This window comes from Vitis vinifera, chromosome 14, assembly GCF_030704535.1.
Source record: "Vitis vinifera cultivar Pinot Noir 40024 chromosome 14, ASM3070453v1".
Taxonomy (NCBI): domain Eukaryota; kingdom Viridiplantae; phylum Streptophyta; class Magnoliopsida; order Vitales; family Vitaceae; genus Vitis; species Vitis vinifera.
In genome coordinates, this window is record NC_081818.1 from 24,531,413 (window position 1) to 24,640,843 (window position 109,431).

The window sequence follows — 109,431 nt, forward strand, 5'->3', positions numbered from 1 at the left end:
CTGCTATCCATCCCCCCGACTTACTTCCAACTTAATTTGTCTTTTCCTTTTTCTTTTCTTAATAACATGGTCAAATCCGATTTTTTTTTTTTATGGCAAAAAATGACTTCGTCTGTTTTTCCTCTTTCCTTGTATTACAGGCTCGATATTTATCGAAGATATGATCTAAGTTAAAAATACATGATAAAATCTAAATTATTAAATAATAATATAAATAAATAAATAAGATTAAATATTTTGTTCCAATAGAAACATTAATGCAAACATATTAAAGAAATAAGTTTTAATGTTGTTCAGCTAATCATGTACATATTTATAAATGGAAGAAAATGTTTCATCATATCCATAAAAATTATATTCAATTACTAGGTCTCTTTATATCTCCATCTTAAACAATGAACTCTTTTTCCTCACATCTACACCCTACTAAGTTCAGGGGTCGAACCGTCCAATCAGCCCACAAGATTGAATGGCATAGCGCCCTTTTGAGAAATTCTTTTTAAGCAATGATTGATAAGTTTGTCCTTACTATATATTTAACCATAGTTAAGAAGGTTTTTTTGAAGAACTTTATTATTATAACTCTTCTCATTCTTTTTTATTAATGAGTTGTTAAATATTGGTACACTATGTGGATATAAGGATCATATCGATCGTTAAATTACATTAAATTTTTTTATCTTTTTCTTTATTTTTTATTTTTTGTTCGTGTGTATAGTTTGATTATCATCTTTCACTTTTTTTCACTCTCATAACTTAAAAAATTTATAAAGATATTTTCAATGATTTTTGTTATTTTATTTTACGAGGAATCTAATTACAGTAACATATAAAATATATTCTAAACTTAGAATTTGAGTTCTAATACATATAAATAAATAGAAGCAAAGGAGAAAAGAGTAGGATCGGACTTACGTATAAATTGGACCACACGGAAGCAAAGCAAGCAAGTCCCACGAAACATTTTGGTATGGCATGCAGTGGGGGATTATTGTGATTTTATTGCAGCAGTGACTCAAAAGCAATGATGCTGACTAAGTGTCATGGCTACGCGCTTGATTTCCATCCGTTACTTAAAACCTTCATTTATGTTTCCCTAATAATTTCATATCAACTCAACTACAGCATCGTATGCCATAAATTCACCTACAAAATACACTTGTGGGGGGGAGTTGGCTTAAATATTATTGGACTTGGGCCACATAGTATTATGAAACTTAGGATCATTCAACATAGGATGTCTGTCTCTTTCAAAAGTTATATAAATTGAGATAAAGGAGAGAGAGCTGGAGGCTCACAGAGTTCCCATAGACTTTCTCTCTTGGTTCTGAAAGGGAAGGGGGGCGTGTGTGGACAGCATCCACTGGAAGGAGGAAAAATTCAAAGGAAGAGACAAATTTTCGTTGGATGTTTATTTCACCCCCATTAGTTTATTTAAGCCTTGGTGAGACGAAAGGACAAGGCCAGCTTCTGCAGTTGGTGACCCATCAGATGCCATGGGAGAGATGAGAAAGAAATCTTTTTTCATTTTTTATTTATTTTTAATATTGAATCCATACCTAATCCCATGGACTCATCACCGGAATGCAGCTTCTTGGCAGCTTCCACTGGTGGGATTTGAGAAAAATTAATAAAAGGTTGCGTAAGTCAGCAAGCCTATCAACATGCACGCATGTAGAAAAACTCTTTTGGCATCTTGGCCATATCCATATTACTGAATCTCTGTCAAGTGTCTGAATGTAAAATGAAAATTAAAAAAGAAAGGCAAATGCTCTTCTTTGATACGTGAAATGTAATTTGTCATTACGCACACCGTTGGATTGCATGCTACTTGCATGCACGTGACGCCTTTAAAATGTGTGGAGGTGTCAACTAATTTCGGCCTTTTAACTAAAGGCTCGTTCCCAAGGCTGAAAACAAGTAGAAGTGGTGATGTATATATATATATTTATATATTGATAGTTATGACTCAGTAGGGGAAAGCACACAACTCATCCGATCTGATGCTATAGACATATCCATGAAGGCATTTAGCCACAGCAAACCACCGAAAAAAGGGGGGGAAATCCGAAACCTGAAACTCAAAAGGACACGCACACCTCAAAACACCCAAGTTTAGAAGAAATACGAGGAAGAACCCAGATCAAAACCATCCGGAGGGGTGTCGGAAACGGGAGGCATCCGACCGAAAAGTGGGCTGTGCACGTACTGGGTGGAATCGAATCCCAAGTAAGACCCGCCCCCCGCTGAGTCAAACTCATTTGGGGATGTCCTCTGCTCCGAAAACCCCGCGAGGCTGGTTGAGTCGCCCCATGTCGCCTGCTCCATTTCGAAACCTGAACTCGGGAGCTGATCAGAAACCTGGGAAGGGAATGGGGGGAGGTCGTTTGCATTGTAGAATTGGTTGTTGGTGGTGGTGGTGGTGCCGTTCATGTTGTCGACGAGAGGCTGTTCCTGGTAAAGATTGGAATAATCCCAGGAGTTGGTTTCCGTGGGGAACTGTCCCTGGAATGCGAATTGATGGCATTCAGTGGGATTGAAGAAGAGGTTGGGATTGGGGTTGGGTTGAGTGGTGGGAGGGACGAAGTGGGAGGAGAAGTCGGGGAGGGACTCGTCAGGGGAGATGATGGAGGTGACGGAGGAGCCCGGTGGCATGTCGGAGTAGACGAAGTTGGTGCGAGCGCGAGAGCCACGCATTGAGCGTGCGGCTCTGTCGTAGGCCAAGGCGGCTTCCTCCGCAGTGTCGAAGGTGCCCAGCCAATGCCTCTCTTTGGTAGAAGGGTCTCGTATCTCCGCCGCGTATCTCCCCCACGGCCTCCTTCGAACACCAAGAAACCTCCCACTCGTTTCCTGCTGTTGCGTTTGCTTCTTTTTGCTCTTCGACGTAGATGGATTCATGGTCACCAAAACGGACTGAGTTTAGAGCAGCGACAGAGACACAAGGACAGAAACAAATAGAGGAAAGAGTATGGAATTAGCGGGATTCTAGGACTCAGAAATTCATAACGATATCAATGGAGACTGACTCTTCTCTTCCTTTTCTCTGTGGCGTTGGGGTTGCTTTCTGGCCGTTGCATGCGGACTCCTTTAAATAAGAGGGAGCTTCTCCAATAGGCCCCGCCCATCTGCCCTGTTTGCCCTTTGACACCTTTGAATTCCCATGACAAACCCGTCACTTTTTCAAATCTTTTATTTAATTAATTATTATTTCTTTAACCATTTCACTTTCAAAATTTTATACTATAGGGTCTTGGATCCTCTGCTGCAGTCAAATATTTCCCTACCCTGAGGTCCTTCAATGAAGAAAAATTTTAAGCTAGTATGATTAAGTTGTGTCATTAGTTGCTTAAGTATGTGAGATCTGCAATATTATGATATCCCCATAATGTTTGATGTGCCATGTTACCTTCATTATTCATGAATGAATCATATGCCCAAATTTTAAGAGTATGCTTAATCTGAGTGAGATTTGGATAGAGGAAATGACCTCTGATAATGGCTCTGTTCTTGGTGTGTAGGGCAATTCTGTCAAAGGAGAAAAACCCACTTTATGAGACAGAAGCCCCAAGGGAGAAGAAAACCCAAGAGAAGATTTAATAAATGATTTCTTCTCAAAGGAATGAGTTTCAAATGATGGGAAAGATGTAAAGAGCAGAAAGAAAATAGGTAAGCAAGGGGTGTTGGAATGATTAGATCAGAGCGTAATGGGCATGATAATAAGCATGTTCTTTTAGATACCTTGTCCCATGATTATTCTCCAATCACACTTTAATTTAATTATTTGAATTAACAACTATTTTCGGTTAATGTCGATTTCTCATTTTCATACATATATAGTCCAAAGTTCCTTACATGTGATCTTATAAACTATAGAGCCTACATGAATGAGGAGTCAATCATGGACTCTTCCCATTCAAAACAAAAAGTACATAAATTAAGGACTCACCTGCAGAGTCCAATGATCATAGCAAATGGAAGCAGCTCTCTTCCTTTTCCACAATTGGGTCCCTTCAAATCAATCCCATGATTACATCAAATCATATGATAAAATCTTCTGCAGTATAAGCCTTCAGATTGGCTTCAAAGTTTTCTTAAAGAGATGAAAATTCTCTTTTTCAAATAAAAGAGAAAAAATTATGCAGAAGTAGAACTGTGAAATAACAATTCAAACCAAGATCAAAGGCCTTTCTGGATACTATTTATTAGTCAGCATTGTCAGTTAGGAATCTGCTGGAGTTCCCATCTGCCAAAAATGATGAGAACTATCATGAGGACACCATCTCCCAACATAATTGCACATGCCCTTGATCAAAATATAAACGCTCTCATTCTTCATTAGATTACATTTTAAATCATGATGTTGATTTTTTCGAGTCTCATACATGCCCCCCCTTTCATGTCAGAGTATCTGTGTGTCCACTTATCCATTTCTTTTAATAGTTCAAATCTCATAGTTTGAGAGCGGCTGCAGAGATGATGCTGATGACTACTATAATTTCCATCTCTAGGACTCAAAAAAAGTGTTGTGAATTGGCAAGGATGATGATCATGAAACAAATGGCATGGTCTTCAAGTAGGATACTTGGGGGTTGTGACTTGTGAGGAGGCAATTATTTTAAAGGGGCTTCTACAATTAGATCATGTTACCTAATCCTGTTTAAATGGGCTTTTTAAGTGGGGTGTTTAAGGAATATCATTGCTCATCCATGTGCATCCAATTTGAGCCAAAAAAATCAATGATAAGTTCCACAGCCTTGTCGTCTTTTTCAAACCCAAAGCTTCCTTTTATCTTTGAAAGGGCCTTTTGATGTTCTTATTTATTTTCCAACAGTTTGAATCATCCCTTTTTCATATTACAATGAGGAATGCAAGGGGCTCCAAATTGTTGGGTGGCATGTGAGCGAAACACATAGGCATGCCTTTTTTTGAATGAAAACAATCACTAGGCACTACTTAATTACCAAGATCAAATTTGAAACTAGGCCCTTTTGACCAAATGTCCCACTATCTGCTCCATCATTCCATGTTTCCCTATAAACAATTAAAATACTAGGTTGTCATACATCATCAGGAATTTTGCTAGAAGCAGAGTACTCTGTTTCTGAGGTGAATGGGGCAGAACATATGACATGTGTTATTGCTATGTTCAGGCTTATGTTGTCTGGCTTTACCTGCATCTTCTTCATTCTTGGGCTGATTATCTGGTGCAGCAAACACAAAGCCGGGGTCCGGTCCTTAATGATTCCTTTAGCATGTCTCAGATTAGTACTAGTTTGAATAATTTCACACCAACTGTTACTGCCATTGGAAAAAAATAAAAATATCCCAATATTAAGGAATGTTTTATGCATGTTTTTCATCTAAAAGGGACACTCCAAAGCTGGCTTGGAATTTTGATACCCCAGGTGTAATAGGTCAAAAACCTAGAGAGACTTTTTAGGGAGACAAGTAATATATTTTTTTCTCCCCCACTTTATTAGCATCCAAGTTGAGGCAGGGGATAAGTGAAAACCCCATTGGGATTTGGATTAAGGGGCTCGGAAATGTCCTTTATTTTAGCTTTGGATATGATTATTGAAGCTTTTGTCTTTTTTCTTGACAGTGAAATTGGGTTTGTCTAATTCATCCTAGTCAAGATTCTCAAGGGGGTTTCCCATATGCTGTCATGTTTTTATCTATATCTGATACAATACTTAGATAAATATTCATTTTGTGGGGTTTTTGGTGTGAACCACACCCTTTTCTTTCAATAAAATTGCTTTAGGATTTACCTACTGAAAAGCTCAAACTTATGAATATACAAGGCATGGGACCGGCTCCTGATATCAGCTATATTTCTTTAGTCTGTGAGTAAATTCAACAGAGTTGGTTCAAGCCAATCTTATTTTAAACAAAGCAAGCATGCTCATAGAAGGGTATGAGTAGCTCATTTAGAGGGTATATTTGGGAAACACCAAGCCGAAGAACATGAACCTACCGTCACTTGTGGGGTTTCTTCAAACATGAAATTCTCTTTTTCTCCATGTGCAGGCAAAGTAGGTAGCATTTTATGGTTGCATTTCATGTGTGGAGGTCTACTGAAACAGTGTCTTGTTCAATTTGCTCTTCCCCTATAATAATTGAATTAAGTATTCAAGTAAAACAATGCACCTCCCTTTGGATTCTCAATCTTGACTCATTGTTTTAGAAGGTAGGGCCCCAGGATAGAGATGGAAGGATAGCTCTCACTGCCCTCCAAGTGTTATCAAAAGATGGGTAAGAAATTCCTCGGGGAGTATGCTTAACAGGATTCAATGCTTCATTGAGTGGGATGTATGTGTGTGTGGGAGAGAGAGAGGGAGAGGGAGAGAGAGAGAGAGAGATATGAGGGATAATAATATTAATAGACTCTAGATGTCAAAGTCATTTTCAATTACTAGTTTTAGAATTGCCTTCAATAATAATTGTTTCTGTAGGAGTATGATAGTAACAAAACGAGTTCATGAACACAATGTAAGGCAGAGATTTCACTGTTGGGGATGCGAGAATTTGGAGATGGGAACCACTGTCTGTGTCAAATTTCAACTCAGACTTTGAAGAGATTATTGTAATTTCTAAGTGAATTGGGACATCAGGATTCAGGGCTGCAAGGGGATGTGATCATGTGCAGGTTCTGCCAATGGTGTCAATTGATTTTGGTTATAATCTAGACTTGGTTTAGATGGAAATATGGATGGAACTGGGACTGGAACATGAATGGAAGTACAGCCTACATAGAGCTTCGTCACGGGTTTTTGGTTAATTAACTCTGTGGCTTAATCACAGAAATGAACAGTTTGTGTAGCAATCATCTTTCAGAGATGAGTGGATGATGACATTTGAACCTTATTCATGCATTAAAAACATCAGCTGCATCAACAAGAATGCTGCCTGTCTGAGACTGCAGGCTCAACATGTATTATGATGATTATTTGTGCTGTTCACAAACCAGAAAAGGCAACAAGAAAAAGCGAAACTATTATGATTCAAATCAAGTGAAATTGGGGCTGAGAAGAGAAATCGGTCTTTCATTCAAGGCATTGTTCATTTTTCAAATTTGGAGTTACACGAACACCAAAGGTAAAGACCCTACTTACAGAAACTAAAGGGGCTGAGCAAGATGTCAATGGAACATGTTGATGGCAACCTCTTCAGAGGAGTGTATGCCAGGACTACACACTTATGGGGCATATGCCACGGTGTTGGCTACAGGAAGGCTTATAGCAATTGGCTGACATGATTGGACGCTCTGCCACAACATCTGGAACGAGGACTGGTGTTGGGTTTGGGAGTAGACCTCTTCCCTCCTCTCAAGTTCTCGGTCCTCTTCCATGACTTGCAAAAACGCCTCAAGTGCCGTACGCATCCATTCATAGCGGCACAGTTCAAATGCCTCATTTATGCTTAGCTGTTAAGGGAAACCAAGAAACTTAGATATCGGTAGTGGTTAAGAATATGGGGGTTGCAGTTGGGATAACTCCCCTACTACGTCTTAGTTAGCATACTTACCCATTTCCTATCATGGTTTTCCTTCTCTGGCCAGGTCTCAAGCTCCTCAGTCACCTTTAATGCAAACATGTATCCTTTGCACCCTCCTTCCAGACAGCAGTTTTCTTGTCTGCTCTTGCTTCTGAACTCCCAAACACCCAGGGGTTTTTCCTGAACAAAGAAAATCCGTCTATTAGATGAAAACATGGCGAGAGCAGTTCAACTAGTGTTCTCAAGTTTAGAATCATATCACTGGAAAATATGCCGCTCTATATCATCATAATCATACTAGAAAACAAGCATATGATTCATTTTGCAGAAGAAAGATATTGAGGATGAGTCGATGAGAATGATCATATCCATAGTCTTGTAAACACAGAGTATCTTCCAATACAGAAGCCCCATTGATTGCTGTCCGACTTTTACCGAACAAAAGGCAGCACCACATGGGGTAATTGATGATAAGATACTTAAACGATCATTGTTGTTGTTTTTATTTTTATTTTTGCTTTTAATTTGGTAATAGAAATAAGATGAACAATACAAACCACACAAAGCCTAACTGATTGAGAAATAGTTCAAAGCTTAAGAAACCTGACTTTCAGAATAGTATCCAGGAATATTTTGCCACAATCATAAGTTTCTTAGGCCTTTGAAGCTTATGAAATCCCTCTCTGTTCCAAGTCAAATGTCAACTATGAAATTGCATATTTTCTGTTGTTAATCCAACTCAGTCACAAAGGAATGAAACTTCCATGAACAGAGAAAACTGAGGCAACCATATGCTAACAGAGCCTTAAGGGACTGCATAGAACATATTTAAAATTGATTTCCCATAAGGCAAACTGGCATAAGTAACAAGTACAGTGGTGCCGAAGAATCTAATGCAACCTGAAGGGACAGTAAAAGACAGTTCCATTCAAATGTGCCTTGCAATTCAACACACTCATCCATGACCAAGAATGTTTAACATTCGAGCCATTTAAGCAACTGTTGAATGCTGTTCATTCATTCCAAAAACTTACTCCATTGCAGTTCAAAACCATGCTATATTTCAATTCTTATTTGCATTGTAGACCTATATTTGAGCCATAAATATGTGGTAATATATTGATTTCAATCATGATGAAGTTATAATTTTCCCAATTTAAGTGAGTTGACAATTATAAAACATTAGCATTTCTTCAATTTTCCTCCCTACGTTCATCATATGCAGCTGGGATTCTCTAATCTTACCATAATCAGGTTTTAGGCATCCTTCAGCTAAGAGAAAATGCAATGACAAAAAATTTAGCTAGTCCATCCAAGCTAGCAAAGTGAAGTTCTCTCTTCTTGCAGTTCAAGTAATGGAATACATATGCACATCCACAATAGCTACAATGGCAATTATCAAGCAGGAAAAGGGACATACATTAAGAATTCCTTTCACTCCTGCTTCCTCTAAGGCTTCACGGCATGCTGCTTCTTCAACGGTCTCATCATCCTCCCATCCACCCTGACAAGCAAACATAGGATAAAAATCAAAACCTCAGAATTTTAATTAAGAGTGGTAACAATCCTTCTATACCAATTACCAATATGGGAGGAAGAGAGGAGGAAAATTGTACCTTGGGAAACACTAGGTCATTGCGATTGGGTGAAGAAATCATGAGAACTTCTATTGTCTTCTCCAAATCAGTGCTGTGGTCTTCATGGTTCTTGGTCTGTCTGTAAGGAATACATCTGTTGTTTGAACTAAATTAGTAAGGAACAACAAACGAAGCCCAGAAGACACCTTCACATACAGTAACCAATTACATACTGAGCCCCAACATATGCTTGCAAATCATGTATATATACAATCAGATCAACCCCATTTACTATAGCATCGATCATCAAAACAATTATGTTCAAGTCCTTCAGAACACGGAATTATTCCATTAGGTGTATGTCCAGTCCACTCCATTTGAAGCCAACCAAAACATCCTATCTCCAAGACTAACTCATGAAAACTTCAGGCTTACGGCACTGATTCAGCAATGGAGAGGATGTTTGGATGTCCATCTCAAAAGAAAGCGATCCCATTTTTCCATGGTATTTAAATGCATAAATCAAACCTTTAGAATAAAAAAAAAGCCCATCAGATTTGCATTCTCAAATATATATATATATATGAGTATGTTTTTCCACCCCTAAACAAAGGCGAAGATGGGGAGTTTTCAGGCTTCAGAATATAAAATTGGCTTTTGGGCAATTGGGAAGTCAAAAATAACGGTGCATGAGGCTTGAAAAAGGCGCATCACATGCACGCCCCATCTTCTGGAACATCAGTCTGAGACTTTAGACATCAAGGAGGCCAGTGGCCTTTCTGAGATTTAGAAAGCTGTTTCATAATCTTATCAAAGGAAAAAGGAACAAAAGGTGATCTCAAGATTCTCATCTCTTCACTACACTTCATAATAATAATAATAAACAAATGAATAGATTAAAAAGAAAAAGAAAAAGGCATATGATTGTTGCTGAATCCTCACCCAAACCCAGCCCCAATGCCCCAGAAAGAAAGGTCAAAATCGATTTAAACGGCGATAATCACTATGTTAAAGCTTAAAAAAAAAAAATCATAACTTCCACAAATGCGACAAACACAAAATGATGAGGGAAACATCAAATGCTCATACGCTAAAAGTCAATGATAAGACCCACTTTGGGTTGTGGCTCTATCATCAAAACAAGACAATTATCACAGGAATTATAGATGCCCCCTCCTTGTCAAGAGCATCAAATATTCTTCCCCTGAACTCACTCTCCTTAAGATTATGCCATGAAATCAAATAAACCCATCTCCATTCTCAACCCATATGTTACAGACACATGAAATAGAAAGCTCAAAGCTAAAAGCTCTTCAAAAAGGAAGAGTAGAAGGTAACGAGAGAGAGAGAGAGAGAGGAGAGGATGCATACCCAGAAACAAGGCGTAAGTTGTTCTCATAGCGTTGCCTGTGTCTACCAGTGCGTGCTTGCACAGTTGACATGATACTGATTCCCAAAACAACCACCAATACTTCTGGTGCTGAGAGTACTCAGCAGTGCTGATAGCACTCAATTAGTTCAAGTAATTTGAAATTTGAAACTTGTGGCCAAATCCCCACTGACCCAACCAGATTGTTGCTGTACTAGCACTCAGTTTCAGCTGACAAACCACGGACTCTGAAGTCTGAAGCTCTACCCTTTTTTCTCAACTTTACAGAAACAAACAAACCAACAAAAGGGTAAAAAAACAAAAGATGGAAAAAAGAGGATAAAAGAAGAAGAAGATGGGTTGTGCTCAGAAATATCAAGTCTTATCAAGAGACAGACGCAGAGCGGACGGATTGCACCCAAGGGTTTCGCTCTTCTACTGGTATATATAACAAAGTTTCAATTACTATCCTCCTCAAATTATAAATTTAGTTAATCTTTATTAATTTTTTTAATCAGGGATTTTTCTACAATACTCCCGAGGTGCTCCGATGGAGGGGGACACCCTCTGCCGACACGTGGAGGTTGTGTGCCACGGGCTTTGGATTATTATCTCTTCAAGTCAACTTAATGGGTGAATCCTAGTGGTTGGATCAGAACCTTTTTTCCAGTCCCATTTATTTTTTTCTTCCATTTTAATAATATAAGCTGCTGGGATGTGTCTAGGAAACTGAGGATTAAGCTCAAAGCTGAGAATAATTGAAGTGAGAGCCTGAGAGATGATTGATTAAGGTTAACTCAGCTGAGCTGAGCTGAGCATATTTTCAGGATGGCACCCAGAAATATCACTCTACATACAAAGTCATAAAAATTATGCTAAAGTGAGAAAGAACTACTCAATGATTGATTAAAATATGGGCATTTTTTTTCTGGTGATAGATGGGGAATAAGTTCCCAGATGGAATGGGTCAAGAGCCTCAGCCTTTTCTTTGGAGAACCATGTCTGAAAGATTGCCTATATTTGACAACACAAACAACTTTAATTTAAATATTGTACATGCTACTAAGAAAATGATTTGATTCTCTTGGTGCAATCAACTATGCTTTCTTTTTTGGGTTGGCGGGGCTTATTGGCAAGCAATTGTTATCCATTCTTATGAATGCATATTCTTACTTTTTTGACTAACCCACCAAAGGGAGCCCATATTTCCATGATTTTTCAGTTTTCAGTTCATGCCTGCAAGCTCACATGGAGGTGGGCAGCTTTGTTTTCCTTTTCTCTTGAAACAAGTATGAAAAAGAAATCAAAAGCCGCATACAAAGCCTTTTTAATTCAATCAATGGAAATGCAAATGATTTAGTCTGAGACCCTCAGCATTCATGCCAGTGCTGTATTCAAAAGAAGTTGTTATGAAAAGAATCTTAATGGTTTTTTTTCTCTTCTTCCCTTCCTTTATTCCTTTCATATAGTGATATAATAATAATCCCACCTTACCAACAGGATTGAAAAAGAACATTTTGTAGAAAATATAAATTTTGAAAAAAAAAAAAAAAAAAAAGTAAATGGGTTACAATACAGTTCCAAGAATTTGGGAGGGAAGTTGATTTGAAACTAATTGAAGCAAATCCCAATCAGAAATGGGAGAAGGGTTTTCATACCAACCTTTAGAGTTCAAAATTAGGGTTCTAGATACACATGCGTCTCACGGCACAAAAAGCTTCAAACCCTTGAGACCTTTACAACTCAAAGACAACACAGCCGTTGGACCAAAATCTCATGTGTGCTTTTTTTCTACTTGTCCATTTTTTCCAGGAATTCATATGTTATGTTTCCGACTTTCGTTATAACATTGATTATCTCATATTTGTCTTATTCTTTTATATTTTAATAATCATTTTATTTATTTGTTTATATCTTGATTTCATATATTTATAATATAAAAAAGTAAAAAAAGTCAATGTACTCCTATCTAAATTTCTCTACTTTATTGCTAAACAATAGTGGATATTGTACTTAATGCGGTTTTAACCACAGATTGCTTGGTCTAATTGTCAAATTTAGGTGCCAACCTTGATCGAGATAAAAGTTTCAATAATTACTACCTTACCATTTCTTCTAATGTTTTTTATTTGGGAACAAGATAAAAAAAAAAATAGTAGAGGTTGTCATTTTAAGAACATTTTCCAAAAAATGAAAGTAATCATATTTGTCGTATTCGTTCATACCTTAATCTCATTTTCTTATATTTTAATAATAATTTTATTTATCCGTTTATATCTTGACTTCATATATTTATAGATTGACTCATGGTTTTTCCAATCAATTGGGTCAAAATAGCATTGAACCGAGGTTGGACCGCTTGAACCGATAGTCCAATCGATGAATCGAACAAACTAATCAATTCCCTTCGAATCAACCGGTTCAATTATTATTATTTAAAAAAAAAACAGCATCAAAATGATGCCGTTTTCGAGGGTATATAATAAAAATCAAAGCTACAAATTGCAAACCCTCCCTCATGGGCCGTGACAGCCAGACAGCTCTCGCTAACAGTAATTACAAGCTGACAACCCTCCATGTCGTCGTCTTTTCCCAATTCCCCTCGTCGCGTTGGAAGTCGACGTTGGAAACCTCCTCGTCGTTGAAAACAACCCTGATCGACTAGTACCCCGTCTCCCCTCTCCCGATTGTAAACATCCCACACCTCTTAGCGGCTGTGAATGGAGGAATTTAGATAGAATTTATTAATTTATTATTTTTTAATAATATATATAAATAATAAAATATATATATTTATGACGTCACCGGTTCGATCGTCAATCCGATCAATGAACCATGAATCAATAACTTTTTCAATTCAATAACTAGTTCGATTATGAAAACGTTGAATTGACTTTATAAGAAAAATGAAAAAAAAAAAAAAGAAAAGCCGACACAACCACATTTATTGTACTTTTCATGTTTGTAACCATAGTTTGTTTAGTCTAATTGTCAAATTTAGACCCCTACCTCGATCAAGATAAAAGTTTCAATAATTATTGCATGAGTACCCAACCATAAGTTTTTTACATGGGAACAAGGAGGAAAGAAAAAAAAAAGAAAAAAGTAGAGGTTGTTATTTTAAGAACATCTTCCAAAAAATTTCAAATAAGTAAGCATTTTAAGAAGGTGAAACAATATAGGATTTGTTTGTTAACCATTTTTCCAAAACAGTTTTTAGGAATAGTTTTTTTAGAACAAAAATTTATTTGAAAACCTAAAATAATTTTTATATCTAGTGTTTTATTTTTAATCATTTTATATATTTGTATAATTATTTTTTAAAAATAACCTTAAAAAGATAAATGAAAATAATTAAAAGATGTTTTATGAAAATATTCCGCTTTTTTTTTCTTAAAAATAAAAAAAAAACAAAAAATAATTTGTTGGTATCAAATGTGTTTTCTTTTTTTTTTTTAAAAAAAAAGAAAATTATTTTAAAAAATAATTATGGTCTGTTTGATAATTGTTTTTGAAAATAATTCTAAAAAATAGTTTTTAAGAATAGTTTTTGAAAATTGTCTCTAATTTTTGTATAATAAAAATTTGTTTAGAAACTTAAAATGTTTTTAATCTATTTTTAATGTTTTTAAATGTGTTTAAATTTTTTTTTTTTATATAAAGTGTTTTATTTTTAATCCTTTCACATGTTTGTACAATATTATTAAAAAAACACTCAATTTGATAATAGGTTTTTTATTATCATTTTTTTTTTTATATTTTTTTGTTTTGGATGAAAAAAAAGGTCTCAAAAACAATTATCAGTGCCTTGCTAACTATTTTCAAAAATAATTTTAAAAAATTATTCTATATTGTCTATAAAATAAAAATACGTTTAAAAACCTAATATATATTTAACTTATTTTTAAATATATTTTAAAAATAATTTTTATGTATAATATTTTATTTTTAATAATTCTATGTATTTATATAATTATTTTTTAAAATAGTCCTTAAAAATAAGTAAAAATAATATAAAAAAATAAGTAAAAATGTTGTTTAAAAACATTTTTTAAAAATAAAAAATAAAAGATAATTTTTAATTATTAAACATATTTATTGATTTATTTTTTCTACATGTTGTCCTGAACATTCATCACAGTGATCCCGTTTTCGTGTCTTTCAAGTTTTTTTCTTTTTGAAAAAAAAAACGGTAATAAAGAGAAGGGAGCCCACACATAATTAAAGATGACAATGACATGACATGACAACCACATGCATGCCGACATACATAATCAAGTTGGTCAGAGTTCCTCAATTTACAATTCACAATGGCCCATTGCCCATCGCCCATCGAAGTATTGAACTTTAGTTTGTGAACACCAAAGGGCGTAGGGAGGAGTGAATCCATTCAATGAAGAGTGAATCCTGGTATTATTTTAATCCCTGGGTGTAAAAAACCAGAGTTGACCATAGGGTCAGGGTTAATCGACAGGTCCTGACGGTGGTGCCGGGACCAAAGTCAGAGGAGTTAATAAGGAGAGCCATAGAATAACATAAAAACAGGCCTGGCAATAATGGCGGTTGCATCACCCACGTGCCTCCGTGTGGTCTGGTGCGGTGTGCTTCCGCCGCTGCTTCCTCAAGCCACTGGTGCCTGGGCGGTGGTTACAACTTACTGGTTGGTTAGTTTGTATTCAAACCTGGCGGTCTGGTCTCTCCACGGAGTTTCGAGGTAGACATTAGATGACAATAACATTTCCTTCTCCGGGTTTCGCACAGTCGCTTGCGATCATTTCCTTTTGAATCATTTTGCATCCGCTTTGGTCGACCTCATCATTGATTGTAGCAATGCCTCGAGAGTGGTGGGTATGGGAACTGGGAAGGATTGGTGGACGTTGTCTTTGTTATTAATGAAAAAATTGATAAATAAATTTTCATGTGAATATCTTTTTGGGGATTTTGTAAAATAAATATGATGCTTTCAAAATTATTCGAGTCCACATTGGTGGGAGGAAAGGGGTGAATAGGAATATTGAAAGCAGTTGTCACGCCCAGCAACCTTAGTGCCACCATTCGAGCCAAGGGGCGAGGCTGACATAAATATTTTTGAAAAATAATTTTAGTATTTAAATCAAAATGTCTTTTCAAAAATCAACTTTTAATAGATATTTTAAGTTTGATGTAATTGAAATTAAGAAAAAGTACATTTTCACACACTCCGTTTTTTCTTTTTTTTTAAAAAAGAAAAAGATGAAATACGAACCCTTGAAAGTCAAGGCTAAAACCCCGATGGTAAAAAAAAATACCTTAATTGAAAAGTGCATATAATTTTAATTATTTTTAAATTTATATAATAATTTTGAATTTTATGAACTTGAATTCATATTTTTAAGTTTCTTTTCATATATGCATGTGAAAACACAATATTCTCCGTGAAAGTAATTACGAAACCATCATATTTTAATAATTTTTTAAAAAAATAAATAACATTTTAGTCGAAAATCACTAGATTTAATCCAAAATAGACATAATTATACACTAAAACATGACATGAGTCTTATAATTTACTCAAATTAGATATAATTGTGTGTAATTGCGTGGAATGATGTAACTCATTCAATAAGTCATATTCCAATTTGACTCTCAACTCATCCAACATATTTAACTTGTTTACTTAATCATGCCAAAATGGCTTATTTATGACCCAACATGTTTTATAAGTATTTAACCCATATAAATTTATCAATTTTATATGTTTAAAATTATAAAAATTAAATATATTTTTAATTATAAATATCATATAATTAAATAGCTAAGTAAATTTTTATGTATTTCATTGTAAAGATTAAAAATATTTTATAATTAAAACGCTAAATAAAATAATAAATAAGTGTAAAATTAAATTTTAATTTACTTTCTACGTTGTAAATATATTATAAATAAAATTAAATAATAAAAATAATTAAGATTGTAAAAAATTTAAAATTTGAAAATTAAAGGAACTAACAAATAAATATTAAAATATTAAACTTAAATAAAATAAATGAGTTATAATCATATTAACAAGTTTAATAAGTTAAAATCGTGTTAATAATAAGTTAAAATCGTGTTAATAAGTTGTCCGTCTTAATTCATTCCCAATCTAACTCAATTAATTTATTAAACAATTTATATCATTTATCTTTATAATTAACTAATCATGTTAAACAAATTGTATTTGGGCTAAGTAAATTTTTACTATTTTTTATCTTAACACGACACAAACTCAACATGGCACTACCTATTGTCATTCAAAAGTGTTGGTTTAATCCTATTTAAGGAACGAGTCATCATACTCAAATATTTCAAATTTTCTAGGTAGAATGTAGTGTGTTTAGGATATTACTCTTGTCTTTTTTTCTTGAATAACTATCTACATGTGTTGGGGTCCTTTGCATACGCAAGATCCTTTTCTACACTTGAATATTGAACTTTTAAGTCACCAAATTTGCACCAAAACCAAAATTAAGAGATTAAGAATAATTATCCATAAGGAGTCGAAACAACTAGAGAAGTAAATCAATTCATTAGGTATTCTCTTAAGTCTATCTCATTGTAGACCTAACTTACTAGACTAAACAAAGTATAAACAAAAGGCCTTTTATTAATTTAGTTAGAACATCGAGTAAAAGCATAATATAACATTGATCAAATAATTCTCTTGTAGATAGTTACCCTGAATTAACATGTTGGATACCATCCTGGTGGTATGTCAATTACAATGGGAACACTACGAAGTTTCATAAAAAAAAGCCTTTGGATCTAGAAACTATCATTGATCAGTTCACACCTTATAATTAAAAAGTGTGTAACATGTTTGATAGCCTACAAGGTATTCATTGTTGATGTCTATGATGGATCCTATCATATTGATGGTCTATTAGATTGGTATGGTAAGACCTATGCTAGATGAAACCTACTTACATTTTTTTTCTTTCTAAGCAATAATATTAACGGATTGTTGAGTATTGATCAAGCTTCTTTCCTAAAATTCGCAGAGACACCTATTCATAAGGAGCTTACATACAATGGCTATTAAGTTATGAACTCAAGCTTAATATCTCAACAAAAAATCTATAAGAATGAATTTGGAACATTTTGTAGTTAGTTTGTATTTGGCCAAAAGGAAACTAAGCCTTCATCCAAGCAAAATTAGGAGAAATTTTACCTTAATAAAAAAGGAACATATGGAAAATATAGACAAAATGAAAAAAAAAATCTATTGAAAAACCTCATAAAATAAAAAATAAAAATTGAAAACTTCTTCACACTCAAATCAAGTGTGCTTTAAATGTGGAAAAGTTAGACATTTTAAGAAAGACTATAAGGTAAAAGGCTATTACTTGAATGTTTCAGATAAGTTAAAAGATATGTTATGTGATTCAATGCCAAACATTTCAAAATCTAAATCCATAAACTAATTGAATAATCAAGATGATATTAACCATCTTCAAAAAATTGATGAAAGCATAAGTCAAACTTCTAGTGATTAGGAAGAATGTATCAAGAGCAAGTGTAAATGTTACCTTAAGCTTATAAATGTTATCATCGAAGAAAAGAATTAATTTTAGAATTACAGAATGAAGTAGAAGACTCTTCGATAAAAGTAAAGTCGTATGAAATTTGTAAGAAATCTATCCACAAACTAAAAAATAAGAAGACTATAAAACCTTATAACTTGGATGAAATTTAATCAAGGTTTAGCCTTAACTCTTTTAAGGAAGTAACAATTAAATGTCTCCAAGACGAAATAAGACAATATAAAGCAAAAGTAAAAGAATTCAAAAGATACACTGACATCGAGTTAACAAATCTCTTAGACCAAATAAATAAAAGCTTCAGTAATGATAAGTCAAATGTACAAGAATCATAAAAAACTAATGAAGTTTTAGTAAGTAAAGAATCATAACTTAATGTCATAAGCAAAGTAATTTTTCAAAAATGGAATGTTTCCTTAACAGTTGTCATTACCAAAAAATTCACCATCAAGACTATAACCTTAATAGATTTAGGAGCAGCTTTAAATTGTATTAAAAAAAGATTAGTTCCAACTAAGTATTATGAAAAAACTAAAGAAACCTTTTACAATGTTAATGGAACTAGGCTTAATATTAATTACAAGTTATCTAAAGCATATATTTGTAATCAAGGAATATGCATCTAACAACCCTTTCTTTTGTTTCAAGACCTCAAAGTAGATAACCAAGGGATAAAAATGGAACTCCTAAATTGGGAGATTCTCTTTCAATTTACCTATCCTCCATATGAAAGCAATCCAAATGAATTAAGGTCCACACTTATTTCTAGAAGAATTCACAACCATATTAACTTTTTAGTCTTAGAAGTTGGTCATAAAAGAATAGAAGAACAATTAAAGGTTAAGAAAACCCAAAAGGTCATCCAAAGGTTTAAAGAAAAGATAGTTAAAGACGTCTAGTCAAAATCCCCGATGCATTTTGGTATAGAAATAAGCATGAGATGGAACTACCTTATAACCTAAAATTTAGAGAAAAAGATAATCCTACTAAGTCAAGACCAATCCAAATGAATCAAGAATTATTAAGATACAGTGAAACTAAAATATGTAAACTCCTTAATAAAAAAACTACTAGGAAAATCTAAATCTCCTTGGAGTTGTTCTACCTTTTATGTTCAAAAGCAAGCATAACGAGAAAAATGAGCACCTAGGCCTGTAATTAGTTATAAACCTCTTAATGATGTATTAAGATGGATTAAATATCCTATCTCAAACAAGGTTCTTCTCTAGAAATTAGTTAAGTCCAAAAAAATTTTAAGTTTGATATGAAATCAGGATTTTGCCAAATCCAAATTGTTAAGAAATATCATTATAAGACAACCTTTAATGCACCCTTTGGACACTATGAATGAAATGTTATGCCTTTTGGACTTAAAAATGCACCCTTTAAATTTCAAAATATAATGAATGAAATCTTTTATTTTTATTTAGACTGCCTCATTGTTTGTCAAGGACAATGGTTTAAGTTTATTAGCTTCCAAGATAAATCTTTACCAAACTAAAATTAGTTTTGTAAGACATCATATTTACCAAGGAGCCATAACTTCAATTCAGAGAGTAATCCAGTTTGTTGATAAGTTTCCTAACAAGGTTAAATATAAAAAATAATTATAACATTTCTTTGGAAGTCTTAACTATGTTTCAGATTTTATCAAAGAACCAAGTTAGATTGATGCCCCTTTAAGACATAGACTTAAAAAAGGATCTTCCTCCATGGACTAAAGAGCATATTAGAATCGTTATACTTATTAAGACTAGAGTGAAGACTTTACCTTACCTAAACATAGCCAACCTAGAAGCTTTCAAGGTTGTTAAAATAGATGTTTCAGAAATAGAATATGGTAGAATCATTAAGCAAAAGGATGGTGATAGGAAAATATTAGTAATTTACTTCAAGAACATGGAACCAAGATAGCTCAACTACAATACCATTAAAAAAAATTACAAATTGTTTTATACATTTCAAAATTTCAAAATGATTTTTTAAACCAAAAGTTTTTAATCCATGTTGGTTGCAAATTATCAAAATCAATTTTACAAAAAGATGTTAAAAATATAACTTTTAAGTAATACTTTCACTAGATGACAAACTATTTTAAGTATCTTTGATTTTCAAATTGATTATATCAGAGGAGTAAGGAAGTCAATGATTTCCTCACTCATGAATTTTTGCAGGGTTCACAAGAATACACCCTAAAAAGACAACCCAACATATATATATTGACTTATAAGTAGATACCAAGATATAAGACTTGGTTGGATAGCATTCCACATGTACATTTAATAGCAAGTAAAAGTAATTTTATATTTGAGAACTATATTTAAAATATTTCATTAAATATAAAAAAAATTATTCTTTTTTAATTTTTAACTAAATAAAAATATATTCCCACATCACCTTTGAGGAAAGCCATAATCATCCTATTCCTCTAACCCAAGTTCTTCAAAATGTGAATAAAAAATCACACTAAAAAGTGTAAGACACCCTTAAAAAATTACCCTTAACCTTTAAAGGTTGAAGCTCTCCCAAACTGAACTTTAGTCTATTTAATTTTAATATCATTTTAAAATAAGGTTTTAATATTCTTACTTTAGTATCTATGCACATACCAATACATTATTTCAAGTACTCGTGACTACAGGAGTTTTCTTTCCAATTGTCAAAAGATTAATGCATTGTTGATCTTCATCCCCCAAAGTCACAACACTCTTTTATACGCAATCTAATCAATAATGTCAAGCAACATGTGAACCATATACTACAAATATAAAAAAGATTGAGAAAGGGCAAACCAGACACCCCACAACCTGCCATCAACACCAGCCTGATGAGAAATCAATCCATTCAAGAGCACATGCCATGGAAATATTCAAGAAATTGCATGAAAACTTAAAAAAATCATTAAAACGTTTTTGTATTTTCCTGCAAAATGTATATATTTAATGATTAGAGTTTTATTGTTATATGCTTCATAATTTATGAAGGCCAGTTTTTGTTTACAGTATATGTTACTGTCTGATTGTGATCTTGTCCCGGCATGGGTTCAAATTTTCAACACACGTGCCTGCCGCTACAAACAAAGAGGCTGTTAACCTCCATGTGGCAAGATAGAGATGGGTATTTATTTTTATTGAACTTTTTTTGGGCACAAAGTTTTTAATTAATATTATCTAGTTGAAGGAGAGTAAGTAGAAGAGAGGAGACGTGAGATAACAAGGCATTAGAGGGTGGGAGGGGTATAAGGCTCCAAGTAGGTTGGTAAGCAAAGGAGAATCTACCAGCCTTATCTACAAAATGGGGATGGGGATAAAATAGTGACAGAGGAAGAGAGGGGGGGGTGGTGGTGGGGGGGGGGGGGGGGGGGGAGCGTTTACCTGAGTCAGCCCATTTTGGAGCCTTTATCAAGACATTATATGAGGCCAATTGTCCTCCCAATGTCATATCGCCAAACCAACTACTGCTACTTCTTGCTACCATAAATGATTAACACCACAGCTTTCCACTCACAAATGTCAACATTAATGGCCTTCATTCTCTTATATTTTCTACTTCCACCCAAACTAGAACTCTGATCGATTTGTGCAGGCTCTATGATGGCACCAGTATAATTTTAGACTATAGAGGATACGACTGGTCTGCAACCTCTTCTCCTAATCTTGGGGGGGTCCCTTTGTCTTTTTATAGTCTCGGAGCTTATCAAACAACACACTTCCGTGTAGTCCCCATCCCTTTGCCATGAACTTTGATATTTAAAATGACTGTTTCAAACGAGCCAGATGGCATCAGATTCTTGGAGTCCAATCATTCGAGTAGGCTCCAAATAGAAGGGATTGGCTTCTATTTGATAAATTGATACATGATAAGACGGCAAATGTTTTAAGTGCTTGAATATAAAATGATAAGACGGCAAATGTTTTTAAGTGCTTGAAAGTTGAAACTGACTAAGTAGTGGGCTTTTCTGGCCTGGTAGAAGTCATTTGGAGGCCTAATGATGTTAGCTCTTAGGCTTCAATTTTGTGGTCACAACCTCCCTATGCTTAACGCAAGGCATGTGCTCTTTAATTTCCAACTTGCTCCCAAAAACAACCGGCATCGGGCAGGAAACCCAAAGGATAAGATTTCCAGAATTCCAGGCAGTCAACATGCCAGCAAAACAAGATGATGAATACCTTTCTCATACCCAACTAAGAGTACATTTTTGGCAGTGCTATTAATATAAATGTTTTCTCTAAAATTTGGAAAAAAAATTTATAGGTATTTTTGGAAGAATCGTATGTCAAAATGCTTCTTCAAGAAGCACTATAAATGATTTTTTAACTTTTTAAAAATAATTATAAACTTTGCCAAACAACTGATTTTTCTTCAAATAAGCTTTTTATGTTAGCGGTGCTTTCTAAAAGCCCTGTAAAAGAGACTCTTAAGTCTTATACAAGAAGCACACCATCAAAAGTGAACACAAATTAGGCAGTTAATTAAACAACAGACTGAGTTTGCAGCGACGGAGAGCCTTCAAGTCATCGGGAACTGGTTGGGACTTAGGATCAGGTAGGGAAAACACGCTTTGATATGCAGTGAGGGATGGTTGTCACTGGACACCAACTTCAAGAAGACCTAGGTGAATCATGGGATGGCAGATGCATATTTCAATGGATACAATTTTAAGTTGTTGGGCTTGGTTTCCAAATCCCAATCCTTAAATAGGAGGGTGTTTTAAGCGAAAAGAGCAATTTACTTAAATGGATGATAATTTAACTGAGAAAAAAAAAGGAAAAATAAAGATTCATTAGTCTGAAATTGGTCTTTCAGGCCTGATTAATCATAAAAGATGGCTATAAATGGCACATGGATACAGCCTCCTCTGCAAAACAGCCTAGACTGATCAAACAAGCTGAAGTTTCTGTAGGGCAAAAACAAATTGGTATTGATTTGAAATCAAATTTTTAAGGCCAATTGATGTTCGCAAGGAAATTAGGTTTGGTTTGATGTCAAATCTTTTTGGCTAATTATCACAACCCATACGCAGAACAATACTCACAAACTTCCAACACTGCCTAACCACCAAGGATAATAAAAATTATCATTTTTTACCAGTAAAACAGGACAAATAAAGCATCGCACCCACACAATCTTTTTTGATAAGCAAGCAAAAAGATATCATGGATATGAATAAAAAAGCTATACACCAATGTACACAAGATGTATAGAATGGGTACCAAAGGCTTTTCCAGAAAGAGAGAACACAAAAAAACTGCTCTCCCTCGATTATATTCCACCCAATCCACAAAACCGATTAAAGGCATTAAACCTTCTTCGATATCCATGATAACCCATAACACTATACCTCTAAGGAAAGAGCACTTTAGCAATTGAATTGGTTGTCCCCCCGCTCTTAAACGCTCTTCAATTCCTTTCCTTTCAAATTGTCCAAAAATGCACAAAAGAGAGACCCTCCAAACCTTCTTGTGTTTTCTTCCCACAAAAAAACCACGTTAAGTTAAAAGAGTTTCTCCAACCATAGAAGGAAGAACCCAAACAATGCCCAATAAGGAGAACAACTGCCATAGTCCCCTTACTTAGGCTGTAGGAGGATGTAATCAATTAATTCCTCTTCGCTCTTGCAAAGGAGAAATCTATTCATCAAAGAGCAAAGTCAACACCTTTCCTAGCTAGCCTCCCAAGCAAAAAAAAAAATTGTTTTAGATAAGAAGACCCATGGGGTTCCAAATAATGTCTACCAGGAAAGGAATTATACACTCCGACTCCAAGACGGAATGCAAAGATTTGACAAAGAAGACCCCATTCCTTGAGTCCATCCAAACCACCCTATCATTTTCTTCCCTTTTCAAGGACCTTTCTTGCAACCTTAAGAAAAAGCCCCTGCATTGTCAATCTAGGTCCCAATCATTCAAGTGTTAAAAGAAACAAATTCCAATAGCCCCCCTCACCCAAATCATCCCAAACATCCACCACCATAGCCTTTTTTGACAATGCTAAGGCTTACACAAGTATGGATTCATCTTCACACCACTCATCCTTCCAAAACTTCACCCTTCTTACATTTCTCACCTTAAAGGATACTTTATTACTGACCAAGTCCCATCCCCTTTTGATGTTTTTCCATACCCCAAACTCTACCCTTCCCTCACTTTGCAATAACTCCAACCCCTCTCTTCCTCTCCATACTATTCCTGAATGATCTTGTTTCCATTTCTACCTGAAATGAAACCCTGCAATTCTTTGTTGTATCATTGAAACAAAATGACTTGTTCCCAACAGTCCTTTTGTTATTTCAGGAATTTAAGTGAGCTTAACCCCATTTTCTATCTTCATTTTTGTGATTATTATATAAGCTTAATATCTTTCAATGGCTACAAATTCAGAATTTATATAATTCAGCCATTTAATTTTACACTATAGACAATAAAACTCGAGAATGCTCTAAGATAACAGACTCTTCTCTTGACCTTTGGCAAGAGACTTTTACCATCCGTTCCATTATGGTGACTCATGTTCAATTTTCATATTGTTGATACTACATTGAAGCTTAATTGTTCTTCATGTACAGGAGAATTATGAGACATGCCTATTGTTTTCATTACACATCAACACTGACCTTCTTGCAGAGAAGATACCTCAAAATATTGAAAAGAAGTGAACTAGAATACTAAAATTGTCTCTCTTTTACTTTTTGATGGGCAAACAGAATAGTTTCTCATCTTTTTTTTAATAGGTAGCATTGTTTATCATCCATTTTTTTTAACTAGTAGTATTGTTTCTCATCTCAACCTCTCGCCTATATCCCATAGCAATATTTCATAACTCTCAACCCTCTATAAGGCATCTCTATCTTAGGGATAATTGCATCTCATCCAGACACAAATCCCCCAAACAGCCAAAACTTAACCCCAACCCTCTACCCCCCCAAATTCGTTTTCCAATTATAATGTGTATTTGTTAGGACACAAAAATATTTAAAATCCCAGTCCTATTCCATCACTTGCCAATATTTCCCTGCCATACCTAGTTTAAACCTACATGTTCCTAGAAACAGTCATGGTTTACAAAACCCTTTTTTTTTTTTTTTTCACATAGTTTTAGTTTAAAACCCTCCAACATAAGAAAATTTCCCTTGGAGATTGGCTGAGCTTCAAGTAAGGAGAGGTTGTCTTTTTTAAAAAAAAAAAAAAGATTAGGCACCTATCGTACACATCATACTTTGGTGTGCCTCCTCTTAGGCACATTCAATATATTTTCTTATTTGCCAACTAAAAGAAAATATAAGAAATTTTCCCTTTTTTCTGTTCACATGGAATTGAAACTGCCACTTTTCTAATCCCCATCCCGACTCTTTGCCATCTAAACCAGGCTTTAAGAGCATAAGAAAGCCTCATTTATTTGGAATTTATTAATCTCCAAAAGACTATGATATTATCTTTCGCTATAAAAAGGCCATAGCAAATCTATTGTAACAATAAATTTAGATCTCAAAAATTTATGACATCCCAACAAGTAGACTAAAGCAAGCACCAAAAAAAATGTAGGTAACTGAACAACATGTATATGCAAATTTATATAATAGCATTTGATACTTCAGTGAATGTGCACATGCAGCTCCAGTCGATCACCTAAGCAGGTTCTTAAAAGTAGTACCTCAAGTCCACCCTTTCCCAACACACAAACACAGAAAAACTATAAAGGAGCTATTTCCCTTCAATAAATTATCTCATTAAGGGCTTAATGTGTTTTCATATTGACAGTAACAAGGGTAGACCTCTTCATTCACAACAGCACAAAATCCAGTAGATATGGACAAAGAGTAAAATCTATAATTATAAAATGCAACTCAAATTACTGGCAAGAAACTATCATTTTCATATTGATGGTCACGAGGATAGACTGCACCATTCACGATAGCACAAAATCAAGTACAATTTGGGCAATGAGAAAAACCTATAACTATAAAATGCAAGTCAAAATACTGACAAGAAACTCCAAGCTTTCAATGGTGTCAAGGAAAACCTAAATTAGCAACGTAAGGCCAAGTAGTGTTGTAAATCCCTCAACTATCATACCAAAAGAAAAACAAAAATCAAGTTCCATTGTCATCCTGACTAACAAAAAAGGGTAAAAGAGGAGCACCCTTAGTCCCCCTTCTTCCTGAAAGAGCAGCCCTCCGTGAGCCTGGCACGCCCACCTGTTGGTTGGCACAGCACTAACTGGCAGTTACCGCAAACTACCACAGTCTGGGAGTGGCTAAAAACAGTGGTTCTGAAAATTAAATGAATTGCCCGTTTACTTCCCAAATTCCAATCAATAACATAAAAATATATCAAAGTTGAAACAAAGCAATAACGGAACATTACTTACATGTTGAAGCAGCCTTGGCATTTCACATCCTTCCAATAGAAAATAAATCAAATCAGAATTTAAGCAATTAATAATTTCAAAAAGAACAAAACAATACAACACAAAGCATGAATACCATGAAGAAGGAATTGGGGGACTGAACAAGGCGTTTGAGTTTGTGCTTCCTCTTCTCCAGCTCCGCCGGCGGGTTCAGCAAATCAATATCGTTTGGAAGAACCTAACCCCACATTACGATCAACATCAACATCAAACTAGCCACAGTAAATCCCATAATTTACACTTAAAACCCTGAACCAACTCTGGATCGCACCAGATCATAACAAAATCAACCAAAAAGCAGGAAGTAGAAAGAAAACTTAAATCCGAGGAATAGAGAGAGGCATTACCATCTTGGTAGAAACTTTAGCAGAAGCTGAAACCCTCCTACCAAAGTCAAGCAGCAGCGGAGCAGGAAAAGATTTCGGGCGCTTGGTGTATATATATATATATATATATGTGTGTGTATGCTCACCGAGATAGAGACCAATGGAAAGGAACCTTCTATGGGCCGTTGGATGGGCTAAGTGTTAGATCCTAGCCCTTTATTTCATCCTTCCTTCCTCGTCTAGGGTGGGAGATTCTTATTGGCGCGTTTGTCTGCAAGCTTACTTTATCCTTAATAGGGATAGAGTCACGTTAAACTTTTAGCCAAACAAGGGTCCTGGCGAAAAAGGAAGGCGCTATCGTTTTCTTCTAACAGGCAACATGTTTGAATCATTTTCTTCCAACATTATGCATGTATTCTTCTTATTTATGACATTTTAAAATCATGAGAACCTACTAAACCTAAACCGGATAACATCTCTATGGGAGAAATTTGTTGCGACAAAACTATCTTTGCAATTGAATTGTTATATTCCCATTTATCAACTGAACTTAACATCTTTTCTCCAAGAAAAAAAGAACCCTGATTGGATTGTTTCATGAAACTGGCACTGGCAGAGATGAAGTGGTTGCAAGATTGTTCGAGCAATAATAGATTACCTTTCCAATTCTGGGGCAAGAATAAGAATGTCGTCGAGAGCGGCTCCCTTGGGGCACACTGATTCCTCATCAGTTGGATGCTCTAAGGTAGTTTGCTTAACGTGTTCCAGTGACATCTAAAACAGCAGCTTCTGGTAGCACAAAACCACCCACTCCATCACAACCCTGACCAGTGGGGGTGAAAAACACGTACATTACAATCCTAGTACCAGGAAAGCCTACATGTTTTATAATGGAAGATCCCAATCTTCAGCTGGTGAATGATTTCCCAAGCTTTACCAATACATTCTAAACAAGCACACATAGATGAAAAGGTAAGAAAGAAAAAGAGACAGAAAACTCCTCCAATACTTCAGTGTAGTTTCAAGAATAAAATTCCAGCTTTTGTAGGGTTCCTGTTGCAACAAGAAGGCTTGAGGAATATTTCAGGGTGCAAAGAAAAAAGTTGAGTAGGCAGTGCTGGAGGAAGGTGGAGGCCTGTGGAGTGAGAAATACAGAAGATGTACTTGGACAGAGATTGTACTTCCAATAACATTAAGCCGCATAAAGAATTACAAAATTGGAGTCTACCCATGTGTCTCTCTTTATGTTCCCTGTATCATACAACAATATATGGTGATGCATATGTAGCTCAAAAGAAGCTTCAAGCAACCACCAGTCAAAGGACAAGCCAATTTTGCCCTCACAATATATCCAACACTAGCATAATATCTCTAGTATAGTGAAACAATCATATATTATCTACTCAATTAGTAACTTTATTCTTGCCATCAATGTCTTTTTATCATGGCAAAGCCCACCACCATTTGTCAACTCAATGGTCAGCCAATGTCAAATCACAAATCATCATCAAATAAAGCCGCGTAGTTCTTTAATCCAGCTCAAGACTCTTTTTCATGGTCTCATAAACCAAGTAAGTGATGCTTGCGGATGGGACAACTTTGAGCAGATTGGGAAATAATCCTTTATAGAATCCCCTAAATCCTTCATGTTGGAAGGTCTTCCGAAATACGTCTGACATTCCCTTATAAGCATCAGCTTTATTAGTGGGCTGAGCTTGCATTCTGAAAACCAAAACTAGAATTAGCCCCAATAAGGAGATGCCAAAATGAATAGAAGTTGATATAGAAACAATGGACACAGCCAAAAATTTACCTTGTTCTGATAACCTGCAATGGGTAAACACATGTTGCCCCAAGAGCCCCAGAAATTGTCCCACAACCCAGCTGCAAAAGAGGACCAGGTTCTACAGAAAATGAAATTTTTTTTAGAAACAACACAAGGTAGATCAGGAACAGAAATACAATAAAAAGAAGCAGAGAAGTGACACACAGATTAAGACTTGTAAATGGGGGTTGTAAAAATGTAAAGCCTTACCAGTGTCATGAAAAATATATGTTTTAGACAAATCTTTCAAGGATTCATATGCAGTAAGATCAATGCCTGCGTAAGGGATAATCCCAATAAGAGATGGAACAAGGCCCCTATAGAAGGCTCGGGGCCCCTCATGAACCAATATGTCTTTTGACAGTGCTCCCAGATTAGGAACTTTTCCACCTTCTAGAGCACAAGTTTGTAATCGAGTCTTTACAAGATCCATTGGATAAATAGCAGTCTGTGCCACAGCACCTGCTAAACCACCAGAAAAAAGGCGCCCCATAATGCCAATCTCAGCCTTATCTCCTCCCCCTTTAGCATTCACAACAAAAGTTTTCAGCATTTCATATGTGTAGAACCTGATAGCACTTTCAGGCGCCACCTTCATGACATTTAATCCATTGCCTCGGAAAAACCCCAAGAAACGACCTTCCTTCCAGATGTCCTTTAGTGCTGGCAAAATACGAGCTTCTGTTGTTTGTACTTGCAACACAACCTTTAATCGATCAAGAGGAGCAGTTGCTGTCCGAGATGTAGCTCCTGCTACTCCTCCTGCAATCAAATATCGGCTTGGATGGACATGCTTGCTGATGCCCTCAGGGATGACAGTTTGTTCCCCAATATCAACAAGGCACACCCTTTCCAAGTAATGATAAATGTTCTCAATAGTTGCCTCATGTGGGCAGAGCAAAAGAAAATCTCTCCATTCTTCAAATGTTATGACCCCATTATTATCCTTGTCCACACGTTCAACAAATCGAGCAAGCTCCTCATCATCAATTTTAATCCCTACAAAAGAGAGACTGCTGCGGCTTATAGGATGAAAATGACCAGCTAAAATTGGAACCATTCTCTGAGAAGAATTCCGTTTAAAGGTATATATAAGCAAAAAGGCTAAACCAAGGTACAAACAAAAATGAAAAAACTGCAATCTGAATAGCTTAAGAACCAGTTAAATCTAAATTAATCAAATTTGAACAAACATGACCAACAGAAGGGGAAAAGGAAAGAAAGTAATTATTCACTTTGTGCTAAAAGCCTAAAACCTACTAATTATACTATCACCGGAAATAGAAGATGTAATTATGATGCGATGCAACTGCTTGTTTAGTTTCAAATAAAACTCAGAATTACTCCATAAGTTGGCAAATCATTAGAGCAAACATGTCGAAGCAACCAAAACCATTTATCAAGAACGGTATTACCATTTTGATCAATTCTCTTTAGAAAACTTGATAAAGCTAAGGATCTGACATTCTTAGGCATCACTGTGGCAGAATTGTTTTTGGAACCCTGCTGGTGTGGGTTTTGCAACAAATCCAAAGATTTTGTAGTACCATTTCTATTTTTTTGGCTCTCTCTTGTATATTCTGTGCATTCCTCATGGAGGATAGCTCATCATTCTGTACTTTCACATTCATATCAACTAATTATTTTGTTTGACATTAAAAAAATGGATGGGGAATATTACCATTGACAAGCACTCATGGAATTGTCTTGTGTGCATCAATAATATTCTAACTGTGGTCATGAAAACGAAAGGCCTTCCCAGGGATTACACACCAGCTTAATACCGTAGGCGTATAGAACATGTTGCTAAAAGCAAGGATGTTTCCTTTGCTAACATCTGCAGTCTGCTAAGGGTTGTATGATTGAAGATTAACAAATTTGGGTCCATCAAGATGGCAGATTATAACATCCAGCGACAAAATTCCCAAATTAAATGTGTTAAAGGTGCGAGTGAGAATCTCTTGAGGTGAATGAAACCCTGGATCCCGGGATTGATTCACCTTGACTGTATGTCTTGTACAACTAATTTTCCTATTAGATAAGCAGCAAGCAATCAAATCATGGAAAACACATCTCTCCATCATCCTTAAGTGCCTGGTCTAAATTAAGCCAACAGAATCATTAAGGGCATCATCAGAAAAGATAGAGGAAATTGATTTACCTGCCCTAACAAGTGCATCAAAGAGGCCCTCCGGTGAAATGCAACCATTATGCTCGACATCAATGGCTTGGAAGATGCGATAAAGCTCAAGCTCCTTATCGTCCATATACCTCCGGAATTCTTGGTAATCAACACGACCATCTCTATTGGCATCACACACATTCAACAGATCGTTAGCGTACTTGTACTCAGCAGGTATACAGAGCGCAGAGAGACCAGCCTCGATCTGCGCATAGTCCAAATACCCAGCATTTGCCGCATCAAAGAAATTAAAAAGACTCCGAATCCTCTGCTCCCTCTGCTCCTCCGTTTCTCTAAGCGCCAATAGAACATGCTCCATTGACACAGGCCCTGGTTTTCTAACTGGATTGCAACCACTCGATCGCTGTCCCTCCATTTCACAATCCCCAACATGCCCTTCACCTCAATTAACCACGCCCATCATCCAGAAGATCAAAAGAATAAAAAAGAAAAGAAAAGAAAGAAAACAGGGGGTTTTCAAAGTCACCAATTGTTGGAACAACAATCAGCGTTGAATCTGACCGACGTAGATTTAGGTCAAAGAAGAGACACAATAGACCATTACAATTCCACAGGAAAACGTGTTAGCCCCGGGAATCTTGAATTTTCAATCAATCACGAAAAAAAAAATGGAGCAGAAAGCAGAGAGAAAGACTAAACGTGGACAAGATGAAGATTGAAAGCGAGAATCCCCACGTGGGCGTCCGATCTCAGGTCATCGCCGGGATGAGGAACGTGACCTTCTCACACTGCAAAAAATGTGATCGTAATTAATCGGACGCCAAGCATAGGCACAGGTTTGGGATATATACCTTTTTCCTTTTTCCTTTTTTTTTTTTTTTTTCTTTTAAATATTTACTATTCTTTAATTAATCATTTTATTGTTCGCATAACGTTGGGTGTCCATTGTTGCGTTAACTTTTGCTGCCAACCAATGAACAGATTCGCGGATTATACCGCCCTACCCATAGTGGCTGCGACCGCCGATATGGGTGGCTTCACCCTAACCCAATTTCGACCGGTGAATTTGGGTTGAGCTTTTTTTCCAAATGATAAAAAGTAACACTTATAATTAATGTATATTATACTCTATGAATTAACAGAATAAAGTTGATGGAGTCGCATGGGAAGAGGAAAATTGACTGACGTTTAGAATATTTGTTAAGCAATGATAAACATTAATTCGTATTTATATCTAAATTTAATGTTTTCAGAATTTAAATGCGTTTCAGTGATTTTCGGAAGTATTTCTACTTTTTTTAATACTTAAAATTTTTATCTTTCAAGTATAAAAAATATTAAAAACGCTCCTTAAAATCAAAACCAAATGCACTCTTAATAAGAATTAATTACTCATTTACCTTGGAGTCCAAAAAAAGCCACTCGAACCCGGCCCAGCCCACATTCTACCTCGAGATTTTTTTTTTCTTATTTTGTGTCACGTATTTATTTATTTATCATCTCCTCTACTTCAAATATTTTAAATTGTTTAAATGTCGCATGTAAATTTAATAAACATAGTTTCTATTAGGGGTGCAAATAAGATCAATTTTTGAATAAAAAATAAACTGAACCAATATAGTCAATTTTATATATGATGAAAACTGAATCAACTAGATTTAAAGTATAAAAATCAAACTAAATCAAGCCTTTTGAGATTGGTTTAGTTCAATTTTTGTGAATCGGTTTTAACTCAACTTACTAACATTTTTAATCCTAAGCCCAATTGGAGATTTGTGTTTATTTTGAGCTCAAATTCGATTCATTTAAATTTATATTAAGCCCTAAGTCTAATTTATTTTTAAAATTAATTGAAACCAATTTGAATTTAATGTTAAAAATATATTAAATACATTTAGAATTATTTTAAGCATAATATAAAAATAATGAATTACTTTAATAGAATCTAATATAAAAAAAAATTATCAAATATTAAACAATTATATATAAGTTTTAGAATATCAGTTTAGTTCGATCTTTAGTGATTAGAAGATAAGGAAATCGAAAATTGAACCAACAAGATCGGTTTTCAAAATTCTCAAACCAAACAGATTTTTTTATTTTTGAAAACCAAACCAATATGATTGGTTTTAATTGGTTTGGATTGGTTCATCAGTTTTTACGGTTTTGCTTACAGGTTTGAGTCGGTTTATCAATTTTTTCAGTTTTGCTTACACCCTTAATTTCTATTGAGGAGAAACGAACATACATCTAATGATCATACAAAGCTAATAATTTACATAATTAAGGAGGACTCGCAATTCTGAAAGAGGCCGAAATTCACACTTAGAGACACGAGTACAACATTGTTGTAGCTCGACTCCTACTTTTTACATAAAATACACATCATTGTCGAAGCTCGACTCTAGCTCTCTCCATTGCTTCTTTTGCTGCACTTCGTTCAGCTTCTCTCTGCTGTTGAAGTTGGATGGTTTGGCCTGCGGCCTTGTACACACCCTCCAAATTCTGCTTAGTCTCTAACATATCTTGAGAGATTTGAAGTAGATGGATCTCCAGAACTGCAGTCTCCACCTCACAGCAGGATAGCTGTGTCTCAATTTGGAGGAGCATCTCCCTGACTCTGATGGCTTCTTTCTGGAGGAAATGAAGGCGGTCGTCTGAGGATGTAAAAGCGCCCATTGCCTTGCTATGGACACGAGAGATATTTTCATAATGGGACATCTTGCTACGGTAGGAGTTCATCAGCTCTTGAGAAGCAAGGTCATTGCGGATGGTTGATTCAATCTGGGCCAATGTTGATGCACAGCCAATGAATTTCTTGACCCGTTCATAGAAGGGTCTATAGTCAATCCCCAAACGATCCAACCCAGCAAAAGCAGAGTTTGCTTCTCGTACCATGGACTCGTGATCCTGTGGATTCATCAACTCCAGAAGAGTGAGAAGCTCATTTTGGACATGCAATGCTGCCTGCCGAAAAGCTGCCCAGATTGACCCAGATATAACAGCATTGCCTCCTAAAATGTTGGGAGGGTTTGTGAGGCCAGGTGGTTCCAAAAGAACATCTAATGTCTGAGCATCCTGACCATGAGTAAGCCGCAACAGATCTGAAGGACTTTGTGATAAGTTACTTAAACATTCAACATCACACTCAACATCCGTAGGAACGAAGATGGGATCGTACGAAGGGAAAACACCTGTTGAAGAAATGAGAAACAAAGTCGGAACATAGAAGCAAGGTGAAGGGAAAATAATAATAATAATAATAATCATAGAAGGGCATGTAAAACCTTACAGCAAAAGAGAGGCTTAGGTGGGGGAACTGTTAAATATCGAGGAGGAGGAAATGCAAGTCGGCCCAACCAACCCAAGACGTTAAGGCGTGAAATTTCATGAACAAGATCTGCCACCCAAAATATAGATATTTATACTCATCCCGTAAGGCAAGAAGATGTTGCACTGGAAAAATAAGCTATATTAAACGAAGATAGCAAACAGAAGACAGCACACAAAACTCACATATGAAACAGACCTAATGAAGTAACATCAGCTGCATTATGAAGCTTCAGAGAATGAAATTTGGAGATTTCATCATGTCCCCTGTCCTCTATCAGCAACATATTGCGTTCCTCTGACAGTCCTAATACAGCCTCAGGGTTTGAGGGACAAGAATTTTCCTTCACTGGTGAATTCTCCACCCTCTCCAGATGCTGAAAACTCAAAGGCTCCTCCTTGAGTGAGCAACTCTTTCCAGTTTCAGTGTCCTGTTGGCTGATCCCTGCAGACTGATGAGTGCTACACTGTTTCGTTTCATCTACATCATTGACCTTGGTATTTACCTGAGCATCCTCCCACTGAAAGAAATTACAAGCTCCCTGTCCCTGTGACAGAATTCAAAGTCCTTCAATTGGGAACTAAGACAATTGCATGATTCATGAAAGTACAGAGCACATGATAGTCAAAAATGCCAGAAGGCGGGAATTTTTAGAAGCATGAGATAAGAGGACCAGGAATTACATTTCTAAACTATAATTATGACCCTGATTCACATCTCCCTGCTTGTTTTAATCATAGTCTAGACATACCAGTGAAATACCTGTGGCATGTGGCAGTGAATACACTCACTTCCATAAGTTTGTTTAGCATCTGAATGGATCAATAAACATGGATATACAATTTAACTCCAAATTGGATTAATCACTTGGAACGATTATTCACCACATTTACCTCCAATTAAACCCGACACAAGCAAGTTATAACAGCAACATTACCAATCAATAACTGTCTGTAAACAACTATTTTTAACATGATACATAATACACATGCATGTCTTGCACCTCAGCTAGTTTGTATAATGATAAGATAGTAGGAAAAAGGATGGTATAGTTGAATACATAAAAATATGTTAAGAAGCCACAGAATTCGTTCGGTGTTCTACAACAACAAACACAAAATAGAGAATTCAAAACTATAAAGAAGGCTTCCCAATGTCTTTCACCTCAGCTAGTTTGTATAATCATAAATTAGTAGGAAAGAGGATGGTATGGTTGCATACATAAAAATATGTTAAGAAGCCAGAGAATTGATTTGGTGTTCTACAACAACCAACAAGAAATAGACAATTCAAAACTATACAGAAGGCTTCCCAACCACCATTCAGAAAAGTTGGTTGATGACAGAAGCCTCACATGAGGAGCTAATTCAGGGCTGTCGCTATCCCCTTTTTCCTTTTCATCAAAATTCAACTCCAATCCAAACAGTTGTTCTCCATATCCCAATTTGGGAAAGAAAACATTAATGAATTCTTTATCCTGCCATGCAATCATGTCAAAAGGAGCAACCAAAGAATCTGATGATGACAGGTCCATTGATCAACCTACCTTAATCAAGTAGTTCTCCAGTTCTCATTCTGCCAAATGGTTGGATTTAGGAATGGGATAACAATAGGAAAGAGACTAAACTTTTCAGTTGAGTAATATGGTCTTTTGAAGTACCTAGTTGCCCATAACCTATTTATAAAGTGAGGTTTATAAGAAAGTAGGGTTCTACAGGTATGGTTCAGGGACAGCTCTTTCAAACCTAAAAGAAAAGTTCACAGCAAACATAATCTAAAGACCCAAATCTTAAATTGCCAAAAAAAAACCATAAACTTCAGAGCAAAGACCAAAATAGATCAGAACAACAAATCATTCTCAACATGCACAAGAGATCAACAGAAGGAACGGTAAGTCATATACAAACTACTTGAACACCTGGAGCTCAAAACTATGCATGACACACCTTTTTCACAGGGCAAATGAAAGATCTTCGACCCGCGTTTGGCCCAAATTTTTCCATAGAAATTCTGCAAATGCCAGCACCGCAAGAACACATGGGTATAGATGACGGAGGCGGAGGGGACTGAGGAGACTTGCTGATTTCATGGTCCGTGACCGTGTCACACCACTTAAAGAAATTGCAATCTCCACCCTGAAAACATTGCTGAGAATCAGAATCACAACAAAAAAAAAGCAAAAACCCACCCAAGAAAATTTGGGTTTACCATCATTTTGGCGGGGCAGGCATAGAACTTCCTGCCTGGGTTCCTCGGGGTCCTGGAGATGCGAATGACGCAAGTCCCAGCACCGCAGCGGCATTGAATGTCGGGGAAATCGGGGGAGTCGATGGAAAGGGGTTTGTCGTTGGGGGACTTGTAGGGACAAGCTCTGGCCCAATGACCATGCTTCTGACAGTGGAAACATGTCCCCCCTTCAGTCCTATGACTCTGGCTGCGGATTGAGGACTGCGCTTCACGAGCCAACTCCATGTCTTTACAAATTGAAGGATTGAAAGAGAAGGAAGGTCGATTACTGGTACGTTCGAAGCTGTCTAAACTATCAGGCACTCTCCCTTATGTTTTTGGGATTTCTCTACTGTGTTGTACTCAGGTTTCTTCTATGTAAGGTATGATCGTGCAAACAGCATGGTCCTTTTTTTTTTGTTAGAGTCCGCTCAAGTCAGCAAGCCACTGTCACCAAAAATACCATGGCCCACTTTGTTCCTTAATACTTCACTTGTAAGTTTCTTTCTCTCTTTATTATAGATGCATGTAGGATGTGTCTACTAGGAAAAAAATTTGATGAACAAATATTAATTGAAACTCATAAAAATATTTGAATTTTAAAAAAATAAATAAATAAATAAATAATATTTATATATTAGGAATTCTTTTAAAAAAAATAATGTATGTATAATCACTTTGTGATATTAAATAAAAAAATGTGTCTTAATTTGTTAACAAAATTATATATTTATAAACAAAAATAGAAAATATTAACGTACCTTAGCTTAAAAATTGAATAGGGTATCAAAAAGGTCATTTTTCGATACCATACTGAAAATGCACCCTTTTAGGCCAAAAGGGTCTTTTATGTTAAAATAAGATTCGTGTTCATTTTCAAATTTATATGCGAGATATAACGCTTTTTTTATTTCATGTAAATAACAGAAGTTTAACGGTGAAACTTCATTTGGTAATTGAGGTTTCACTTCAAAATTAAAATCACGTTTATCAATTGAGACTTCATTTAAAAATTAAAGTCATATTTTGACAATTAAAACTTCAATTTAAAATTAAAGTTACATCCGAGGTTTCAATTAAAAAATAAAGTTGTATTTGATAATTACGATTTTAACTTAAATTTTTTTTAGAAAATAACAATAATGTGCTCCTCCGTTGTAACAAAATAACAATTTTAAATATATGTTTGAGAAAATAGTCGAAATTAATTTTTTTTCTTATTAGGACTATTTTGTCTCAAAACTCGAAAATGTACAACCAATCGGATAGTATTGTGTAGCATTTTCTGGTTTCATTTATTTATTATATATGATCTCATTTTTTATACTTTCCTAGTTTATACTTTCATCTAATGGTATAAATCTCATAATACACATTAAATTTGAAGTTCGATATGCACAACTACTACACTTTAGCTAAGAAGGCAAAAGATCATGTGTGGTATAAAGGAAGGGTTTATATTGTTCTTCACAAGTAGAAGAGTGGATTAATTTTATTTTTATTTTAAGTGTATTTAATAATATGAAATTTAAATTATGTATTTATATTATAAATAGTGCTACAAATAATATCAACCACTATTGAATACATCAATCAAATAAGTATTATATTTTATAAATAAAAGAAAACAATAGGCCTTGTTTGATAACTGTCATTGAAAACAGTTCTGAAAAAATGATTTTTAAGAATAGTTTTTGAAAATTGTTCTATAATGTTTTATAGAATAAAAATCTGTTTAGGAATCTGAAATTATTTTTAATCTATTTTTTATATTTTTAAATATATTTTAGAAATAATTTTTATGTCCATAACTTTAAAAATTTTCATTGAGGAAATTTGTCAACAAAATGATCATTTATTTATTTATTTTTATTCCTTTTCACTTTAATGAGAATATTTGCTTTCCTTTGCAACTTTTTCCATGAGAGAATATTCCTTTTCCTTTAGAATTTTTTACATGAGAGAATATTTATCTATTTTTAAATTTTTTTCTACAACAATTAAAAGGTTCGATTTTATTTGTAGTCTTTCAAATTTTGTCACATATCATCTTTTTAATATCTGTCACATGTCAAATATATGTAGTGATAATTTATTTTACTAAAAACTTTTATGTTTACAAAAATACATAATAACAAACCTCATTTAAAATTCGAGTAATATATTTTTTTATTCAAAATATAATAAAAAACAAGAATTACATTTAGAGGGGTTTTTGTTTCTTTTTTCTTAAATTAATATAAATAAGTTAAAAGGAATCTTTAAGATAATTTTAGTAAAAAGTTAAATACAAATTAATTGATAAAAATTTGAGTAATTTTACTTTAAACATTGTATATTAATTATAATAATTTTAAATTAGTTTTTCAATATAGATATTTTTAGGTAAAATATAAAATATTTTATAAATGTAACATGATTTATAATATATTTTTAAATTATAAAGTTTAATAAAATATTTTTTTTTATTGAAAAATGCTAAAGTATAATAATTGTGTCTGTCAAACCCTAAATCCAACCCAATAAATGTGTGATATGAAATATATTCAATTGGATAAAGGTATAAAATAATAAGATTAAGGTATAAAGTACAAATAAATGAGATTATAGAACACCTCCTTTTTTTCACAAGGTATGTTTTAAAATGATATATTTTATAAATATTTAAAAAAAATATTATTTCAATAATTTGAACAAAAAAAAAAGAAATTATTCTCAATAATAATTTTTTTTGTTCTAAAAAATCACATTTTAACATTTTTAATGATTTTTTTTTAAAAAAAGATTGTTTTTGAAAATAAAGTAGTAAACCTTCAAAAATAGTTTTTAAATAATTTTAAAAAATAGATTGTTTTTTAAAATAAAATATTTTTAATTAAATTTTTATAAAATATTTTGAGTAATAATTGAAAATATGAAAATATTGGTAGAACATTCATGAGTATAAAAATATCGTTGAGTACAATAAATTAATTTAAAAATACACCGAAAACTATAAATTATTGAATTAATTAGTTAAAAAGGATGAAAATAATATTCATATTTGTGAATTTAATATTTTTCGTGATTTTATTTGAATAGTAATCAATTTTTTATATAGATATCTTTAACTATTTCAAGTATTTACATATACTTTTAAAAGAAATTATTAGTTTTACAAGAAAAAATGAGGGTATTTTTGTTAAAATTTAATAAAAAAAAATGATAGAGGGTTAGTTTTCAAAATTAGGTTTTTAATGATTTTTTTAATCAAATAATCTAAATTATTAGAAAAATATATTTTTAATAATTTTGAAAATCTACTGTTAATAATAATAATAATAATAATAAAAATTCAGACCTAAAACCCTACAATCATAAATCCCTATCTTCCTGCAACATATATATATATCCAGACAATACATCCAGCTAACTCGAGCGCCGCTGAACACGGTTCTACTCCTCTTTGTTGTTCTTCTACTTTAGTTTCTCAATCAGTGTTTGATTTTATTTTCGGATAGGTTTTCATATAGATGCGAAGGCGACCCAAAGAATAATCTACTCTTGTGCATTAATGGCGGTTTCCTATTCGCACTGTCTTCAATCTCTGAGGGTTACTCCCAGAACTCGCCTCTTTGTTTCTAATGTTGATTGCTGGAGAGACAACCGCATTATGAAGTCCTACTCTCCGGTTTCTGCTTCCTCCAAGAAACCCCACCAAGATCTTTCCCTTGAAGCTAAGGTACTTGATTTTAAACTTCATTTCCATTTATATGTTTCTTTTTTATTTATATTAAATATAGTCTTGAATTGATCCATCTGTTGTAATGCCTGAGGCGCCCTCACTGTGCTCGACAAAATGCCCCTGACAATGAAATGAGATGAAATGAGCTGTTATGGGAAAATGGCATTGTGGGAATTGAAGTATTATTTATTAATGCGTGGATTGTGGAGAAAATTTCTTTGAAAACTGCGTGCTTGCTCATTTGTGTCCTTTTTATTTATGGGTCTAAAAGGAGATGGGTGGAAGTTTCGTCGAATGATTTACTTTCATTTTATGCGTTCAGTGTGCATGGGCAGAGTACTCTTAATCCCTCTCGATGGTTTGATTCATACCAGAAATCTGATCTGTGCGATGGATTAAATGGGTTGAGTTAAATTCCGGTTTGCAGTCCAGTGTGTTCTTCTGATGACCCAAAAAACTGGATATTGATGGTTTCCAGATAAATCCTTTGTTAATAACTTATAGTCCTGATAATCTCATATGGGCATGATTATTCTCTCCCTTGATTATGTCTTGGAAGATATTAATTGGTGTATGGATAAGCTGCTATGCAGCCAGTTGAGCAGTTAAGAGTTTCTGAGAATTTTGCAAGTTTCAATGATGGGCAATTTGTCTATTTCTTAGACCAGTTTGTTATGTTGTGTTTGACTGAAGCCCCCAATAGGGAGCATATTGAAAATAACCCTGTCTAAGCATTGTGTTGCACTTCCCCAATCTGTTTTTTTCTCTGAGGAGATTGTTCTTCTTTTATTTACAAGTGTCCAATTTTGTGCCAGACATAGGTGTCTACCATGGCCACTATTGTAGGGACTGTTATGTTGAGAAGAAAAACATTGAGAATGGAACTCCCATCTCATATGTTGGATATCCCTTGAAGGGTGTTCATTGTTGCTCAACAATTAATTTTTAACGGTTATGCAAGCTTCATCTGGACTCTATATCTCAACATATTTGTTACTAAGGAACTAAGGAACATGATCTTTGTGTCACTTTGTATGCAGTATCCTTTTAGTTGTCACTATCTGTTTGACATTTCTAGTTTCATTTGGGAAGCCCTATATCTAGTATGCCATAAAAAATATAAGAATCTTGTGAATATCTTGTCTTTTTTTATTTTATTCTGTGTGGCTGCCCCTTTTTTAAAGGTTGAACCAGACATAGTCAGGTGTCTACCATATATTTCATTGGTAGGGACTGTTACATGTCTGGCAAAGAAAAGAAAGAGAAGGAAAACATTGAGAATGGGGCTCCCATCTCTCTGTTGGATATCCCTTGAAGGCGTTCTTCGTTGTTTGATGGTCAACATATGATGACTATGCGAGCTACATCTGGACTCTATATCTTGACATATCTTGTTACCAAGAGAAAACAGCCATTCTAGGATCTTACAGTGTTTTTCAGCTGACACCATCTGTTTGATCTCGGTCATGGTCTTGTATGGACTATTAAGATGTTTTGCCAGTCTGACCTGCTTCTTAATCTGTTAACCATAGCTCAGACATCAAGTGCTATAACTTTTGTTTGAGTAGTCATATGTATAGCATGGAAAAAAGTTATGAAAATCTGGTATGTCCTCTCTTGTTCTTTTATTCTGTGCTGCTACCTCTTGTGAAAAAGTGGAACCAGACGTAGTCAGGTGCCTACCATGGATTTGAATGGGAGGGACTGTTACATGTCTGGAAAAGAAAACAAAGAGAAGGAAAATATTGAGAGTGGGGCTCCCATCTCTCTGTTGGATATCTCTTGAAGGTGTTCATCGTTGCTCGACAATCAATGTTGAATGATTATGCGAGCTACATCTGGACTCTATATATTGACATGTTCTATTATTAAGGAAAAACATATGAAAATCTAGTGAGCATTTCCTCTTTTGTTCTTTTATCCTGTGTTGCTACCCCTTGTGAAGTGGTGGAACCAGACGTGGTCAGGTGCCTACCATGGATTTGAATAGGAGGGACTGTTACATGTCGGGAAAAGAAAAGAAAGAGAAGGAAAATATTGAGATTGGGGCTCCCATCTCTCTGTTGGATATCTCTTGAAGGTGTTCATTGTTGCCCAACAATCAATGTTTATTTATGCGAGCTGCATCTGATCTCTATATATCGATATGTTCTGTACAACTGTTTGAGGAACTTCAACCTTCTTTCCCTCTGTATACAGTGTTCTTTTAGCTAACGCTATCTGTTTGATCTTGGTCTTACTCTTGAATGGACTGTTAAGATGGTTTACCAGTATAACTTGCCTTCTAATCATAACTCATGCATCAAATGTTACAATTTTTGTCTGGGAAGCCATATGTATGGTATGATAAGACATGAAAATCTAGTAAAAAGAAACTCCTCTTTTGTTCTTTTTGTTGTGTTGCTGATCCTTTTTTTAAGGTTGTGCCACCCATAGTCAGGTGTCTACTTTCAGATTTGAAAGTTAGGGACTATTGCATGTCTGACAAATAAAAACAAGGGGAAAGCATTGAGAATGAATTCCCCCACCCCTCTTTTTATTTTTTTGATAGGTAAATTGAGAATGAGGCCCCCTTGTCTTACGTATATCTCTTGAAGGTGTATATTGTTGCCCTACCATCAATGTTTAGTGATTTTGTGAACTACCTCTGGACTCTATATCTCAGATGAATCCTGTTATCAAGGAAAACAACTTTTCTAGGAACTTGGGCTTAGTATAACTTCACGTACCATGCTTTTTAGGCAGCACTATCTGTTTAATCTTGGTCATGAATAGACTGTTGAGATAGTTTACCAGTCTGACTTGCTGCTTAATTATAGCTCATACATCAAATGTTATAATTTTTGTCTTGGAAGTCATATATATGGTATGGGATAAAAGATATGGTTATCTAGCCTATATCTACTCATCTTTCCTTTTATTTTGTGCTTCCATCCTTCTTTGTAAAGATTAAGCCAGAAATAGTCAGGTCTCTACGATAGATTTGAATGGTGGGGACTGTTACATATCTGGCAAAGAAAAGAAAGAGAAGGAAAAATAGAGAATGGGGCTCCCATCTCTCTGCTGGATGTCTCTTGAAAGTGTCCATCGTTGCCCGACAATCAATATTTAATGATTAAGCGAGCTACATCTGGATTCTATATGTTGAAATACTTTATTATCAAGGAAAACCAACTCTTTTATGAACTTGCATTTTGTTTCTTTGTGTATAGTGTTCTTTTTGCCAACACTATCTGTTATCTTGGTCATGCTTTTGAATATACTTTTAAGATGGTTTGCCTGCATGACTTGTTGCTGAGTCATAGCTCATATATTTACAATTTGCCTGTATGTGTATACTATGTCATTAAAAATATGAAAAATTATTCATTATCTTCTTTCGTTCTTTTATTTTGTGCTGGTAACCCCCTTTTTTTTAAAAGTTGAACCAGATACAGTTTGGTTTCTACTATAGGTTGAATTGTAGGGACAGTTAGATGTCTAGAAAAGAAAAGAAAGAGAAAACATTGAGAATGGGTTCCCATCTCTCTTTTAGATATCTCTTGAAGGTGTTCATCATTCCCTGATTTTCAACACTTATTATTCTGCAAGCTACATCTGAACTCTATATATCGATGTATCTTGTCATCAAAGAAAAAAAATGTTCTAATTTCTAGGAGCTTGGGTTTATCTCACTCTGTATCTTCAGTCTGGCTGATTGCTTTTCTTAGAGAAAAGTACTAATTGCACATCTCATTCATGCATATAACTAATGTACTGATAATGAATGGTCTCAATTTGGCCCTTTTTGGGTGTCAAGCCATAAACTGTACTGGATGGCTTATTAGGCCTCTGAACATTTTCCTGTTTATCCTTATTTTGCTGTTGTAAATGCAATTTTTTTAGTCTAGCTTGACCTTGCATAATCTTGACATCTTGGTCTAAATAAACATTTGAAATGGGTGGTTACTGTGGTTTATCATATGATCTTTGCTTGATTATTGTTTGCTTTTGGCATCCTGGTCTTGCATCAATTGTTAAGATGTTTGCCAATATATTTTTCAGCTTATGTAACTCAACTATAACTTTGAGTGTTCTGAGTGGTAGATGACAGATTTAACCAAGATAGGTAATTATGCATTTCATTATACCAATTATAGCATAATTTGTCCTCTGTTTCATCACCATTTTCCTTCCCTTCTTTTGTTCCTTTTGGTATACAAACAAGATGGAGTAAGGTATCTGACAGGATATATTTTAGGTTGAAACATTGTTAGACAGTGTGAAGTGGGATGACAAAGGTTTGGCAGTGGCAATAGCCCAAAATGTCGACACAGGAGCAGTTTTAATGCAAGGCTTTGTAAACAGGGATGCACTAGCTACAACCATTTCCTCTCAGAAAGCAACATTCTACAGCCGGTCGAGGTCAAAGTTGTGGACAAAGGGGGAGACGTCATTGAATTTCATTAATATTCATGACATTTTTCTTGATTGTGATCGCGATTCGGTATGTTTTTTTTACTCCTTTTTAGTTGGATGCATAAATGAGCAGGTCCTTTGTCATTAGATTTGATTCTGAACTATTTCTCAGATAATATACCTTGGGAAGCCTGACGGGCCTACTTGCCACACTGGATCTGAAACTTGCTATTATTCATCAGTATTTGATTTGTTAAAAAATCCTCAGGTTTATATTCCTTTCTTTTATGGTATTCTTTTTGTTTTGTTTTTCTTTAGTAGGAAGAACAATAATTTTTTCCCAGCCCTACTTTGGACATGCTTTATATTAATTTTTTGTTGCAGGGTGAAGAGAATAACAATTTGGCATTAACGGCATTGTACTCTTTAGAATCCACAATTTCCCAGCGAAAAGCTGAAGTAGCATCCCCACAAAATGGAAAACCTTCATGGACAAAACGACTGCTACTTGATGACAAGTTGCTGTGCTCAAAAATTCGGTAATGTTGGCTCTGTCAGATCTGTTTTGTCACAGTTATAGTCCCCAAATCCTCAAGAGCCCTCTTGAAAATTTTAACAAATAGATTTAGGCATTTCATTCTGAGTTTTAACAAGTTTTGTTAACTTGCATCATTTACAGGGAAGAGGCAGATGAGTTGTGTCGAACGCATGAGGAAAATGAGGATAAGTCGCGAACTGCCTCAGAGATGGCTGATGTACTCTATCATACCATGGTCCTGCTGTCACTGAAAGATGTAAAAATGGAAGAGGTTCTCCAAGTCCTCAGACACAGATTTTCTCAATCAGGTATTGAGGAAAAGAAAAGCCGGGCCACACAAGGTTAAGCTGGGGACTTATTGTATGCCAAGTCTGTTCATGCCACCACCATATTGCATCATTGCTGCATGTCAACTGCTGATACCCAAGTAGTTATTATATACAAGAAATTAACAGACCATTTGGCTCATGTGTTTCTAACCACATGTTGAATCTCCGAGCTGAACTGCTGTACCCATATGACAAGCCTGGCTGTTTATTGCATGGTTCCTAAATTTATGTGGCAAAAAGTCAATGCTGTATATATCAATTTAACCTATTCTGGGTTTGTTCAATTTATTTGAATTGTCATATTCTACTTGAATCAAGTGTTATTCTTTTTTTTTTCCCATGTTGGGTTTATGCCCCCATGTTTGGAACTCCAATCCAACTTGGCCTCTTTTTTTTTGCCCCCTTTTTTTTATCTTTTGTTTTTGTGGCACAAGTATTTCATTGTCTATTTTTCTTTGTCTAGTAAAATGTCAATGCATTAATTTTTTTTAATTATATTCAAAATAAATAGAAGATACAAAATTAATAAATATTATGAAATTTTATAAATTATTTCTATGATAAATATTTAGAATTCTCTTAATCTTGCCATATTAGGGGCATGGTGTGATGTGCAATAGGAAAAAATCTGTCCCCTTGTGATCTTTATTCATCTTTATTCTTGGATGGGAATATCCACCACCATAAATGCCTGTTTGGTTGGACACTAATTCACATTTGAAAAACTACATTTTTTTTTGAATGATCGTAATAAAGTTCATAAAGTTGTAGTATTTCTGGGCATGTAACCTTGGCTTTGGGTTTGCTCTCCAATGGTCACCAATTCGAGTCCCCTTAGGGCCATTAGAGGTTTATTCGGTTCTTAACTTCAGGGTCCTACGAGATTAGTCAAGGTGAGGTGCGCGTAAGCTGACCCGGTTCCGGGTATGTAACCTTTTCAAGGAAGACATAGACCATTTGTCTCAAGAACTAAAATCGATTTAGAGTTTATTTTGACAATTCTTTTATTCTAAGTGTTTAAATATTTTTTTCTTAAATTTTGTGATTTTTATTTAAAAACATTTTTTAGGTTAAAATTGTCTTTTGAATCTAATTATTCAATAAAAATTGTTGTCAGATCATCTATCGATGGGTTAACCATGATCTAATGTAATATCAACATGATATTATAGATATCTAATTTATATATTAATGATATTAAACATTATAAAAAATAGAAAATAAAATATTAATATCATTATAATATATTTTTAATATTAAAAATGTATCTAGAGATGAAATAATATTTTATTTTTTCTAACTTTAACAATCATATATTTTGTTATTCTACCCGACTGGGTCAATCCGCCCAATGGTTTAATCTAAAATTATTATTATTATTATTATTTTAAGAAGAATAGCAGGTTAGACAAAATTAGAAAATGATTTAAAAAAAATCATTTCTAATGCTTTTTATAAAAACAATTGATAGATAATTCTTTAAAAAAACATTTTTATAGAAAATGTTTCCGCTAAGAGCTCTTCGAAAAAAACCAATATTAAACCTGATAGGTGAGACAAATCAATATCCCAACCCACCTGGAATCCGTCACAAGTTAAAAAATAAAAAATAAAAAAATTCAAACATTCTACTGGCCCATTTATATTAATCTCAAATCCATTTAAAAAGATTTCTAAGTCCATGTTTGGTTCCCAAAAAGTTTAAAGAAAAATGTGAAGAAAAGAAAATAAAGAGGAAAAGTAGAATGAGAGAAAAGTGAAAGAAAATAAAAAAATAGATTTAAAATTAATAAATTATTTTAATTTTTTGTTTCAAAATCATTTCATTTATTTAAATCTTTTATAGAAAGATTAAATAGTTTAAAAACATATAAATTTTTTATTAATCTCAATTATATTTGACTTTTGTTTTATATATTTTTTTATGGTAAAACCAAATATAAGAAAATTATTTTCTTTAATATTTTTTAAGAACCAGACATAGAAAATGTATCCCGAAAGATATAAGGTTATATTATCTAATAGTAATTCACAAAATATTTTGAAACAAATTGTACTTTTTGGGGTTGAAAGTTTGATCCAATGCAATATCTTTAGAAGAATTGAAGTTGTCCTTTTTAATTTGAATTCCTCTAATTATCATAGGCTATCAAAATCTCGCTTTTATGACTTAAAATATCTGAATTGAAGTTGCCATTTCTAATTTGAATTCCTCTGATAATCATAGGCTATCAAAATCTCAATTTTAAGAAGATGACTTAAAAGATCATTTAGTGAAACAATTTCTTTTGAAAAGGATGGTAAAGATTCAATTAATTTTGATGTTGAGGTGTTTAGTAAAAACTTAATACTTGTTACTTAATCACTTAAGTTAATTTTAAGTTAAATCATATATTTAAATTATTGACTTAAAACTTATTACTTAATTCTTATTTTAAATCTTGACGTTATTTGATAAAAGTAATTTAAAATTTATTTTAAATTATCAAATTAATATATTTATCCTTATAAATTATAATTAGGGTAAAAAGGATTGAGTAATAATGGAGATAAAAAAGTAAAATAAAGACATATACTTAAAAATAAGTTAATTATTTTTACTTATTTCTTAAAATTATTTTTGACTTTAAGTTATATTATAAAATTATTTTATAAAATATGTTTAATTTACTTAATAACTTAAATTAAGTTATTAAGTGACGTTAAGTTATACTTGCTTCTACTTTTATTTATAAACCCTGCCGGTCACAATTTAAGACACAAAATCATGAGTTGAAAATGGGAATGGTTGGTGAGAGATTAAAGGGAAATTCATTTGATTGAATTAACCAGCAGGCGGCCACAATTTAATTCCTCATCTGACGCAAACAGAATACTCTTGAGATGGGAATGGTTGGTGAGAGGCGAGACCGTGAGAAGCAGTTGGAACTGTTCACACAACCTACCACCGATGCCGATGCCAATGCCAACACCAACACCAACACAGTCGCATACCTTAAAGCACACGGCACCCCCTCCAACTAGGCCTTGCTCGCCTCATGCCAACTCAAATGGAGGAATACAATTCATACAGGCCCGAATTAATGGCCTTAATTAACAATTTACATAGTGCCATTATTTCTCCAACAGAAAAGTAAAAAATATGGAGAAAATTTGCTCCGCAAGAATTGTCAATTACAAAGTTGCAAATGGCTTAACATTTAAGCTTTATATTTTGGGATTGGATATATCGATGATATTCCTCGTCGAATAAGAGAAATGTGTGTCGGGAATTTTTTGGACTATGTAAATATATTAATTTTTTTAATTAAAAATTTATATATTGGCATTAATATTTCTCTAACAAAAAAGTAAAATATATGGAGCAAATTTGTTGTAGAGGAAATATCAAATACAAAGTTGTAAATATCTTAACATCTAAACTCTATATTTTGGGATTGGATTCATGATGTCTCATGGAAATACTTGTATTTAAAGTCGTGACACATAACTAGCCACGAATGGTATCTAAGTAAGGGGGGGCATTGAGGGTGTTTTGAATTTTATTTTATTTTTTTATTTTTGATCCCGAGATATTTAGGGGCCCTAAAAAGGGGAATGGAGGAATATCACAAGCAAAAGCGTAAATATTTTATTATTTTTGGAAAAGTGGAATGTAAGGTGCCAACATGCAAAACTCTTGATTAGAAACTTGGAAGCATATCTACCACGATTTACAAGGTGTCGACTGTCGAGGCCTAACCCCCTAAGTCACGCGGGCTCCAATCTGCCCGTCCATTCTACCTACCCGCTGATATAAAACTGGCTCTCAGCATCTCTCTGATTCATCAATTAATCACGACTTCTTCTTCTCTAGTCTCCAAATCTCAATACCATTCTGAATATTTGCATTTTCCGACGAAGTTCACACTGATTCAAGCAGCCAAAAATGGTGTCAGTGGGGGAAATCAGAAAGTCCCAAAGAGCTGAGGGTCCAGCCACGGTTCTGGCCATCGGCACGGCCACTCCAGCCAACTGTGTCTACCAGGCTGACTATCCTGATTACTACTTCCGCATCACCAACAGCGAGCATATGACTGAATTGAAAGAGAAGTTCAAGCGCATGTGTAAGTTGTGCCATCTATATGAATAATTCTCTGGGCTATTCTCTTCACATAGCCTACTTGAGTGCATGCATGGTATATATATAACCGATGCAACACTAACAATCATTGTTTGTATTTTGCTTACATACAGGTGATAAATCCATGATAAACAAACGCTACATGCACCTCAATGAAGAAATTCTCAAGGAGAACCCCAACGTCTGTGCCTACATGGCCCCATCTCTTGATGCCCGTCAAGACATGGTGGTGGTTGAAGTACCAAAGCTCGGCAAGGAAGCTGCTGTCAAGGCCATCAAAGAATGGGGCCAGCCCAAATCCAAGATCACCCACCTTGTCTTCTGCACCACCTCCGGTGTTGACATGCCCGGTGCTGACTATCAACTCACCAAGCTGCTCGGCCTCAAACCCTCCGTCAAGAGGCTGATGATGTACCAACAGGGCTGCTTTGCTGGAGGCACCGTCCTCCGCCTTGCCAAGGATCTTGCCGAGAACAACGCCGGCGCCCGTGTTTTGGTCGTCTGCTCTGAAATCACCGCCGTCACTTTCCGAGGCCCCTCTGACACCCACCTGGATTCTCTCGTGGGTCAGGCGCTTTTCGGTGATGGTGCAGCTGCCATTATCATTGGTGCAGACCCAGATACCAAAATCGAACGCCCACTCTTCGAACTCGTCTCTGCAGCTCAGACTATTCTCCCCGACTCCGAGGGTGCAATCGATGGACACCTGCGCGAAGTGGGTCTCACGTTCCATTTACTGAAAGACGTCCCAGGGTTGATTTCCAAGAACATAGAGAAGAGCTTGGTGGAAGCCTTTAAGCCGATCGGCATCAGCGACTGGAACTCCTTGTTCTGGATCGCTCACCCCGGTGGCCCAGCAATTTTAGATCAGGTTGAGTTAAAACTGGGTCTGAAGGAAGAGAAACTGAGAGCAACTCGACACGTTCTGAGCGAGTATGGGAACATGTCTAGTGCATGCGTGCTGTTTATCCTGGACGAAATGAGGAAAAAGTCGATCGAAGAAGGAAAGGGCACCACAGGGGAAGGCCTGGAATGGGGCGTTCTGTTTGGATTTGGACCAGGTCTCACCGTTGAAACCGTTGTGTTGCACAGCCTTGCTACACAATCGACTCACTGAGTCACTCGTCCCTATAATACTGAAGGGAAGATGGGAATGGCTGCTGGCTGGGGACTGGTGAGGACTGCATGTCATCATGTGCCAACCTACGCAGCTACCCTTCCTTCCTTTGTTATGTTTTGCTTTATTTTTATGTTCTTTTGTGTCCCTGTGCCTTCTCTCCTTTCACACTTAAGTAAAAATTTCTCTTTAATTATTTTCTTATTTAATAAGAGCTTGTTTAATAATTAATAATAGATTTGAATTGTTTTAGGTTGTTTTCATTTTTTTTTTACTATTTTAAAAAATAGTTAAATAAAATGGTTGCAAAGAACCACCACCAATAAAAATTATTTTTTTAAAAATATTTAAAAACGTAAAAACAAGTTGATAACATTTCAATTTTTCAAAACAAATTTTTATTTTGGAAAACATTTTATTTTTTATTTTTGAAAATAAGAAATAAAAAATGGTTTTTGATTGTTAAACATGTCTTCATAATTTTTTATTCTAAAGAACATATATAAAACTATTTTACTAAACACTTGCCAAACAAATTCTTAAAGAATTGTTTTCAAAAACTATTTTCAATTACCATTTTTTGATATTTATTTACAAAAACATCACCAAAAGATGTAAAAAAAAAAGATTCTTTGACCACTTTTTCTTTAATTTTTTCATGTAAAAATAACCCTTTTTGGGTGAAAAATTAAGACAATTAATTGATTAGGTAATGATTTATTGAATTAGTTAACAGATACAATCTTCTTGTCCTCATTACTCAGGAGTGGAGAGACGCATGTTTCTTCATTAATACCCAAAATTGAATTCTTCCCCTTCTTATGTTGATGGTTGGGAAGAGGTAACATGGTTGTGTAGGGTTTGTTTGGTTTGAAAAAAATTGAAGGTAGATGTGAGGGGAAGAGAAAGATAAGAGAGAGAACCAAGAAAAAATAAAAAATAAAAAACATGAATCCAACCAAATATATTTTTCATAGATTTAAGTCGAGTATAAATAGGTTTGGATCAAATTCATATTGATTTACATAACCCGTTTGATACATAAGATAATTTTTGGGTTAACTTACATAGCACGAATTTGATGCAAATGGATTCATTTAATGATCCCGTTTATTAGCCTATTATATCTTTAAACTATGTAACTTATATTTGATTCATTTTAAATTTATTTTTAAATAAATAAATCAATCATAAATATGTTTAATTGAAAAATCAAGTATATTGACATATATAAGACTTAACTCAACTTGATTATGAAATAAGAGGATTTGATTATTAAATGAATTAAATAATTACACGATATGTTATTTATTTAATAATTATATAGTATTTAAGTTTATGTTTTTGACATAATTATCATTTATGTTAAGTTTGAGTTAGACCTATCTAACAGATAGCTAAGTTTTGACATGACATGAACACGATCCACCAATGCAAATCGCCTCTACTATGATATTCAACTCCTTTGCTCCAAAATGGCATTCCATACTTGTTGATTTGTCAATAATTTCACACAACGATTTCTAAAGACCATTGTATGGTCACGTAGCCTTTTAACTTTTGAATAGATGTGAATTAATTTATAGTCGTCATCGGATTTTTTGTGGCATTCTATGCTTGAGGTATCTTTAGTTCATATGGTCCCAAGGCGTGCACGAAGTTTGGAACTCCTATTCCTCCTTCTCTTGAAAACTACGTCAATTAATTCCACCCACCATTTCCATCTTCTTCTAATTGTCATGTCATGATTGATATGAGAAAAAGGTGATCACAATAAATGTATTTATTTATTTATTTTTGGGTGGACAAATTATTCTTTTAAGGTAGGGAGGATGGAAAATAATAACTAAAACCCACGAGTGATGACCATTTTTCATTTTTTTTTTTTTGAAAAAATTGTTTTTAAAACTTGAAATGTTTTGAAGGTGGGAATGGTGTTGTTTGATGGTCAAGTGGGATTGAATGTGAAAGATGAAGAAGTGGTTAGTAGGATTGAATGTGAGAGGAGAAAAGTTGACTACCTGCCTAGTGTTGAAAACAACCCATAACTAAAGTTTGTACACCAATTAATATAGGGGGATTTTGTTTGGTAGTGTAAGAGTAGGTTTGGTAGTGTTTTCATTTGAAATGTTTTTTTTTTTTTTTTTAAGTATTTTTAGGAAAATTATTTTAAACATGGCTTTTAAAAAAACGTTATAAATGATTTTTTAAAATTTTAAAAATATTTTTTAAATTTTATTCAACAACTAGGTTCTATCTGAAAACTATTTTTTAGAATAATTTTTTGTTTTTCATAATAAAAAACACAAAAATATAATAATAAAAACCTGTTTTCTATTTTATGTATTTCAGAATAGAAAACATAATATTTTTTGAGATTTTTTTAAAATTATTTTTTATTATTTTCAATTTTTTTTTAACAATTATTTTTAAAAATAATTATATAAACATGTAGATTATAGATATAAAAAATATTTTAAAAATATATATAAAAATATTAAAAATAAATTAATAACATCTTAAGTTTATGAATAAATTTTTTTTTTTATAAAAATTAACAAATAATTTTCAAAAACTATTTTTTATAATTATTTTAGAAAATAATTACCAAAGATAGCTTTTTTTTTTTTCTTTTCTAAAAAAGAATTTTTAGGGTAAAAACAATTCTTAGAATCGGTACTAAACGGAATCTTTTGTCATATCATGATTAACTATGGGTGTTTTCCCACCTAAAAATAATTTGTTGTTCCAAGATGACCATCTTGGTCAATACCTAATAGTATCTCCAATCAACTTTACATAAACTCTCTCATAGGGAGGACATGGAAGTGATTAATTTAATTAAGGGAGCCTTAATTTGGTAGATTAATTTAATGTTTTAATATGATTTAATAATTAAGTTCAATATGTTTGATAAAGTAATTTAATATCATAATCTAAAGCCAAAATAATTAATTTACCTCCATGGTTCATTTTTTAATAATTAATTTACATTAAATATAAATAGATTTATTATTTAAGATTAATAAAAGTAAGTATTAGTTCAACTCAATGTGGATAGATAGTAGTTAAATTAGAATAGATTTTAAATTAATTTTGTAAAACAACTTAACACTTTAAGTAAAATTAAGGAATAAGTTTTAAGTAATCCACTTAAGAATAATTTAACTGAAAGTTGATTAATTAAGTAATAAGTATTAAATTTTATCAAAACATCCACTAACTGATTTTTTTTCAACAAATTTGATATTTTTTATTTTTAAAATTAGAAAATTATAGTAATTTTTATATAAAATGTAAGAACTCTATAATGCAAAGCTCGAAAAAGTGTATTTTCAAATGCTCAAATGCAAAAAACCAGTTATAGGAACCCAAGTTTTTAAAATCCCGTTATAGTATCGTTGTCTATTAGTGCTATCTTTAATGATCTTAGATATTATATTCGATTGATAAGCGTATCAAACTTGAACTATTTTTAGAGGGTTTCTATTTTATAATTATTTTTATATGAATTAAAAAAAAATATGAATTTATTTCATTTTGTTAATATCTTAATTTTTAAAATAATTTTCATTTTTTAAGATAAGTCTTGAATAATTCTTATATTTTATATAATATTTTAAAAAATAAAAGGTAAGAAATTATTACATTTTATATAATAATGATTATATTTTTATTTCTAAAAATAAAATGAAAACAAGAAATATATCAAATTAAGCATCCACATTTAATTCCACATCTAGTACAAGGGCAGGTGGAGGTGAGCAGTGAGAAGCAAAGGAGGCCATTAACACAGCCAGCCTCCACCGGCCCAGAGCATTCCCTTGTCCTATTCGCTCCCATGGACACTCCCCACCCAATCCCTTTCTTCTGTTTTGCAGTTTTTGCCTTGCTTTTAAAAACAGTTTTTTCATTTTTCAAAATAAGAAAACACATTTCATGAGAAATTTAAAAACAATTTGTTTTCTTAAAATTAAAAAATGAAGAATAACTATTTTTGAAAATTGCTTTGAAAAATAGTTTTTGAGAACTGTTTTTGAAAACTGTTATATGATGTTTTGTAAAATAAAAGTCTATTTAAGAATTTGAAATATTTTTAACTTATTTTTAAATATATTTTAAAAATAATTTATATATCTAGTGCCTTATTTTTAATTATTCTACATGCTTGCATAATTATTTTCTAAAACAATCTTAAAAAACAAGTGAAAAAATAGAAAATAACTAAAAAATATTTTTTAAAAATACTATATTTTATATTCTTAAGAACATAAAATATAAAAAAAAATTTGATTACCAAACGTGTTTTTTTGTTTTGGAAAATAGGAAACCGTTCTTGAAAACAGTTACCAAATATGTTCAAAAGTGTTTTGAGAAAACATCTTCTAGTTTTTATTTATTTATTTATTGTTTTCACTTGTGTTTTTAAAGGTTGCTTTAAAAAAAATAATTATACAAATAAGAAAAATAATTAAAAATAAAGTATTATAGATAAAAGTTATTTTAAAAACATATTTAAAAAATATATAAAAAAATAGACCAAAAACATTTTATGTTTCTAAACATACTTTTATCCACCTGTTTTCAAAACCGTTTTTCATAAATGCTTTAAAAATGAATTTTCAAATAAATCCTAAATATCTCAAATCCCATACACTTATACATGATATAAAAAGTGAAATTCAAAAAATACTTTATAAAGAATAACAAAAACATTTCAAATATATTTTCAAAACAACTTATTTTTATCATAAACTTTTAGAAATTTATCTAAAGCTTTAGTTCTACAAATCAAGATATTCTTTGTATAATATGCTTTTTAATATGTTGGCAAATTTTATTAAAGAAAAGAATTTGAGTATATTTCATTAAAATGCATATAAATGAAATTTGGAGTATGAAGTTTGCTCGAAATTTGGTAAGCTTATTATGAGTGACATTCGTGTTAGTAGGTCGCGTTCGTATTGAATCAAAGTCTAGATATTTTACTATATAGGTTAATCCAAACCCGACATGAATAATAATGTTAAAAATATAAACTCAAATACTACTTAATTATTAAACAAGTAATATAATCCATTAAAGTCATTTAATAATTAATTTTTTCTATTTAATAATTAAGTTAAGTTAGTTTTTGGATTAATCTATATGATTAATGATATGTTTATGATTCAATTGACTTATTTATTTAAAAATAAATTTAAAATGAATTAAATAGTTAAAAAATTTTAATTAGATTAATAAGCACAATGATTAAATTTGTCAATTTGAATGAAATTCATGTTACATAGGTTGACCTAAAAACTAACTGTTTATTAAATGAGTTATGCAAGTAGACACAAATTTGACTCAAATACAATTATACTTAATTCAAACCCATCGAAAAATGTGTTGAATTCGAGTTAAGTTAACGAATCATATCAAATTTTGTTACTCCTAGACCTCACCATGATCACTCATAAAATTTAAAATACTTTAAATTTAAAAGAGAAAAACCTAAGATCCAATATGGTAACACCTAAAGAGGTTGAATAGGTGTTTTTTTTTAAAGATTTTAATACAAGAGTTGAAATATTCAATTAATTCTTTTAGAATAATAATAAAAAAAAAACAATCAACCCTGGGGAAATAAAATATTTTAGATGGAAAACCCCCACATAAAGTATGGTGATAAAAAATCATGGGTTATGAAATTTCGAATGAACAATTTACTATATGAAATTATAATACATAAAATTACCTGATAGACGTTTCCTCAAGATTTACTCTTTAGAACTTATGCTACGATCCACGTTCGTGACATAACATCTTGAGTACTTTAGTGGATTTTGTCTTAGCTCCCAAGGGGATATAGGTCTTCTTCACCAACTTAGAATTAGTTCAATTCTTCTTTGAGAGATTTTAAAAATGGGAAAGTTAGGGTCTTTTTTTTTTATTATTTTATTTTAATGAGAGCATCAAACTCTAAAATGAATTTAAGTAGGGTATACATAGGCTATGTCCAAAGACCTTAGAGGATCAAAAACGAAATTTTCCTAAAAAGATAAATTCTCAATTTTCCAAAATGCGGTCTATTAGAAACTAACAAAGTCAGGAACAAGTGTTCAAATGGACTAAACCACTACTTGATTATTTTGAGTGCTTTTAGATAGCCACTTGAGCATTGATTTCACTGCTTGAGTACTTTGGCCAACACTTGAGTACTACAAATTTTCAAAAAAGAACTTAAAATTTTTTACCCTAGTTTTAAAATTTTGATCCAACCCTTACACTTTCAAAACTCATTTGCTTTTATTCAAACTTTTTTAGAATTACCTGTGACATTTTGATTGGTCAATAAACAACCTCAAATTTTCAATAAAGAGTAAATCATTATCTAAAACGATCTCATACCAAAATAAAAAGAACAAATTTGTCAATACACAAAACACAACACAATTTATGACGTAATAAAAAAATTCATTTTGAATAAATAATTTACACAATATAGATAAATTATATTATTTTATATTAAGATAAAGTATATACATAATTTTTTTTTTTTACTTTTAAGCTTCTCGTTGGATGGAGCTTACGTGATACCTTGTAGAAGGGGTTTCGCTGTCGAATTAAAATAAAATATTATCTTTAAATGAGAAATAAAATCCTGTGTGACTCCTTATTTAGAAAAGACATATTTGCAAAACAGAATCTAGAGGTCATGTTACCTATTGAGAAGGTATGATGGTGAGCTGTAACACTCCTCTAAGCCCATATATGTGACAATTAATTAATTAATTATGAATACCAAGAAAATAATAATGCAAATGAGTATGTACAAGTTATAGTAAAAATCAATATATACAAAAATAATGATGAAATCTAATTACAAGAATGCACAAAATAAATAACAAGAGAATTGTGTAAAATGATTTATTGAACTAAATAAAAAAAAGATATTAAAAAAAATTAGTTTTCAATAAATTTTAAAGGATTTTATTAAAAATGATTTTGAATTAATGATTTCAATTTATTTATTTACAAAAAATAGTGAATTTATTTTCTCAATTTTATTTGTATTCAATTTTCATAAAAGTTATTTACAGTTATTGTATCAAAATTTTTTTTATACAAAATTTTAATTTTGACACAAAAATTATTTTTACTTGCTTTTACTAGAAAAAAAATGGATTTTTACAATTTTTTTTAAAAAAGTATTTCAATTTATTTTAATTTAAGAAAAGTGACTTATACAAATTATTAAAAAAATATAACTTTATTTTCAAACGAATTTTTAATTAAAAAGAAAAAATTTAAATCCTCTATTTCTAAAAATTACTTTTAATCCCATTTTAATTAATAAAATAGAATTTATTTATAAAAAAAAAATTTTTTGGACAATTTTATTAAAAAAAAATTTTGGGACAACTTTATTTACAAAATAATTTTTGGATAATTTTATTAAAAGCAATTTTTGGACAATTATTATTAAATTTTTTTTCAAATTATATTAAAAACATTTTTTTTTTGGATTTTTCTAAAAGCATTTTTCTGAACTACTTTATTAAAACATATTTATTGAATTATTCCTCTTATTCAAATAAAATTTATGGTTTGTTCGATATTCAATTCTATACATAACAAGTAAATATACACAAACAAATATTTAGAGAAACCAATAGAAATAAAACTAAATATAAGTGAGAAATCAAATATGTACCCAAATAAGCTTATAACAAGTTCAATGTGTTTCTATGATTTTTCAAGTCTCACTTTCTTCCATGAAATTCCGTACTCCACGTGTTATAAATTCGTACTTAGCCAACATAATTGCAAAATGGGTCTATACAAAAACAAAAATAGCCTAAATATAAATATCTAGAAATGTATAAAATTTGCAATAAATATTCAAATCCAAATTCAAATTTCAAATTAGTTAAACAAATTTCACCAATTAAAAATGGACCCAAATTAGCAAATATAACCCAACAAAAATATCTCACATGTTATAGACCCTAATATAGAGTTTTCAAATTAATAGCCAAAGTATAAGCTCAATTAATTAAACTCAAAACATGATAAATTAAAATAAATCATATTAAAACTAAATTTAATATCTCATAATCCAAACCTAATTTAATATGCAAACTCACATTCAAAATATACCACAATATTATATTATATCTAAATTAAATATTTCAAATGAGTATAACCATATAAATTATCAACTAATCTAACCCAAATTAACAAATTTCAAATTAATTCTCCAATAACAAATTAACCCAAATTTCATATTAATTAACAAAACTTAAATTTTATATTAATTCAATAATTCAAATATCACAAATAATAATCACTATTAAAATCAAATCAAGAATAATAATAACAATAGGAAAAAAAGAAAAAAAAAGAAAAATGGGGACGTGAGGGTGGTCTCGTGAGTGGCAGTGTGTGGGTAGGAAGAGGAAAAATGGAAAAGGAGACTAAATGGGGGCCGACCGTGTGTGGGTGTTGGGAGTCTGTGGGAAGAGAGAGCCATTAGAGAAGAAGCAAAAAAAAAAAAAAAAAAAAAAAAAAAACAAGAGAAAAATGGGTGCCGAATCGAGAATGAGGGGAGAAGAAATAAAAAAGAAAAAAATTCTTAAAATAAAGAAAGAGAGAAGATATGGGTATGGCTTGGACGTGGGAGGTAAGCGGGGATAGGTGGATGGATGAGAGAAGAAAGAGAATATATATATATATAATATAATATAATAATAAAAATAATAATAAATAAAAATAGTAATAAAACACTTTATAAAATAATAAAAATTAAGAATTAAAGAGTGAGTGAGTAAAAAATATCATATATAATTAAAATTTAAAATTTAAGGATAAAATTGAACTCAAAATTAATGTAAAAATAAAATTGAAACAAATTTTAGGATCAACAGAAACCCATCATGTTTTTTTTTTTTTCAACTTTCTTTCTAATTGTCTTTGGAAGACCCACATGCTTTTAATTTAGTATCCTTTCTTAGTTGTTGATGCTCTATGAAAACCTCCTCTTATTTCATAGTGTCTTATTTCACTTTCTTAGATGACGTTGATCTCTTGATAACCCCTCATTTTCACTTTCATTGCCATCATTCACAGGAGAAGAAAAGAAAAAAGAAAAAAGATACACATGAAAACTCATTCTCCTTCTTGTTCTTACTCATGGTACATTGACTTGAATTGCACTGACAATAAGTTTCATTTAAAAAATTTAATTAAAGTCAAATTTTCATTAAAAATATTCTCTTAAATTAGTTAAGTTTCATTTATTAAAAATATAAACATATGAGCCAAGAAGATTCTAAACTATACTATAATTACATTTTATTTACATAGAGCTTAACTAGGGTTAAGTTCGTATTTAGAGTTTTTAATTAATTAATATATATTTTAAAAAAAACTAGGGTTAAGACCCAGTCCATTAAATTTAAGGGAGAAAAATGGAAAGCAAAGTACAGTATCCTTAGGACTCGCAATGTACAAAAGAACAAGAAAGAAGGAAAAAGAGATATTGTTCTTTCCAGTGAAATTAACTTAATTACTTCTACTCGGTGAACTATCTTGAGTAACAGTTTGTATTATGGTTAAATTTCATTTACAAAAAGTTAACTAAGGTGAATTTCTTATTTAAGATTTTAATTCAAAATAATATTGGATTCATTTATAAAAAAATTAATTCTATTTAAGTTCTTGACCATAATATTTACTTAAACTTAATTATCATTAAGTTTTATATACAAAGAACTTAACACTTCTTAACTTATCGATCTCATGTGCATCAGCACACACATATAGAAAAAAAAAGAAAAAAAGCAACTAGAAGTTAACAAAGCGAAAATGATAGCATGTTAAAGTCATCATAACCAAATATTTTGATATCTATCAATATTGACATTGACAGGCTTCAAACTTCTCAAAGGGAACTAAGCTTCCTAGAGTAACAATTTACTAATCTACTCTTTGGTTATGATCTAATTGGTTTCATGGATGGAACCACACCATGTCCACCAAACACCATCACAAACCCAATGGAACAACTTCCATATCCGGACTCTATTTGAATTGCAAACTTTGGAAATGACATGACTATTCTCCATGCCATTCTTGTTTCAATATTTGGCTTTGTGGCTCCCCTAATTGCCTTTACAACAGTGTTGAGTGACATATGCATCAAATTAGGGAAAACATATGCCAACAAATCCTATAATAGAATGCTCAGGCTCAATGATGATGGAGTCAATAATTTCATTCGGGGCAACTTTTAATGCATGTATGGACTTTAGCCTAATGATCAAGATTTGTCATCGGTGCATTATCAGTCTTGTTTTCAAATCCTCATATTGCAAGAACTAGATTTGGTAGGTGCCCCCCAAGCCTTACTTGGCTCCTCAAGTGCTCAGGCTACAAGAAACACTAACAAACACCATAAAATTAAATAAATAAATAAATCAAAAGCTTAAGACAATCAAAGCTACCCCTTGAAATTAATAATAATAATAATAATAATAATAATAATAATGACAATCAAAAACTTTCATGGCAATCAGAATAACCAAGGCAATGGAATTTTCTAAGGCGGTTTGAACTTTAATAGTGGCTTTCCAATTATGGGAATAATCTCAAATTGGTCATAGTGCCAAATACTTTCACGACAATCAAAATAAGCAAGGCAATTGAAATTTTCAAGGTAATTTAAACTTCAATCATAACTTTTTGATTATGAGATTAATCTCAAATTGGTCATAGTGTCAAATACTCTCATGGCAATAAAAAATCCCAATAAGTGAGTTCCTAGGATGATGAGGTTTACTTTCTACCGTAGGATGTTTTCCATTTCAAAGTATAGACTCTAAGAAAAAGGGGGTTTACTTTGGATTGTAGGATGTTTTCCATGTCAAAGTACTCTAAGAAAAAGAGGCATTTATTCTATGAATAGGACAAAGGCATACATACAAACATGATAATTGGTCTGGACCACCCATAAAGTCTCCAATCAACTATTGACAAACCCACGATGTGGCTAATTAACCTTACTGTGGCGCCACATTTAATTCCTCATCTAACACCGCTGGGACTGGCCGGTGGCAAGTCACGTACACGTACTGTGCGGCCATTAAAACAATCTACCACCGAGCACCTTACCTTCCCTTTCAATGCCTAGCCATATTCTTATGTACTTTTAGGCCATACGTCACACCAATTCACAATGAATCATTAACGCTATCTTTATTCCCCAAAAGTACACAATAAAAAATTCATATTTGATTTTACTATAAAAAAGATTGGAAGAAAATCAAATATAACTTGTTAAAAATTTATATATTTTAAAATTATTTAATTAAATAAAATAAATTTAAAGAAATGTATAAAAATAAGTTAGTTGAGTTTTTTTTTTTTCATTCCAATTTTCTTATTTGCTTCACATTTTTTTTTTCAAATTAGTATTATAATTAATAAAATGATAGGACATAGGACATAAATTAAACCCTTCAATTTAAAAAAAAAATGGAGATAATTAATCTTGAAATACTAGCCTCACATAGGCTGTCACATTGTTGTACCTTGTATGGTAAGCTACAAAGACCAAAACAATCACTTCATAGCATTAAACTTTCTGCATTGAGATGGAAATCCTTTTCAGAAAAGATATTTTCAGAATTTTTTTTTTCTTTTCTAGTTTAATCTAATTAAAAATCACCTTTTTAAATATGCACACTTCCAATTTCTAGTCAAGTTTTAATGAAAAAAGAAAAATTATCACCCATGCATAAGGGCCTGTTTGTTGCGGATGTGAAATTAGAAGTTATTTGTCTTGTCAAATAAAGTGAAAGAAACAGCATCATCTAACAGTCCCAAAGTTCTGGGTACCTAATTTTCAGCGAAAAGGGGTTGTTAATTAATAGGAAAAAAATGTCACCATGGGACTGGGAGATTCAGAGTCAAAGAATATTAAAAGTAATCTCAAGGCAAAAACCTTGGAGTAGAAACGTGGAAGCATATCTACCGTTTTTTACATGGCCTAACCCCAAGCTCACGTGGTCAGCTACCTGCCCTACTGTCCAACCTACCAATTCTGTCGTATAAAAATTCACCCAACTCCTCAGTCTTGGCATCGGCATTCTCTCTTGGTCTCCTGCAAAATTGAGGTAGAAGCCAGTGAAGCAGGTAGCCAACAATGGTGTCAGTTGCGGAAATTAGAAAGGCCCAGAGAGCTGAGGGTCCCGCCACGGTTCTGGCTATTGGCACGGCCACTCCGGCCAACTGCGTCTACCAGGCAGACTACCCGGATTACTACTTCCGGATCACCAACAGTGAGCACATGACCGAGTTGAAGGAGAAGTTCAAGCGCATGTGTACGTGCCTTATTAATGGATTAAATCTGTAATCCTTGTTTGTTTGTTTTTTTGGTAGGAATGGTATTGTGCATGGAGCCAATTTCAGTGCATGGGAAATAGGCGAGTATCTGATACTGATGATGGTTATTTGATACTATTTTACTGGTTTTTACAGGTGAAAAATCCATGATAAACAAACGCTACATGCACCTCACTGAAGAAATTCTCAAGGAGAACCCCAACGTCTGTGCCTACATGGCCCCATCTCTTGATGCCCGTCAAGACATGGTGGTGGTTGAAGTACCAAAGCTTGGCAAGGAAGCTGCTGCCAAGGCCATCAAAGAATGGGGCCAGCCCAAATCCAAGATCACCCACCTTGTCTTCTGCACCACCTCCGGTGTTGACATGCCCGGTGCTGACTATCAACTCACCAAGCTGCTAGGCCTCAAACCCTCCGTCAAGAGGCTGATGATGTACCAACAGGGCTGCTTTGCCGGTGGCACCGTCCTCCGCCTTGCCAAGGATCTCGCCGAGAACAACGCCGGCTCTCGTGTTCTGGTCGTCTGCTCTGAAATCACAGCTGTCACTTTCCGAGGCCCGTCTGACACCCACTTGGACTCCCTCGTGGGTCAGGCACTTTTCGGTGATGGTGCAGCTGCCGTTATCATTGGCGCAGACCCGGATACCAAAATTGAACGCCCACTGTTCGAGCTCGTCTCCGCGGCTCAGACCATCCTCCCTGACTCCGAAGGAGCAATCGACGGACACTTGCGTGAAGTGGGCCTCACCTTTCATTTACTGAAAGACGTCCCAGGGTTGATTTCCAAGAACATAGAAAAGAGCTTGGTGGAAGCCTTCACTCCGATAGGCATCAGCGACTGGAACTCCTTGTTCTGGATAGCTCACCCCGGCGGCCCAGCAATTTTAGACCAGGTTGAGTTAAAGCTGGGTCTGAAGGAAGAGAAACTGAGAGCAACTCGGCACGTTCTGAGCGAGTATGGGAACATGTCGAGTGCATGCGTGTTGTTTATCCTGGACGAAATGAGGAAAAAGTCAATTGAAGAAGGGAAAGGCAGCACAGGTGAAGGGTTGGAATGGGGGGTACTGTTTGGATTCGGACCAGGTCTCACGGTTGAGACTGTTGTCTTGCACAGTGTGTCTGCACCAGCGGCTCACTGAGTCACTGATCAACTCATGAAGCGTTTGTGATAAACTATGTGCTACAGTCCTGCACCGTAGTCATCCTTGGGTGATCTTTTTCTTATTGTTTCTTATTTCTGAACTGTAGTCTACGTTCCACGGAGATGATTCTGAAATAAATAAATTATTGGAGATGCTCTCTCTAAACCTTTTTCTTTATGTTTCAGTAGAAATGCCTGCAATATTTTCTTTTTTTGGAATTTGGGCATTGTTGAAGAAAATGAAGAAAAGTCTGTCCACATGAATATGATGGCGGCCAAGCCTCTATGATTTTGTAACACGTGTAGAGTTATTTTCTCAATCCCGCCTTACCAAGACTTTTGATGTACATATATTTGCCTGGACCCTTTTCAATCATCTTATCATAAATGTTACTTTTATGTACTGACCTTTCCAAGTCAAATCTTTCAATATTGACCTAATCACTCCTCCATCATTTTTTATGTATTTATATTTTCACTTCATCCCTTGCTCCTTGATCTTAATTATTTATATCATTATGCTAGATATAACTAATATATTTATATATTTGTTCTCTAAATTTAATCATATTTTACTAATATACCATATTCAAAACTTAATAGGTGGGTATAAATTCTTCTATATCTTAATTCTTTTTCTTTTAGTTAATTTTAAAGCATTTCTCACCACGAAGGAAAAACATTAAATTATGCACCAAAGAAGAAAACAAAAAAGGTGTTAGGTGTTGACATTTGATGATTTGTGGCTATCTAACCTCCATCTAAATGGAGCAATGTGGACTCTAGTATTTATTTTAACTTAATTGTTTAAAATTTTCTACAAATTACGTGTTTTCATCATATAGCAACAACGGTACTAGAGAGATGCAAGTCATGCAAATACATGAGCAATGAAATTAATAACTTCATCGTATGTGTGTCGATAAATATATAGATAAATAGATCAATATATATATATATATATCCTAATATTTGGCAATCGGAGAGGCACACGTTTAACCTCAAGTTCCTACCATCGGTCCCCTCTTCAATAATATTTGCTAATTGAAGTGACATATCTTTAACCCCAAGTTCCTACCATCATTCCATTCTCTTTAATAGGGTGCACAAATGACAAAACCACTTTTTTTTTCTGTTTTTTTTTACAATATTTTTTATTATTTGTTTGTGATTTAATGCCCTAAGAAATTGTCAAATTATCTTTTGAATATTTTGATGCCCAACTTATTATGGCATCAAAAATCTTTGATGCCCTAAGAAGTTTTCACAAACCAACTACCAATATTTTGGTTAAAGTTCTATATATATTTTCCTTGTTAGAAAAGTCTACAAAAAAGATGATATGCAAAGATTTCAGTATATGCTTAAAAAAAGATAGACACGCGATGAAAGGAAGTATGTATACATGACTATGATGATGGTAGAGATTGTGATTTTGTGACATATGTATAGGGTTATTTTCTGTATCCTACATTGACAAGACATTTGAAGTTTGATGTAGATATACTTGCTTACACCCCATTTAAATTAAACATATCATAAATGTTACATATACTTTTATGTACTACTATGACCTTTCCAAGTCAAATATTCAATACCTATAAAATAGATGTCATTACTCAATCATTTTTTTATACTTATTTTATATATTTATATTTTAATTTCATTTCGTATTCCTTGATCTCAATTATTTATATCATAATCCTATATATAAATAATATATTTATATATTTATTCAGTAATTCAAATTTAATCATATTTTACAAATATACCATATTCAAAACTTAATAGGTATAAATTCTTCCATACCTTATTATTTTCCTTTCACTTAATTTTAAAGCATTTCTCACCATAGAGAAAAAACATTAAATTCATCGGCCAAAGAAGAAAAAAAAAAGGTGTTGATGTTGGCTTTTGATGGTTTTTGGTTATCTAACCTCCATTTAAATGGGGCAATGTGAACTTTAGCATTTATTTTAACTTAATTGTTTAAAATTTTCTACAAGTTAGGCGTTTTCATCATATAGCAATAAAGGTGCAAGAGATGCAAGTCGTGCTAATATGTGAGCGATGAAATTAACAACTTCACCATATATTGTATTTTATATAATCTCTCTCTCTCTCTCTCTCTCTCTCTCTCTCTCTCTCTCTATATATATATATATATATATATATATATATATATATATATAGATCCTAATATTTGGCAATTGGAGGGACACATGTTTAACCTCAAGTTCCCATCACGGGTCCACTCTCTTCAATAATATTTGCCAATTGAAGTGACATACCTTTAACCCTAAGTTCCTACCTTCGTACTCTCTCTTCAATAGAGTGCACAAAATCACATTTTTTTCACAATAATTTTTATTATTTGTTTGCGATTATATGCCCTAAGAAGTTGTCAAATCATCTTTTGAATATTTTGATGCCCAACTTCTTAGGGCATCAAAATAACTTTGATGTCCTAAGAAGTTTTGACAAGCCAACTACCAATATTTTTTTTTATAAAAAGTTTTATATTTTCCTTGTCGAAAAAGTCTACAAAAGAGATAATATGCAAAAGATTTCAACATTCTACTTAAAAAGAGAGACACAAGATGAGAGAAAGTCTCTACACATGACTATGATGATGGTGGAGCTTGTTATTTTGTGGCACATGTATTGAGTTATTTTGTCTATCCCAATTTAACAAGACCTTTGAAGTTTGATGTAGATATACTTACCTACACCCCATTTAAATCAAAAGTATCATAAATGTTATGTATACTTTTATGTACTACATACTATGACCTTTCCAAGTCAAATATTTCAATACCTATAAAATTGATGTCATCACTCATTCATTATTTTATACTTATTTTATATATTTATATAATAATTTCATTCCTTATTCTTTGATCTCAATTATTTATATTATAATCCTATATATAAATAACATGTTTATATATTTGTTCAATGATCTAAATTTTATCATATTTTACCAAAAAACCATATTCAAAACTTAATAGGTATAAATTTTTCCACACCTTATTATTTTCCTTTCACTTAATTTTAAAGCATTTTTCACCACAGAGGAAAAACATTCAAAGTCATCCACCAAAGAAGAAAAAAAAGGTTGGTGTTGGCCTTTGATGGTTTTTGGCAATCTAACCTCTATCTAAATGGTGCAGTGTGAACTCCTCCATTTATTTTAACTTAATTGTTTAAAATTTTCTACAAATTAGGTGTTTTCATTATATAACAACAAAGGTAGTGGAGATGCAAGTCGTGCTAATATATGAGCAATGAAATTAACAACTTCACCATATATGATATTTACAAAGTAGAAGATATTTTGGAAAGATATATATATATATATAGCACACGTTTAACCTCAAGTTTCCATAATCGATCCACTCTTTTCAATAATATTTGCCAATTACAGTGGCATGCCTTTAACCCCAAGTTCGTACCATCGTTCCACTCTCTTCAATCGGGTACACAAAACCAAATTTTTTTTCACAATATTTTTTATCATTTGTTTTTTATTTTGATGCCCTAAGAAGTTTTCACAAGTCAACCACCAAATTTTTTTTTTTAAATTCTATATTTTCCTTGTCGAAAAAGTCTACAAAAAAGATAATATGCAAAAAAAATTAGTATTTTGTTTAAGAAGAGATAGACACGGGATGAGAGGAAGCTTGTACACATGACTACCTTCCATGTAGATTAGATATGCTTTTCTACGCCCATTTAAATCAAGGTATCATAAATGTTACACATACTTTTATGTACTACCGTGACCTTTTCAAGTCAAATTTTTCAATACCTATAAATTTGACTTCATTACTTATTCCTTATTTTATACATTTATATTTTAATTTCATTACTTATTCCTTGATCTCGATTATTTATATCATAATCCTATATATAAATAATATGTTTGTATATTTGTTTTCTCATCATAGAGAAAAAACATTAAAGCCATCCACCAAAGAAGAAGAAAAAAGATATTGGTGTTGACTTTTGATGGTTTTTAGCTATCTAACTTTCATTTGAATGAGGCAATGTGAACTCTAGCATTTATTTTAACTTAATTCTTTAAAATGTTCTACAAATTAGGTATTTTTGTTATATAGTAATAAAGGTACTAGAAATGCAAGTTGGGCTGATGTGTGAACAATGAAATTAACGACTTCACCATTTTTGATAGTTTATATAAATATAGGAGATATTTTGGAAAAAAAGTTACTGGCAATGGGAGGAGCACGTACACCTTTAACCCCAAGTTCCTATCATTGGTCCACTCTTTTCAATAATATGTGGCGGGACACACCTAAGTTCCCACCATTCGTTCACTCTTTTCCATAAAGTGCACAAAACTACCTTTTTTTTTTCATAATATTTTTTATTATTTGTTTGTGATTCGATGCCCTAAAAAGTTGTCAAAATATCTTAGATATCAAAACAATAAATGAAAAAAAAAAAAAAATACAAGCACACTACCAACATTTTTTTTTTTAAGTTCTACATTTTCCTTGTCCCAAAAGTCTACAAAAAAGGTAATATACAAAAGATTTCAATATTCTATTCAAAAAACGATAAATACAACTAAAAGGAAAAATCAGTAACTTTTTCAAAGAATTCTATGGAGGAAAAAATAATCATATGTTCGACCAGTGATTTTGCCTTTTCTTTTTCCCTTGTGATTCATGGAAACTAAATGTAAAATAATAATAATAATAATAATAAAATAAATAATGTGATGAATGTATAAAGTTAAAACAATAGTAAAAATGTAGTTAACCTATTAACATGTAAAAATTGTAACATGGATATGAGAATATATATATATATATGAAATTATAATCATATTATATACAAATTAATAATGTAATTAAGGTATAAAAAATGTGACTTAGTACGAGCAATGGGACTAATATACTAAAGTAGAAAAAGTATGACCTAGATACTGTTAAAGAAAATATCTAAAGAGATACACAAGCACATAAAGTACACTCTCATCAACATTTCCATAAATCTAAATAAATCAAATATTTGCAATATGTAATTCTCTCAATTTTAGGATATTTTCTTGTATATATTTTTTTAGGAATATTTGTTATTTCTTTACTTGTATAGCTCATCTATATTTTAGTATAAAGTTCCAAAGGAAGTAATACAAATCACAAGTTCCATTACCAAAAATACACAAAATTTTGCATGGTATCAAAGCCATGAACTTACAAAGCCAAAATATATCTTCTTTAACCTTTTCCTCATTCCTAAATGCAAAATCTGAACTTAGTATTTAGTTATTTTGCCGAAGTTTTAGTTTCATTTCTAACAAGTTAAAAACTATAAACTCCCTATCGTGGTAAAATCAATTCACTCCCTTAGTTTGTGGTCTCAATATTCTCCATTATTTATTAAATGGAAAAAAAAACCTATTAAAGAAATTAAGGATGATGAGGGCAACAACAATCCTAACCCACAATACCAACTATGGATAAATAATGACAAATTTCTTATTTCATGGCTTCTTGGAACTATGAAAGAAGAAGTTTTGAGCATAATCTTTAGTGTTGAAACAACATATGAAGTATGAACATCTCTTAAAAAGCAATTGCTTCCCATTATAGTAAAAAAAAATATAAAAAATATGTTGACAACTTTCAAAAAGAGACCACAGTTTCTTGAAGAATATTTAAGAGACTGCAAAAATATATGTAATAATCTCGTCACAATCAAGAAGTCAACTTTAGACCAAGACAAAGTTTTCCAATTTGCTTATGGCTTAGGACATAGCCACATTATCCTTCATTTAGCCAGCTTATGCTAGCTCTCAAAGACATGAACAATCACTCATCACCCAAAATGAGGAGAAAACATTCTTAAAGCATGCACAAGTTTTCTTTGGACAATGAGGTTAATTGTAGTTGAAATGGCCAAAGGGATAAAAGAAATTTCAACTCAAGTGGAAGAAAATTCACACCTGTTGGGCGCTATAATGGTAACCATAATCCTCAAAGCAATGACAACATTCCCAAATGGTCAAATAATAATATAACCCAATCAAAAGAAAGACATTAACAACAACATCCTATTGACTCAAATAATGGCAGTAAAATAACTTGTTAAATTTATGGAAAACCAAATCATCTTGTTATTAATTGTTAGCATAGTTTTAATTATTCCTACCAACTTGAGGATTTTTCACAAGTTCTTGCTACTCTTTCCATTTGGAATCAATATCAACTCTATGGGCATATCATATTAAGTATAAAGAATATGGTTTTATTGATTGTTTTAAGGCTCATTTAGTTGCAAAAGGTTTCACACAAGTATCAGGAGTGGACTATGATAAAACTCTCAACCTTGTGGTTAAACTAACCAACATTCACCTTATCATAACACTTTCTTTCTCTTTTAATTGGAGCATGCGCCAATTGGACATAAAAAAATGCATTCTTGCATGGGTATCTAAAGGAGATAGTCTACATAGAGCGACCTTGGGATTTATTGATTATCTTTTTCTTGATTATGTGTGTTTATTAAAGAAAACATTATATGGTTTGAAACAAACGCCTTGTGCTTAGTTTGATTTTCTCCCGCAATGTTATCCCCAACTTGGTTTCTATTGTAGCAAAGCAAACTCGTCTTTGTTTATTTATCACACTCAGGATATTATTGCAGTTCTCCTCATTTATATGGATGATGTTCTTATTGCAGGCAACAATAATCAATTTATGCAAGTCTCCTTTGGCAACTTGGTCATGAATTTGCGATTAAAGATCTTGACACTTTACATGATTTTCTTGGTGTAAAGATTAAATATTTTGATAGAATAGGCTTTTTTTTCAACAAAAATATACATGACTTACTTTTAAGAATTAAGATGCTTAGCAATAATTCCATTACTACACATTAGGCTCTTGTAGATAAGTCTTTTGCTTTAGACAATGTCTTAACTGATGTTACTGCTTTCTAAAATATTGTTGGAGTCCTTCAATTAATCGAGTATGTCAATAATTCAATAACCCTACTATGACTCACTGGATGGTTGTAAAGTGCATCTTAAATACCTTAAAGGAACCTAACAATTTGGTTTAGATTATTTTTCTGCCAATTCAATATCCCTTTATGGATTTAGCGATATTAATTAGGGAGGTTGTCCTATTATAAGAAAGATCACCATATATTATTGTATATTAATTAGAGCAAATTGTATCTCTTTGTATTCAAAGAAACAATCAACAATTGCTCACTCAAGCATCGAGACAAAGCATCGTTCTTTAGTCTTCTTTGCAGTTGAGTTGACTTGGATTAGTTATTTTTTATGAGATATCGGTGTGTCCTTCTCAACATTACCACAATTATTTTGTAACAATGTTAGTGATCTTTACATGACCATTGATCCTATGTTTCATGCTCGTTCTAACATGTTGAGTTTGATTATCATTTTATATGAGAAGACGGTTATAGATGCTTTTTGTCACTCTCTATGTTTCCACGCACTCTCAACTTGATGATATTTTTATCAAATCTTTGTCAAAGGATATCTTCACAATGTTTCAAGACAAGCTAGGCATCCATACTCATTCTCACCCTAGCTTGAGGTGTATGTTAAAGGAAATACTGAAAGATATACACAAAATCAAAATATTCAAGGAGATACACAAAGTCAAAATATGGAGATACATGGAATCAAGTTCATAAAAGTTAGGAAGATACTCCCATCAATATTTCCATAAATCTAGAGAAATCAAATATTTACAAATTCTCTTAATATATATATATATATATATGGAATATTTTTTTATTTCTTTCTTTGTATAACTCATCTACATTTTAATATAAAGTTCCAAAAGAAGTAATAAAAATCACAACTTCCATTACCAAAATACACAAAATTTTGCACATGCCAATACAATAAATGTGAATATGGTACAAAATATGTGACTAAGGTATGAAAAATATGATTAAGGTATTATGTACAAAAAGTATAACCTAAATACAAAGAATATAATTATGATGTAAAGAATGTGATCAAGGTATTACGGTTGGAAAAATATGACAAAGATACAAATAATATGACAAATGTAAAAAAAATGTTATTAAGGTATTAAATTAAGTTATGAATGCAAAAAATATTAATAAGATATGAAATGTGTGACTAAAGTGTTAAGATATTAACAGTATAACTTAAGTACACATAATATCACTAGAATACAAAAAATATAACCAAATGACGAGGAATGTGCCTATGATAATATGGTACAAACTATATGACCAAAACACTAAAATACAGAAAATATGATCAACATAGATTCAAAAAAATGTGACTTAGGTATATAAAAAATGTAACCAAAGTACGAAAGGTATAATTAAGGCAGGAAGAATGTGGCAATAATACTAATACTAAAGCATGAAATTTATGATGACAAAGATAAAAAATATATATATATATATATAAAATAAATTAATAAATTTATTATCATTCAACATAATGATTTTCTTGACATATTTATATTTGTATAAAATAAACAAAATCTTGGTTTTCTTTATGAAAATGAAATCCATCTTCATTGTGTTAAGTTACAAAATGATTAATAACAAATATAAAATCATTTGTATAATTTCATACATTGCAATTAATTTTAATTCAAAACAAGTTTTTCCAATGATTTTCTTATCATAATCACCCTCATTATCATTTAGTTTTTTATTATCATCAGTCACTACCCCATTTAAATTTCCTTATTTTTATACAATCTTTTATGGATAGAATGGCCTATTTAATTATTTAGGTTACATTTCATCAACACAAAAGAGTCAACATTGTAATTTCCAATTTCCCCGATTCCCTTAATGAAAATCCAAATTTAGAAACTTAACCCTCCATCTTTTTCCACCTCAACAAAAATATCATCACTTTTTTTTTTTATGTATCTTTTAAATTCCAGTTGAAAGTGATAAAAAGCACTTACATAAAAAATGAGTTACAAATAAAAATATGGAAGGATTAGATTCACAAATTTGGGTAAGAGTATAAGCAAAACCAAAAAAACCAACAAAATCGATTCAAATCAATCATATTTGGTTTGGTTTTCAAAAATAAAAAAGGTTGATTCAATTTGAGAATTTTTAAAATCAATCTTGTTAATTCGGTTTTCAATTTTCTTATCTCCTAACCGATAAAAATCAAACCTAACCAATATTCTAAAACTTATATATAATTTTTTAATATTTGATCATTTTTTTATATTAGATTATATTAAAGTAATTCATTGTTTTTATATTATGGTAAAATTAATTCAAAATACATTTAATATATTTTAAACATCAAATTCAAGTTGGTTTCAATTCATTTTAAAAAGAAATTAGACTATAACCTAATATAAACTCAAATTAATGAGATTTAAGCTCAAAACAAATACAAATTTACAACTACGTTCAGAATTAAAAAATGTTATTAAGTTGGGTCAAAACCAATTCACGTAACCGAACCAAACTGTACTCAAAAGGTTTGGTTTTGTTTGCTTTTTCCACTCCAAATCTAGTTGGTTCAGTTTTTGTTACATATATAACTGATTATATTGGTTCAATTCATTTTTTTTTTCAAAAACCGATCAAATCAACCTTAGTTACACCCCTAAATTTGGGTTTTATATCATCCCTTTTAAGAAATTAAAATAATGTGAACTAATTTATTTATTATTTTATTATAATAAATGATAAATAAATAGGAGTATAGAATCGTAGAAATGGCAATAAAAGTAACATTTTTGGTTCGACAACCAGTTGGCATGCGATGAAAATTGCATGGAGGGTTCACCAAACAAACGTCTGGGCCTGCAATGCTGGCCCAACATTCGTGGCCCATGGTTGGGACTATGGCGAGCCCATGACTTCCTTCGAGAGCTGAAATACTGTTCAATTTTAGCAGCATCTATTCAAGACAAGACTCCACCACATCCCTTAATAATAATCTTAGGTTATAAAGATAGGATCAATGTATAGAAATGGGTTCTAAAAATATTAGATTGCTTGGCTTCGGTTCGTAATTCCGACCCAATAGACAGATTTTAGGGTTGGATTTGAAGGTGACAAGGAATTAGATACAAATAGGAAATATTAAATCCGAAACCTTTAATAAATCGAAATTCTAATGTTATGTCATGATTAAGGACATTATGTCTGACATCATCCATCAATAGTATACCAAATTAGTGATATCGGAGTTCGCATTTTCTTAAATAGGTGTTATTATAGTATCAAAGTATACTTTTTCAATACCTATCGAAACAACTCAAATCTCATTACTTTGTATTTGAAGCCCCGAGTTTCATTCGTTTATATCATATATAAAGTTTAACTATTTTATATCTTAGGGGGTGTTAGGTAAAACTTATTACTTAATGATTTAAGTTAACTTCAAGTTAAATTATACTTAAATTATTGACTTAAAATTTATTATTTAATTCTTACTTTTAAGTATTAAAGTTGTTTGATAAAATTAACTTAAAAATTATCCTAAATCATCACATTTATATATTTATCCTCGTAAATTATAACTAGGGTAAAAGAAGTTGAGTAATAATGAATGTCGTGGAATAACAAAAGATATCGTAAAGGTAATTATGATAAATGGAGGTAAAAAAATAAAATAAATATGTAGACTTAAAAAATAAATTAATTATTTTTTACTTAGTACTGAATTTTTTTTTTAACTTTAAATCATATCATTAAGTTATAAAGTCATTTTAAGTTATTAAGTTGTTTGCCATGTTTGGGCTTATTTGCTATTTTATTGGGCTTGGTTTCTTATACTTCTTTTATTGATCATGGGCTATTTCTGTTTTGCATGGGCTAATATGAGGTTGAGATGTGGATATTCATTATTCACTACATGCACGGTGCGATTTTGCAAATGTTTTAAATACAGTAAAAAATTATTTTTAAATAAAAAAAAGTTCCAAAATTTTATTTTAATAAAAATTGTTTTCCAGAAAATGATTTTTTTTATTTTATAAAAATGCCAGAAAAAGATTATAAAGAAAAAGGGCCCACCAACTGTTTTTTAATAAATCCAAAAAATGGGTTTTAATAAAATAGTCCAAACAATTTAATTGTAATAAATCCAAAAAATTGTTTTAATAAAAGACCATAAAATTATTTTTCAGTAAAAACAACCCAGAACATTATTTTTGAATAAGAATAGTCTATAATTTTTTTTATTAAATAAAAAATAGTTTAGAAAATATTTCTATTAATAAAAAATAGTCCATAATTTTTATTTTAAAAGGTTCAAAAATCATTTTTCAAATAAATGTAAAGTTCCAAAAAAAATTCATCTTAGAAAGTTTAAAAAAAAAAAGTTTTTTTTTAAGTTTAAAAGAAAATTTGATTTTAATAAATGTAAATAATTTTGAAATGTTTTTTCCCTATTAAAAATCCTTTTAACTAATAAAATTGAGTTGAACATATTTTTTTAAATAAAATTCGTAAAAAAATTCATTTTCCAATTAAAATTGAATTGAAATCTTCTTTTGTAAAAACTCTTTCTGTGTAAAATCACTTTTCCTAAATGGAAATCGAGTTCGTGATTTGTGAATAAAATTATAGAACTTTGTTTTCAATAAAAATTAATTCCTTTATAAAATAAAATAAAATTGGAATATTCTTTTTTGTAAGTAAATTTATAAAAAAAAATTATATAAAAAATATTTTTTAATAAAACTTGATTTGAAATATTTCTTGAAAATAAATTTGTAATTTTTAAAAAAAAATTGTAGCCAGTCATTTCTTTTAAATAAAATTTGAAATTAAATATTTTCTTAAAAATAAAAATTGTAAAAAAACATTCTAGTAAAAATAAATAAAAATCATCTCCTTGTAAATAAAATCAAATTCAAACTTTTCTCTTTAAATGAAATTGTACTTAATAAATTCTTTTAATAAAAAAAACAAGAAAAATTCTTTGAAAATAAATGTGAATGTGAATAAAATTAAATCTTTTGATAAACAAATTCTTTCAAGATTTCTTAAAATTGTCTTATGATACTTGAAATAATAAAATCTTTTTAATAAATCATTTTGTCTATTCCCATGTATTAATTTTGTATATATTGTGTAATTGTTTTGACATACATTTGTATTTTTTGTTTTTGTTTTTTGTTTTTTATTTTTATTTTATGGTATCTATGATTTACTAATCCATTGTCATAGTTTCAATTATCATGTTCCCTTAATCCGACAATTGTTCCCTTAATCTAATGTTTACTAATGGTATTTATGATTTACTGATCTCATGGTTCCTGAATCTAAAATTTACTAATGGTATCTATGATTTATTACTAATCAATTGTCATGGTTCCCTTAATCTGATATCTATGATTTATTAATTAATTGTCATGATTCCCTTAATTGATACCATTCCCTTAATCTAAGGTTTACTAACTAATTGTCATGGTTCCCTTAACTCATTTAATAAAGACAATAATCTATAATTAAGGTTTATTAATCAATTGTCATGGTTTCCTTAATCTAAGGTTTACTAATGATATCTATGATTTACTAATCAATTGTCATGGTTCCCAATATCATTCCCTTAATCTAAGGTTTACTAACTAATTGTCATGATTCCCTTAACTCATTTAGTAAAGACAATAGTCTATGATTAAGGTTTATTAATTAATTGTCATGGTTTCCTTAATTTAAGATTTACTAATGGTATCTATGATTTACTAATCAATTGTCATGGTTCCCTTAATCTGGTATCTAAGATTTACTTGTCAATTGTCATGGTTTCCTTAATCTAAGGTTTACTAACCAATTGTCATGGTTCCCTTAACTCATTTAGTAAAGACAATAGTCTATGATTAAAGTTTATTAATCGATTGTCACGGTTTCCTTAATCTAAGGTTTACTAATGGTATCTAAAATTTACTTGTCAATTGTCATGGTTCCCTTAACTCATTTAGTAAAAACGATAGTCTATGATTAAGGTTTACTAATCAATTGTTATGGTTTCCTTAATCTAAGGTTTACTAATGGTATCTATGATTTACTAATTAATTGTCATGATTCCCTTAATTTGGTATTTTAAAATTTAGATGTCAATTGTCATAATTCCTTAACTCATTAGGTAAAAACAATAGTCTCACCTGTCATAGTTCCCTTAACTCACTCAATAAAGACAATAGTCTCACCAGTCATGTGTCATGAATCCCTTAACTCATTCAATAAAGACAATAGTCTCGATAGGTGAGGGTCGTTTTATGATTCGATAAGACCCAAACACTCTCACTTCTAGCCCATTGTATCATTTTTATAATCATGTAAATAAGATATAAATATCATATCTTGGTTTGTAGGACTTTCAATGTGGGACAGGTTATGCTTAAGAGGCTTGCATGGAGGGGAATTAAACTTGGGTCCGAACCACTAAGCTACAAAGTTGTTTCAGTATATAATATGGTAAAAAACTTATACATCCTCCTTTTAAATTTTAATCTTAGAAACAAATATAAGTATTCATATCTACATTTATTTTTATAATAATTATTAATGATAAATATAAAAGTGATATAAATTAATTAATATGATAAATTTTAAAATAACAAAATACATACATACGTAATTAAATTAAATATTATAATTTTCTTTCCATCTTAAATATATCTTTATATTTAAATATTATACATATTCCGTTTAATTAAAATTATATTTATCTTTATCATTTAATTTGATATATTAAATATAAAAAATTAAAAATTAAAAAATTTAATTATATATGTTTAATTTCTTGTATTTATTTTTAATTTAATAAAATATAAATTATATATTTATGATGTTACTAGTTCAATTATGGTTCAACCATCGGGCCGATAACTTTTCTAATTCAATGCCTGACCCAATTATGAGAATATTGCTTGTACTTTAATTTCACATATTTATTCATTTATATAGATTTCATCATGCACTTTGTACAAATTCTAAGTTACTTAACATTTTTCTAAATATAATCATATTAGTATATTTAATAAACATATTAATTTTTGGTTCAAATGTTAGCACCCACCAACTAAGTAAATAACATGAATATAACATGATAATGACCTAATTAGTTTACAATCAATGCAATCTATGTAATTTTATATATTTTAAAATTTTAAAATTCAAATTTTTTTATTTTTATTTTTAAATATCTCATGGTTTAAAATTAGATCTATAATTAGAAATTATATAAAGCTCTAAAATAGATCTAGAATAAAAAATTTAAATAACATCTAATTAAAATTTAAGATAAGAAAGAGCAGGGTAGGAAGTTTAGAACTTATTTGATCATGTGGTTTAAAAATAATTTTATATTTTTAAAAACAAAAAGCTATTTTAAAAATTTTTTAACATTGTTTGATCATTGTTTTTTAGAAACAATTTTTAAAAATAAAGTAAAATAGAAAACAAATTTTGGAGAATAAACAGAATTTGTTTTCACCAATTTGTAAAAACAAAAGGAAAAAATGAACCCATTTGGTCATGTTTTATAAAACTTGTTTTTAAAAATATTTTTAAGTCAAAGAATTAAAAACAATTTTTAAAAAATAAATTTAAGAAAATATGGACAAACAAGCCCTTAAAATATTTTGAAAATGACACAAATATGTTTAAAATTAAATCGATTCAAGGAATCCCTCATTCATGTCAATTCACGTATGATGTAAACCAACTTATAGATATAGTTTATATAAAGTTGGGTAATATTATTTGTACAAAAGCGTGTTACATTATTAAATTAGAAGTATATAATATGGATTGTCATAATCCTACTTTTAATTAAGCAATTAATTGGGTTCGAAAGTTTGGAGCTGACATGACCTGACACGACTTTGATAGGACCCATTGCAAGTCTATCGAAGCTGCCACCGGGACAGTATCCCAACCATAAGCTTTTGTTGATTAAGGAGGTGAGGGGGAATGATGGAGGGGGTGACTTAGTGAAACAAATATAGTAAGCTTACAGTTTGTTTTTGCATGAAAGGGACTTTGGGCCAATGGAAGCCTCGGAAAATATCAGCTATTGAATCTGATAATAATGGAACGTTGGGGTTGTTGGGTATTTCTCCACTGCTTTCTCGTACACTCAACACTCAATAGGCCTTAGTTCTTTGAATAAGCAGCAAAAGAACCGTTGACGCAGCCATGGGACAGCCAATCCCATTGTGGTTTCTTGGCTCAATGAAAATGAATGTGGAAGCATCTCAGCTTCATTCCGGAAACTAAACTTGCATACATGCGTATGTGGCCCCCTTTTAATGGGTTGTCTTTTTAGTTTGCAACTTGGATGGATTGGTTTCATCCGATCCAAATCCAATTCAACTTTTGAGTGAGATTGAACTTATATTAAAAAAAATTTGAGTTTGAATTTAATTTGGGTTGGGTTTGGATCAAAGTTCCAATAACACAAACTTGATTTATTTATTTATTTATTTTATGATATTTATAACGTATATTTTCCTAAATAATAATATTCATTTTCTTTTTATATTGTTAAGAAAAAAATATCAATATATATATATATATATATGTTTATTTTTTATTGATAGCTTGAAATATTGTTTTATTTACTATTTAAAATTTCATATAAATACATAAAAAAAAGTATTTTTTTAAAATATTATAAATAGATTTTAAATTATGCAATTTAATCAACTCAAACATAACCTGGGTTAACCTGAGTGTGACCTAACCAACACAAATCTAACATAAACAACCTAAACTCAACCCAAGTTTAGAGAAATAAGATTGATTTGAAGTTAGATTGAATACCACGGTGTATAGATTGAGTTGGATTGAGTTTAGGTTTTTTCTTTTAAATGATAAGATTCAGTGGACTTCTCACAACATTGTAGACGAAATTTCACCGAACTCTTAGAAGCGATTGGGATTAAGCCCAATGATTAAAACCCCAAATTCCTCAACGATCATTTCAAGTGAGAAGATTGAATAATGAATCCAGCCATTTGGGAGAATAACACTCTTCTTTACAGAGAAGGGCCAGCTAATCAAGTAAAGTCAAGAAATGAAAATTATTCTAACACAACACAGGATGAAGCTTAGAAAATATTCGATCAACAATAATTTTCCGTGTGAAGATACATTTGTACGCAAGCATGATAAGATGGATACGGCATTATTGTTATTATTATAGTAATTATAGGTGTCACGTTCTAATCAGAAAATGGCTGTTCAAGCTAATCATGCATCAGGGTTTACAATAAACAAACAGTGTGTTGTGGGCATTGGTGAGGTGCTTCAGGTGTGGACAAAGTCTTAAGATCTGAAATGCAGAGAAGGGTGAGGAGAATCCAAAGGCTCGGTGTGGGAATGGGAGTATAAAAGTGGAAAAGGGAGAGGAGAGGTAGCCGTTGTATTTAGATCGCTTTTTTATGGGAATAATAAGAATAATAAAATTAGCAAGTAGGAGCAATGTCAACATAGCTGGCTGGTGGGGATAACAACCCCACAAAAGCTTTGAATCTCTCTCTCTACAATTCATTATTGCTTTATGGTTATTACAAGAGTTTTCTCTGTAATTTTCCTCTATACTGCTAGCCTTTTCTGTGTTGTACTGTTACAGCCAAGATGCTCTGGAGGACACTACAGAGAAAATAACCCTCTCAGCTTCCTCCAAGTTGCAGTAGCAGACAACAATTATACTGCTTTACAGCCCACACAACATATTAATAATAAAATACCTTTCTCTTCTTTCTTCTTTCTCTTCTTTCTTCTTTCTTCTCTCCTCTCTCTCTCTCTCTCTTCGAGGCTGAGGCAGTGGGCAAAGGCAGAGAGAGGTTGTTATCTCGTATTTGGATCAATATCAATCAAGTTGGTCTTGATACTCATTCTGCTTCGCTTTGAACCCTTTTTCCCAGGGTGGGTTTTCCAATTCTACCTGAAACATTAAAAGAATAAGAGGGGTTTTGTTTATTGGTTTCTCCTTTATATCGATTGGAATTGGTGGTTTGGTAGGAGAGTAAATAAACCCTGATAGTGTGTCGGCGCATGGTCACTTTCTGTCGGCATTGTCTGTATCCAACGATGATACAGAGAAGGCATTTCCATTAAACTATCCTAAGTACAACGCAGAATAGATGCTTTTGCCTCAGCCCTGAAGGAGGTTGCTGTGCTGCACCACCACCATCACCCCCACCACTACCAAATTCTCGATTTGGCCGTGATCGGAAGTGGGATCTGCACAGGATTGAGGATTCAATGTGGGAATGCGGGTGAATTTTGATTTGGGCCATCCAGATTTTGGAAAATCAAATCAAATTTTCCGCTGCAAATGAAGCTGTGCTTTTCTGTGGCCTGGTTTTGTTCTTTCTGCGGGTATACAGGTTTGGAGCTTTGTGAGTTTCCCTTTTTTTATTGTTATTTTATCTTATTTTCTCACCCTTTTCTCTCTATTCGAGTGTTTTCAACTGCAATTGCTTTGAGTCTCTGCTGAATTGGACAAGCTTCAAAACTATGATGCATTTTGAGTTAGATAAAAACACCATTAAGGCAATCTGCCAAACGATAATATCTATCCTAGTGAATTACATTTGCTATCTATCTGTCCGCCATGAACAGACCCAGTTGCTATAGAATGAAATTGAGCTGGACTGGATATGGTTATGTTTGCATAATCAAGTCAGTGCATTTGTTATGTTGCTTAGCTTTATGCTCAGGCATTGACTGGGCCAATACAACACCTATTACAAATACCCATCTTTCCAAATGGGGTATTTGTGCTTGAATGTGCATGCTTCTTGAATCTTAGATTGGTTCAAGCACTGTGTAGTTCTATGGGGATTAAACTTTTATGGAAAATTTGCTTATTCCAATTTAATGATTCGGTTCAGCTTTATTCTCACTAAGAAGCTTTTAGGAAAGTGAGGCCTGAAATTCTGAAAAATCTGTTCACTGGTATTATTACTTGCTCGAAAAGATATATTTCATTGTTGCTTGCCTTTGATGTTGATTTTTTTCTCTTTTAAAGATTATAATTCTTCTGCTTATGCTATCCTTTATATTTCAGGTTCAATGTATATAAATTCACACCCCTATACTACTGTATCATATAGGTGAATTGGTTCCCGTGCCAAATGTCAAGGACTCTTGCAGCAATTCTAGGAGGTGCTGCAGGAGCCGTGGCATTGGTGGGAATAGTAATTCTAATAATATGGTTCTGCCTATCTCATAATAGGAGCGTTTCGAGAACTTCAGAGACAGGATCTTCTGATCCCTCCGTTCAAGGTAATGTTATTATGTGTACTTTCAAGAGGGTTTTGCAAGAGTCAAGTGCAAAATAACAATCATTTTGTGATTTATTACTCTCATAACTTGCAGTTGGAAGAAATGTTGGAGTTGAGTTGGCATTACGAGAAGCAAGGCACTTTGAGATGGCCGAATTGTCTCTGGCCACAAAAAATTTTAGCGACATAAGTTTGATTGGGGAGGGAAAATTTGGTGAGGTATACAAGGGTTTGCTTCATGATGGGATGTTTGTAGCAATCAAAAAGCGGTTTGGAGGGCCTAGTCAGGACTTCGTTGATGAGGTAATAATCACTTTTCTTACTTGGACTAAAAGTTATATGATGCTTACATATAAGCACTTATTCAAATGCATTTTTTGGGGCTAATTGTTTTAATTTCCCACTGCATCACCCTTTTGATTTCCTTACTTGCTTGGATGCAGAACATCTGTATTTGGAGTCTGAAATTTCTTCGATGCCATTCATTCTTTACTTTTTCAATTTTCAAATTGCTGCTATTTTTTTTTATTGGCTTGAAAAAGTTTCAAATGAAAGACTTGGAAGTCTAAATTTTTATTGGTGCAAGTATCCTTCCTTTGTTTTATTGTACAAATTTTTAATATGCCATCCAATATGAACATTTTACAGGCAGCCTTCTTTACCTTGTTATCTTTACAATTTTTTCAATCAATGGTACACTACTCAACTCAGTTGCACAAAGATTAACCTAGTCATTGGGTCAGTATGATGAGAATTCGATTTTTCCCCCAAATCTTCTCAATCTATGCCTTCTGTTAAATCACAGGCAACAGTGTCGTCTTTCACTCGCTACTAAATTGTAACCTACTCCAAAAGACTAATTTAAGTCCACCTGACTCAACAAAGACTAGTTCAACTTTATTTTATTTGTGATATTTCCATGTTTCCCATAGTTATTGTTTTTTCATTTTATTGTCAATTGGATCCATTATAACTGAACTTCCTATCAGGTACGCTATCTCTCAGCTATTGAGCATCGGAATCTTGTGACTCTTCTGGGTTACTGCCAAGAAAATGGTCAACAGTTCCTTATCTATGAGCATATTCCTAGTGGAAGTATTTCCAGTTACTTATATGGTAATTCTCCATCCAATCATTATTTTTTGCTTTTATGCTGATAGATCACTTGCTCTTTTTTGCCATTTTGTTCATCCAATATATTTATGTCACCTCATTCTCAATGTGATATGTATGTATGGTCATGACACAATTGTTTTCTGTCTAAAATTTCTTACTTTCTGGTCTCTTAAAGCAACCTTGGATCCATGATATTTTATCTGATAAAATAAGCTTAACTATCTAAATTATGTGGCTTTCTTTTTGCAGGCACTGCTGCTCAGGTTTCACAGGAGAAGCTAGAATTCAAGAATAGGCTTCAAATAGCTCTAGGGGCAGCTAAAGGTGATCCTCTGCAAAATCCGTGAGCATTTGTGGCTTTCCTGGTATTAGTTTTCTTCTCTTTAGATAAAAATACCCGAATAGCAATATCGGTCCCACAAACTTCTTTTGTAAGCTTCCATAAGACTTTGAATTATTTGAAGATTTCTTCAAATTTCACTAGGGCTCTAGCAATGCTTACTGATTTTTGCAGCCTCATTCATTTTGTTTATATGCAGGTTTGGCTCATCTCCACACCCTAAGTCCCCGTTTGGTGCATAAGGATTTCAAAACAGCGAATGTACTGGTTGATGAAAATTTCATTCCTAAGGTTGCAGATGCAGGACTCCGCAATTTTCTTGGAAGAATTGATATTGCAGGCCCATCTTCTCAAGTGGTGGCTGATGAGATATTCCTTGCTCCAGAGTATTACTCCCCCCCCTCATCCCCACCCCCATGCCAACACCCACACCTGATGTTTTTAAACCTTTTCTTGTTACTTTTCATGTGGTATATTGATTTTGTCCTGTTTGTTAGTGCAGGGTAAGAGAGTTCAGAAGATTTTCGGACAAGAGTGATGTATACAGCTTTGGGGTATTCCTTCTGGAGTTGCTAAGCGGGCAGGAAGCAAACACATTGCTGTCTCCAGACTCCAATTTAAACTTGGTTGAAATGGTATTTAGCTGCCTCATTTAGTGTTGTTGTACCAAATGATATCACACTAAACATACAATTTATAGGCTTGTATGTGCATGTTTGAAAAACTTTAGCTATTCTCATTCACATTACTAAAGGATTTAATACCAGGTAGGAAATGCAACACTTCTTTGAGATACTGGCAGTTTGTCTCGTAACGATTTTTTTACACTTTCTTTTCTTTGATGAAGGTGCAAAATTATCAGGACCACAGCAATATTTCTACCATCATCGATCAAAGACTAGGAAATAGGTTCACAGCTGAAGGCATGGAAGAATTCATACAGCTTATAATCCGTTGTGTGGACACTTCTAGTGAGAGACGACCCTCCATGAGCTATGTGTTAATGGAACTAGATCGGATACTTGAGAAAGAGACAACCCTGACAACACTCGTGGGGGAAGGAATACCAAATGTGATCCTTGGAAGCCAGCTATTTAAAGCATCAAAGTGAAAAGAATGAGGATTTGGCTTGTTTGCCTCCAATTGTTGAGTGTGATCTTTGTGAAATACCTTTTATTTTTTAATTTTTTCCCTTTTCAAAAAAAGAAAAAAAGAAAAAAAAAAAACATTAAAGGAGATCCAGCTATTTGATAAGTGTATAAAAAACAGCTGTATTATTTTTTGATTTTTTTCTGCCATAAATGTATGAGAATATTGTTGTAAGCCATTATTTGTTCATATCATAATGAAGGTTGGGTTCAGTGTGATTTTGGTTATATCTGTAAATGGGTGCTTTAACTTCTATAAATACCAATTATTATCCAGAATTAAATGTATTTATTTCATTTGGATCTTCTTTGTGAGGTTGTCTGTGACAACAAAGTGTCATTAGGACACAAATTTGAGCATCTTTGCAAATTTTCCCCACCTCTTTCCTCATGTCTTCTTGGTGGCTGAGAATGGAGAGAAAAATAAAATAGAGCTTGGAAGAACTGCTGCAGGATTCAAGCCTTCTTTTTTTCTTTTTCTAAATCATATTTTATTTTCTTGACATCTTTGTAGTAAGAAGTTATTGATCACAGCCGTGGAAGTATTCTCAGATTTGTTTTAGTTGGTTAATCAAGTGTCTTTTGTCTCATGAAGCCTGCTACTCGTCATATATACAACAAATTGACAGCTGAAAGCAACAAATTCCCATTTTTATTAGTTGGGATGGAGGGTGTGGTTAGAAGATGAGACAGGAAAACTAGAGTCTCCTAAGGCAAGGGGGACCGATGGTCCAATGCCTAAACTAGCCCTTTTGGGCAGTTGGATGAGGCTTTGGTAAGTTCAAGTTGGATGCTGTAGACAAATGAAAGGCTCAGACTTGGGAGTTGTGTTGGTTAGCCTAGAATTTTGATAATGGATGTGTTTTCCCTCCCATGAATCCATTACCTAAGGCCTATCACCTCTTTTATTTCCTGAATTTTCTTGCTTGTCTTCAATTTTCAGTGTGCTCCACCTGGCTGAGTGTTTATATATCCATTAAATGCTGGCATATGACTTACCAAACATGGCAACAAAATGCCCTTCCTCAGCAGATTTGCCAGCAAAATTTGGTATCAGGGTAGTGGTAGTTGGCCATAGAAGAGGGCCTCTTTACTCTCTTGTAACCTAATGACAGCATGTCTTCAAGTTGGAGGAGAGTGGAAATATATTTGATATTCACAAGTTGAAAACAATGAGAAGGATAACATTAACATTAAACAATGTTTTGATTCTAAAACAATTTCTACTAATAATTGCAATCAGTGAATTAGGTATAGACATGCCCAATTTCATTTCACTTTCATATCTAAACTATCTTGACCCATTCAACATTTTAGTGGTTGTTGGATGCAAGGTTCCTTAGTTGTAGGGTCAATGATGTGAAACAATGAAGTGTCAAGAGTTTGAAGAGGAGAATACAATTGGGTGAGACAGGAGAGGGGTAGGAGAAAATGATAGTATGATGAAAGAGAGAATTCTAGGAGATGAATGAGAGATAGAGTTTTTTTTTTTTTTTTTTTTTGAGTATTCTAAAATAATATCTGTATATTAAATGTTTTAAAAAAAATGATGCAAAAGCTTTTTAAGATGACTTGTGCTATAAAAACAAAATGATTCCCTTTTTTCTTTGTCATTCTAATCAAAACAAGAATGACACATGTCAATTATTGCTTTGATTAACTTTTAGCTTCAACTATCAAACCAATCCCAAATCGTTGATAGAAAGATCCACTTCATCATTAAAGTGTGTCAAGTCTATTGCTAGAGATGACAATAATGCACTTCGAGATGAGACACTTCCATCCTAATTCAACCTCAATCCACTACAATTATTTGAATATATTGTAATCCTCATCCAAACAAAAAATAAATAAATAAAAAATTAAATAAGACAAGATGGGTATAAGAATGTCTCATACCTATTACGTCATTTAGTTTTTTTTTTTTTTTAATTATATTAAAAATAAATATAATTTATTAATGAGAAATTATTGAAAAGCTTTATAATTTATCTTGATGAGAAATAGTTTTTTATTTTATATGTGTTTAAAAAAATAATTAAAAATATTTTTTTATTAATTATATATCTAAACGGGTAAGGAAGGAGAAGACAATACCTATCTTATATAATAAATAAATAAATAAATAAATAATTCAAATTCCTAACCTATTAATCTTTTTTTCCAAACTTGTTCTATTAGAAGCAAGATAGAACAATTACTTGAAAAAGAAACCCCCCCAATTACAGTCTCTAACCTTACCTTAAACTCCACTCTTGATTTAAGTAGGCATAGTATTCTAATGTTACATGGAGGATAACACCTTCAAGAGCTATAAGATATCAACTAAATACAATTAGTTTGGAGAAAATATTCATCCTTTTAGGCACACATGGCATCACCTTTACTAGGCCATGTAGTGGGCTAGACCCTTTTATCATATACCATTAGTAGACATCCATGTTCCCCAAGCAATGTCATTGGAGGTAAACATTAATGTCCAAAATGATATAAGCATCATGGCATAATATGTACACAAAAATAATTATAATCAGTGAATTACGTATAGACATGCCCAATTTCATTTCACTTTCATATCTAAACTATCTTAAAAATAATAGTATGATGAAAGAGAGAATTCTAGGAGATGAATGATAGATAAAGGTTTTTTTTTTTTTTTTTAGTATTCTAAATTAATATCCATATATTAAATGTTTAAAAAAAATGATGTAAAAGCTTTTTAAGATGACTTGTGCTATAAAAACAAAATGATTCCCTTTTTTCTTATCATTCTAATCAAAACAAGAGTGACAGTCAATTATTGCTTTGATTAACTTTTAACTTCAACTATCAAACCAATCCCACATTGGTTATAGAAAGATCCACTTCATCAATGAAGTGTGTCAAGTCTATTGGTGGAGATGACAATAATGCAGATTCGAGATGAGACACTTTCATCCTAATTCAACCTCAATCCACTACAATTATTTGAACATATTATAACCCTCGTCCAAACAAAAATAAATAAATAAAAATTAAATAAGACAAGATGTGTATAAGAATGTCTCATACCTATTACGTCATTTAATTTTTTTTTTAATTTAATTATATTAAAAATAAATATAATTTATTAATAAGAAATTATTGAAAAGCTTTATAACTTATCTTGATGAGAAACGGTTTTTTATTTTATGTGTTTAAAAAAATAATTAAAAATATTTTTTTATTAATTATATATCTAAATGGGCAAGGAAGGACAAGACAATACCTACATTCACCTCGATCCCCATCCTAGATTATATATATATATAATTTCAAACCTATTCCTAACCCGTTAATCTTTTTTTTCAAACTTGTTCTATTAGAAGCAAGATAAAACAAGTACCGGAAAAAGAAACCCCCCAATTACTATCTCTAACCTTACCTTAAACTCCACTCTTGATTTAAGTAGGCATAGTATTCTAATGTTACATGGAGGATAACACCTTCAAGAGCTATAAGATATCAACTAAATACAATTAGTTTGGAGAAAATAATCATCCTTTTAGGCACACATGGCATCACCTTTACTAGGCCATGTAGTAGGCTAGACCCTTTTATCATATACCACTAGTAGACATCCATGTTCCCCAAGCAATGTCCTTGGAGGTAAACATTAATGTCCAAAATGATATAAGCACCATGGCATAAGAGGTACACAAAAATAACAAGGACCTATCCTTATTTAGTTAGGAGATGGAGGGTTAGGTGAATAAGGTATTATATTAGTAGAGAATTGTCTTGATCATGTGAAACTAGGCCCCAAAGCATGTGGCATTGTAGCCAATAATATTACATATTCAAGTGTCACAAGATGAATATACAACATACAATGATAGGTTAGTATGGACTTTGGAAAATAAGACATTATAAATGGTCTTAACTTAAATATAGATAAGATATTCAAAATAATTAGAAAATAAATTTTCCCTTTTAAAATAGTTCAATTTTTTTTTTCTAACTTTATTTATTTTATCAATTGATGATGTTGATGATGGTGTCTGGGTTAAATAAGTTAATATGTGTGTGTTTGTATTGTCAAGACGAAAATATTTACGTAAAATAAATATTATTATATAATTATATATATATATATATAAACAAAATTTAAATTGTCGGGGAGAGAATATTTCACTATTATATATAAAAACATGACATTAAAAAAAATAAAAAATTATATAAAATGAATATTATTATTATATGAGTTTATATAAATTATAAATATTATAAAAATATCAAATCAAACTCGAGTTCTACTTGATTTGCCTAAACTTTAAAGCTTCTTATTCAAAGGTCAAGTTTGATTTAAGCTTCTCCAAAAGCTAAGTTTGATTCATGTTCCATCGAGTCAACCTATCTAAGCAGTTTTTTTTCAATATAATTATTTTAAAAATATATATTTAAATAATATTTTTATTTTAATAAGAAAATGTTTAATATGGATAAAAATCAATGAAAGTGTAATATTAATTTATTTAAATAATGATAAAAGTACTTATCATTACATAATTATTTCAAAAGTAAGAAAATAAAAATAGTAGAGGGTAAATTAAGCCTTTTGGAATACAATGACTTTTAAAAACTATTTAAAAAAATAGAAGTATCAAAATTTTTTTACTACCTTGAATTTTAAAAATTTTAAAAATAATTTTTAAGGAGACAAGTAGGATTGGATACATTCCTATCTCCTATTTTTAAAAATACAAAAATGATGTAAAATGTAAGAATTTATATGTGTGTGTATATATATATATATATATATTTTAAAATTTAAAGAAGTAAAAATTTTCACAATTTTTTTTAGAAATTTGAAAAAAGTTTTACAATTACAAGATAAATCTCTATTTTGGGAGAAAAAAATCTTTTAGATATATATATAAAACTCGAGAAAATCGCATGAATAAAAAATAAAATCACTGTTTTTTTTTTTTTTTTTTGTCTCGAATACCAAAATTCATTATAATTATAAGAAACATTCCTCTAATGAATTCCTTGTAACTTTTGTAGTAAATGAATTTTATAAAATTATAATTAATTAAATATTGCAAAGTCCCTATATTTATTGTTGGTCAGAATTGGACTATAATGAAATTTCAGTCTATATCGATACCATAGTCTCATATTAGGAAGGAAGATTAGAATTAGATATTGATAGAAAAGTAAGGATATGAGCTCGTATGAGTTGGAAACAAAAAATATCCATTCTAGTTCTTTGATCAACTAAATCGAAAAGAAATTTTAGAGAATTTTTGCTATCCTATATATATATATATATATTTTGTATATTACTTTGGATTTTTAAAAATAAAAAATAGGGAGTGTGCAGGGAAAGTCAAACGAGGTCTGAAAGCGAAGTAAGGGCCCAGGCCCAACCCATTCTCAAATGACTGATGCCAAAGTCGAGTTCTTCACCGCCTTTTAAGGTTTGCTTGTAGTGCCAGAGGCCGCCATCTATATTTACACAAAGCATTCAACTCCCCAATGCTGCGTTTGGAACTCTGAGAGTTCAAGGTACTGATCCAATCTCATTTCCCAATTTAATCAATCGAATTCTAGGTTAGATACAGTTGTTTAGATGTTGAGAAAATGGTCTTTTACCTAAAACTGATGTATGACTCTTTGGCTTAGCTGATTGAGTTTTTTTTTTTTTTGGAAGTTTTGGCAGAGAAGTAAGTCAGACGATAACATAGGAATAAAAATGTGGTTTTCTTTTATTTTTCTTCATTTTCTTGGTTGTCAAACAGAGGGCTTGGGTTTTACTCGAGTGGTTTATGACTTGGGAATGCTGTTGCTGGAAGTTCTGAATTGTAGGGTTTCTTCTGAAATTTTTATTAGATTGATGGTCTTTGCCATTTTGGAATGTTTAATTGTATAAAAATAGATTTAGTTTAAATGTAGGGAAAATATAAGAAAACTAATCAAAACTTTGAATTGTAAAATATTCACCATCGAGGATTCGAGAATACATAAAAATTGACTAGTGTTTGGCTTAGTCGACCAGAGTTTTTTTCCTCATTTATCGCTCTATTTTCTTGGAAACTAAACAAAGGGCCAGGGTTTCTCTTTGAATGCGTTTAACTTGTCAATGCTATTGCTGAAAATTTTGAATTTTAGGATTTCATTTTGGACTTATGCTAAAGCTAAAACTTTTTAAAATTAACTATCTGGATCTTTGTAATGTTCAATTCATATAAAAAAAGATTTAGCTTGAATTAACATTCACTCACTTTACCATGGAGACATAAATGGTACTCAACACGTTGCCAATGAATCCCAATGTAAATGGAAGCTTGGGAAAAAAAGCAAGAGCAACAAAAAATTTAAAAACTCTTTATCTAAAAATATGGAAAAAGAAGAACTTTAAAGTTTAATATAAGTAAAATGACTTTTTATGAATGGTGAATTTATTATGAATTTAAGGTGAATTTATTACGGGTGTTGCAATCTTTGGCATTTTCTGCTCTTTTTGTTTGGTTTTTCTTGGGTGGTTAAAGAGGTTTTATTAGGGTGGCAGGGCAGCATTACTGGGAAAAATCACAGAAAAGTTGAGAACAGCTCCCCTTCACTTGTATTGGATGTCATGGAGGGAGCAGAACCGGAGAATTTAAGGATTTGGAGTAGTCGATTCAAGCTTTAATGGAGTCTTTTATCTGTTCTTTGTTCTTGTGGACTAAGAAGTCTTTGGATATGGGTCCTATGTCTCTGTTGGGCTTCATGGATTGTCTGAATCCTTGCTAAGTTTTTTTATGGTGTTGCATTCAGCCCCATTGGGCACTCATTGTATGCCTCTGGTGCAAGTAGGTTGCAACGCCCTTTTTTAGGTGCCTTTTGTAATAAATTCCTAATTACTTGAAAAAATGAAAAAGAAATATAGAGTTACAGCTTCCATGGTGACTTACATTGTTTGGCTCCTAGCCTAGATCCACTTGCAAAAATGGCAAGAAGTTGCAATCACGAAAAGTACACACCATAACCTGCAAATATGCCCTTGGAACCTCTCTCTATCCTCTGCCAAAAACGCCAAATAATGAGCCCTAATTATGTTTGCATTCCCGGCTTACAAACGAGGGCTAAAATGTATCAGAAAGCTCATTTTTTTAGTGGTTACCAAGTTAAAATCTTATCTTCAAAATAAAAAGGATGAATTCAAGACTACCCAACAAAAAATTTATAATATCGTTCAACTTACTAGATATATTGGCTGTCTCCTTACTTCTTTGAGGTGCACTTAGGCTCCAAGGTGACCTTTGCCTATTTAGCAGTTAGTGATGAAATTTCACCTGGTTTAGTTTCATTATTTTGACCTATGTTTATTAAATTAGGTTCAGTATGGTAAGGATGGTGAGAACACGGGGTGAAGCTAGAGGTGCCAGGGGAGGAAAATGTTGTTTCATGGTGGAATCCAAATCTTTCGAGATTTTGGTGGAGGAGTTGGGAGGAAAGCTAAAAGGCTGCATTTGGGAGAGAAGCAAAGGTTTCTCCTCTTGGATTAGATTTGGGGAGGCTAGTTTAAGGTGCTTACTGGATGGAGTAGAAGCTTGTTGCAGAGAGGTTATTAATCGAGCTTGGGCTTTTGGTTGGGAGGAGGGGAATAGGAAGTATAGGTTGGAGCGCCGGTCAAATGAGGCAGGAAGGTTCATCCTTTGCTTAGTTCGTGATATTGAATCAAAAAAGTTCAACATTATTTTTCTAGAGGGGAAGGGACAGTCCCTTGGTTGGAACTCTTTGGCCGAGAGGTTGAGAGGTTTTGGTGTGGCTCCTTTGGGTGGCTTATAGGCTCCCAAAGGGCCAGAGGTTTTATTGAGGGAGAAAGAGGGCTTGAAGGTTCAATGGAGGGAGAAAGGGGTGGAGTTGAAATCTTATGCAGAAGCGGTTAAGACTAGCCCGGGAAGGGTAGGCCGGTCAATTTGGTTAGAGGTGGGGGAAAGAGAAGTGCGTGGAAGGTTAGATTAGTTGAGACAGTGTCTAGTAGGCTGGTGGGGTCTTAACTCAACTTCTTTTCTTGAGTTGGAGTTCGTAAGGAGGTGGGCGACGCAGCATTGGGATTTAAAGGGGAATATGAGGATTGCTAGGCTAGGCAGAGGTTTATTGCTGTTTGAGTTCGAGTCTTCAAGTGAGGCTGAATGTGTTCTAGCCACAAGATCAAGAAACATAAAGGAGAATGTTATTATTCTGGACAGATGGAACCCCGAGGTGGGGTGTCTATGTAAAGATGTTGGAGTTAAAGAAGCTTGGGTAAGGGTGGTTGGGCTCCCCCTTCATCTATGGAGCTCGGAGGTGTTCAAAAGAATTAGGGATGGGTGCGGAGGTTTTGTAGTAGCGGACGAAAAATCGTTTTATTCGTCTGAGATGCAATGGGGTCAGGCTGTTATTCCCTTCAACTTTGGTGGGAGTCATCTCCCTAGTTCACGCAGGTGGTGCTGGCGGAAGGCTTTGGTGGAGAAGATGGCTCAAGGGAAGGAGAAGATGATGGTGGAACATCACGTGCTATTGGCTACGGAAGTCAAAGGGAGAAGTTGGAGTAGTTGAGGTTGAAGCAGGGAGTGCTTGATGCGTCTTCTTCTAGAGGTGTTCCTTGCTTCTTTCATGCGGTAACCTCTGACGTAGGGATTGCAGCGGAGGGTAGGGTGGTTTTGTTGATGGACGTGTGAATGGGGGTAAGGTGCTTTCTGCTAAAAGGATGGAAGATTCAGTTTTTGGGCCAACAAGCTCTTGTTTTGGGCCTAGCAGTTCAGTTAATGGGGTGTCTCAAGGCCCTTTTAAAGAAAGCGGGGAGCCCTAGGGCCCTTTTAAAGAAATCCAAGAGGGGCCGGGCTGCAAAGAAGGGGAAAAGGGTGCGGGCTTTGGGCCCATTGATTCTTTCGTCATTATGGGCTGTAGGCCCATTGGTTCTTTTGACGCGATGGGTTGTAGAGAAGGGGCAAAGTGCGCGGGCCTTGGGCTTGCGGGCCTTGACGTAGTGGATGGTAGGGCTCTAATTGGGGAAGGATCCTCGACCTCTCTTCCTAGGGCACATTTGTTATGCTTGGAGAGAGGCGTCAATGGAGAGCCCAATCCTCCTGTCCTAGGGGAAGATCCTTTGGCCGCGCGTACTAGGGCTCGAACGATAAGAATGGAGCGAGGCGTAAATGGGGTCGAAGACCCTATTGTCGACACAACACTAGTTGCAAAGCCATTGGAAGTCTCTGCGGTGGTGATAAGAGAGTCGATGACTGACGAAGTGCTGCGCATTGAAGCTTTCAAGTATGTCGAAAATTCTGCGCTTTTTGTGGGAGGTCGAGAGCTCTCTTCTTCTTCTCTTTCTTTTGGGTTAGACCAAGTCGGGGTGAAGGAGGGGGCCTTGTTTGGTTTGGTCTCTGTGGTTGAGGGGGAGGAGCAACTTCCCCTGAGTATTATCCTGGCAGATGACAACAGTGGGGAGTTGGGCACTGAGGGGGAGAAATTCGCGGGTGGTTTAGGTGGAGGGGGGGTGAGTTGGAGATTTTGTTACAGGATTTGGAAGGAAAAGGATGTTGGTGGGACGATAGCTGCTTGGCGAGGTTCAGCAAGTTCCTGGGTTTTTCGACGGAAGGATTTGAAGGCGAATTGTTGAATCTGCTCCTAAGGATTGAGAGGAGAAGAGAACAGAATATTAAGAAAGATATCTAAGGAACCACAAAGTTTGACCGTGAATTGAAAAAATTGGAGTGGTCCCTAAATTATAATGGTGCGAGGAAGGAGAAATCTCTGGTTAGAAATGGTGGGGTTAAAATCTCAAACATTAGATGAAGATAAAGATTTTGTCTTGGAATGTAAGGGGGGCCAACGATAGGGTTAAAAGGAAGGTTATTAAGGCTTTGATCAGGTCGCAAAGAGCAGATTTGGTGTGTTTGCAGGAGACCAAAATTCAAGACATGTCTAGGGGGATTGTTCATAGTCTTGGAGTGGAAAGATTCTTAGGCTAGGGTGCCATGAGTGCAAGAGGGGCTGCTGGTGGGGTGGTGGTGTTTTGGGATAAAAGAGTTTTGGAGTTAGTTGGCATGGAGGTGGGTCTTTTCTCAATTTCATGTCGATTTAAAAATTGCGAGGGTGGCTTCTTGTGGACCTTTACGGGAGTGTACGGGCCTACCTTGAAACGGTATAGAGAATTGTTTTGGGAAGAGTTAGGTGCCATCCGAGGGTTGTGGTCTGATCCGTGGTGTATTGGCGGGGATTTTAACGTGGTCAAATTTCCCACCGAGCATAGTAGAAAAGGAAGATTGACTGAATCCATGAGAAGATTTTCGGAAGTAATTGAGGAGTTGGCTTTAAGAGATATGCCTCTTCATGGGGGGCCGTTTATGTGGAGTGGAGGGTTGAATGGTCTTTCCAAGTCTAGATTGGATTGTTTTCTGATTTCAGAGGATTGGGAGAACCATTTCAATGAGGCGATCCAGTGTTCTCTCCCAAGACCGGTATCTGATCACTTCCCAATTTTGTTAGATGGGGGTGGGGTGAGGAGTGGTCCAAGTCCGTTTCGATTTGAGAACATGTGGCTGAAGGAGGAGGGGTTTAAGGAGTTGTTAAAGGGCTGGTGGCAAGGATTCAACTATAGCGGGTCCTATAGTTTTATCCTGACAGAAAAATTAAAGGCTTTAAAATTAAAGTTGAAGGACTGGAACAGGGAAGTGTTTGGTAAAGTGGGGGTGAACAAAAGGTTGGCTCTGGACAAAGTGTTTTACTGGGATAATCAGGAAAGGCTGAAAGTCTTAAACGAGCAGGAGTTAAAGGCGAGAAAGGAGGCTAGGGAGGATTTCAAGAAATAGGCGCTTATGGAGGAGATTTCTTGGAGACAAAAGTCAAGATAAACTTGGTTGAAAGAAGGTGATAAAAACATGAGATTTTTTCACAAGATGGCAAATGCCAACAGAAGGAGGAATTGCTTGAAAAAAATTAAAGTCAATGGCACTTGGCTGTCAGAAGATCAGGATATTCAAAGGGGAGTGGTGAGGGCTTTTCAGAATCTTTTATCAGATCCAGGCGGTTGGCGCCCTTGTTTGAACAATCTTGAATTTGACAGTATTGGGGTTGAGGAGGCAGTCAGGTTGGAGGAGATGTTTTCGGCTCTTTCAGTGCTGAATGGGGATAAAGCCCCTGGTCCGGATGGTTTTTCCTTTGCGTTCTGGCAATTCTGTTGGGATTTCGTCAAAGTTGAGGTTATGGGTTTTTTCAAAGACTTTTTTGAGAGGGGAAAATTTGTCAGAAGCTTGAACAACACCTTCCTTGTTTTAATCCCAAAAAAGGGAGGGGCTGAAGATTTGAGCGATTTTAGACCCATTAGTTTGGTGGGAAGTCTATACAAGCTGCTTGCAAAGGTTTTAGCCAATAGATTGAAAAAGGTAGTGGGAAAGGTGGTGTCTTCAACCCAAAGTGCCTTTGTTGAAGGTAGGCAAATCCTCGATGCTGCGTTAATAGCCAATGAGGTCATAGGCTCCTTGCTGAAAAGAAAGGAAAGTGGGGTGTTCCGTAAATTAGATTTAGAAAAGGCCTACGATCATATTAACTGGGACTTTTTGCTGTCAGTGATGCAAAAAATGGGTTTTGGGGAGAAGTAGGCTGGGTGGATTAAGTGGTGCATATCCACCGCCTCGTTTTCTGTACTGGTTAACAGTTCTCCAACATGTTTTTTCCAGAGTACTAGAGGGTTAAGGCAAGGAGATCCTCTCTCCCCTTACCTTTTTGTGTTAGGAATGGAGGCTTTAAGTAGCCTCATTAACAGAGCGGTGAGAGGGGGTTTTCTTTCAGGTTGCAAGATAAGGGGTAGGGAAGGCGTGGAGATCCAAGTTTCGCATCTGCTGTTCGCCGATGATACGCTAGTCTTTTGTGAGGATTCCCAAGAGCAACTGGCTTTTTTAAGTTGGTTATTAATGTGGTTTGAAGCTACTTCAGGTCTGCGTATTAATTTGAACAAGAGTGAAATTTTGCCGGTGGGTAGAGTGGATAATGCTGAGTTATTGGCTGCTGAGCTGGGCTGCAAAGTGGGTTATCTCCCTTACACTTATTTAGGGATCCCTTTGGGTGCTTCGCATAAGTCGATGAGGGCTTGGGACGGAGTGGAAGAGAGGATGCGGAAGAGATTAGCCTTGTGGAAGAGGCAATTCATTTCTAAGGGTGGAAGAATCACTCTTATTCGGAGCACGTTGGCGAGCATGCCAATCTACCTTATGTCCTTATTGCGTATGCCAAGAGTGGTTAAATTAAGACTTGAGAAAATTCAAAGGGATTTTCTTTGGGGAGGGGGAGCATTGGATAAGAGACCACATCTTGTAAAGTGGGCTGTTGTTTGCTCTCATAAAAAGAAGGGTGGTTTGGGGATTCGAAATCTTTCTATTCTCAATAGGGCCCTCTTGTGCAAATGGAGTTGGCGTTTTGCGGATGAGAGGGACTCCTATTGGAAGCATATTACTAGTACAAAGTTTGGGGTTGAAAGAGGCGGGTGGAGTACCCGAGGGGTTAGGGAGGGATATGGGGTGGGGCTTTGGAAGGAAATTAGTAAGGAAGGTTTATTGCTGCTCAACAATGTTTCTTTCTCTGTGGGGGATGGCCAAAAGGGTGAGGTTTTGGAAAGATATTTGGTGTGGGAACATTCCCCTTTGCGAGGCCTTTCCCTCCTTGTATGATTTATCGGTTTCTAAAGACGCGTGGGTAGCGGACTGTTGGGATTCAATGGGGGAAGAAGGAGGGTGGACTCCCCGCTTTCTTAGACCTTTCAATGATTGGGAGATGGAGAAGGTGGAGAGATTCCTTTCGACCATTCAAGGAAAGAGGCTAAATGCTGATGTGGAGGATAGGATGGTGTGGAAAGAGACAAAAAATGAGATTTTCACTGTAATGTCCCTTTACAATTCTCTTGATCAGAGCTGTGTAGTCCTGTTTCCGTGGAAGATTATTTGGAGTCCATATGTTCCTACAAATGTGGGTTTTTTTTGCTTGGGAAGCTTCATGGGGGAAGGTTCTTACTCAAGATCAGCTCAAGAGGAGGGGCTGGTATTTAGCTAACAGATGCTCTTTATGTTGTGCTGAAGACGAGACGATAAACCACATTCTTATTCATTGTTCTAAGGCGAAGGTTTTGTGGGATCTCGTGTTTTCTTTATTTGGTGTTAATTGGGTCCTTCCGTTTATGGTTAGAGACACTCTTTTAGGTTGGTATGTTACCTTTAAGGACAAGAAGCATAGAAAGGTTTGGCGGGCAGCTCCTCTTTGCTTATTTTGGACGGTTTGGATGGAAAGAAATAAGATAGTTTTTGATAATGAGGTTCTGTTGGTTCAAAGGTTGAAAAATTCCTTTATTTGTAATCTCTTTTCTTGGGCTAAATCTTCTATAGTTGTAGGCCCCTTAACTTTGTTTAATTTTGTGGACTGGTTGGGTTCTTTCTGAGGGCCGGTGAGTGCTTATCCCTTTTGTTTTCCTGTTTTTAGGCGACGATTGTATACCCCCTGTATGCTCTGGGTCGCCTTTCAAGCACCCTTTATCTAATATTATCCTTGTGTGTTTATCTATCAAAAAAAAAAATTAGGTTCAGTATGTGCTCTTTCTTTACTTAAATTTTGGCTCTTATATCTGTTCAGGTAATCATATTTTCCAGACATGAGATTGAAAAAACAGAAGCGTCATCGCAAAATTGTGAGATTCTACACAGCCTGCTTTGGTTTCAGACAGCCCTTTAAGGTCCTATGCGATGGAACTTTTGTACATCACCTTATTGTCAATCATATCTCACCACCTGATAATGCCGTTTCAACTATCCTTGGTGCCCCAGTGAAGCTTATGACCACGAGGTATGCCTTTCTCTTGGTGTCATGGTTCTGTCCTTCACCTTTACTTTGTTAACAGAAGACAAAATAGTTTATTCTTCAGGAAATAGGAATAAACCTTTTTATTTCCATTTACTCTTTAACTTGTTTCTGTTTTCTTGGCTGTAGATGTGTTCTTGCAGAGTTGAAAAGCCTTGGTGACTCATATTCTGAATCTCTCAAGGCTGCTGGCAAGCTTATTGCCGCAAGGTGAGCCATCCAACTGTACGTGTGTGTGTAGAGGGAGGGTTGGAGGGGGATTGAATAGTTTTTTTTTTCTTTTAAATGCAAAAAAATAAAAAAAAAAGATAAAAAAAAGGATTTAAGGCAACTGAGAAAACTGGTTGCAAAGTAGGATATGGTTTATCAGTTTGCTTTAGTTACAAAATTTATGGTATGTAGAGAGAGAACTGGTTCCTTTTTTCCTTAACTGGAACTATGATTGAACTTCATGTTCAGATGTGATCATGAGAGGAGGAAGAGTGCTGAGGCTTGCTTCGTTGAGATTATTGGAGAAAACAATCCAGAGCACTTCTTTGTTGCTACTCAAGACACTGATCTGCGCAAAAAGTTTCAGGAGGTTGGTGTGTTTTTTCTCTTATTGGATGCCAATTGTTGCCTTTGTGTCTCCTCTCTAATCTTCTGATTGTTTTACATTATGGTACTTGAAACTTCTATGTGTTACAAAGTTCTCCTTTTAAATCCAAGGAAGGTCTGTCTCCAAAAGTAGCAAATAAAAGTTCCATTAAGCTACAGTTTCTCTCTTGAATTTTGTGACATCCATGTGTTGTCAAATATATAATTTCTGTCACTTCTTTTAGTTGAACTTTTATTGAGTGTTCTTTAGTTACTCAAATTACATAGAAGAAACACTAGATTATCTGTTGAATCCTAGGACCTAGACATGCAGAAATGGCTCAAGCATGATGTTGTTCAATTTTTCTTCACATCTATCTCAAGTTAATCAAGAGCTTTTTAGGAATCTAGCTGCTAGACATGGGTACTGAAGTAATTTAAAATCATTGTACGAGTGATGCATGATTGTAGCTAAGACATGTTAAACTGACATACCATATATATATATATATATATATATATATATGACCAGCAAAATAAAAGTAAAAAGAGCATTGTGTTAGACATGTTAAATTGACACACTTAATATTTTGATTCAAAAAGGAGCATTTGTAACCTTTTTATCTTTCAATCTCATAAATGTTTTCTGCTTTGTATAAGAAAGAAGGTTTATGTAACAGGACCTGTTATGAATTGCCACAAAATAGAGCCCTTGTTTATAACTGAAATTATTTTTTCTGCATTATATTTGTGGGTAGAAGCTGGCTTCTATCACTTGAGACACATTCCATTTTTTCTCATGTTTTTAATTCTTTTTCTTGTTGCATCACTCTTTTCTTTGTGACCCTTTCTGGAATGTGTCAATAAGGGAGCATATTGTGAAGGCACAGTAACATTTAGTGAAATAGGAATGTGCCCCTTATTCTGTTGGCTGCTTTTCTTGGAGAATAGCCTGTTGGTATTGAGGGTTTTTGAAACATGCCTGAGTTGTTTCTTACTTAGGCTTATTGTTGATGACCCTTTTTCTATATATGATTGGACAACTTGAAAGTGTGATACGAATGTAAAATAAGCTAAAATAATTTTAAAGGGTTTGCAAAATTCATTTATCTCAAGAACATATCACCATGTTTTGTCTGGCAATCATGTTTTCCAGGGTGATTTAAGCTTCTTACCTGGAGGCTACTTGGTTTGTTAGATATTAGTACACTTTACTTTTGAAAGTCAACTCGTTCACTACCAAATCCATCATTTAATTGTCATGTATTTGGTATGAATAACTTAAGTATATGTTTTTCCATTATAACTATCTCTTCTTGGTCCGTGCAAATAAATAAACTATTGTTTTGATTTGTGGGTTTAGTGGTTTACTTGCATCATATCAATGTGAAATTGAAACCAATCTTACCCATGATGCTTTAATGTGTGTCTTTCCAATAGGTAACCTTTAGCTGATGCTCTTGGGTTCCTTGGTACAGTTTTAATTGTGTTTCTGCTGAAATTCGTGACAGATTAGGAAAAGAATAAAAGAATTGTCGGGTGGGTGGTGGAGACCTATGTTTCCACTGTGGAACTGCTTCAAATAACTCAGGAACTCTTATTAATTATTTATGGGCTAAGGTTTTGTAGTGAGGTTTATTTATTTAAGCATTTGGTTCCCATTTGGGGGCTTAAGAAGTTCTTAAAACTTTGTCACTATGCTTGATGTTTTGATTTTGCATCATTCTTTTTGCCTGACAGAAATGCACACAGATGCACTGATGAATTCATGAAAAATGTATTTATTTTTTATTTATTGATTGGTTCCAGATACCAGGTGTTCCTGTTATATTTGGTCTCCGAAATGCCCTCCTACTTGAGCCACCATCTGTGTCTCAACGCCAGTTTGTCAAATCCTCTGAAGAAGAACGCTTGCATATGACTGAGTTGGAACATAAATTGTTAAGTAAGAGGCAAAAGAACAGATTGACATCCAAGGAAACGAAGGATTCTTCTGATGAAAATGAAGCTCTAGAAGATCAAAATTTAGGGTTGCAGGCTGCAACAAATGAAAATAATGCAAAAAGGAGAATGGTTGTCAAGGATAGAGTTCAATTTAAGAGAAATAAAGCTAAGGTTATAATCTATGATCGTCTTTCTTATTCTAAATTATGATCTTGATTGTTTGCTTCAAGCTTTGATTATTATTCTCTTTTTCCCGTACTGTTTTTGCATGCCCGTGTATTGCCTTTTGTGAATGTTATTTTCCTTCATGGTATTATGTTTATACTTCTTAACCTTGTATATTATTAGTTGGGAGATTTTTGTAAGGCTTATATATTATTTCTTCAATGTTAGGAGGGGAAAGTTTAATGTCAAATCATATTATAAGTCTTTAAGGGCTGAGAATAGCCTTTTCTTTCCAGCCAAAGAGATTAGGGGTTCGTATGCCCCTCTTAGAACTTGTTTTTTTGCATGGGAAGCAGTTTGGGGAAAATTTTTAACAATAGACATGTTAATGAAGAGGGTTTGATCCATGGTCAACAGGTGCAGCCTTTGTAAAAAAAATGAGAAATCGGTGGACCACATTCTCATTCAATGTGGTAAGACAAGGGAGCTATGGACTTCGCTGCTATCTTCTTTTGGTCTGGTGTGGGTGTTCCCGGCCTTGGTGAGAAATCTGCTTCTGGAATGGAAAGTTAAGGGACTAGGGAAGAAGAGGAGAGCAGTTTGGAGATTGGCACCTATTTGTCCTTTTTGGTGTATTTGGAGAGTGTGAAACCGAAGAACATTCCAAGAGGATGAGATGTCAGATCCATGCTTGAGGAACCTTTTTTTTCGGTCTCTTCTAGAGTGGTCTTAGCAGTTTTTGGATTTAGACTCTCCCTCTTTTCTGAATTTTTTAGGTGATTGGCATGTTGGCTAGCTTTTTACCTCTCTAGGTTTTTTCTTTCTTTTTGCAGCCTTGTTTTGGCTCTCTTTGTATACTGCTTGTATACGTAGGGTGTACCCCCTGTTTTGGCTTTTTTTCAATTCAAGTTGTCTTCGTCTATCAAAAAAAAAATAATAATAATAACAACCATATGCCTTGTTCAGTTGATTATAGGTTCAGTGGATATGATTTTTGGCAATACACTTTATAATTGTTATTCTTGTGTTTGGAGAAAGGTCCCATCCGTTTATGTTAGACAATATGGAACAGGAGAAATATAAGAACTTTAGGGATTGGAGAGGTCAGACTTAGGGGTGAAAGATATCTTCCTTAAAAGTTTGTATTCACGAGTCAGTTGCTCTGGGAAACTAAATGTTTATTCTGCTTAAAATTCTGCCAATAGCTTGGTCTCAACTTGGTCTGGGACGTTTTCTTTATTTTCTTTCATTGTTCTTGGCATGTCTTGTGTACTTCTTCATGTTGAGTTGTGCCCCTTTTCTTTAGATGCATTTTTTTAACATATACTTACAGACATAACTGCACACACACACATAACACACATATATATGAAAAAAGTAATGGTTATTCTTGCGTTATGAAAAAAGTAATGGTTATTCTTGCGTTAAAATAAGCTTATTTGGTGTGGAGATTTTAAATCTTTGATTGTATTGTCTGCATTTAAGTCAGAGAGGTATTTTTAAAAATGCTTTAAGGTTTTTTCTATAAAGTTAACTAATATGTAGAATATGATTCCTTCTCAAAATTTTTTCACCTCAGCCTCAAGTTTTCGTAATATGCTTGAGAGTCTCTAGGTTTAAAGAAGGGAGTAAGAAGTCATTTATATCATTTCTTTACTCCTTATTTCCTATCACATGGGCTTGGCATTCCTGCCAGCATTGTTACCAAGGTTTATTACTTGAAATTATTGGACCCTTTGTGCCGCTCCCTTCAGATTAAACACAAATTAGTGCCCTCTGTCACTCATCACTCAAAAGTTCAGATTCCTGATTGCAATTTATTCTATGCTACTTTCTGGCTCATACCTATTGAATGGTTTTGACTTCTAATGCTGTTGATGCTTCTTTGTTATGATATTCCAATGATGAACAGTGACTTTTGATGATTAGTTTTGTCATCTACTTGTGATATTGATAGTATTTTTATATTTATCAATTTATGTATATAATACTGATTTGAACTAGTAAAGAGTATGGTGGGACTCTTGTCAGTTGTCACTTAAAGTGAGACTTCCTTCTAGTGTTCTTTGGATCTGGGATGATTTGTTGTGGATGAAACTATCCCAACAATTTGCTGATCATCTTCCACTTATGTCCACCACGGTAACTTGGCTGAACTAGACAAAGCTTAAACCCCAGCTACTTGGTGTTGGCATTTCAATTGTTTATGTTTCGGCCCTATCTACAGCCATTTCCTCCCTTAAGTCAGATAATCTTTTCTTAGCATCTCAGCCCACAATTTTTCTTTGCCCTTTCTTTTCCCTTCCCCCTTCTTCCTCTTTTCCTTACGCCACCTTGAATTCAACAATCACTTTTTCTAGACTTGAGCAGATGAGGGAGATTCTCATTGATCCAAATGGCTAATTTACCAGAAACAGTTATTATTTTTTGGTTAAACAAAATTTTATTATAATTAGATTTCAAGGGATGTTGTATATTTGATACCTTACGGGCTTATGAACTATGTAAAACTCTGCCCTCTGCTAATGCCCATAAATCCCAAAGAAAACCCACAAAAAGCATTCTCAAGACACCCAACACTAGATTGTGAAAGCACCACTTCCATGCCAAGAATTTCCTGGACTCTTTTATCCCACATCACCAACGAGCCATCAGCTATGTCCCTATCTTTGAAGGCAGCCCCAAACCCCTAAAATGCCCACATATCACTTCAAAATTCTATCCTAAACATGTATTCTAATTTTACTTTTTCCCGAGTCAAAAAATCCTTGGGGCTGCACTGACTGCTTGCAAACTCAATCCCATCCTAGTCTTGGAGCTGTACTGTCCCTGCTTACCAGTGTAGCCTTAGTGGCAGATAAGAGGTGCATCACTTCCTCTTTAAATACTCCACAAGAACAGTCCCAAAAAGCTACTAAATCTTTATGCAACAATTGTACAGAAGCAAACCTTCCATGTCTGATTAAAGAGGTCTCTCCCTCAGCCTCTTTACCCTCAAGATGAGCTGAATAATTGCTACTGGTCCTCCTCAGTTAGCTTTGCTGCAGCCTTCAGGTCAGCCTGCCACCTGTATATATTAGGTTAGGAAATGCAAGGTGCCTGTCCAATTTGTAAAGTTATAGTCCATCTTCACTGATCAAAATGTTTACAAAGAGCTAATTCATTTCCTGTTTTATATAACTTTATCACAATTTCAAATTGTGAACAGAAAAGGAAAGGTGTTGGAATGAGGATAGCTTAAAGGAAAGTGTTGGAATGAGGATAGCTTAAGTGTTTAGAAGAAGTGTGGGTCAATGTTATAATATAATATCATTTTTACTTATTATGAGTGAATTTGGTCGCTGGATATTGGCTAGGTTAGTTCCAATTGAATTCATTGTGGTGATATGATATTATTTCTAGTACTGTTTCTTTTGATATGGCTGTTCCATGGGCTCAGGGTTTTTACTCCTCTTGAACTTTGCAGGGTCCAAACCCTCTTTCTTGTAAGAAGAAAAAGAGTCAGAGGCAACCAAATCCTGCCTCGGAGAAGGTAACTTTTGTATTTTATTATTTTAATTCTGCACAAAGTTTCTTTTGAGTATGTTATGCACAGCCTTGACAGTTCATAGTTGAGGACAATAGTTTGACGACTGATAGTTCTGCCTCAGAGGATAGCATATCCTAGAAAATTGGATGCTAAATACATCACAATTCTACCCAATTGTTTGGGACTTTGAACCATGCAGTCACATGATTCAGTAGTGGAGTTGTTACATCATTATTGAAAGATAAAACAAATCATCATAGGGTTAATTGTAGAAATATTACCCTGCCGTTCAAGCCTGTTGCATGTTCTTATTGGTTAAACCATTCACATCTAGAGAATTAGATTTTTTTTCATAACCTATGTTTCCAGAGTACAGACAATCATCAATTCATCGAAGACAAATTTAAGTATGGCAGCATCAAGGATGCCATGTTGTGACTATTTTATAACAGTTTGAAAATTGCATAAAAAACAAAGACCTATAATGAGGGCATCACAAAACCTTTATCCCAATTTTTCTAAGAAATCTATGAAGATAAGGTCGCATTTGCAGATTCCTTTAGCCAGACAGAGATTTAGGATGTTCTTCATCCCCAATTCAGATGACTCTAACGAAAAAGCATATGTGCTAAAACACAAGAATCAGAACTCTCTAATACCCTGTTTACTTGATTCCAGTGGAATCAGGAGAAAATGTGTGATTCCCTTTCCAGCATATTCATTTTTTTACTTGAATTTGGAATAAAAGTATGTGTGGGCCCTACCACAATTTGAGGAAATTTATTTCTCAAATTTGAGGAGATTGATTCTCCCACTCCCCCTCACAAATTGGATTCCTTAAATTTGAGAAGTCAGATGTTGTGAAGGGACTGCCTAATTTGCCCTTGTGCTTCCAATAGGCAATAATTGTTATACCTTCAATATGATAGTGCACTATTCATATTATAGTTATTTTTATGTGACCAATAATTTTTTATTGATAAAAAGAGAATAAATTAATTAAATGTCAATTATATAAATAGGAAGATATATTTTTATCCAAAAAAATTATAATAAATTCAAGAAATAAGTTTTGTTTCTATGCTCAAATCATTTTAAACTTTACAATCATAGATGTAAAATAAAATAGATACAATCATTAAGGTAAAATTATACTTATTATCAAATAAATAGAAAAGTTTTCTTACCCAAAATCTTTTTAATCAAGCCACAATGTAAAAGGAAAATACAATAAGTTAAGAAATGAGTTTTATTTCTTCATCTCTACAATGATAAACATGAAAAAATTTTATACAAGGGCATTATAATAAAATTATGTGTTTCATTTCGCTTCCTTTACTCTAGTAAATACTTCAAAAGGAATCAATTTCACTCATTTCCTTTCCTAACAATTTTGTAAACACTTCAATGGAATTTCTGATTCCAGTTCCTTTTATTCCCTTTCTTTCCTATTTTGATTTCCTACATTCCATTTCCTGAAAAGTTTAGTAAGCACATAAGTGTATTCTCAATCAAGTCTTAGCCATCTAAACAGATATTCCATGGACTGGCCAAACCTGTCCTGTGGCCAAGGGTGGCAATAACAGAAGTCAAATAATTGAAGAATGCTGGGAGGGGCCTAGTTGTGTAGGGCTAAATGTCTACTATGATAATAAGGAAATTTAAATGAGGCAAGAATGTTGGGGACAGGCCTAATTGGGTAGGGGTGGAAGTCTATTATGGGACTTGACTTGAGCCATATCCCCAAGATTTGCAATAAAGAGACCAACAAAGATGAATCATAATGTTCTAGTGAGTCATTTCTTGGCTCTCTAATAGCCTTTAATGATTTTATTTCTTATCAATGGGTTTAGGTTTAGTGTGTCCTTGTTTGCATGAGTTTATGTTGTGTGACCAATAGTGGGGCAAAAGCTTCTTTTGCATTAAACTTATTAGAATATGCCATCAATTTGTAGAGGCTTGTTATCAGGTTGAGTTCCAGTTATCAGTAGTCTTCAATCTGAAAAGCTGGCCCAGACTCGAGTTGTTGGGATGGGGTGGCCCTGCTCTGGTTTTGGTGTTGGAATGTTATTTGGGGAAGTGGATTTGTAAAATAACGAGTACAGGAAAAATTTGGAAATATAGAACTGTTGTCATTAGTATCTTCATGCATGGCAATCCTAGTGCCCAGTGTTCACAGGTTTGAAAAGCATTGGTCGGTAGAAATCACTATATGGGCCTATGGTAATGGCAATCTTTGGATACTAATTGTGAAAATATAATAGACAAAAAAATTCCTGGTGGAAACTACAAACTCCATGGTAAAGATGTATGGGATTCAAAATGTTAGCAATGTAAATATGTGGTAATTCACAACTTAAGGTTTGGTTTTTGAGCTTTCATCAAAACAGTATTTATGGTGCATGTTGTGAAAATCCTAATCCAGGTAGAATATTGGGAGACCTAAACTCATTTGTGACTTATGATAGCCAATAAATTAATGGATTCTCATCATCCTTTGGCTTAGCCATAATAAGCTTTTATGTTATGAAATTCCTTTTAATGGTTAACAGTTATTGAAATGTAGAGGTTTGAATGCAGGAAGACAAGGATGCTGGCAAAACTGTGAGAAACAGTAGGAAAAGAAAGAGGTCACGCAAAGGCAAAAAGCTTCCAGAGATGGATGGTTAAACATGTTTTTAGCAAATTGGAAAAGTTCGAAAATTTTGGCTTTTATATGGAGTAAACAGGTCAGTCTGACTTTGCTTCCAGTGGATAGAGCTAAACAGTCACCAAGGTGGTGCAGCAGGTTCTCTTCAAATGTTGTTTGGATCTCTGGTGTTCAGGTTTTTTTATTTGCCCACCAAAGAGTTGCAAGCCCTGACATTACAGAACCTAATGGAAACATATTACATTTGAGTCTCCATAGATATGGCAATTCTTTTATTTTCCCCTGCATCCATGCACAGGGTGGTCTTCTGTGTGTAGTGGGAACATCTGGTAGGTTCTTTATGAACCATTGCTCTAAAACTTGGACAACTTAGAGACTCAAACCTGATTGGTTCGTTAATCTCTTGGTCCACAATTCCATCCCAATACTGAGAATCTCAGCTAGGTTTGTTAGGCTCAGTTTCAATCATGAAATGTGTGATCAGAACTTACATATAGTTGACTTCAATAGATTTCACCTCTTTTTCTTTTTTTTTAGGTTTCCAGTTTCCATTTTTATAGAGAATGAAGAACTTGAAAACATATAAATTTTTAAATGAATTTTATTAGTTATGAATTGTCTTACATATTTTTTTTTTATGGCAAAGCAAAGAAGAGAATTTTATATTCCTTATTTTCTTTCCTTTTTTCCCAAGGTGCTAGTGTTTGCATTTTGTTTATGCCTTTTCGCCCTCAATTCCCTTACTGTGCATTGGAACATTCAAGGGGCTCCTGGATGTATACCCCTGGGTATTAGAAAGCTTGTTAGCCTAAGAATTTTCCTCCAGTTGCTTTCACAGCTTAATTCGATTTCAAATTTTTAGAATTTTTAAATGCAAGTGGTTTAATTATTGATACTTGACCAAATAAACTAAATGATAAAAGCCTTTGTTAATGATGTAAAGGGTTTTTATATGGGGGAGAGAAGCAAGATAGCATTTTGGTCATCTGGATCAAACAAAGTAATTGCTGGGAGAAGAAAGCAGAAGAAAAAAAAAACTGTTATCAGGTAAGGAGACACTGCCTTATCCTAAAGAAGCATGAAAAGGAAAAGCACAAGGAATTTCAGACAATCTGAAAGGAGTCCAAATGGTTGTTGGGGCCTGGGGTTGGGTTGGGGTGGATGTGGGGGTGTGGTTTGCTGGTGGTGGAGGGATTGTGGGTTTGTTTTTGGATCCAACTGTAAAAAACTAGAAAAAGTGCGAAATTGAAGTCATGGGTCATGACCCAATCATCTCCTTTACGAATTGCAGAGCGACAAAGGATCGAGCACCTCCTTTACAGCTTTGACGTTTGGAGATGGACAGGCCTTGTGAGACACGGAGTCCTGTAGATTAGCTTTCACTTTTTTCACAGGAAGTCGCTTGGGTTTTCGATTGAGAGCCATGGAAGATGGCAATTGATGTAGACTACTAGCATTCCATATATGCATCTCTCATTATCTACACCTCTCTTTGTAGTGCTTCTCATGATGCCCCTCTCACTAGTCTCCACCCATTTCAATTCTCCAATTATGTCACTCTCCTCATTCTTCCCCTCTCTAGTTTTTGAAAACTACACATTCTCTAGTAGCATTTGCTTTTTGGTCTTCAAACAACTGTTACTTTCACTTTTTGTCCCAAAGCCAAAACCACCCTTATCTTCTTTCCCCAGCATTTGTGACCACAACAAATCAAGCGTCCTCGTTTAATTGAAGAATCAATTATGAGGAATCACATGGACCAAGACAGTAGCATCTTGCTATTTCCTCATGTTCTCTTTTGTTCCATGTGTAGTGAATCAAGTT

The 109,431-nt window shown here is 33.4% G+C and overlaps 10 protein-coding genes and 1 long non-coding RNA gene across 16 annotated transcripts; 6 read left to right on the top strand and 5 right to left on the bottom strand.

Annotated features, from left to right (window-relative positions):
- Positions 1–1,967: 1,967 nt before the first annotated feature.
- On the bottom strand, positions 1,968–3,393 carry LOC100244684 (ethylene-responsive transcription factor LEP). The gene has a single exon (XM_002276185.4). It carries the CDS (start codon positions 2,896–2,898, stop codon positions 2,116–2,118), a length of 783 nt encoding a protein of 260 aa, XP_002276221.1. The 5' UTR covers positions 2,899–3,393; the 3' UTR covers positions 1,968–2,115.
- A 3,633-nt stretch (positions 3,394–7,026) lies between these two features.
- On the bottom strand, positions 7,027–10,999 carry LOC100242908 (nudix hydrolase 12, mitochondrial). Its single transcript, XM_002277331.5, has 5 exons — positions 10,446–10,999; positions 9,114–9,228; positions 8,918–9,001; positions 7,528–7,677; positions 7,027–7,426 (listed from the first exon to the last, which is right to left on the bottom strand). Exons 1-5 carry the CDS (start codon positions 10,514–10,516, stop codon positions 7,199–7,201), a joined length of 648 nt encoding a protein of 215 aa, XP_002277367.3. The 5' UTR covers positions 10,517–10,999; the 3' UTR covers positions 7,027–7,198.
- On the top strand, positions 10,798–11,269 carry LOC132255042 (uncharacterized). Its single transcript, XR_009467619.1, has 2 exons — positions 10,798–10,884; positions 10,962–11,269. It is a non-coding gene; the product is annotated as an uncharacterized LOC132255042 (long non-coding RNA).
- Positions 11,270–25,850: 14,581 nt separating this feature from the next.
- LOC100248037 (small ribosomal subunit protein eS27y) lies at positions 25,851–26,939 on the bottom strand. Its single transcript, XM_002277293.5, has 4 exons — positions 26,756–26,939; positions 26,485–26,586; positions 26,370–26,398; positions 25,851–26,270 (listed from the first exon to the last, which is right to left on the bottom strand). Exons 1-4 carry the CDS (start codon positions 26,756–26,758, stop codon positions 26,144–26,146), a joined length of 261 nt encoding a protein of 86 aa, XP_002277329.1. The 5' UTR covers positions 26,759–26,939; the 3' UTR covers positions 25,851–26,143.
- A 956-nt stretch (positions 26,940–27,895) lies between these two features.
- LOC100253168 (calcium-dependent mitochondrial ATP-magnesium/phosphate carrier protein 2) lies at positions 27,896–31,541 on the bottom strand. The gene is made up of 4 exons (XM_002277261.5): positions 30,721–31,541; positions 28,770–29,558; positions 28,548–28,638; positions 27,896–28,456 (listed from the first exon to the last, which is right to left on the bottom strand). Exons 1-4 carry the CDS (start codon positions 31,115–31,117, stop codon positions 28,264–28,266), a joined length of 1,470 nt encoding a protein of 489 aa, XP_002277297.1. The 5' UTR covers positions 31,118–31,541; the 3' UTR covers positions 27,896–28,263.
- Positions 31,542–32,935: 1,394 nt separating this feature from the next.
- LOC104881640 (uncharacterized) lies at positions 32,936–36,658 on the bottom strand. The gene is made up of 5 exons (XM_010662359.3): positions 36,242–36,658; positions 35,980–36,168; positions 34,232–34,580; positions 33,995–34,102; positions 32,936–33,896 (listed from the first exon to the last, which is right to left on the bottom strand). Exons 1-5 carry the CDS (start codon positions 36,503–36,505, stop codon positions 33,088–33,090), a joined length of 1,719 nt encoding a protein of 572 aa, XP_010660661.1. The 5' UTR covers positions 36,506–36,658; the 3' UTR covers positions 32,936–33,087.
- A 2,958-nt stretch (positions 36,659–39,616) lies between these two features.
- On the top strand, positions 39,617–45,561 carry LOC100258301 (histidine biosynthesis bifunctional protein hisIE, chloroplastic). The gene is made up of 5 exons (XM_002277208.5): positions 39,617–39,980; positions 44,224–44,469; positions 44,554–44,649; positions 44,766–44,920; positions 45,061–45,561. The coding sequence occupies exons 1-5, from the start codon at positions 39,813–39,815 to the stop codon at positions 45,263–45,265; spliced, it is 870 nt and encodes a 289-aa protein (XP_002277244.1). The 5' UTR covers positions 39,617–39,812; the 3' UTR covers positions 45,266–45,561.
- A 3,516-nt stretch (positions 45,562–49,077) lies between these two features.
- LOC100232843 (chalcone synthase) lies at positions 49,078–50,684 on the top strand. Its single transcript, NM_001281135.1, is given in 5 exon segments — positions 49,078–49,354; positions 49,485–50,452; positions 50,455–50,497; positions 50,499–50,532; positions 50,535–50,684. Coding segments are annotated over 5 exon segments (1,356 nt in total). The 5' UTR covers positions 49,078–49,176; the 3' UTR covers positions 50,668–50,684.
- An 11,994-nt stretch (positions 50,685–62,678) lies between these two features.
- On the top strand, positions 62,679–64,017 carry LOC100263443 (chalcone synthase). The gene is made up of 2 exons (NM_001280950.1): positions 62,679–62,856; positions 63,014–64,017. The coding sequence occupies exons 1-2, from the start codon at positions 62,679–62,681 to the stop codon at positions 64,015–64,017; spliced, it is 1,182 nt and encodes a 393-aa protein (NP_001267879.1).
- A 16,454-nt stretch (positions 64,018–80,471) lies between these two features.
- Positions 80,472–85,138, top strand: LOC100246288 (probable receptor-like protein kinase At1g30570). Of its 4 annotated transcripts, none has more exons than XM_010662361.3 (8): positions 80,472–81,418; positions 82,090–82,307; positions 82,401–82,609; positions 83,296–83,422; positions 83,672–83,746; positions 83,962–84,148; positions 84,265–84,397; positions 84,610–85,138. In XM_010662361.3, the coding sequence occupies exons 2-8, from the start codon at positions 82,157–82,159 to the stop codon at positions 84,871–84,873; spliced, it is 1,146 nt and encodes a 381-aa protein (XP_010660663.1). In that variant the 5' UTR covers positions 80,472–81,418; positions 82,090–82,156; the 3' UTR covers positions 84,874–85,138. The 4 variants fall into 4 exon arrangements, with proteins under 4 accessions (XP_010660663.1, XP_010660662.1, XP_002277073.1 ...); XM_010662360.3 differs by having other exon boundaries at positions 80,585–81,406; XM_002277037.4 differs by having other exon boundaries at positions 80,585–81,406; positions 82,136–82,307.
- Positions 85,139–90,309: 5,171 nt separating this feature from the next.
- LOC100251430 (uncharacterized) lies at positions 90,310–108,141 on the top strand. Of its 3 annotated transcripts, none has more exons than XM_002276767.3 (7): positions 90,310–90,439; positions 98,519–98,728; positions 98,873–98,953; positions 99,203–99,323; positions 101,129–101,434; positions 104,895–104,960; positions 107,538–108,141. In XM_002276767.3, exons 2-7 carry the CDS (start codon positions 98,538–98,540, stop codon positions 107,625–107,627), a joined length of 855 nt encoding a protein of 284 aa, XP_002276803.1. In that variant the 5' UTR covers positions 90,310–90,439; positions 98,519–98,537; the 3' UTR covers positions 107,628–108,141. The 3 variants fall into 3 exon arrangements, with proteins under 3 accessions (XP_002276803.1, XP_059598627.1, XP_059598626.1); XM_059742644.1 differs by lacking the exon at positions 90,310–90,439 and adding an exon at positions 91,600–91,725; XM_059742643.1 differs by lacking the exon at positions 90,310–90,439 and adding an exon at positions 93,935–94,171.
- The last annotated feature ends 1,290 nt before the right edge of the window (positions 108,142–109,431 follow it).

What these genes read in the sequence shown, in the direction of transcription:
- LOC100244684 (XM_002276185.4), bottom strand. Translation starts at nt 2,898, where the DNA reads ATGAATCCATCTACGTCGAAGAGCAAAAAGAAGCAAACGCAACAGCAG.
- LOC100242908 (XM_002277331.5), bottom strand. Translation starts at nt 10,516, where the DNA reads ATGTCAACTGTGCAAGCACGCACTGGTAGACACAGGCAACGCTATGAG. An exon ending in AACTTACGCCTTGTTTCTGG is followed by an intron (nt 9,229 to 10,445) that starts GTATGCATCCTC and finishes TTCAAACAACAG; the next exon opens with ATGTATTCCTTACAGACAGA. An exon ending in ATGACCTAGTGTTTCCCAAG is followed by an intron (nt 9,002 to 9,113) that starts GTACAATTTTCC and finishes TTTGCTTGTCAG; the next exon opens with GGTGGATGGGAGGATGATGA.
- LOC100248037 (XM_002277293.5), bottom strand. An exon ending in CCCCCAATTCCTTCTTCATG is followed by an intron (nt 26,399 to 26,484) that starts GTATTCATGCTT and finishes TTCTATTGGAAG; the next exon opens with GATGTGAAATGCCAAGGCTG. An exon ending in TGCCAAGGCTGCTTCAACAT is followed by an intron (nt 26,271 to 26,369) that starts GTAAGTAATGTT and finishes TTTAATTTTCAG; the next exon opens with AACCACTGTTTTTAGCCACT.
- LOC100253168 (XM_002277261.5), bottom strand. Translation starts at nt 31,117, where the DNA reads ATGGAGGGACAGCGATCGAGTGGTTGCAATCCAGTTAGAAAACCAGGG. An exon ending in TGATGCACTTGTTAGGGCAG is followed by an intron (nt 29,559 to 30,720) that starts GTAAATCAATTT and finishes TCTCTTTTGTAG; the next exon opens with GGATTAAAATTGATGATGAG. An exon ending in TTGCAGGTTATCAGAACAAG is followed by an intron (nt 28,457 to 28,547) that starts GTAAATTTTTGG and finishes TTTGGTTTTCAG; the next exon opens with AATGCAAGCTCAGCCCACTA.
- LOC104881640 (XM_010662359.3), bottom strand. Translation starts at nt 36,505, where the DNA reads ATGGAGTTGGCTCGTGAAGCGCAGTCCTCAATCCGCAGCCAGAGTCAT. An exon ending in AGCTGATGTTACTTCATTAG is followed by an intron (nt 34,103 to 34,231) that starts GTCTGTTTCATA and finishes TTTGGGTGGCAG; the next exon opens with ATCTTGTTCATGAAATTTCA. An exon ending in ACCTAAGCCTCTCTTTTGCT is followed by an intron (nt 33,897 to 33,994) that starts GTAAGGTTTTAC and finishes TTTCTTCAACAG; the next exon opens with GTGTTTTCCCTTCGTACGAT.
- LOC100258301 (XM_002277208.5), top strand. Translation starts at nt 39,813, where the DNA reads ATGGCGGTTTCCTATTCGCACTGTCTTCAATCTCTGAGGGTTACTCCC. An exon ending in TTGATTGTGATCGCGATTCG is followed by an intron (nt 44,470 to 44,553) that starts GTATGTTTTTTT and finishes ACTATTTCTCAG; the next exon opens with ATAATATACCTTGGGAAGCC. An exon ending in TTGCTGTGCTCAAAAATTCG is followed by an intron (nt 44,921 to 45,060) that starts GTAATGTTGGCT and finishes CATCATTTACAG; the next exon opens with GGAAGAGGCAGATGAGTTGT.
- LOC100263443 (NM_001280950.1), top strand. Translation starts at nt 62,679, where the DNA reads ATGGTGTCAGTTGCGGAAATTAGAAAGGCCCAGAGAGCTGAGGGTCCC. An exon ending in GGAGAAGTTCAAGCGCATGT is followed by an intron (nt 62,857 to 63,013) that starts GTACGTGCCTTA and finishes TGGTTTTTACAG; the next exon opens with GTGAAAAATCCATGATAAAC.
- LOC100246288 (XM_010662361.3), top strand. Translation starts at nt 82,157, where the DNA reads ATGTCAAGGACTCTTGCAGCAATTCTAGGAGGTGCTGCAGGAGCCGTG. An exon ending in TATTTCCAGTTACTTATATG is followed by an intron (nt 83,423 to 83,671) that starts GTAATTCTCCAT and finishes TTCTTTTTGCAG; the next exon opens with GCACTGCTGCTCAGGTTTCA. An exon ending in AGCTCTAGGGGCAGCTAAAG is followed by an intron (nt 83,747 to 83,961) that starts GTGATCCTCTGC and finishes GTTTATATGCAG; the next exon opens with GTTTGGCTCATCTCCACACC.
- LOC100251430 (XM_002276767.3), top strand. Translation starts at nt 98,538, where the DNA reads ATGAGATTGAAAAAACAGAAGCGTCATCGCAAAATTGTGAGATTCTAC. An exon ending in GTGAAGCTTATGACCACGAG is followed by an intron (nt 98,729 to 98,872) that starts GTATGCCTTTCT and finishes TCTTGGCTGTAG; the next exon opens with ATGTGTTCTTGCAGAGTTGA. An exon ending in GGCAAGCTTATTGCCGCAAG is followed by an intron (nt 98,954 to 99,202) that starts GTGAGCCATCCA and finishes CTTCATGTTCAG; the next exon opens with ATGTGATCATGAGAGGAGGA.